Source organism: Barbus barbus, assembly GCF_936440315.1.
Source record: "Barbus barbus genome assembly, chromosome: 24".
Classification (NCBI taxonomy): domain Eukaryota; kingdom Metazoa; phylum Chordata; class Actinopteri; order Cypriniformes; family Cyprinidae; genus Barbus; species Barbus barbus.
This window is the reverse complement of record NC_136752.1, coordinates 22,700,320-22,829,947: the sequence shown is the minus strand read 5'-3', so window position 1 is coordinate 22,829,947 and position 129,628 is coordinate 22,700,320. Positions and strand designations below refer to the sequence as shown.

General features: G+C 35.3%; 10 protein-coding genes across 15 annotated transcripts; 5 read left to right on the top strand and 5 right to left on the bottom strand.

Annotated features, from left to right (window-relative positions):
* The first annotated feature begins 39,648 nt into the window (after window positions 1–39,648).
* LOC306844216 (protein angel homolog 2-like) lies at window positions 39,649–53,796 on the top strand. Of its 4 annotated transcripts, none has more exons than XM_079376188.1 (9): window positions 39,649–39,817; window positions 40,924–41,354; window positions 41,451–41,680; window positions 41,802–41,871; window positions 42,505–42,926; window positions 43,001–43,109; window positions 44,970–45,009; window positions 45,313–45,479; window positions 46,934–47,489. In XM_079376188.1, exons 2-9 carry the CDS (start codon window positions 40,931–40,933, stop codon window positions 47,095–47,097), a joined length of 1,626 nt encoding a protein of 541 aa, XP_079232314.1. In that variant the 5' UTR covers window positions 39,649–39,817; window positions 40,924–40,930; the 3' UTR covers window positions 47,098–47,489. The 4 variants fall into 4 exon arrangements, 3 of the variants coding, with proteins under 3 accessions (XP_079232314.1, XP_079232315.1, XP_079232313.1); XM_079376189.1 differs by lacking the exons at window positions 39,649–39,817; window positions 46,934–47,489 and adding exons at window positions 40,271–40,478; window positions 52,621–53,796; XM_079376187.1 differs by lacking the exon at window positions 39,649–39,817 and adding an exon at window positions 40,271–40,478.
* LOC306844217 (tubulinyl-Tyr carboxypeptidase 2-like) lies at window positions 48,665–76,159 on the bottom strand. The gene is made up of 7 exons (XM_079376190.1): window positions 75,415–76,159; window positions 70,321–70,409; window positions 68,883–68,939; window positions 68,532–68,606; window positions 62,090–62,471; window positions 59,520–59,644; window positions 48,665–51,752 (listed from the first exon to the last, which is right to left on the bottom strand). Exons 1-7 carry the CDS (start codon window positions 75,727–75,729, stop codon window positions 51,683–51,685), a joined length of 1,113 nt encoding a protein of 370 aa, XP_079232316.1. The 5' UTR covers window positions 75,730–76,159; the 3' UTR covers window positions 48,665–51,682.
* A 4,060-nt stretch (window positions 76,160–80,219) lies between these two features.
* LOC306843464 (choline/ethanolamine transporter FLVCR1-like) lies at window positions 80,220–88,909 on the bottom strand. Its single transcript, XM_079374986.1, has 10 exons — window positions 88,023–88,909; window positions 86,968–87,112; window positions 86,465–86,605; window positions 86,116–86,183; window positions 85,271–85,374; window positions 84,666–84,776; window positions 83,520–83,625; window positions 83,153–83,264; window positions 83,002–83,066; window positions 80,220–81,212 (listed from the first exon to the last, which is right to left on the bottom strand). Exons 1-10 carry the CDS (start codon window positions 88,650–88,652, stop codon window positions 81,129–81,131), a joined length of 1,566 nt encoding a protein of 521 aa, XP_079231112.1. The 5' UTR covers window positions 88,653–88,909; the 3' UTR covers window positions 80,220–81,128.
* Window positions 88,910–90,694: 1,785 nt separating this feature from the next.
* On the top strand, window positions 90,695–91,070 carry LOC306843503 (spermatogenesis-associated protein 45-like; the record flags this gene model as incomplete). The annotated part of the gene is made up of 2 exons (XM_079375028.1): window positions 90,695–90,932; window positions 91,021–91,070. The coding sequence occupies 2 exons, from the start codon at window positions 90,695–90,697 to the stop codon at window positions 91,068–91,070; spliced, it is 288 nt and encodes a 95-aa protein (XP_079231154.1).
* Window positions 91,071–91,132: 62 nt separating this feature from the next.
* Window positions 91,133–94,417, bottom strand: tatdn3 (TatD DNase domain containing 3). Its single transcript, XM_079374985.1, has 10 exons — window positions 94,232–94,417; window positions 93,795–93,827; window positions 93,628–93,701; window positions 93,397–93,478; window positions 93,254–93,316; window positions 92,444–92,553; window positions 92,205–92,260; window positions 92,008–92,120; window positions 91,654–91,734; window positions 91,133–91,565 (listed from the first exon to the last, which is right to left on the bottom strand). The coding sequence occupies exons 1-10, from the start codon at window positions 94,286–94,288 to the stop codon at window positions 91,434–91,436; spliced, it is 801 nt and encodes a 266-aa protein (XP_079231111.1). The 5' UTR covers window positions 94,289–94,417; the 3' UTR covers window positions 91,133–91,433.
* A 41-nt stretch (window positions 94,418–94,458) lies between these two features.
* On the top strand, window positions 94,459–96,896 carry LOC306843429 (kinetochore-associated protein NSL1 homolog). Its single transcript, XM_079374925.1, has 6 exons — window positions 94,459–94,667; window positions 94,883–94,961; window positions 95,038–95,165; window positions 95,595–95,649; window positions 95,753–95,820; window positions 95,997–96,896. The coding sequence occupies exons 1-6, from the start codon at window positions 94,500–94,502 to the stop codon at window positions 96,228–96,230; spliced, it is 732 nt and encodes a 243-aa protein (XP_079231051.1). The 5' UTR covers window positions 94,459–94,499; the 3' UTR covers window positions 96,231–96,896.
* Window positions 96,897–97,044: 148 nt separating this feature from the next.
* On the top strand, window positions 97,045–99,234 carry LOC306843431 (basic leucine zipper transcriptional factor ATF-like 3). The gene is made up of 4 exons (XM_079374928.1): window positions 97,045–97,099; window positions 97,198–97,258; window positions 97,495–97,599; window positions 97,810–99,234. Exons 1-4 carry the CDS (start codon window positions 97,071–97,073, stop codon window positions 97,993–97,995), a joined length of 381 nt encoding a protein of 126 aa, XP_079231054.1. The 5' UTR covers window positions 97,045–97,070; the 3' UTR covers window positions 97,996–99,234.
* Window positions 99,235–103,312: 4,078 nt separating this feature from the next.
* On the bottom strand, window positions 103,313–107,422 carry LOC306843806 (cyclic AMP-dependent transcription factor ATF-3-like). Its single transcript, XM_079375480.1, has 4 exons — window positions 107,297–107,422; window positions 105,784–106,034; window positions 105,444–105,551; window positions 103,313–105,280 (listed from the first exon to the last, which is right to left on the bottom strand). The coding sequence occupies exons 2-4, from the start codon at window positions 106,024–106,026 to the stop codon at window positions 105,023–105,025; spliced, it is 609 nt and encodes a 202-aa protein (XP_079231606.1). The 5' UTR covers window positions 106,027–106,034; window positions 107,297–107,422; the 3' UTR covers window positions 103,313–105,022.
* A 10,077-nt stretch (window positions 107,423–117,499) lies between these two features.
* LOC306843972 (peroxisomal biogenesis factor 3-like) lies at window positions 117,500–122,605 on the bottom strand. Of its 2 annotated transcripts, XM_079375743.1 has the most exons (12): window positions 122,293–122,605; window positions 121,785–121,916; window positions 121,609–121,690; window positions 121,476–121,519; window positions 120,370–120,491; window positions 120,206–120,272; window positions 120,049–120,103; window positions 119,748–119,898; window positions 119,138–119,208; window positions 118,647–118,769; window positions 118,358–118,454; window positions 117,500–118,265 (listed from the first exon to the last, which is right to left on the bottom strand). In XM_079375743.1, the coding sequence occupies exons 1-12, from the start codon at window positions 122,363–122,365 to the stop codon at window positions 118,182–118,184; spliced, it is 1,101 nt and encodes a 366-aa protein (XP_079231869.1). In that variant the 5' UTR covers window positions 122,366–122,605; the 3' UTR covers window positions 117,500–118,181. The 2 variants fall into 2 exon arrangements, with proteins under 2 accessions (XP_079231869.1, XP_079231870.1); XM_079375744.1 differs by lacking the exon at window positions 118,358–118,454 and having other exon boundaries at window positions 122,293–122,524.
* Window positions 122,545–125,770, top strand: LOC306843974 (tRNA-specific adenosine deaminase 2). 2 transcript variants are annotated; one of them, XM_079375745.1, is made up of 6 exons: window positions 122,545–122,753; window positions 123,084–123,188; window positions 123,822–123,972; window positions 124,578–124,684; window positions 124,884–124,956; window positions 125,040–125,770. In XM_079375745.1, the coding sequence occupies exons 1-6, from the start codon at window positions 122,655–122,657 to the stop codon at window positions 125,153–125,155; spliced, it is 651 nt and encodes a 216-aa protein (XP_079231871.1). In that variant the 5' UTR covers window positions 122,545–122,654; the 3' UTR covers window positions 125,156–125,770. The 2 variants fall into 2 exon arrangements, with proteins under 2 accessions (XP_079231871.1, XP_079231872.1); XM_079375746.1 differs by having other exon boundaries at window positions 123,822–123,899; window positions 124,574–124,684; window positions 125,040–125,768.
* Window positions 125,771–129,628: the final 3,858 nt, after the last annotated feature.

The following is a 129,628-nucleotide window of genomic DNA, read 5'->3' as shown; positions in this document are numbered from 1 at the left end:
GCAGCTCAGGGAATATTTTCACAGGAACCTGAAAAGCTTCCTTAGTTATGCTACCCACTCTCAAATTTGAGCATATTCACTATTGTGTTTTTGAGACTTGTATGCATTCAGTGTTGCTAATGCTATACGGCTGTTGAAAAGCATGTGCTTATTCATTGTTTCTCTATATTTTGCAATTTTGCAACCCAAATTATTTCCACAATTTGACATATTTGAGAGTGCATCAGGACATTCAATGATAAGAATATACACTCTTAAAAATAAAGGCTCCAAAAGGGAGTTTTCATAGTGATGGTATAGAAGTACCAATTTGAGTTCCCCAAAGAACCTTTTAGTGAACAGTTTTTAAAAGTGTGAAGAACATTTCCACAATTAACCTTTTGTTCATTGGGAAGTTTCCATGAATGGATGTTAAGGGTTCTGCATGAAACCATTCCACATAAAACACTTTTATTTTTAAAAGTGGAGGTTGAGTTTATCCATTGGAATTTTATTGGTGGTGAAAAATGGGAGTTGCATACATGATTGGAGCCAGAAGGTTTTGCAAGTTTGATAGAACAATGGCCATCATGTGTGATTCTTATTGAAATTGGATTTGATATATTGATTTTATGATTTATGATTCTCTCTATGCCATCTCTCTATGCCAGACAAAGGAGCAGTTGTATGAGTGCCAGTTATGGCATTAGGAATAAGAATTCAAATATGAATAAGATACGAATGCAAATACTCACTACCAAAAAACCTCACTATACCAAAAAAAAAAAAGGTTGCCTGGCAAACTTTGGCGAATCCAGTAAACTTAGCATTCATATCACTCTCTTACTATTTAAACATGATCTTGTTTTCAGTAAGTCTAAAATACTGGGTCCTACCACCAGAAAGCTGCATTGCTCTCCAAGCTTTCGGTTTTCACAACTTTGTAGACAGTAGGAGGGCGGGGGGGGGCGGGGGTGGAGAGTCGTGGCCTAATGGTTAGAGAGTCGGACTCGTAATCGAAAGATTGCGGGTTCGAGTCCCCGGCCGGCAGGGATTGTAGGTGGGGGGAGTGAATGTCCAGCGCTCTCTCCACCCTCAATACCATGACTGAGGTGCCCTTGAGAAAGGCACCGAACCCCCAACTGCTCCCCGGGCGCTGCAGCATGGCTGCCCACTGCTCCGGGTGTGTGTTCACGGTGTGTGTGTGTGTGTGTGTGTGTGTGTGTGTGTGTGCATTTGTTCACTACTCACTGCTGTGTGTGTGCACTTGGATGGGTTAAACGCAGAGCACCAATTTCGAGTATGGGTCACCATACTTGACAATACGTCACGACTTTACTTTTTTACTTCACGACTTTTTTTTTACTTTTAGTATCAGATGGTCATTAACTAATATTCACAGATATGGGCTCACACTGTTTTAATTTACAGATTTAAAAACAAAACTTTTTTTATTATAAAACTTCCACGGACCAACAAAATATCCAAACATTTCATAGGGACGTGGCTATGTCAAAGACCCTGGTAATCCTGGCATTCACTAGACAGATAAATTAGAGGTAAAGAGCATAGACCAAGGATAATGTTACATGGACAGGTCTGTTCTACAAGGCAATCAGCCATGAGTGAAAGGGGAGCGAAACACGGCCCCTGAAAAACGAATTACCTTAGCGTGACTGAAAGGGAAACAATAGACTAAGAGGGTGCAGATAGCTAGAAATTCCATTTTGCTTTGTCTAATGGGTTGATAACAGCGGATGGCCAAAAAGCAGCCAACAGGAGCGTGAAGAGAGAAACAACATCTGAGAGCATCGTTTAGGACGGCCAGTACTTCAAATATCTGAACAAGCACTGTAAAGTAAAAAATAACTAGAATACAAGCACACTACTATGTACTCCATTTGAAGACAGTAAATTAAGAGAGAAAAGATCTGATGACTGCTATATATATATATATATATATATATATATATATACATACATATGTGTGTGTGTGTGTGTGTGTGTGTGTGTGTGTATCTATATATGTGTATACACACACACACACACACACAAATGCACAGTATATACAGCAGAGAACAGATATGATATTTTTGCTCTTAATGTACAGAAAACAATTGGTGTAAAAAAATGTTTCTCAGAAAAAAAACTCAGAAATTGCTAGTAACTTTCAAAAACAGTTAAGTAAATTTCGACACATTGAATTATTCACAAAATTGATTAAAAAATTATTTTCAAAGTGTGCTTATATTCCTCTCAGAAAAAAATAAAAAAATAAAACAAAACTAAATTATTAATAAATCATAATACAATATAATATAATATAACACTTTTTGGTAGAGAACTATGAATAAAACTTTTAGTAGACAATGATGAGTTAGTTGAGAATACTTTACTGCAAAGTTTATTGACAGTGTGGGGAGATCCTTTCACATTGCAGTGCTTTATCTGAGTGGGTGCAATAAAATAAAAAGAAATGAAATAATGGGTAAAAATGCTGCTGTTCTTGGCAGTGAATGTGCAAAATTGCCAGCACAGCCAGAAAGTAAAAGCAGAACAACAGGTGATGAGGCAGTCCTGCGTGTTTGGATGTTGGAAAGGCAAAGCGGAGGCAGGACTGTGGGAGCAGAGACTTAGTCAGATTCTACAAGTGCAAGATGAATTTTGTCTAGCGAACTGTGAAGATCAGAAAAAAAGCTGACTTTAACTGAATAAATGGCTGAGGGTGAGAAGTCCAAGCATGTTTGTTCAGACACAGTGAATGTGGAGAGCTTAATAAGGACATACTTTCACACAACCACAATCTGCCTGATAAGCTACCCAGAGTTCCAACAATTAGTGCTGATCCCATGAAGCACAAAAGTGCTGACAAACTTTCTCTATTTTTGACTTCTCTCATATAAAAGAGAACATTTATGCTTATCTCTATAATCTAAACCCAAGGTTTTGTGTATCTTGCAGGTAATGTATGATATATAACAGTTTGATCGTTTTTGTTCAATTCCGTAAGCAATTTTCTGATCCTCAATGGATTTTATTATTATATAATGCTCTTTTGACTATTAAATGTGTTCATATAAGCACCTGAGGGGCAGTAGGTTGTGTCTTAGATTCAGCTCAGCTATTATTCAAGTCAGCCTAATGGATTTGTCTCAAATGCCAGACAAATAAGTTCTTAGAATTTTCACTATTATAGTGTCAAGTATCATGGCACAATGTTAATACCTCCGCACAGGGTGAACGTGCTGGATTGTATTGCATGCTCAAATGTATGGTAATAAATTGAGCTGGAATGGCAACGTCATTAATCAGAAGTAGCACAGTAGACCAGGCTCAGCGGAGAGAGATGAAGCACTTTGTAAGTAATGGAGCAGCTGCCAGTGGGGAAGATGGGAGGCTTTCAAGCCAACCTTCCTCACATAGTCAGCAAAGATCAACAGCAAAGCAAGCAAAGCACTGAATTTACACCAGAGAAAAGCATTCATTCACAAATATACTTTCACAAAAAATGAACTGATGTTCAATTAAATTGAACAAAATAATAATTTGAGCAAAAGCCTGAAATACATTTTAGATTTCAACTGCTAAACATAATTAAAATTATTTATAAAATTAAATTAAAATGTAAAAAATAAAATAAATAACATTTTAGATTTCAACAGCTAAATATGATGAGCTAAAACTTGAGCCATCAGTTCTGAAAATATGGCAAATGCAGTTTGACGAAAGATATTTGATAAGATTTTTAAAAAATAAAATTTATAAAATTTGATTAAATATAAATTAAATAAAAAACGTTCAATAAAATAACAATAAAACAAAAAATATCTAAATAAAAATAAAATAAAATAAAATAAGTAATATTTCAACTTTTAAATCACTCAGTTTTGAAAATATGGCTCATACTGGAAAAAAAAAAATTAATCAAATCAAATACATACGAGTATGTACTAATCTAAAAGACATGGCCTTAAAGTCACAAAACATCTGTTTTGAATTCATGGGGTGTTTCAGGAGTAAAATGATCAGTCTTTGGGTCAACAGGACTAGATGGGTGGTGATGGCGCAGTGGATAAGACACATGCCTTTGGTGTGAGAGACCCGGGTTCGAATCCACTGTGAGACACCAATGTGTCCCTGAGCAAGACACTTAACCCCTAGTTGCTCCAGAGGCGTGCGACCTGTGACATATATAGCAATTGTAAGTCGCTTTGGATAAAAGCGTCAGCTAAATGAATAAATGTAAATGTAACATCATCCTGAATAAAATGGCTGTTCTCACTGGCACACTTATCAGCAAATATCCTCTTTGAGACCACCGTCTCACACTCCAAATAACCATGTTAGATAAAACAACAAAGAAGAGACATTCATCTCTCTGAATGTAATATTGTGAGATGCGTTTGTCCTGCATACTCACGCACACAATCTTGCTCTCCTGGACGGGTGTTGTCCAAATACCACTTGACGGACGTGAACAGGAGACACTTGCAGAGCTCTTCCCTGCCACAAATTCAGATAAGAGTGGTTAGGAATGGAGAAACAGGATAATAATAAAAGAGGAATATTTTCCAATATACCCTCCATTTTTTTATTGTACACCATCACACACAAGCAATGGCCACCAAAAACATAAAAAATTCACTGATGACAAGAACACAGAGAATTCCATATACAGAGATACATAAATAACACCTACAATGATTCCCTGTTCCTGTGTCATGTGTAATGTAATACACTATTATATTAGGTGACATAAGTAAATAAATATAAACTGGTTATATATATATATATATATATATATATATATATATACAGAGCCCTCCATAAGTATTGGAACAGTAAAGACAAAATTGCTCTGTTGGCTGTGGAATCAAGACATTTGCAAATATGATTAAAGGATAAATATGAGACAAAACTACAGAATGTCACATTTTATTATTAGCTGTTTCAACACATACATGTTTTACCAAATAAAAAGAACAGCACTTTTAGAGTTCATCACTCTTTGATGTGAGCATAAGTATTGGGACAGTTGAAAATAAGGCAGATATAAAAGATTAAAAGCTATTATTTAGTTGCAGATTCCTTGTGCACAATCACAGCAGTGAGTCTGTGACCCATAGACATCACCAGACTCTTGGTCTCATCCTTTGAAATACTTTTCCCAGCATTTAATGCAGCCAATTCTACTTGTTGCTTGTTTCTGCCTTTAATCTCCTCTCCAGATGGTGAAATTCATGTTCAATCGGATTTAAATCTGGAGATTGACTTGGGCAATGTAAGACTTTCCATTTCTTTGCCCTTATAAATTCCTTGACTGAACTGGCAGGGTGTTTTGGGTCATTGTCCTGATGCAATATGAAGCACTTCCAAATGAATCTGGTGGCATTTTCCTGAATATTGGTAGGCAAGATGGTTTTGTACCCTTCCAAATTCATTCTGCTACTGTCATCATACATTAAGTCATCAGTAAATTTGAGAGGGCCTGTTCCAGAGGCAGCCATGCATTCCCATGCCATGACACCACCTCCACCATGCTTTACAGATGAGGCTGTATGCTTGGGATCATTTGCAGTTCTTTTTTCTCCACATTTTTGGTTTCCCATCACTTACATAAAGGTTCATCTTTGTCTCATCGGTCCATAAACACAGTTCCAAAACTCTTCTGGCTCACCTTTGTGCTTTTTTGCAAACTCTAATCTTGCCTTTCTATTTTTGGTGCTGGTCAGAGGTTTGCATCTTGCTGTGTAGCATCTGTAATTCTGTGTCAAAGTCTCCTGAGGACAGTAGATTGTCAGAGCATCACCCCAGCTTTCTAGAAGTTGTTGGTGATTTTACAGACACGTCTTTTAGGGTTAATTTTCACAGATTTTATGATTTGTCTGTCATCAACTACTGTTGTTTTCTCAGCTGATCAGGTAGTTGTTGATTGGTGTTGCTGGTGGTTTCCAAACTGTTGATTTCTCCATGCCTTTGTTTTTGCTATAGCTCTAATTGACTTCCTCTTTTCTTTTAGCATCCAATTTGCTTACTTTTCTCTCAAAGTCAGCTCCCTCATCTTCATCCTGGTTTGTGTGTGTCATCAACGAATGCAAGATTCAGAATACAGAAGTAATGGTTATACTGATACGACACATTCCCTGCTTTTAATATCTGAAGAATTAATGCAACAGGACACAGCTGATCACTTAGAAAGACCTGTGAGGCAACTGTTCCAATACTTATGCTCACATCAGATGAAACTCTAAAAGTGCTGAACTTCTTAGCTGGTAAAACATCTATGTGTTGAATCACCCAATAATAAAATGAGACATTCTGTAGTTTTGTCTCATATTCATCTTTTAATCATATTTGTAAATGTTTTGACTCCACAGCCAACAGAGCAATTTTGTGTTTACTGTTCCAATACTTTTGGAGGGCACTGTATATATATATATATATATATATATATATATATATATATATATACACACACAACCCAAATTCTGGAAATGTTGGGACGGTTTCTTTAAATTAGAATAAATGAAAACTAAAAGAATTTCAAATTACATGAGCCAATATATTATTCACAATAGAACATAGATGTTATAACAAATGTTTAAACAGAAAGTTTACACTTTTATGCACAAAATGAGCTCATTTCAAATTTGATGCCTTCAGGTCTCAAAATAGTTGGGACAGGGGCATGTTTACCATGGTGTAGCATCTCCTCCTCTTTTCAAAACAGTTTGAAGATGTCTGTGCATCGAGGTTATGAGTTATCAGGACACGACGACACTTCTGGACCATGTTCACCTATGGCTTCCTTTTTGCATGATAGAGCTTTAGTTGGCATCTGCAGATGGCACGGCGGATTGTGTTTCCCGACAGTGGTTTCTGTAAGTATTCCTGGGCCCATTTAGTAATGTCAATGACAGAATCATGCCGATGAGTGATGCAGTGTCGTCTGAGGGCCCGAAAACCACAGGTATCCAACAAAGGTCTTCGGCCTTTGTACCTTACGCACAGAGATTTCTCCAGTTTCTCTGAATCTTTTGATGATGCTATGCACTTTAGATAAGATGATGAGATTTGCAAAGCCTTTGCAATTTGAAATTGAGGAATGTTGTTTTTAAAGTATTCCACAATTTTTTATGCACTCTTTCACAGATTGTAGAGCCTCTGCCCATCTTTACTTCTGAGAGACTCTGCCTCTCTAAGATATCCCTTTTATAGCTAATCATGTTACAGACCTGATGCCAATGAACTTAATTAGTTGCTAGATGTTCTTCCAGCTGAATCTTTTCAAAGTTTCTTGCTTTTTCAGTCTTTTGTTGCCCCCATGCCAACTTTTTTGAGACCTGTAGCAGGCATCAAATTTGAAATGAGCTCATTTAGTGGATAAAAGTGTAAAATCTCTCCGTTTAAACATTTGTCATGTTTTCTATGTTCTATTGTGAATAAAATATTGGCTCGTGTGATTTGAAAGTATGAGTAAGAATGTGATTTGTGTGTGTGTATAAAATAAAAAGTAAAGTATAAAATAGTAAAAAAAATATATATATATAAAATGTCTTCTCTGTCAATTTTGAACAATTTAATCTTGCTAAATGAAAATATTTATGTTCTTAATATGTCCTTAAATTTTTACATAATGATACTGAAATGCTTCTCATTGGTAATTTTTCTGAGGTAAAACAACTTCACAATAGAGGTACAATAGAGGTTGACAGGCTGTTAATGATTTTCATACCATTACTTGTTAAAACTAACATTTTAATTATACAGAAAAGTTAATTTATTTACATTCTAATGTTCATTTTTATTCATTCATTGAACTTAAACATAAAAAATAATGAGTTGCCATCAAAGAAAAGTCTGCCCGGTGGTTGTTATTAAGATACAAAGCCGAATTGTGATATTTTTTTTTCCCCCTTTTCCCAATGTGGTGCTTTTTTTTTTTTTTTTATCATGCTGCTCCGACATCGCTTTCTGTCGGGCTGAGTAAGTGAGCTCGTAAGAATCTGCCTCAGGGGATAAAATCATCCATGGACAAAGCTGTAAAACCACAGATTAAATGCGTCACCAAATCCCTCCTGATTACTTTTTGTCATTAAAGACTACATCTGTAACAGGTCCGCCAGAGCTATTACAAAGCTGAAGGTAACGGTGATGATTAGACAATGGAGATGTGTGACATGACGGTCGGTGCCAAATAGTCTGAGCCAATGAAGATGAGTTACAGGCCCTGAGTTGCTTTGGTAAAGTTTCAGCAAATAATATTCAGGTGGAGGAGGATAGTGGAGCAGGATGAGAGGTGTAGAGATGAGACAGGAGTGACAGATAAAGGAGGCGTGATGCAGAAAGATGAATGGCTGTCTACAAAGCACTTTGGGAGAGGGATAATATGGTTGAGACGGACTCTGTCTCATTTTTCATGCTTAGGGAAAACAGCAGCTATACTTCTCCCTCTTTCTCAATCCCTCTGTATTTTCACACCCATCTGACTTTGCTGTACATGAGTCCCCAGTCGCTGCATCAATTAAAGGTGTCATTCACTGAAAATAGAGCATAACTTGGTATGAATCCACTGCATGTGTGTCACGCTTTTGTCAGAGCATCTCTTTATCACTTGCTCACTTTGAGTCATCCTACAGCTCATCTAGCTGACAAAAATCCACATTAGTTATCGCCGTAACATCTCAAGTCCTGGGTTTGTAAGATAGCATTCAGAATTAGATGAGACTAAACAGCGTGGGGTGAATTAACTCATTTCATTCCGACATCTTATTCACTAACCAGACAGTATCGGCGGTAAAATCTGTGGAAGTCGCTGAGATTCTATACAGCACAAATATGCCTCTTTTTATGTAAATTAGTCTTATTATTTATAGATTGTGGCTTATTTACAAAATGCAGCAATATACCGCCCACAGACAGCAGGTGGTAAATAGAATCTTATTAAAAAGAGATGTTTGTTTGCATTTTATGGCAGAAGTAATTAATCAAATAAAGACTAAATGATGGAGAAGAGTGCAATAACCAGGCATACACCCTGAAGTGCCTTGAAAACACACAAATGTTTGGCCTTTTAAAATGGGTCGCAGTGGGTGCTATAGTTCCAGTAAAGTATGCCAGATTGTGATAGTCTGCTGCATTCTCCAAAACTGTGCAACAGTAATTAAAAAATTCACATTTTTGGAAGCACGTTTGCTTTGTAGCCTAGATTTGCATAATTCCTTTAGTGGACTGGGCAGTAAAACAATGCACAGCATGCAAATAAACTATCAGCGGGCACACTTCATTCTCAGCGAATTCCTCCCTGTATTTTAAAGCAAATTAATCTGTACATTTAAACAGGATTCAAAATAGATGGATGAAACCAGGTTGAAAATGTTCAAGGTTGAATTGAACCTGGATGGACTTAATTGGTTTTGATGTTATCCGGCGCTACTTTCTCATTACTTTGCCTGGACTTTCTGTAGTAATCATCACTTCCTCCAGCTGCTTTCTCAACACTGAGTTTCAGCCTTTTAATGTACTTAGATCACAGCACAGATAAAGGCCACAAGGGCTTGGGGGTTTTATTGCTTGATGAAATGAAAAACTGAGGCCTTTTCCCACTTGACTGACCAACACCTCCCCAATTTCGCCCACCACACCAATCCCACACACACGCTATCTCCTCATGCCAACCAGATCCCACTTTCCTGCTTTTTCTTCCTTTCAGAAACTTTAGAGGTTAAAGAGGTCGCTTCTCCCAGCTCATTTCTCAGCAACCATGTGCTTCCAATTGAATCTGGTCAAACCTGCGAAAAAGAGAGGGAGATAGAGATAGGAGCTGTGTTCCAATTCACAGGGTCCTTACGTGCTGTTCAGATATCTGAAGATGTTCACCTGCAACATGAAATAACAGTCATGCACATAATGAGTTTTGGATATTTATGACTGGATATGGAAATTAATTTTTGTGTATAATACTGGTGGGTAAAGTTCCCTCTCCACTCATAATTTATACTATTTTAAATTTTATAATAAATACTGATGAATGTATTATATATTATTACTGTGTATAAAATGAATATTGTATGTTTATTTATTAACCCAATATTCAGATCTGCATGACTCAACAGTTATTCCATGACAGTGCAGACCGTTCCAAATGAACACATTTTATTTATTAACAACTGAGTCACACAGATTAGAAGTTTTGCAGTACTGTAAAATTACAATAATCTAAATCAGAATTTTTGGCTAATTTATAATATGTGTGCATATACTTAACTCTCACCAATGGTCACACTAATTAAATTTCATCACATTTATTTTAGCAAAACTTTATATACATATGCAATAGTAGGTAAATTTCCCACTCCAATAACATATTATATATGGTATGATTTAATATACTGTTTAATGTCATATATCAAAACAGGCTGTAATGTCTATATTGTAAATGTATATTAATTTATTAGGTATGTTATGTAATTGCACTCAATTCACCTCTACGTGACTTGACAGTCACTTTTTTCAGACTGTTTTCAACAAATTTAACCTAATAAGGCAAATATCTCAGTGTTAAGTGAAATATCAGATCACTTCCATATCTGAAGTCCCCTCTGTACTGAACACATATGCTTCATAATAGTTGGAATCTAAATTAATACACATACATCAGAATTACATCTGGAGAGCATTTAGTTTGTTAAGGACCCACTGACAGGAATCCCTCTCTATGCTTTCATTAATTTTTAGTGTAAAGGCTGTCAATGATTAAAGCGATCATTTCTGCTGGCGAGGGCTTTAATCAGTATAATGGTTCATTAATGGCTAGATCCCATCTGCCCACTGCTTATGCTGGCAAGAACCTTCACATTAACCTTTGTATACAACACACCCTTGAATCACACCAAATGCCTAACTTCTCAAATTTATGATTGTTAGAAAAAGTTCAAGGCCATTAATTTCAAACTACCTTCTGTTTACAACATATTCAATCCTTTTGGTAAAAGAACAGCTTGTTAAAATTCTGATGCATTATGAATACTATGCAATCCATTCGAGTCTGCTTTTACAATGGTCGATAAGCAATACATTTAGAAATACATACACACGCTGAATGAGTAGCCAGCGATGCATGAAGCTCTGGGTGAAATCCTTGCACTTTTCAGATATTGATTTCCCAAGAACAACAGGCTTTGGAGCATGATAGGTGAGCCCTGGAGTCCTGCATTAATCATAAATTCAGAGGTAAAGTTAATGCAATGCAGAATTTAAAATAAAAAATAAAACTTCTAGTCTGACAGAACATAATGCTCTCTGGAACATCTCATCTCCAGTGTTTAATAAAAACAAATGAGATATCGCTGCTAGTAATCTAAGCCTGTCTAAAATGCATATACAGTGTCGTGAGGGGGTTTAATTTCAGAAAGGCCTGAATTCTGCTCCACAAAAGGCTTCCTCCCATAATGCCATCATTCCATGTAACGTGAAGAGACACGCATTTGTGCCGAATGCCACAGCCTCGTATGGACAGTGTCACTGTGACAACACCGGACCTGTCGGAGCCCTTACATGGCACTGTAACCCTAGCCAATTAAAAATCCCATTTCATCCTCAATAACGCTTTATTCTGGATGGGTGAACTCAGCCTCCCCTCTGGTTTACACTGTCTATGGAGTAGGTGCATACTGAATGTTCAAATGATGCTTGAGTTCTTCTATCTGAGCTGGCCAGCTGGGTAAAGAGAAAGCAGAAGCGATTATCTTCAACTAAATTTATTGGAACCAACATAGCAGAACAGGGAATACTCTGTGTGGGAATTAGGATGACAGTTGCGTTTAAACATAGTTTACCTTTAACAGTTTTGTGAGCCGAGATGTCTCATTCAGTTAGTTACCCAAAGACATGCATCAGTGTTGAACCTGAAGTAGTTTTGCTGTTAAAATACAGTTGCCTTTCATACAAAAATCAACAAAGTTATCCATCTAAAATGATTTGGGGCCACTAAAACTGCTTTATGTCTGTATGTTGTGCCATTGACTTAATAAGAAGTATTACTATTCATAATAGTGTGTGTCCGTGTGTGTGTGTATAAATGACCATTCAAAAGTTCAGTAAGATTTTTTTTTAAGAAATTGATTTCAGCATATTGAAACTGATAGTCAGCAAGGATGCATTAAATTGATCAAAATGACAGAAAATACACATTTTTACAAGAAAAAAAATTCAATAAATGCTGTTCTTTTGATTTCTCTATTCATTAAATAATCCTGTCTGGTTATTTTAAGTAGTACATCTGTTTTCAAAATTTTATAGTAATAAGAAATATTTTTTGAGCACCAAATCAGCATATTAGAATGATTCCTGAATGATCATGTCACACTGAAAACTGGAGTAATGATTGCTAAAAATTAAGTTTTTCCATCACAGGAATAAATTACATTTTAAAATTAAAATAGATTAAATTGTAACAATATTTCTGTTTTTATTTGTACTTTTGCTCAAATAAATGCAGCTAAGTGAGCATACCATGGCACTTACCATTTTGATTTCATAGTGTCTTTAAATTGCTACCCTTGAAATGCATTTGCAATTTTTCCAAATACAGTAGGAAATCTGATTTAACTATCCAGTAATTATCTGTATCTCCGAATAGTAGTAAAAGCTTAGGTGGACCAAAGGACACAATCCAGGGAAATGATCTCTTAGGAAGGTTTTGAGTCATGAAAAGAGCAAACATGCTGAGCAATCACAGTATGGGAGGCCTCGCACACGACTTTCATTAAACGGCACGCGCTCGTATATTAAGAGACCTCTGCACCGTCAACGCGGAAGGCACAAACCTGCTGAGCACAAAAAGCATCTCAATCAATACTCTCCTCAGAAATGCCTCCTTTAGATTTTCAGCTGAAAGTCTGCTGAAGTGTTTTTACCTAACTAATGGATTTTTCCCAGTTCTGGCAGTCGTAATCACTACGCAGATTGGTAACAACATAATTTATATCTCATTATACTGTGTTTCAGATGCTACTCATTAATCACAAAGCTATTCAAGTGAGAAGCAAGGATGAACTCCTAGATTTTTAGCTTAGATTTGTTAAATGGAGCAGAATCTCTTTTTGTATTTTCTACTCTTGCCACTATCATCACGAAGATGATCATTCCACTCTCTCTGGGATCCGCTGCTTGAGATCCGTTAATACCTGAATCAGGAAAACCCCTACACAGGAACAAAGCTTCCCTCTCCAGCCTTCTGTTTCAACACGACATATTCCAAGTGGGTGGATGAATCTTGCTTCGAGCGCTCGTCTATTGTGAGACGGCTTAGTTCAATTTTTTTTGTACCATTGTTCTGATGCAGTCTGCGCCAAAAACATGAAATGATGTGAGGGAAAAGCAGAAATACAGCATTGATTGGCCTAGTACAAAGGATGCAGTTTACGGCTCCAACAAAAGATTCAGTGACGCTGCTCTTTATAAGAGGAACAATGCAAAACGGCAGTGCGTTGAGTTCACACACTTAAGTGGGAGTTCAAAATCATGAGATCTTACAGAGTTTGACACACAAAACACAGAAACACATTCTAGTAAAACAAATTAACAGTTCCTCGAGAGACAATTCTCACAATATAAATAGAAAATAATATGGATTGTTCTGAACATAGAAAGTGTAAAATACAATTATTGCCTTTATAACTGATATTTTCCAGTATATTACTAGCCTGGCAATAACCTGTTTTTCTGTTCTTTTGCACAAATCCTGCTGTGGAGAATAAGGATTTTTGGAAAGCTAGAAATGTATGGCAGGTTGCTGACAGAATGCCATTTGATCCTGGCATATGACGGTATTCCTTAGAGAGAGGAATATGGACGACATAGTGTAGTGGAGCCAGAGACAGATGAGTCGTTTGAGGGGTCTCGCCTCCCACTTTCACAGGGGGTGGGGGTGAGTTTTGTGAGCGCACACACATGGATGTGTGTTATTGATCTAATATGATGCTCAACCCACTCACAACAGGAAATGGAACTGTATGTCACTCTGCTGGGTCACAAATAATAAGCCAAAAAACGTGTTGATGTTTGTGCTAATACATTGCAGCAATAATAACTTGCGTCGAATGAGGCTGGATGACTGTAATGTGTGACAGAACATTATTATGAATGCGCGAGGAGCAGAAACACGATCTTAATAATTCACTGTAGTGTGCACATTAGTAAGAAATACATCGCATTCTTCACAGACATGCTATAGCTGATGGTATCATCAATCTTCATATCTGGCTCTGCTTGAAGATCTTAATTAAAATTCACAGCCTCACTGTTGAGTTTGAAAAATACAGATTTTGGAACAAGGATTTTAGGATTAAATCAAAATCTAAAATGGAAACATGCGGTTCTCTGCAAGGTGAGTATGATAGTGCTTATCTATAGTCGCTGTCACTGTGGAGTGCGAATTAAACCTTTTTTTTTCTCTGCTGCGCAAGGGAAAATTTCACTTTTCCTTGAAACTTGTGCTAGAAAATGCTGATGTTTTTGTACAAAACAGGGCGTTCTTGCTGGGCTTTTTTATACTACAGAGACATCAGCTCTGTTCCAAAACCTAATGAGCTGCCTCGCTACCTGACAGCATCTTAACAGAAATGGAAGCTCATTTGAAATGCTCTGCATCGCATGCATCATTCAGATCATTCAGTGCACAATGTAAGCCAAAGACAACCACAGCAAAAGCAATGCACTCCAACTTCAGAACAATTGAGTCTCATGAGTTAGTTCTTCTTAATGAATCAAAAGTAGTGTAGTCTGATTCCCAAAACAATGATTCTATAATGAATCATTTCTTTTTATTGAATCAAACACAAACACGGAGACCAGCAGTCTGATTCATTTAAGAATAATTTGGTTATTTTTATTGAATCAAAAACATTCTGCTGCTTAACCAGTGTAATCCAATTTCCGAAGGAATGACTGTGAATCAGTTCTTTTTAGGCAACACGTCCTGTGGGACCAGTGTAGTCTGATTATTGAACAAACACATACAGATTAAAAGTTACAACTGCAAACACACCAAAAATGATCAATATAATTTTAAGTTAAAACTGATGTAATTTTAAAAGAATAACAAAGTCCAGACTGCAGGTATAACAAGAGCGAAGAACAAAATCTCTGGGATTGCAATGCAGTTGAACATAACTGTAGTCTGCGTTTAGAAAAATTTTTTTTATTGTTTGTTGGTGTGGACACTAATATGGTTATCATTATGGTTACTGTTATATAGTAGATATCATTATTGGTATGAATAGAGAAAAATTCTGTGATTAGTTGCATTTAAACTTATTTTTTACATTTAAGTTGCTCCCAAAATGTATGAATTTCTTTCTTCTGCTGAACACAAACAAAGATATTTTGATGAATGTGAGTAACCAAACAGTTTTCAGTTTCATAGTATATCCCTTTAAGTCTCAAATCAGTAGTCACAAGTTGTTCGCATTACAATGTGTAGTTAAAGAAAGACACTGTTCATTTTGTAGTATTTTATAAAGTGATTGTTTTATAAACAAATGATTACATTTTTTATATTGAGGCCAATTATTTGCCTCTGAAAAACATGTAAAAACACTAATCTCATAATGTGATAATTCAAAAACTGAATTGCATTTACATTTTTCAAATATTTATTCCTACTAAAAGATTCAAACATGGAATCGTTAAGTAACAGAAAGCCTTAAAACCAATCAGAACTGGAATTGTTCAGTTATTCACAATTCCCACTTTAAAGTGAGTAAATGAAGACTGAATTTGATGACTATCCCTTTAAAGGAAAATAGTTTTATTTGAACACGAACTAGTGCACTTCAGAGTGCCGTCAAAGGGCACCATGCAGCACAGAAAACAAACAAACTGAATTTCAGCCTCAATTGCTGGTGTATCAACATGATCACTGCACTCTCAACTTTTCACAGCTGCTGGTACACAGAATTTCCATAATGCTTTACACCACTACTTCTATTATCAGGACGCTCCCAGAGAAACATCTGTAATTGAGAATGAGGTTTCAGAGCTAATGGTTTCGAAATGCAGAGAATCTTGTGCAAATTTAATGAGCATGTGCTCTGTCTGTTCCATAATTGGCTGCTGTTGCAATTTTGAAACCCCACTCGCTCAACACCTCTGGAAGATCGCCATCAGTCACATTCTCTCGTAAACCAAATCAGAGGCGCATGAGAGGGAGGAAAACACTCAGTAAAGCATCATCTCTGATTGAGCATAATTGTCCCTCGCTTGAAAAACGGCTTTTTAACAGCAAGTTATCTGTGCTACACAGCTGCGGTGCTCAAACGCTGAATTTGGCGTCACATCAGACCCCGGGCAGAGCCAGACGCCTTTGAGTGGTGGAGAGATATGATGGTTCAGTCCAAAAAGTCATGATCAGTCTTTCTGTCCAATTCTACTCAGACAATCATTTGTTGGTTGTTGGTTGAGAATGGACACCAATTAAAATCAAATCAACTTGGTTAGAAATGTTTATTTTAAGGTTTTAATACACTGTATTTCTTACCTGTAAAGCAGTTTACTTTGTTTTTCCTACAAGTTCGGTGGGAGATGTGTTTTGAAAATGCACCACCGCTAAGGAAATAAAACATGAGGTAACACTTTAGAATACTGATCCTTTGTTAACAAATAACTATACAGGAACAAGTCACTAATGCACTATTAACATTATAGTAACTACTATTACCGAACAAGAAACTATGATTATTGATGTAGTAAGTAATAGCGCTCAGTTGAAACTGGTAGTTCACTATTAGCTAATCAATAACTACTATTTATATATATATACTGGATAACTACTAAGAACTACTGTATACAGGTTCATAATTAATGTGAATTATGCATAATGTATAATTAATTCTAAAATGAAGATCATGGTAACCCACTAGAAATGACTCAAGAATGATCAAATTCTTCTAAAAGAACCACTAATTATTTGGATCAGTATTCTAAAGTGAAGATCACGGTAACCCACTAATGATTGAATTGTTAGCAAAATTAATTACTAAGCAGAACCTTACAAAAACCTCAAAAGTTTACAATAACATCAGGAATTACTAGGGAGTTATCACGATCTTCACTTTAGAATGCTGATCCAAATAATTAATAGTTCCTTTAGAAGGATGTAGTAACACCTGAATAGTTACTATCTAATACTTTACAAAACTCTCAAAAGCTTACAATGATTTCAGTCATTACTAGTGGGTTACCGTGACCTTTACTTTAGAATGAATTATACATTATCTATTATTAATATTAATTATGAACCTGTATGAAGTAGTTCTTAGTAGTTCTTAGGGAGGTATGAAAAAATAATAGTTACTGATTAGTGAACTACCACATTCGACTAAGCACTATTACTTACTAATTCATTAATCAGAGTTTCTTGTTAGTTACTAGTAGTTACTACAATGTTAATAGTGCATTAGTGACTTGTTCCTGTGTAGTTATTCATTAACAAATGATCAGTATTCTACTGGTCAGCCTAGTGAACAAATTTGACAGTAGCATTGTGTTTATTCATCTTAGAGGCACAGTTAATTATTTACTCACCTATCAGTTCTGTCACAGAGAGCCTGTGACCTAAGACTAAAAGGACTTTTATTTTGAAAGGACTGCTGAAGTACTTGTACCCCCATAAACAGTTAACACCAATATACACACACAATCTACATGCCGGCAAATTAACATCGTATACTAGATGTGTGGTTATTTTTCTGTTTAGGTGGTGTGATAGGCTCTCTGCTTAGTTCCATGTTTTTTTTATATAATTTTCTTTTCTTTTGTTGGTTGTTTGTTTTGTCTCAATGCTAAATGTTTTGTTATATGATGTAACCTTCAAAGAAACCACACCAAACTCTTTTACAAATGTTAAGTTATTTCCCCTGTAACAAACTAACATGTACACATAAAATACTGTTATACTCACATTGTGGGTCACCTCTCTACTGGCAAACCCATGTGCAGCGACGGCTGCCATTTTAAAGCTTCTAATTGCCCAATTGGAAGGGCACTTTCATTATTAGTGACATCACAGGGGGAAAACAGGGAAATTATAATTTCTCAGACATTTTTCTTTGTAATGTGGAGACATAATTTTGTAATTAATAATGTGATGCACAGGTTGTATGTTAATACCATTTGTTTAATATATTTGTATAGTTTTATCTTGCTTTAAAATTATCATTTATTTATACATGGTATGTTCCAGAAGTGGGAGGAGCCTAACTCTATAAAAGGGCTCCTGGTAGCCATTTTTAAGGAGAGTGTTTGGGGTGTGGGATCACTCCTTGTATTTTTGGGCCTGAATATTGGCATAGCCAGAATACATGTGAAACTCTTATGGATTTATATATATATATATTTATTTTGCCTTATTTTTTTGTTGCTGTATATATTTTTGCTTGGGAATCACTTTTGCACCAAAATAAACACCCTGGATTGAAAATTCTTCTCCATCATCATTGATTTTACACCTTCACCGACGGTACATCCTAACAAGTTCCTTTCGTCAATATCAAATAATAATTCTTCTGTAAAGGCGCTCTAAAAAGACAGTGGTGTCATTCAGCTCCAGTCAGGTCAGTGTTGATTCAGTTCAGTTCAATAACTGTGTAAAGTTCATTATTTATTAAACAAATTCAAATCAGCTTTAAGCTGCCCTACTGATGAAAGTAGTGTCATTCAGTGCAAGTCAGTTCAGTTTTGATTCAATTCAGTTCAACTACAGTGTCAATGTTGCAAAATGCGTCACTTATGAGCAAATTTGATTAAGCTACAAAGCAGAAAACAATAAGAAAAATTTTAACTACCTCATTCTTTTGAACTGAATCTTCTTGGCTGTCATTTATGAATTGGACCGATCCTGTTCTCAAGTTCAAACTGATTAACTCGGTCTTGTTCAAACTGTTAACAAATCACTGTGAATAATTGATTTAAAATATGTCTATTCCTGACACAAAGCTATTGTTTGACTTCAGAAGACTTGGAATATAGGGCCTAGAGTCATATTATATGATTCTTTTATGATTTTTTTAATCTAAAAACTCCCAACTGCATTAAAAAGAAGGACCAAATTTCTCTGTTCATGTTCCACAGAAGAAAGACATCAGGTTTACAACAACATGAGGGTGAGTGATGACAGAACTTTCATTTTTGAGTGAACTGTTCCTTGAACATTTATTCAGGTTGCTCAGACACCTGGAAACTTCATTCTGAAGCAGAAATAAGCATTCATCTATTCTTATGCTGACTTAGCATCTGACAAACCCCACACATCAAATGGTGTTTACTCAATCATAGCTATTCAACTCTTCCTTCAACCGCAATTCCCTAAATTCTTGTACTGAATACATTACGCTACATAAACGCTTGGCCTGCCTGGCTTAAAAATAACATTCTGTCTTCCATTACCTTATGCACTGCAGAGGTCGTGATATCCAATAAAGGGTTTCATCATCTTGGTGCACAGGTCGTAATGCAAACTAAAGCTGTCATTTCTCAGCCACTGTACTGCTTTTATTGCAGATACTTGGGTGACCATATTGAAGAGCATCAAATGCATTTAGAGCATGAAAAACAATGTGGGACGAGAAAATAAAAGGAGACTTCTTGCCTTCTTGCCTTTCCTTCATCCGCCTAGGCAGATCTGAGTAGAAAGAAATAAGAGGTCATAAATTTGAGATTGCAAGCAGGAGACACAAATAAGCGAGAGCCTCTGGGGACAGCAGGGCTTTGAAAGATATTCTGATGAGGCTGGGGAGACGAGTCAAGAAATCAGACGTTCGTATCGACTTCGGATGTTTGCATGAGTGAACTGGAAGCGGGAATCAATGATTACCTGTGTGGTGTCTTAAGCCCTTTCATGACATTATTCAACGGGGAATCTGAGAATGAAGGTGGGCTACAATGGTAAATTTAGCATTGCAATATCTGTGGCTAAAAACACTGATCATCTCATTTTGGTCTATAATTTTTCATTGATATCAACTGACTGGGCTGCCACATGACCGCAAAGAATTACAAATGATAGAGCATATTAAAATGTATAAACATAATATAAAACTACCAGCTCTAAATGACATACAGTATAGTTTGAAGGTAATCAATAACGCAGTATTTAAAACAAAATAAATAAACATAATAATACATATAATAATTTTATAAAATATTAAATATACTAACTTTTTATTTTAACATCTTAAAAAGATAAAAATAAATCAAAATATATCTGTCTACTAATAAAATCCTTTACAGATATGTGTAGTGGTCTCAAGGTCATTCAGACCAATCAGATACTGCTCTGGTTTTGATCAGATAGGCCTAATGTGGGCCTGAGGCCATGATGCTGGTATTTATAGCTTTACAGACATCAGAAGCAGGGGATGCACCCAAGGAACACATTTCTTCAATATTCTGGAGAGTGTGGTAGACAGTGTTTCCACCTGGGAACTCATTTGTACCATAATGAGTGTTTGAGGAACAAATTTTTTGCAGAAAATTCCCTGAAGATCTTTCACTTTAAATTGGCACCATAAAAGAACAGTTCACCCAAAAATGAAAACTCTGACATCCTTTACCCATCCTTATGTTGTTGTGAAACTGTATGATAGATTTATCCACTGAAACACAAAAGTAGACCTCAGATAGCTTCAAAAATAAATTTAGACATAAAATAATATTCCATGAATAAATTAAGATACTGTATGTATGTATATGTGTATATATATATATATATATATATATATATATAATTGTGCTCATAAGTTTGCAGAATGTGCAAAATGTTAATAATTGAAACAAAATAAGAGGGATCATGAAAATCATGAAAAAAAAATCATTTTTTTATTTAGACCTATCCTGAATAAGCTATTTCACATAACAGATGTTTACAAATACTCCACAAGACAAAATAATAACTGAATTTATAAAAATTACCCCATTCAAAAGTTTGCATACCCTTGAATCTTAATACTATGTGTCATTTCCTGGATGATCCACGATTATTTTTATATTTTGTGATAGTTGTTCATGAGTCCCTTGTTTGTACTGAGCAGTTCAACTGCCTGCTGTTCTTCAGAAAAATCCTCCAGCTCCTGCATATTCCGTGGTTTTCCAGCTTCTTCTGCATATTTGAACCCTTTAACATTGACTGTATGATTTTGAAATCCATCTTTTAACACGGAGTACAATTGAGGGACTCATGCATAACTATTACAAAAGGTGAAACATGTTCTGATGCTATATATGATGATGATATATATATATATATATATATATATACACACACACACACACATTTAATGTATAACCACATAAAAAGTCATGCATCTTTATAATGATAGTAATGTTAGAATTTTATTTGGCTGAACTTTTTCTTTAAGATTTTCAAATTCAAGCATTATTTTCATCCAACACTATTCTGACAATTTCACGCTCCTGGAAGCATTAATTAGCAAAAGCACAGAGAAAAAAAAAAAAAAAAAAAAGAAAGAAAGAAAAACGTAATTATTTCTTATTTCCCCCTTGTGCTTCTTTTTGTCTTTGTGCCTATTGTTCTCACCCAGAAATCCAGCTTACATCTAAATACCTCAGGCAGTAATCAACCTTTTCTTTCTTACAGAAGCTAAGAAAGTCTGCTGTAGCTGAAAATAAATCTTGCACAAACCGCCAGTATAGAACAAAGTCATGATGCCCTGGGATCTCTGACTGATTTAAGGAAGGGGAGACAGAGAAATGAGGCGCCGTGCACTGATGAGATTTCATTTTTCCTTGATTTAACTTTGATTAAAAATGCCTGGTGGTAGGTGGGCAGACTTCGAAATCTGTGACCATTGGAGCGAGTACCCACTGGGCCTTTTTTAATGAAACTTCAATTTAGAGTAGGATAATAAGATATTGCTAGGAACATTACCTGTGCTTCACACATTTGACAAGCTGATAAAGCACAGTGCTTAGCCTGCGTATGTCTGCAGTTTTCTGAAGTCGGTCCAATCATAATCCATTTATACTGCAATGAATGTATGTGGGTGATTCTTTAATTAAAACACCTTTTCTGTTATGCAGGATGATTTTTAAAATGCTTTAAAGAAACGAAAGCATTACTCCAAAAGATTGGAGTAATGATGCTAAAAAATTCATCTTTGCAATCACAATAATAAATTAGTTTTTAAAATATATTTTTAAAAAACAACAGTTTTATTTACTTATTTCACAATATTACTGTTTTTAAGATATTTTTATTCAAATAAATGCAGCCTTGGTGGGCAGAATTAAAGAATCACATCCATGAGAATTCAATTCGTCAACTATTTCCATTCAAGAAGGGCCTCACTTAGGATACAGAATAAGTACATGCTGATAAAAACAAGGCACTGTAGCGACACAGAAAAGAAAGTGCATACAAATATGTTTTACAACAAGGGATCACAGTCATATTGGTTTTGGCAGCATGCTGAATCACTTGAACGAGCCCAACAGGAGGATGGATGACTACAGCACATGTGTCAACAGGAAGAGCAAGGCAGTCTGGGTAAAAACTAGTGTTCTGGCAGGATAAGTCGCTAATCATCTCTCTCTTTCTGTATCTGTCTTTCGCATGGAATCGTAGCGTAATTCCTGTCGAGGTGGGATAATATTGAAGGATTCAGATGAATGGTTAGAAGGGGGCTGATTAAGCCATTTCATCAGCCTATTGTGATCCTGCGCCGACAGCCCTAAGAGCTTATTCCTGTGAAGCCTTGTTATTAAGTGTCTGTGACTGGCATTTTGCATTATTTTCTGGGTTCACTGTGCTGAGGAGTTACTGTAACACGGTTTGGGTAACTGTGTCATTTCAGTTACTCGGGTGTCTGTCAGCCTAAAATGACTTTTATTTTTAATACCCTCCACTGATGAAACATTTAAAAGGAAACTGGTTACTTACGGGTCGTGGGATTGCTGGCGGATCCAAAAAAGTTGTCACAGCCCCATCTTTTAATAGCAGTTTCTGCTGACTGGCTCACAAAACAATGCTGAAATATACCAAACAAACATATATATCAGTTTTGTAAGTTGTAGTATTAGAACGATTTCTGAAGAATCATGTGACACTGAAGACAGGAGTAATGGCGTAAAATTCAGCTTTGCCATCACAGGAATAAATGTCATCTTAATTGTAATAATATTTCACAATATTTCTGTCTATAATGTATTTTTGATCAAATGCATGCAGCAAGGGTGAGCATAAACGCTTCTTAAAAAAAATTAAAACATCTTAAAAACCCCAAACTTGATAATGACCTTTACTATGATTGGCTAACCTTTTCATATGTAAAATCAGTAGCAACACTCCCACAAATCTTCTGAATACCAAATAGGAGCTGATATGGAAACGTAGGTGGTTGTATGTAAATCTGCTCATGGGTGTGACATCAATATCCATTTTTGCTGCACAAATCTCCATAAAGTCTCGTGGCCTGGGACAAAGCTTTGCTTTATGAATGTCAGAGCGTGTCTACATGGTACATCAAACTTTTTTTATTTCAAAAGATCCAGAAAAATCCTGTTTTCAAAGATATGTCCGTTCTATTGGGTGGAAACCACTTATATAAAAGAAATATCTGAACCTGACATTAACACAGATGATGAAACAGATGAAGCAACAGAGATCGCTGCTCGTGTCGCTTCTTTCATGAGCAGTGACACACACACACACACAGAGCCCTGCCAAAATGTGGAACAGCTTCAAATTGAGGATATGAGACTTGTTTGAGGACTAGCTGGCTTTGATAGGAAACATCCCACAGATGAAATCATAGGAAGAAAGATTGCAGCCTCTGCCAGCATATCTGTGCTTTAGAAGTGAAAATAGAGCAGCACTGATTGATTATTTTAAAGAGAGGGAGAGATAAAGATGTAAATTAACTTTGAATGTGTTCATACACACTTACAGGGGAACGCAGATCTTTTTGGCATGCCTCTCTAGGCTCCGAAAAAATATGGGACAAATACAGAGCATGCTCAGTTTTTGACTTGAAATTTTGTTTAGAAGTCTGTTAGGTTTAATGCATCGCCTCAGTTTCTGTTAAGTCCCTGAAATGAATGCTGTCATTCAAATGATTTTCTAACATTCAGGTCAAATTAAAAACAATTCACTCATGGCTCAAGTTTAAACAAGAAACATAGCTAAATTTTGCTCTTTGCTTTTGTTGTTGTCCAACTCCCATTTGGATCAGAGAGAAAAGACAGAAAGACATGACCAATGTGCTTAACTGCATCTCACATAGGCAGAAAGAAGCTTTAAACTCCCAAATCAATACAATGTCCAATGTGCTGAGAAGCAATAGATATATTTAACGATAGGAAACCATTATGCTGAACACTAGAGAGCCATTTTAAACTGCATAAGCACACTGCCATTTGTCAGTTGTTAAATGCAAGCAATTGTGGGGAACCGGCTTGCACAGAGGTGTCTCAGACACAGCAAGCGAAGTTTTGATTTTTGCGAAATGCATTCAGAATCTCATTTAATTCCATGTTATATCTATAGTTCAACAAAAAATAAATCCTTTCGGTGAGATACAAGATCATCCTGTTAAGAGATTATTTTGCATAAATAACTGTAAATGGTCCTGATTTCTACATGGCTACTCACCAAAAAAACATGCAATAACAAAAAATATGAAAGATTGATAATGTATCCTGTATATCATTCATTAAAAAAAATGAAAAATAAATAAATAAATTGTCCAGTACAATACAATCAGCCTAGCAACAAGATGAACATGGCAATAATATTACAGCAATGCTAATAATGATTACAGTCACTGTAAAGATTATAAAATATTAAAATGCTGGATGATGTAATTGACTGATTAGAATCCAATATTCCAGAAAGCCATTTAATAATTAATAAAGAATGATCACAATGATGATAATTGTATGTATATGAAAGCAATGTGAAACAGAGTCTGTAAATTGTCCCTCTTTTTACATGGCTACAAAACATTAAATATATAACAAAAAATATGAAATACTGATTTGAGTAGAGACTATTTTATTATATTTCCTGTATATTATTTAAATTATGAAAATGCTGCTTGATTGACCGATCAGAATCCAGTATTGCAGAGAGCAGTTTAATAATAATTAATAAAGAATTATCACTATGATGCTAAATGCTCAGTATATGAAAGCAAATGCAAAACAAAGATTTATAGAATTAAATAAAAGGCCCCTAATGATCCCTTAGAGAACACTGATTAGATTCTAATGAACATGTCCCATCTTTAATGTGACCCTTAACTTTGGTGTAATTGTGCTAATTGATTACAGCACTCAGGTGGGTTTTTGGTGCAAATGTGTGAATTGCTTTGACTTCCTCTTGTCCAGGGAAGAAACTCAATCTAATATGCTGGCCTACAGACATCTGTCAGAGGATATGAGCTGGCTGGAAGCCAAATATAACGTTGATTAGGGCTTGCGGATGTGCAGAAGTGATTTCTAATAGCTGTCAGCATCCATTTTTCAACAGACGGCATCACGCTGTCAATCATGGACAGCAGGATAGTTGGCAATCAGTTTGACCAGCTTGATTCTTGGCTGTTTGTTCAATCTAAAGTAATCAGGGCCATATATTAACTTTGTGCCACACCTGCCAATGGCTGAACTGAGAAAACATATCAGCCATAAATGTCTCCTAACGGCCAAGAAACTGCATGACACAATAACCTGTACTGATTATATTTTGCTCCTATGTAAATGGGAGTTTGTAGATGTTCTCATCATATATCAGTGACAAACAGCACAGGTCACTATATCGCTCGCAGCTTCACAGTCTATAGTCTGTGAAATTGCACCGGTCACAAATACATGAAGTGATTTCATACCTCAAATTTTAATATACCTCACGTCATGTCAACAGTAAGTTCCAGACTATCGTTCTAAATGTACAATTTAAACTTTAAAAATTTCTAATAAAGTTACTGAAAAATGGTTTTATTTTGTTGCTAAAGCCAATTTTTAATGACATTTTCCACTTAGAGTTTGTCGAATTTGGACCCTGAATGCAATTCTGTAAAATGCAATTTCTAATACTACAACCCGAATTCCGGAAATGTTGGGGCGTTTTTAAAAATTAAGTAAATTAGTTTTTTAAATGAAAACTAAAAGGCTTTGCAAATCTCATAATCTACAGTGCATAACACCATCAAAAGATTCAGAGCAACTGGAGAAATCTCTGTGCATAAGGAACAAGACCAAAGACCTTTGTTGGATGCCCGTGGTCTTTGGGCCCTCAGATGACACTGCATCACTCATCGGCATGATTCTGACATTGACAGAACTGAATGGGCCCAGTAATACTTCCAGAAACCACTGTCGGTAAACACAATCTGACATGCCATCTGCAGATGCCAACTAAAGCTCTATCATGCAAAAAGGAAGCATATGTGAACATGGTCCAGAAGCGCCATCGTGTCCTGTGGGCCAAGGCTCGTTTAAAATGGAAACAAAGTGGAAAATGTTTCAAAGTAGAAAAGTGTTCTATGGTCAGACGAGTCCAAATTTGACATTCTTGTTAGAAATCATGGACGCCGTCTCCTCTGGGCTAAAGAGAGGGAGACCTTCCAGCGTGTCATCAGTGTTCATTTCAAAAGCCAGCATCTCTGATGGTATGGTATGGGCAGCTTGCATGTTTTGGAAGGCACTATGAATGCTGAAAGGTATATAAAGATTTTAGAGCAACATATGCTCCCCTCCAGATGATGTCTATTTCAGCAGGACAATGCAAAACCACATACTGCAGCTATTACAACAGCATGGCTTCGTAGTAGAAGAGTCTGGGTGCTGAATTGGCCTGCCTGCAGTCCAGTCTTTCACCTATAGAGAACATTTGGCGCATCATTAAACGAAAAATACGTCAAAGACGACCACAAACTCTTCAGCAGCTGGAAGCTGGAAAATCAGGCAAGAATGGGACCAAAGTCCAACACCAAAACTCCAGAAACTCATAACCTCGATGCCCAAACGTCTTCAAACTGTTTTGAAAAGAAGAGGAGATGCTACACCATGGTAAACATGCCCCCGTACCAACTATTTTGAGACCAAATTTGAAATGAGCTCATTTTGTGCATAAAATTATAAAATTTCTCAGTTTAAACATTTATGTTATCTATGTTCTATTGTGAATAAAATATTGGCTCATGTGATTTGAAAGTCTTTTAGTTTTCATTTTATTCAAATTCAAAAAACGCCCCAACATTTCCAGAATTCAGGTTGTATAACAAACATTTGTCACATCACAGATTTTATGCAAAACAATGTACAGTAGCTCACTGTAAAGTGACAGTATGTCACAAAAAACTTACAGTTAACAGATGTGGTCTCCAGTAAAGGTCTCTGCACACATGTTAAAAAATGAATACGTCCTCACATTGTGTCAATCTCATTTGCACACTGCCTCCGAAACTTTTGTCCATCCAAAAAATTCGGATCAGGTTCGATTTTCTGCGTTTTCGCATGTGTAGCATGCATTTTGATAGGAAAGGATGGGGAATATGAAAAAACAGAAAAACGCATGCGAAAAGTTTGGACTCAGTGTGCAATGGCCTTTACTCAGGCTGGAGTGGAGGACTTTTGAAATGCTTATTAGATTTATTAGATTAGGTTATTAGGTTTATAAAATTATTTTTCAAGTTAAATTTTTTTTTACTTATATTCAGCAAAGATGCGTTAAATTGATCAAAAGACACAATAAAAACACATAATAATGTTATACCATATAATTTGACATATTTTAATGTTACAAAAGATCTCTATATGAAATACATGCTGTTATTTTAACTTTTTATTCATCAAAGAATCCTAAATATTATGGTTTTCACAAAAATATTAAGCAGCACAACTGTTTTAAAGACTGATAATAATTATAAATGTTTCTTGAGCAGCAAATAAGCATTAGAATGATTTCTGAAGGATCATGTAATTGAAGACTGGAGTAATGATGATGAAAATTCAGATTTTCCATCACAGAAATAAATTCAATTACAATTATTTTAGATTTTAAAATACTTTCTGTACTTTTAAATAAGCAATACATTTACATCTATGATTATGGCAGACACACACACACACACATACACACATACACACACACACACACACACACTTTATATTATAGATCCCAAACATTTGAACAAAGAAACAAAAAACCTAGTCTTGTGTGGCTTGCACCATAAATTCTGGACCATATTGCAGCTAAAGGATCAAGGTCTTCATGGGCCGGTTAGCAGATAGATGCTGCAGCTACCATCTGACAACAAATTAACAGCTTAGATGAACAGTTGATGAGTACAAAATTACCAAGAGATACAAAACAGATCTATCCCTCAAAAATAATAATATACTGCATGGATCCGGTTAGTATTAATATTAAGTGCTGCAGTATTGGGAATGTAAAACACCCTGCAAAACAATCTCCTGTGCATGCGCTCGCTCAGCATGTTTCTCTCCGGGAAGCCGCACAGAGCTGACAGGACCAGCAAGTTACATCTGAGGCGATCAGTGTTTCTCTGGTGAAACAAATGCCGGGACAGCTGTTCCAGCTGGCTGAGTAAAGCTGACCTCAGACAGAACACTCCGGAGGTGGATCTGTGGAAAGGTATCAGAGATTCAAGGTGTTTGAAGCTGCAGCCAGCAGCAGCAGTGCATTTGTGATCCGGCCCTATCTCTTGTCTGTAGACTATTGTGTGATGTGGCAAAGTGGTTGAGAACTGACTCAGCGAATAAGCCGACAGCGCATAAACAAAGCAAGGTGAGTTAGTCAGTGTAATATTTAAATGTAAGTACCAACGACAATTTAGCAGCACTTTAAAAAAGACCACAAACTGCAGTTGTCCTTGGATAACCTTTTCTAACACACATTCCTTAAAATGATAGTTCACCCAAAAAATTATTTACGCACCCTCATGTTGTTCCTGTATGATTTTCTTTCTTCTGAGGGACACAAAATAAGATACTTTGAAGACAGTTTTTCCAATGAAAGTTGGGTCCAAAACACCACATTTCTAAGGGCCATGATGGATGATTCAATGCCTGAGACTGTACTCTCACATTAATATGTGCATGCACGCTAACAATAATACGGCTGAATGGTCAAATGCTAATTTTGGATAAATAAACAGTAAATACAATAAACAAACAAGACGAAAAAAATCAAATATGTGTCAGAATATTGGATCCGCACATTATGTCTTGCAGTGTAAATGCAGCCAAGGAGCTATGTGGATAGGGAGAGCTTTATTCAGATATTGCAGAAGGCTACAAGGCTAACCATGTAGAGAATTTCAGGTAAACTTTTGTTAATGGATTCCTCCTACACAAAGGGTTGATCTGATTGTGCAAGGAGAGACAGGTTAGGATGTCAGAATATAACTGTTTCTCTATGCGGTGGATGTGGGCTTTAAAGTCAGAGTGCTAAAAGCGCTGATCGAATCCATACAGAATACAAACTAATGAAATGCATGATAAGCAGCATTCTAAATGGAAAAAAACTTGGTACTTTGACAGTATACATATACACATATACGCATACATAAATGCATAGTTTCATTCATATATTGATTTTTTCTTTTCTTAGTTTAGATCATTAACATTTATAAACAAGTAATTTCCATATAAAATGGATATTCATTGCTTAGTATTAAAAGTATAGGTCTCAGAAATGTCAAAACAAAAATCATCTATATATAAAAGATATTAAAAAAATAAATATATACTGAATTTAATCTACTCTTCATATTTTTTGGGTTTAAAAAAAAGTATCTTCTGTTCACCAAGGCTATATTTATTTGATCAAAAAACAGTAATACTGTGAAATATTATTACAATAAAAAAAATAAAAATAAAAAAAACGGAAAAGCTGAAATTTCAGCAGGCATAAATCTAATATGCTGATTTGGTGCTCAAGAAACATATTTTCATTTCCCCCCCTCGCCTTTTTATTTTTAGAAACGTTAATATGTTGTTTTTAGGATTTTTTAATTGAAAAGTCCAAAAGAACAGCCTTTATTGAAGCATAATTTTTTTCAACAATGTAAAAAGTCTTTATTGTCCCTTTTGGCTTGATCTTAAAAAAGAAATATAATATACATCTTGACTACCCATGTAAAATTTCTTTGCCTTTCGTCTACCTTTAGGGAAAAAAAACATCAACAAGAATAAAAGTCTTGTTGTGTAGTTATAGCAGCAGGACAGATTGCCCTGTTGAGCACAGAAGAAACTGCCAAATAATTCCTAGCGAGCAGAATAGAACAGTAATATTTTTTGAGGTTAGCATGTGTCTGGTGCAGTGAGACAACCTATCAAACTTCCTTGTAGTAGTCCAGGGACCGAGCATTAATTACGACTCCATTTACATCAATGAAATAACAAACTAGTTCTATTGGAGTGTGTTTAAAAGAAAACCAAAGCATGAGCGCTCTCTCTAAAATCTGCAATTTGGGTCAGAGGCTGGCAACATGCCTGGTTGTAATGCCATTGTGGCTCTCAGGAGCAGCTGTTCAATGGTGAGTAATTTGACAGCAGGTTGGATTTTGTTTTGTGGAGATAACAACAGGCTGTGAAGATGATTACGGTGCACCAACCGAAACCGCCGCTACACGCTGGCAGTCCTGTGGGCTTCTACTTGAGGTGCAAACTCTCAGAGCAGAATGGAGTGCTCAGAAATGCTCCAAGACCACTAATACGAGAATACAAGGGAGCCAGATTCCACTTCTGCGCTCAACCATATACTAGATACTGGAACATCTTGTTTAATTAATGCAAAGCTTAGTAAAGCAGGCCTGAAATGTGGCTGTGGCAAGCATCAAGGCTACAATTGCTCATTCTTACGGGTAGGGATTTAAACAAATCACCCAAGTTCACCCAAGTTTAAATTATGCGGCATGATGAGGTGTGCTATTGCCTTTCTGTTTAACTTGGCAGAGGATAAAAAGCAGATAAAAAAGCCCAAAACTTGCATTATAGGAGGAACTAGGTCATATCTAGAGAGCACAATATCATAGCAACTCTTTTGAATTGAATCAAAACACACTAGAAAGCACCAAGCGATGCCCTAGCAATAAGAAAACCTCAGTAACCAAATAGCAACATCTTTCTATCTACCAGAAAAACAACCTTGTGTCTTGAAAGAGTACAAATGTATTTGTAGAATAATGTCACTGAAAACACCATTTTTAAGCATAACAGTTCATCATATTATGCTTATAAACCTGTAAATGGCCATCTAAAAAGAGTCAGGGTGTTTAATGAATTAGCTTAAATAAATGTTAAAGGTTGTTAAAAGATTATATGATTTGATAATATTGACTGTGGAATAATATTGTATATAATTATTTTTTGACATTCTATGGTTCCATATTTAACTTTTTTTAAATAATGACTCTTAATAAAAAAAATGTATAGCATACTGTATAGTGGATTTAAAAGTTGTAAACATAAAGTCACACACATTATGTGCTTTTTTATATATTATCAACTCAATTTCCTGTGCTTCAATGCATTCTCTGCTGAAGCCACACAAGGCTAATAAAACCCCATTGTCACACACGTTTAACAACACTGATTTAAACATCTTTACACTTCCTCACATCCTGGCCTCTAATACATGTCCCGATACATGGAACTCTCCTGAACAAGTGATCAATACCTGAAAGGAAAGAGAGATTGATTTCTCCCCTGCTCTCATCCATCAGTGTCTTCAAAATGAATACATCCATCTGTAAGCATATTGCTTATCGACCCCGAGTAAACCGAGATACAAAGCAAATGCACAATTATCGAGATGCATTACGATGTCGTACGAGGCTGTTTGTCATTTGACCGTTGATCTGTCTGAAGAATTTTGGCTACCAGACTTGCTCAGAATATGAATAAATTCCCTATGTCCAGCTGATTTAAAGAGATCCTGGTCTGTAATAAGAAGAAATGAATAAAAAGTTCAAAAGAACAGTATATTTTTTTAAATAGAAATCTTTTGTAACATTATAAAAGCCTTTACTGTCATTTCTACTGTCACTAATTTCTTAAAAACTAAAATCTTACTGACCCCAACATTTTGAATGGTATAGCATTGTAAAATTGTATGTATAAATTTACCACTAAACCAATCCAACAAACAGAAAACAGCTTCTCAATTCACAAGCATGCTGTTATTTGCAATTGTATTCCATCATCCATGAGCAACAAAACCATGCTTGTCTTTCATTTGAATAAATCTTTCAATCAAGTAATCATAGGCTAATTTGGGTTTTTGTCTATTGATCAGTACCATTACATTTATTCATTTAGCTGACAGTTTTATCCAAAGCGACATTCAAATGAAAACTGCAAAAACAATCCGTTTAAAATCTTAGGCAAAGTAATGGCTGCAAATGCAAGAGCTATAATCTATCCTCTGCTTAATTAAATATTCCGTTTCATTTATGCATTATATTTACAGTCTCTTTAGGATGTATGACAAATGTTATGCAGGAGCACGTCTTGCAATTGCACTCGGCTCTATTTTAAGTTCTCAGAGCTGTAAATTATGCAGAGACTGGATTGTAGCGGATGTGTTGATATCCTCCTCTCACATCTCTGACACACAGTGTAGTCAGGGCTAGCATAATACCGGGATGCTAAATGTGAGAAGCTTAGTCACAAAATGAACTTCCGACTCTGGCCTTACTCAAATTTCGCAACTTCATTGTGTTTTTCTTTTCTATTCACATGTCACATGTCCTCAAAGATTTTGAAATTTTGAGTTTGTGGCAAAAGATATATTGTTCTGATTGGTTTGTAGTCAATCTAATTTTATGTAAGCTTGTTTTTGGCAAGGGATAAAAACTGGATACTTACATTATCCTTACATTACATCTCACGATTCTCACTTTTTCCCCTCAAAATTGTATTTATATCTTGCACTAGCAATTTAACAGCTTGCCATTCTGACTTTACATATGAGCTTATGTCTTGCAATCTTGCAATTCTGCATTTATATCTCGCAATTATGAGGAAAAGAGTCAGAATTATGAGATAAAAAGCCACAATTACCCATATTATTTTTTATTCTGTGGCAAAAAAACAATTACAAATCGTAAACTCAGAATTCAGTGAAAAGTCAGAATTGCGTGATTGTAACTTATAATTGTGAGAAAAAAAGTCACAGTTAAAAGTCACCTTTTAAATGCATCTCACATTATTGCTTGCTCCATCTGCAAAGCATCTGTCCTGAAATGTATTTTATCAGGAGTGTATTCATCAAGCTCCAAGTGAAATTTCGGAGAACAGAATGCTGATGTCTGATACAGCACATGAAACCTAAGCAGAAATATACATGCTGAGAATATGCATTGTGCCTGAAGTTTGGTTATGGATCACTTGAGTCTTACAGATACCAGTAAAACACCTTCATAAAAGCCTCGCACCATCTATCAGATCATGCAAACCCATTTACCCCGCCGCTTGATCCCGCAAGGAATACAAGGATAAAAGTGTCTTTTTTTACACATTTGAATGCCTCAGTAGAAATGCATGAAATTACACTTCAAATTGGCATGCGTTTTCCCTCCCTACAGGGAAGAATGCATTCACACGTCTTGGTACATTAATCAACTGGAAATTGAGACAACGGGTGAACACACTACGCTGTCAGAGAGCCGAATACCATGTACAACTCCACCGCCTCAAACAAAACAGAGGGTCTCCAGTATCACTAAGTTCATTAACATTTTATACAGAGAATACAACAGAACAGCCCTCTGGAGTGAGACTTTTTTTTTTTTTTACACCAGCTGCAAGGAAGGGTAATCACACTTTTTTGAACCTGTAACAGACAGTTCTGCTTCCTAGTGCGTTTCCAGAGACAAACAGCCTCAAATCTAGGTTGTTTTCTAACCTAGAAAATTCCTGTAACAGGACTGCCAGCATCCTTCAAACAAATCTCTTTAAAAGAAATATGAAGAAAGGTCTGTTAATTAGATAACACATTTACCCAGTGTGTTAAAAGGATAGTTCACCCAAAAATGAAAAATCTGTCATTATTTACTAACCCTCATGTTGTTCCAGTTCCTTTCTGCTGTAGAACATAAAATTAGATTTTGACAATCTCACCAACATTCTTTAAAATAACTTCTTTTTTCCACAGAAACAAAATCAAGTCTAACCTGTGCAGATTCTGCTGGTTACATAATCTTACATTTAAATCAGCAGTGCCTCAGCGTAATGCATTGATATGCGCTACAAAATCCAGTCCCCGGGGATGCTTAGTATATTCATGTTTGATTTATCCTACAATCAGACATTTTTATATCAAGGGAGAGAAATAACTTACAGAATTAGAAGCTAAATAGGCCTGAAAAATACAAGTAAAAATTACTAATTGAAGTGGCCTGTTTGCCTGGGAATTATTCTGCTAAACACTCAAGCCTCTAATTCGTATTTATATTCATGTTTCACACTATTTTCTAAATGAAATACTATTACACCTTTATATGGAATACATTTCACCACATTTAACTCAACAAAAGGCAACAGTAATGAGTCTCGTTGTGTCTCAAATTACGTCGTTCTCTATGAATTGTGCTCAAGATATGCCATAGAGAGCCACAAAAAAAGATTGATTAGCTACATGAACAAGGTCACTGATCACTGATGTCTGAATCCTTTTATAGCCTGTTGGTGCTGTCTATCAACATGCTGAAACAATACTTACTTTAATAAGTGAGAGTGATATCAATACTTTATTTTTTAGCAAATAAATGAAGCGTTAGCGTTAGTTCTGGCAGGTCACGTGAGTCAAGCTTACATCAGCTGATTCTCAGCTGATCACATCTACCTATAGGAATACGACACCTATCGCGGCATTCCTATATAAGCTCTATTCAGTATTACTCAGCAGCTTTTTCCACTTGCTCAGGAGCAAATTACCCTCCTCCATCCCCAACTCCCCTTTCGCACAGTCAGGACTTGGCTTTCTGATGTTCCTTGCTGAATTCTTTATCTTGAATAATGTTACACTAAAATATCATTAAGTACATTAATGATATCTGCTTTGTTCTGTTCTGTTTACCCTAGGGGGCTTATTATTGCTGCTCTCCCTGCTCATTCGTGACAGGCTGCGTGGATGGGCAGGGAGTTTTTGCACAGAACAGAACCATACCGCCAAACCAAACTTTATGCAAAGTATCTATCTCTGACGATAGTGGTCCTGACATAAATGCAGCAACTTCTATCAAAAACATTTAAAAAAATAAAAATGCTAATATAAAAAGCTAGGTCAAGTAAACAGTTTTATTCTTGACACATTTTATCTTACCTAAATCTAACCTAAGACAGAATGATAATCAACTCAATGAATATGCGGTTATTAGTTCCTGTTTTTTTCAGCTATGTGTTCTCTCAAAATTTAAATCTTTTCTGTCTGTGAAAACTTTAGAGATTGCTATCCATGCGCTCATTACATCTCGCTTGGACTACTGCAACACTCTTTATCTTGGCATTTCTAAATCTTCCATCGCTCGTCTCCAATTAGTACAAAACGCCGCTGCTAAATTCCTCAAAGGACGACGTAAATTTGATCACGTTACTCCAATTTTGAAATTGTTGCATTGGTTACCTGTGAAACCAAGAACTGAGTTCAAAATTCTTCTCTATGTTTTTAAATCTATAAATAATCTGGCACCGGGCTATCTATCTGATCAACTTTATCCATGCAATCCAATACGAAGTCTGAGGTCTGGTGATCAAAGACTCCTCTCTGTCCCCAGATCACAGTTAAAGCATAGAGGGGATAAAGCTTTTGCGGATGCTGGCCCTAGGCTGTGGAACAGCCTTCCAGCCTATATCAGAACGGCACAGTCTTTAACTGTTTTTAAATCATCTCTTAAAACCTATTTCTTTTCTTTGGCTTTTAATTCATTGTGAGTTTATGGTGTGAATCTGTGGGTTGCCCTGTGTGCTATGTCTTTGTTTGTTTTAAATGTGCTATATAAATAAAACTTGAATATGCATTTTTAAACAGTGAATGTTCTAGATAATGAGAATACAGATATATATTAGATCTGCCCACTGATCTGAGACGTGGCATGGATGTGGGGCTTGAGACTCTGATGTCAGATTTAAGCAATGGATAGTGCGAGGGCATCTTCAGAAGATATCCTGTTCCATCTTAAACTATCACCAGAGCAGCTACTAACCAATATATCACTCAAATGGTATAACAGTTCACACAATATTACACTCTATAATGTAAATATCTGTCACTGTAAATATAATATAATATAATATGAGTTTGTGGAACATTTGCAGTATATTAGTAAATTTATAGTTACTGTTACTCTTTACACTTTAATTCAAAACTTTTAGGTCAGATTTAAGTAATGTTTTATCAAAAGATGTCTTATGCTCACCAATGCTGAATTTATTTGATCAAAAATACAGTAAAAGGTATCCAGTCTTCAGTGTCACATGATCCTTCAGAAATCATTCTAATATTCTCAAGAAATATTTCTTATTATTATCAATGTTGAAAACTGTTGTTCTGCTTAATATGAACTTAAAAGAAAAGCATTAACTTGAAATGCAAATATTTTGTAACACTATAAAATGTCTGTCACTTTTGATCAATTAAATGTATCCCTGCTGAGTAAAAGCAATAATCTCTTTCTCAAAAAATAAATAAATAAATAAATAAATCTTACTGACCAAAACATTTTTAAATAGTAGTGCATATTGATATTTAGTGTATTTTTCGAAATCAAATAAATGTCCTACACAGAACCCTATTGCATAACATTAGCCAAAAATCCATTTTCTATTTCAGTAATAATATTTACACGTGTAAAACTGTGAACATGATTGAAGATCAGTCCTTTTGGAGAGACGATATAAAACAACACTGATTAAACAGCGGCTCGATTTCCATCCAGCCCAACATGGGAGTCATGCTCGATTACTATTAAATCAATAGATCTGAGCCGCTGGTGGCCTGTCTTTGCTATAAGGTAATTATATTTTAATTCAAGTCACATTGTACACTCCAGCTTGATCCTATTAAAGAGTGAAATGGGAATGGCCTTTGCTCGCTAAACTACTAATCTACTTCTACGCCTGCCACCTGATGTTTCGCGTAAAAACTGACTTGTAATAAACCTCTGGGCCTTCAACACCACACAATGGCAGAGAGTAATACCAAACACTATTTCTATTACTTTACACACATGACAAGCTTATATTAATTTCAGTATAATAATACTATAATGAGAGTACTGTACATTAAAAAAAAGGAAAATGATGAGTAATCACTACACTGGTTGTTAATCGTGTAATTTGTGTCTTTTGCATTCAATGGTGGAAAATGAGCTAATTGGGTTTATGGGTTTTTAAAATATTGCAATAAATGCAGATGTTTTATTGCTGTGACATCCTAAACAGTTCTGCAGCCTCTATATTTCTCAGTGACCCTTTCCTCATACTGTCCTTGAGGAAGGAAAGACTTGAAAATGCATTTCACACATCAGACTAAATTAATGCAAGACCTTCGTCTACCTTGACCCATTTACCGTGACGCTTCTTTAACCTGGCCTGCCTCGCGGTTATCTGCAGATGTTAATATTTGATGTCTGTGTGGTCAGAAGTATCAAGGTGAACCTCAGAACTGCTGAGGCTGACAAGTGTTATAAAAGAAGCGGTTCATGTTTCATCCCTGCGTTTTTGCATGATAATTTCAGAAGGGGAAATGAATACTTGAATACTGAATACTTAGACGTCTCCATTTTCAGTGCAAACCCCAGCTAATTTTAACAAAATGTTGCAGTTCACTGTCTCCTAATTATAGTCTTTCTCTCAGTGTTACCTCCAATTACAGCACGACACCTCCTCTTCTAATGTCCCTTGCTGTGTCAACCTGATCAACATGCTTTCTACGCCAAATTACACCCACCATCCAACCAATTTATATTTATGAAGACATTTCAGAATATTTATTTGCTTATTTACTTATTGGTTTGACAGCCTCCCCAAATAACGATTTTACAGAAATGTCTAAGAAAACTGGTATTTATGCAGCAAAGGCACAGCAATATGAGCTAATGGGCCGTGTTGGTGGGTAGGGTCATGCTGCCGGACAGATGGCTGGAGAGAGTTGATCAGCTGCCTTATCAAAAATAACAAAAAGTTTGGATTTGTGGGACCATGACTTCATTTTTTTATGGCACATTTTGCTGCTCACATTAACAACATTGAACATATAAACTAATCTACACGTTGGATTCATCTATGCGGTCATTTACAGTTAGAAATGATAATGTGAATACCTATTATTATGAGCGTTAATATAATAGTCTACAGTTTCATATCTTTTATTTATCTATTTGTTGTCTATATTCTCTAGGTTGTAGCACAAATGATCTGTGAAATGGTTGACTTGTCAGACTTCCAAAAAGGCCAAATCTTGGGATTTAGCAGGAGCCCAATTTAGCAGGAGCCTCTGTAACCTTAACAGCCCAATTTATTGGTGATTTAAGAACACCAGGCTTCTTTATGATTATGATTGCATGCACAAAGTATGGCAAGACATTGTTGAAGAAGAATAGCGGGCGAAAAAAGTGAATGATAGGGACGATCAAACACTAAGAAGGACTGTGTCCAAACAGCACAGTATTACCACAGCAAACCTCAATATTTATCCTGAAGACCCTGTTTCCATGAAAACTGACCACAGAGAATCTAAGAGCTACAGCAGCTAAAACTTTTATTACAGACACCAGTGCTAAAATGAGAAACATATAGAGTTTTGGAGAGAAGAGTGAGATGCAGATTCCTTCCTCTAACGGGCAGATGTTTTTATACACTTTATTGCCATTTCTCAGGTGTTTCGCATTATTTTGTCCGCATTATTCATATCAAAATGTAAGAAAAGCACACTTTGCGCTGATTTCATAACCCTGAGTTTTGAATACCTTCTCCAGAGATGTTCTATATCTCTAAAATAATATAGTGAGACGTTTAGAATCAAGCAGCCAAATCATAAACTGCCTCAGTACTTACTTTATTAATGTACTTTGTACAACTGCAACTACTTTCTAGCACTAGTCTTAATTCATTAATAACCGGAGTAATAAAAACAAGTATTTTTGCTATATGTTTCAGGACACTTCTGGAGTTACTAGAGCGAAATCTACATGGTGACATTTCCACAGGTTCTTTAAAATTATTAAACAGGTCTTGACGTCTTTGGCCAATCAAGGCTGTCTACTGTATAAACATGCAAATAAGTAATCCTAGGGTTTACAAATTTACAGTTAAATCTTAAACCTTTACACTGCTCATGGTTAATTACTGACCCAAGAAAATATGAAGAGTGTGACAAGACACAAACCAGACAAGATAACCCAGGATCCTAGTTAAGAATAAATTTAAGGTTAAGAAAAGGCCCTGTGTATATTGAGTAGAGTAAATCCACAACACAATAGGGACCTCTAGTGGTTACACATATTCACACACAATACTTAATTAAATTTCTAATAGTTTTTTTTCTTGATATGATAAAATGTTTAATTTGACATATACTGTATGAATTCCAAATTAGTTGCAAAAATAAATAGATTTTTTTTTACTGGAAAAGGCCAAACGTGCGTGACCACATCCACAGACAGATATGCGCCAACAATCTGAGCATTTCAATGGAACATCGACAACAATCATTTAACATCTGGATCGAAAGTACCGCTTTGTATTTATCGTGCATTCTCGGGTAATAAATATTCAAATTGCATCAGTTTTATCGGTAAGTGAAACGTGGCCGAATAGCCTATGCGTTTCAAAACCTAATGAATCGATCAAGACTTTATAAAACGACAATACTTGCTCAGCATTATCATCAATATGCTCAAAACATTTGCAACGACTAACAAATTTGCTTGTGCAGGATTGTTGTAGTATTTTGCTATATCATGCTTTCCGTAAAGCCGAGTCTGACTCTTTTTTGCGAATCGATTCTTTCGATCAGTTCATTTCAATGAACCGGACCAAAAAAAATCAGTAGTAGCGGTCTTTGACATAGCGACAAAATATTCCATACTTTAAAACGTTTAATTTAAGTGTTAGTGAATCATTGTTAAGTGTTACCCAAATAATGCATTTTGTGCGTTCACTAGAACCCCCCTTGCACGCCAAGCAAGCTTCGACTCAGTAGAAAAGATCCGAATCACAAGAATGATTCGTTCACGAATTGGAATCTGACATGTCGAGTGACGTCATATTCAAACTGTTTTGCTAGCATGCGCAACGACAGAAGCAGCTAACAATAGACGCGTTTTACTTTTCACTGTAGTTTTTTGAGTTTCACTCAGCAAAGATGGTGCTAGAAAGTGTCGTTTTATGACAATAGGACGCTACATGCGTCGACACACGAATGTTAAACATGTCAGACAAGGAACGCCTCCAAAGTAAGTTCATATTTGAATTGTGAGATGTGCTTTTGCTGCTGACTGTTGAAATCCAAACAACATTATATTATAATAATATTATTCTAAAACACAATTATAGAGGATTTTAACAGACTAAATTAACTTTCATTGTACGGTATTTATTGAAACATTCTGAAGTATTTAATCATGTATATTTGTTTTTTTATATTTAATAATGTAACTATAGTAACTACTCATTTCCACGCTTAGTTTCTATTTAAATAATATTACTAAATGGGGAAAAATAGTTGCATAAATAGGCCTACATTTATAAACACTAAGTGCCATTTAAGAATTAATAAATCTTAACAGATATTTCCAGTGATTGTACAATATTTCAGTTATCTACAGTTAGTGTTTTCTGAATCCTGGAAAACATTTCAAAGATTTTGTTCTGTGGTGTAATTTATCTTTCCTCTTGCAGTCATCCCATGTTTGGCCGTTACCTGAGCACAGTGGGCTTTCTGCCAGCTCAGACCGCTTACTACCACTGGAGACACTGGTATCAGTGTGGTCATTTATGGTTGACACATCCATCCCACCGGCAGCATCCCTCGTCCTCCTTCAGCACTGTCAGACACCCCTCCGGTAGGCCCTCAAGACCTCCAAATCCGTACAACTGGAGCTCCTGGAGGCAAACTGGATTACTGCCACACGCACAACCCAGACAAGGCCTTCAGCTTTCTGCAGGTCTGATGGACTGCTTTACCAGCGAGCAGTGCTCACCCGAACGTTCACCTCCAAAAGGCAGCAGGAGTCCTAAAGGAAGTCCTGAATGGCTACACAATGTAGCTGGCACTCTAGTTCCTCCTGGAAAATTTCCATCAGGCCCAAACACATCTCCATCCACACCAGGTGAATGATTTAAACTTTAATTTTATTTTAAATTTCTGTATTGTTATTGTTACTAATGTAGTTGTTCATAAAAAGCCAAATCTTTTACCTCGTTAGAGTTAAAGAGACATTGGGAGGATCTTTCTCACCTCTGTAATGCTGCACCGTCTGTGAATGGAGGGAGACAAAAATGGCCATTTGACTTTTCTGTGATGTCCTACAATATCCTCTCACAAGATCTGCTCTGTGATAACACGTACCTTTACAGACACTGTCATCCTCCAATTCTGGATTGGCACCATAGGTATCCAAACATCATCAAAGAGCTGGAACACCACAGTGCTGATGTAAGTGAATGAACCATTTGTGAATGAATTGCAGAACAATGTTTATGTTTTTTATCTGTTATGTTCAGTGGGCAAGAGTGGATGATTTCCTTAAATATCTGCAATATCATTTTCTCTATAGATAATGTGCCTGCAGGAGGTGCAAGAGGACCACTATAAGCAACAAATCAAACCCTCACTAGAATCTTTAGGTACTTTACTTCCTTGATGTCTCTATGTATGTTTAGGATTTTAGATGTTATATATATATATATATATATATATATATATATATATATATACTTTATATACCCTTTATATTTAAAAAGTCAGATTTTTTTTTTATTTGATTAAAAATACAGTAAAACTGTAATATTGTGACATTTTATCACAGTTTAAAATAATTTCTATTTTAATATATTTTAAAGTGTAATTTATTCCATTTTCTATTATTATCAATGTTAAATAGTTGTGCTGTGTAATATTTTTGTGGAAACCGTGATGCAGGTTTTCCAGGATTATTTGATGAACAGAAGAAGGTTCAAAAGAACACCGTGCATTATTTTTTATTATTATTATTATTTTTTTTTTAACAGTGTAAAAGAGTGTCACTGAACTGCCACTTAATCAATTCAATGCATTCCTGCTGAATAAAAGTAATGATTAATAATATTATGAAAAAAGAAATATTATGATGCTATTGTAATGGGGAAAAAATAATTACACAGCAATATAAAAGCATTTTCACTAATGAACTTTTGAAACATACTTTATTTATTAAACAATAAATAGTGATGAATAGAATACTTCATTTTTAATGCTGCAATCTTTGGCCCATAAAACAGGCTACCATTGTGAATACAAACGGAGAACGGGACTGAAGCCTGACGGATGTGCTGTGGTCTTCAAACGCGAGCGCTTCTCTTTGGTCTCCTGTCACCCTGTGGAGTATTTCCGGCATGGCATCCCTCTACTGGACCGTGATAATGTGGGCCTGATTGTGCTACTCCGGCCCATTGGCCCCCATAGCTCCCTCACCAACATCTGTGTGGCCAACACACATTTACTGTACAACCCTAGACGTGGGGACATTAAACTGGCCCAGCTGGCTATGCTGCTGGCAGAGATAAGCCGGTTGGCCCAGTTACCTGACAGCAGCGTTTGTCCTCTGCTGCTCTGTGGGGATTTTAACTCCGTTCCCTGGTCTCCCTTATATCGCTTTATTAGGGACAGCAGACTGGAATATGATGACTTACCTATTGGAAAGGTAGAGAATCCTGCAACATTTCCTCAGTTTTATTTCAGACACATTTTTAATTGTATGACTTGTTGATTTTGCAGGTGTCAGGACAGGAGGAGAACCCAAGGGGACAGCGTATTCTAACTGTGCCAATTTGGCCCAGAAGTCTGGGCATCTCTCAGCAGTGCCAGTATGAAATCCAAACAGCAGGTCATCTTTCAGTCCTTATTATATACAGTGCCCTCCATAAATATTGGAACAGTGAAGACAAAATTGCTCTGTTGGCTGTGGAATCAAGACATTTGCAAATATGATTAAAAGATGAATATGAGACAAAACTACAGAACGTCACATTTTATTATTAGCCGTTTCAACACACGTTTTACCAAATAAAAAGATGAGCACTTTTAGAGTTCATCCCACTCATTGATGTGAGCATAAGTATTGGGACAGTTGAACATAAGGCAGATATAAAAGATGAAAAGCTATTATTTAGTTGCAGATCCCTCGCGCACAATCACAGCAGTGAGTCTGTGACCCATAGACATCACCAGACTCTTGGTCTCATCCTTTGAAATGCTTTTCCCAGCCTTTAATGCAGCCAATCCCAATTGTTGCTTGTTTTGGGGAGTTTTTGCCTTTACTCTCCTCTTCAGCTGGTGAAATTCATGTTCAATCGGATTTAAATCTGGAGATTGACTTGGGCAATCTAAGACTTTCCATTTCTTTGCCCTTATAAATTCCTTGACTGAACTGGCAGGGTGTTTTGGGTCATTGTCCTGGGTCATAGTTTTGGGTCATAGTTGTTGGTAGCTGGTGGTTTCCAAACTCTTGATTTCTCCATGCCTTTGTTTTTGCTATAGCTCTAATTGACTTCCTCTTTTCTTTTAGCATCCAAATGGCTTGCTTTTCTCTCAAAGTCAGCTCCCTCATCTTCATCCTGGTTTGTGTGTCATCATTGAATGCAAGATTCAGAATACAGAAGTAATGGATATAACTGATACAACACATTCCCTGCTTTTAATATCTGAAGAATTAATGCAACAGGACACAGCTGATCACTTAGAAAGATCTGTGAGGCAACTGTTCCAATACTTATGCTCACATCAGATAGAGGGATGAAACTAAAAGTGCTGAACTTCTTAGCTGGTAAAGCATCTGTGTGTTGAATCACCCAATAATAAAATGTGACATTCTGTAGTTTTGTCTCATATTCATCTTTTAATCATATTTGTAAATGTCTTGACTCCACAGCCAACAGAGCAATTTTGTCATTATTCCTGTGATAGTAAAGCTGAATTTTCAAGCAGCCATTATTCCAGTCTTCAGTGTCACATGATCCTTCAGAAATAATTCTCATATGCTGATTTGGTGCTCAAGAAACATTTCTTATTATTATCAATTTTGAAAATAGGTGTGCTGCTTAATATTTTGATTCAAATGAACAACATTTATTTGAAATCTCATGTAACATTATAAATGTCTTTATTCTCTTTTGATCAATTTAATGTATCCTTGCTGACTATAAAATAAATAAATTAAAATCTTACTAGCCCAAATTATTTTAACCGTAGGGTACGTTGACTATTATGGGAGCATGTTTTTGCTCTGCAAATACAGCAGCCCAAAACACATATGCCAGACTTACAAATGTATGAATGTCATTAGATGAGATTTAAATCATCAAACCAGGTGGCATCTGGAAGTAAAGGATGCAAGTCCTTTTCTCAAAACAGATTTCTATTTTAGTCATTTTTGCAGTGACTCTTAACTAGTTGGTGTCAATTGGTGTCAAAAAAAAATAAAAAATATTAATTTGTCCTTAAGTTCACACAAGAAGTATCCAGATACTTATTTTTTACTTATGTTATGCATACATTTTAAGTGTGACTTAAGTGTCTGAATCCTTTTTTGGGCCACTGTTATGCACTTAAAAGCATTAATTAAATGTAGTCTAATAATGTAGTATACAGTAATATTGATTTAAAAAGAGGCAATCCCAACTTTAATGGCATTCTGAAATAACTTTAAAGATTTCATTCTAACATTTAGTTTAAATTCTTTTCACAGATTTTGATTTGAGGGATTTAGAGCAAGCAGAACTGGATGGGTAAATATTAATCCATATCTCTACAGTGCCTTGGTTGATTTAGTCATCCTAGTCGCATTGATAAAAATTACAATATTACATCTTCTTGCCCCTAGTTTTTGTATATCTTTTGTGTTCCTCAGCCATTGATGTTTTAAAACCTAGCTGACTTGACAGCCAGTGCAGCTCAGCAAATTTAAGCTGAAGAGATTGGACAGCTCAAAGTGAAGTGTCCTATTTAAGTCCTGTGAAAGGTCTTTTCACAGCAAGTCAATCTTTAAATTCTAACACTAATTATTCTTCTCTCATGTGATCTGTTTGTAGTTTTACCAAGCCTAGCATTGAGCACTGTTTGAAGCTGACCTCTGCATACTCCCACTACCTGAAAGAGAGCAGTCACCCTGAGATCACCACATGCCACTCACGGACAGCCACAACCGTTGATTACATCTTCTACTCTGCAGCTCTGGGGGATGTGATGGCTCAAGCAGGTTCGACCATTACTATTCTATTTCACATTCCTTGGAAATCCTCTGAAATAGTTATGTAATGTAAAATTTAATTTCAAATAGACAATCAGATTATTTAATTCTAAAGCTATTGTGGTTGCTGTTAACACATAAACATGCATTCTTCATCAGAATTGTAGAATTACATCACTTGCTCACCAATGGATCCTCTGCAGTGAATGGGTGCCTTCAAACAGGGTTAAAACAGGTGATAAAAACAACACAATAATCCACATGACTCCAGTCCAATCTTGTGAAGTGAAAAACTATGCATTTGTAAAAAAAAAAAATCCATCATCATTTTAACTTTAAACTGCCGCTCGTGTTTACAATATACATAAGGCTTCCTCTAGTGAAAAAGTCTATACCCTGTTGTCCTTTTAGATCAAAATCCAACAACATATTTGTTTAGATCTTTTTTTGGACTGTTTTTGTTTGTAAACGGTCTCTCCTGATTCTCTTAGTGCATATTTCTCTCCTGATTCAGACAAATGACTTTTCCACTAGAGAAAGCAATATTGTGGGTGGGGGCTTAAATTAAAAACACACTAATGACGGATTTGTTTATCATAAACAAGCAGCTTTTACTTCACAAGATGTTAAATGGTGGATTGGAGTCTTGTGGATTATTGTTATGTTTTTATCATCTGTCTGGACTTTCATTCTGACGGCACCCATTCATTGCAGAGGATCTATTGTGGAGCAAATTACGTAATGCAAAATTTCTCCAAATCTGTTTAAATGAAGAAAAAAAAATCTTCATTTTGGATAGCCTAAAAGTGAATAAATTTTCAGCACATTTTAATTTTTGGGTGAACTATTCCTATTAATTAATATTCAAGGCCATTACCACTCCCTTGTATATTGGCTTTCGATCACAAAACATGTCTTTAAAAAATTAAATTAATATATTGTTTTCTGTGAATGATTAAGCAGAATGATTTTCACATAATTGTGAAGTAAATATTCTAGCCTACAAGACTGATTACTCAAAAGTCTTATTCAGGACGATTTAGTGTGGCTTTTATGGCCTTATTTCAGCTACATTTTTTCCCCAAAACTTACTAACCACGCATAATATTTTTTTTCTAAAAAATGCAAACATGTACATCCATCTTGGTCACATATTATTGTAGCATAGTTTGTGCTGAATACAAAAAAAAATACATGTTGGACAATAGTATGTTATAAGTAGCGGAAATAAGCACAAATATCAGGGCATGTCAAAACATCTCAAGGGCCCCAAAATCACCTCAGGCCCCAGAGGGTTAAGTATCCTCAAAGAAGAAGCTGATGCCACTGGACTATCAATGTACATGTTACATCACTGCTCCTGTAATCACGTGACCTGTGGTACTGCAGTGCAGTACATTCAACAGCAAAATTTCAGCTGCTGCTGGTTACCATGGAACTGTTTTTTTTTCTCGGTTACCCAGAATGCAGTGTGCCACCAGGGAAGGGTATGCAGCTGCTGGGCAGGTTATCCCTGGTGGGGGAAGATGAACTCGAGAAGGTTAACGGTCTTCCCAACCAGCACAACTCCTCTGACCACCTGCCACTTTTGGCACGTTTCCGTCTGCACCCTCGAGTTGATGGCTGACAGAACAAAAGCATTTGGGAGTATCATAAAGCCTTTAATATGTTGGTAGCCAGAGAAGGATAATTTTTCGAACAAAAAAAATAGTTCTCATGTTTGTTTTACACCAGCAAAAAATGGCATGACTCACAGATTATCTTAAGACAGTCAACTTGAAGCAAAAGAGGAACTTAGAAGTTATTGATAACTGATTTACCCAGTGCATTATAGGAAGGTGACACGCACACTGTAATCAATAAATTAGGATGTTTTATTACGAAATATGGCAGCTTTGACACCGAGTCATTTAAAGATGTTCATAATTTTTTCTCAAGGTTTTACAAGGTAACTATTTAATAATTTTAAAGATTATAAGGAGGTGAAAAAACTAAATAAATGATTTTATCTTTAAGCTGATATTTGTATAGTATTTTATGGTGTTGCTCTTTATTTTGCCCCCCCAAAAAAAAGTTAAATGCCAAGAACAGAGAAATTCTGAAAAAAAAAATATTTTATTACATTTGAAAAATGCTAATACATGCATTTTACTAATGTCAAAATGTTTTTGATTTTAAAGTTTTAGTAGTTTTGTTTTTGACATTTTATTTTATTGTTTGTTTTTTATGTTTAAGTTTCTATTCATTTATTTCCGCTTTAGTACATCAAGTTCAACTGAATGAAAATGAGAAATATTGGCAACTAGTTGAAAATAAAAGTTTTTTTTTTTTTTTAGCCTGTTTCCACAGCTGTTGTAGGCCTATGACTGTGCAAATGACATGTAGCCTACACCACAGCTCGAAAATTTATCTTAAAAGTGAAGGGGAAACTTGCTGACAGCGGTAGTTACTTTCGGAGGTTGTTTTGTAAGGATTTACAAAGAATTCACCTATTTCTGGATTATTAAAATCCAGATGATAAACCGCTGAAATTCTAGGGTGCTCTTTGACCGTGCTGGGATATTTTCTCTAGGCGCGAGACAATGGTGGGTGTTCTCGGAGTCCTTTTATCTTGAGAGAAGAGATTTTTGGTAAATCCGCCGTGGCTCTATCCCTGTGTGTGACACTGTCTTCGTAAACAGATTAATGCGAGCATATTCCCTCTCTGTGCAGAAAGACTTCACTCAGACTGGGTTCTGTAACTGTGGCTGTGAGATTTAGGGCAATGCTGATGTTACATCACCTGGTTTAATCTCAAAGCTTGTCTTTTGCAAGAGCAGCTCCTTGACCTACCCTGCAGAGAGCGCGGCCAACACCGCCGAATATTCAGAGGTGCGAGTTTGTGGAGTATTAAAACTTTACAAATCCAAGTTAGGGATAATAGACAATCAGCCGATCAGTATCGCAACATAAACCAGTTTATTAAACTGAAAATAAATACGTGGACATGACCTTACCTGTGCATATTTTCCGCTATGACAAGTATTAATACCTATGTCTAACATAATTTTCACTGAAATTGATCACTGAGACGCAAAATGGTGCCGGTTGCGTTATAACAAACCACGCACTGCCACGATTGACCAATCAAAATCAAGTAACCTAATTCAAGAGAACCGCGTAAGTAAGCACAGTAAACGGCCAATCACAGACTTACAGAAAAACATTGTTTTATTAAAACATGCTACAGAGGGGTGAACAAATTACATTGTTTCCTCATGGGGCAACTGAGGTGACCCAGACATAAATTTATGACAGAAAAGAGGATTAATGGTGCAAGCTGCAGTAAGGCTTAGGAAAAATGTGTGTAAAACAGTTGAGGGTTAATTGAATTTTATAAAGTCCCTATTTAGGCGATACATTTATAATACGAAACGTATGAAGAGAAAACTGAGGACAAGTTTGAGTTGAGGTCTTCATAAAGTCACATCATTAACATTCTTCTGAGAAAAACATTTCCCTTAAAATTTTGATTACTTACAATCAATTTTGATGAATGATATTTTCAGACAAGCCTGTGTTAGACATGGAAACAACAATTCAAAAAGCATCTATAATCTCATCAATATCCATTTCACTTATGAATTTTTTGGAAGGATAATAGATACCATTAAACGTGTATCTTGTAATTCAGTTCCTAATCATTGTGCTACAGAAACGTCATTTTAATGTGCTTTTTAATCGTAAAAAGAGTTGATGCTAAAATAATTGAATTTTACAATAATGGATAAAATGTCTCATCTTAGCACCTTTGAGCGGAAATCATTGCATTTCCTTAAAACCAGAAATACTTGACATTATCTGCCATAAAAAGTTCACTCACAATTTCACACATCTGATTAGTTACCTAACAAGTTATAAATGATAGAAATCTCTAACAATGTGGTGTTCTTCGCATGCAGAATTAGCAGCAGACCACTTCTCTCCCATAAAGAGTCTGAGCAATTCAACATGGTGCATTAGATTTATCACTGAAACTCATGACAATTCATCTTCATGTGACTGAAATCCTCAGCCCTAAGGATGAATTGGACGTACTCAATGGTCTGGCACTTGTGTGGTTCAGTTGCTTCTGATAGAAAGCTGGTACCAATTACAAGGCAGAATGAGCTATAATGTGGTAGTTTAGTCATCAGCACCCAAAACACATCGTTCAGAGAGCAACCGCTCATACAACCCGTGAAGAATTGCTAACAATGTCACTGCTACGATTTTAAAGAGAGGTCTGTTGTCAAAAAGGAAGGATCCACAGACCTTCTCCATGTGCATAGAAAATTCAAGTGATATGCTGTTGATAAAGAGATGATATTTTGTGTATACTTGAATGATTGTAGTTGCGATGCTATAGTTAGAACCTACGGGGCCCTGGTGATGGAAAAATATGAGAAATATGAGGTAAAATGGCTCATTTCAATGCTTTTGGGTTCCCTTGCACAACGTTTGCGTTCTCTCAAACTTTTTTCTGCCCACTTCATATAAAAATTATATTTCAATTAGCGCTGTCAAAACAATTAATAGAATCCAAAATAAAAGTTTTTGTTTACATAATATATGTATGTGTACTGTGTATATTTATTATATATAAATACACACACATACAGTAAATATTTTGAAAATACTGACACATTTAACATAAACAGCATATTTTTCATAAATATATACATGTATGTGTTTGTATTTATACATAAATATACACAGTACACACACACAATGTAAAGAAAAACAAAAAGATTCATTGTTTGACAGCACTAATTTCAATGCTTTTCATTTGCTCGCAGCAAAGTTTCTAAGGGGAATCTAACCGTTTTGAACACAAAAGACTAAAAAACAAAAGCATTTAATTTTTTTTTTCCCATCACCGTGTCCCTTTAGGACAGAGATCAAAGTTGGCCTGTGATGACCTTTGATTTGGCCGGCCATGTCATGTCACAAGAGGGGGGAATTGGGGGAAAACAAGAAATAAGAGCACATCTTTATTTCTATTATCTTTTTCTATTTCAGCATTGCAGAGAATGTAAGTGAATTAGATTTTTTTTAATGTAAATTTTAATATAACATAGGTGGATATATAATGCAGCATTTACTTTTGACCCATGGCCCTAAATTAATGTTAGATTTTTGGCCCTTCATAGTAAAGTTTGGGAAACTCCGCTTTAGCGGCTCCCAAAAAACCCACTTATGCTTAATTTATGTTCATTAGCCAAGCTTGTATCTCTGCTGCTACAAAAAAATAAAGAAATCCGTTATATTTTCCAAATAGATGTGGAAAATTTAGGATTATTTGCTAACGGATGGGTCAATCAATAGCACATCAACTGTCACACCTCTGAGAGATTCTGTTTAAAAGAAAATAAAAATACATCAAAACCACAAAATACTGTACTGGTCAAACGAACAGTAAAAACAAGTAAAATAAATGTTTAAATACTTAAAAAATTAACTCTCTCTACAACTGCAGAAAATAAAAACAGTACAAAGCCTTCAATATAAGGTAACATCAAACCTTAGTCAATAAATCATGTCCATTCCATCCATATGTATGCAGGTAACAAAAAAAAAATGAAGAAAAGTGGTTTGAATACAGTTGTTTTGGGCAGAATGAGTAGCTCTCTGAAGCTTAGGTCCCTTGTGTCCTTACGCCTCTGGTGAAAAAACCTTATGCCCTCTCCTCCTCCTCCGGGCCAGTCAGCCTCCAAAACTACCAGCACCACAGCACGAGGCACTGAGGTTTACTTCTCTCTGCCAAGCACAATCCATTCACACATGCTCTCACTGCTACTGGAGATTGTCCAAAAATAGAGCCTTTTCCCCACATTTTCCATATTTGCGTCACAACTTTTTTGTCTTCTAAAATGCTTGACAATTACTAGGGTAAGAAAAAAATCTTTTAAAGCAAAATTGATATCCTTCACTCTTAAACTTTCCACTATTTAAAAAAAAAAAAATTATGGCTGGTAAAGGAATATCATATTCTGTTAAAAACATTTGTTCGCTTTTAACTTTGCATTTGACTAAAAAGGGCACCCAATTTCCCTCTAACATGTAAGTACAACTATAAATGTGTTTAATATGCTGTACAGTTCACAATGTGCATTAAATAGTGTTTAAAAACATCATCTGTGGATCTGATTGAGGGAGAACGTGTGAAGGATAAAGCTGGTACGTTTAGTGTCTCAGATTCGGATCTGGTAGCCGTCACTGAGGGTGCTGAGCTCTGCCGGCTTTCGGTCCAGTGCTGCTGGCCTGCAAAGAAACATGTTTCTGTTAGTTTCATTTTAGACATTATTGTTGCATAATGACAAATATGCTGAACCTTTTGGTTCATGGATTAAACGTTTTAGTGCAGAAGGAACCACCTCAGTAGAGGAGTATAAAAAGGCCAAAATATACAATTAAATATATATAAAAAATGAAACTAATGCACATTATTTTGAGTAAATTATATTGCTTAAACAATAAATGAAACAATAAAATAAACAATAACAATGTGTTGAAGTCCATTATTGTTCAAAAGTGGTCTGTAAGATTTTTGTTTTTGAAAGAAGTCTTATGTTCAACCAAGGCTGGATTTATTTGTTCAAAAAAACAGTAATCTTGTGAAATATTATTACAATTTAAAATAACTATTTTCTATTTGAATATTTAAAATTCAGTAATTTAGTTCTGTAATGTCAAAGCTGGATTTTCAGCAAGCATGTCGCATAATCCTTCAGAAATCATTCTAAAATTCTGATTTGGTGCTCAAGAAACATTTCTTATTTATGTGAAAAATAGAAAAAAAAGTTTCAATTTCCAAAAAAAAAAAAAAAGTCTCACTGACCTCTACCTTTTAAACAAGTAGTGTAAAAATACAAAATAAAAATAAAAAATATTAAAATGGCACAATTTTACATTACAATGTTTTTTTGTTCAGCAAATTCATGCTTTTACTAGAAGATACAGACTCTGACAAAAAAAAAACTACCTAATTTACTTTTAATATTTAACAAATTACATATTCACAGTATGACCAGCTAATTTCTAGTTGACACAAATAAGTAGACTGGACCAGAACTAACTGCTGTATTAGTCTATCACTAGTTGGAATCTCACACCTTTTATTATCCCACAGGCTTATTTCCTGAGATAAATCACATTCATGTTCAACCACCACTTTCAGTCCTGCTGAGAACACCGAGCTGCTGAAGAACAAAGCACTCCATCACAGATTTCCAGCACAGCCGTAACTGTTGTTGCCTTCAAAGGTCTATCACATTTTCCCTACCACTATTCACTTTTATGCTACTACTCTTGTGAAAAAAATCAATAGGCCTCCATGTACTTTTGACTGATGTTGGCTATTTGAAGCGCGTGCTTCAACGCCAGGCAATCAATCGCACAGCAGTGCCAAGGCAGGTCCTCTCCACTCCAGCTCTGCCTTTTACAGTTCCTTCCTTCATAAATGACTAAGAATGAAAGTTTCTCAGGCAAACATTAGTGTTGAAAAATAAATGTAAATAGATTTGTCACTGCATGAAACCACAACGACTATAGCAGCCTTATGATTAGTCAAAACAAACAACACGCTTTCATAACTCAACCCTAAGACACATGCAAACTCCAAACTCTGTGGGTACAAGATGTACAAAGTGGCCACTGAAAGCATTTGTCTGTATTTTATGTGGGTATCTGAGGACGATTGAAAGGAGGAGACAGAAGAGGTGGGGGTGAGTCACTCTGTAGACAAGCAAACATCCTGTGTGTTAGAAATAGCCCTGAGTGGAGATAATGCACTTTGATAGGGAGGAGACTCAGGAAAAGTTTTATTTTCCCAGTGGAATTTCCCCTGTTTACTCAACAGTTGTGGAAATTCTGGAACGAATCAGATGCATATTTTCATTTTATCTTCAGGGCGTTTCATGTCTTCATTGATAGACTGAGAAATAGTGGTAAGAGACAGCAGGGAATGGGACTGCAGAACAACACCATAGTCTTAATGTGGAGTGAAAATTCACTTAAAGGGATACTCCACCCCAAAATGAAAATTTTGTCATTAAATCACTTAACCCCATGTCGTTCCAAACCCATAAAAGCTTTGTTCGTCCTCGGAACACAATTTAAGATATTTTGGATGAGGCTTGCGACTGTCCCATTGACTGCCAAGTAAATTACACTGTCAATGCACGGAAAAGTATAAAAAAAAAACATCAAAATAGTCCATCTGCCATCAGTGGTTCAATCTGAATTTTATGAAGTGACGAGAATATTTTTTGTACACAAAGAAAATAAAAATAAATGACATTTATTCAACAATTCGTCTCCTCTCTGTCTCAGCGTAGCGACATTTTGGAGAGCATCTGATGGACGCAAAGTGCGTACGCTATTCTCTGTCATCAGTAACGCATGGATACGCTGTTTCCGTTCAAATCAAAGCGTAAATAAACTTACAATACGTATCCATGCATTACTGATGACAGAATAGCGTACGCACTTTGCGTCCATTGATTAAATAGAGATATCATTTAGATTACTGTAGTACATTTTACAAGAAATTGCTATTTCACTCAATTTTTAACGTGTACTTCCATTTCATTGCAACTTTGAACATTGAAATAGTTCACACTAAAAAGTAAATTCTGTCATTATATATTATTTCAGTCAATATTTACCCTCATGTCACTGCAAATCCATATTATTATGGCTTTGTTATAACTTATTTCCTCCGTAAAACAGAAGTACACAAAAATATGATCTTTGTACACAAAAGATCTCTTGCCATTCAACAACAGTTTTATGTCCTTTTTTGGGTGATTTTAGTGTGTTCCTCACAAACATATGTGGTTTAAACATGGTTTCAGTCAGTAGACTATTTCAGTTAGTTATTTGGACTCCTTTTAAGGTAATTATGTTTCTTTTGTTTGCTTGTTGTTCTTTTGATATTTTAAGACAGCTGTGGGCACTAGTTACTTGAAAAAGAGTTACACAAAATTACCAGTGCTGGGGAAAAGTAGCACTGTAGTAGTAGTAGTTGTGTTACTTACTTTTTATGAAACGTAATTACATTACGTTACTTTTGCGCTACTTTTTGTCACCCACTGGGCTTGCTTATTTATTTTTAAAAACAAAAAACACAAAAAAAGTGATATTTTTGGCAACTGTGAAGGCCCCTTTACACCAAAAAGGAAATGAATAAACCTGAGCCTCGCTCCCAATTTCTCTCAAAACAGGGACAGGAGAGGTGTCAGTGAATAAATAGGAAAACAAAGTAACTTGTGTTACTTATTTAAAAAAAGTTACTCCGATATTACTAGTTACTTGGAAAAAAGTAATCTGATTACGTAACTTGTGTTACTTGTAAAGCATTACCCCCAAAACTGGAAGTTACATTTAAAAAATTGACATGGAAACTCTTCAAAGCCTCAGTTTGTATCCTATAAAGCACAATCCACACATACAAGTTTTAAATAAGAGAGTGAGTAAATAATAATAATTTTTTTTTGAAAGAACTATCCCTTTAAGAAATGTATTTGTATAAGAGGTGTAGTATTTGTATAAGATGTTTCCTTTTGGGAGCTTCATGGACTGTCACATGCTACATGTCTGTAATACGTGTCATTTTATATTCATAATCATCCACTGCAGAACTGTGGGGGTTGGAGAGCAGATTCAGCATGACTATTTCATAACTTCATAATTCTTTCCACTGTAAGTGAATTAAACTCATCTGTCGAGATATGTGTGTGCTGTGCAATTGAGGGTAATGCTGACGTTAAATGGGTGGTGTGTTTCAGCAGCTGTCTGGCACACTATGTGTGGGGCTCAGTAATTCACATCTCAGACCATGTGACAGGAAGGTGCCATGGAACAGCAAAAAATAGCTCTGATCAGGATGCAGGAGGTCTACAGATCTGAAGTCTAAACTTTGGTATCGTTTCATGCCTTGTGCGGTTCATTCTATCATAGAGATGGATTAGCTTGACTAAATAATTACAGCATTGTGACACAACAATCATTTTAGACTTGTCAACAGCAGCCCTATAATACAACATGTAATTAAACTCAATGGCTCAAGCTTAAACACAGATAGGGGTTGCTGTGGTATTTTTAAATTAACACAAACATACTCTAGATGAGCGTCTTTGACGGTTGTGATGGGACTTGCTGTATTTTTCAATATCTTACTTCATTTCAAGACATCAAGGGCTTCTCTAAAGAGCACTTAAGTAAAATGTGGGGTTTTGATTTAATTAATAATTTCAATTAGGGTGTCATTATAAAACATGAAAAGGTAAGTTTATGCCAAACACAACAAAACGCACTCATCTGCAAAAGTAATGCAGGAATCTGAATCAGTGAAACCTTTTTTTTTTTTTGTTAAATCTTTTATCTGTTCATTTACATGAACCATCTGAATGAATCGATTCACTTGAATTAACGGGACTTCCGAACACTACATAAGACCATTGAATCATATAGGATGAACCAGTTCACTAAAATGGAAAGTATGATTAATTTAGGTGAATTAGTTCATCCTAAATAATTTTCTCATAAGCAGTGTTATTTTAGTATTATTTATATACTATTATTAAAGATTTTTTAAATATTTAGAATGAGCTTTTTTTTTTTTTTTGTAGCTTTATATAGGCTACATTTTACTTTTAATTTTAGTTATTTTAGTACTTAAGCTTAAACTGAAAATACATTTTAGTTAGTTGCCAAGGCATTTAAATCACCCTCAAAGCATCATAGGTGTATATGACTTTCTTCTTTCAGACGAATCCAATCGGAGTTATATTAAAAATTATCCTTGCTCTTCCAAGCTTTAGAATGGAAGCAGGTGGTTTTTTTTTTTTTTCAACAGTCCAAAAATAGTCAAAGCACATCCATCCATAAAGCGTGCCTCACACGGCTCCAGGGGGGGAATAAAGTCCTCCTGTAGTGAATCGATGTGGTTTTGTGAGAAAAAGGCGTAGACGATTTCCGTAAGTGGAAGCCGGAACGTGGATGACGTAGGATGTAGGCGTAGCGCATGCGCCGGTGATTAGTGCCGAACTCACTAGTTAGTGACGGATGAGAGACAGCAAAACAAAAAGCTGGTCACAAATTAGAAGCACAACATGAGGATTTATAAAGAAAAATGTCTGAGGATTTCAATATAAGTCAAGAGGAGACTGGTTTAGTAAGGAAACTTTGCTTCCTTTGCTCCTATAAACAAACTTGAGAGACTAGCATATTTCAGAGGCACGATCGACGCCTACGTCCTACGTCATCCGCCCAGAATGTCTTGCACGTATGACAGTTAGCGGAAGTGAAAGAAAAAGTGTTTATAACATTTTAAATATTAATATTTTTCTAATAAAAATGCATTGATTCGCTACAGGAGGCCTTTATGTACCCCCCGGAGCCGTGTGAGGCATGTTTTATTATGGATGGATGCGCTTTATTTGACTACTTTTGGACTGTTGAACAAAAACACCCACCTACTCCCATTCTAAAGCTTGGAAGAGCAAGGATCATTTTTAATATAACTCCGATTGGATTCGTCTGAAAGAAGAAAGTCATATACATCTAGGATGCCTTGAGGGTGAGTAAAACATGGGCCAATTTTCATTTTTGGATGAACTAACCCTTTAACTTTAACACTGCTCATAAGTAAGTCTGAATCAATGACATATGACAGAGAGGACTGTTTAGAATTCACTAAATGAACAAACTTCTCCAGTGTTACATATTAGAGAGAGAACTATTTAGGATGAACCATAGTAGTCAACATTTGAAGTGGATCAAAACCTTTCATCAAAGTTGTCCTAAGACCAAAACAATACCCGTTCTTGTCTCTGATTAACTGTTTTGATCCACTTCAAATGTTGGTTATAACCGGAAAACCTACACCGATTAGAAAACAACTACTGTCACGCTACTAAAAATTGAGTTAAGTCAGTAGCGTTGAACCAAAAGGTGAGGGAATTTCATGAAATTTTCCAGTCAAAAAGGCCAGTCAATTGTCAATAGTGCAGTGAAGTACAAAGCACCTCACACAGAAGTAAGAAGTGGCAAAATCTGTATGGGGAAAGTTTTCGCTCCTATGTGAAATTCACAATCATATGCATTTCGCCAGCTAAAATTGATAAACACAAATGCAAACTAAAGCACACCAGCTTTAACATGATCCGGTGCATCAGAGGATTTAGTTACATCAAGCGCTGAGCTCTGAAATGCTAAATCATAACAGGACCTTCTGATTATCACTGTATGTTCATGCGGAAGGATTATTCATTGGTTGGTTTCAGCGTGACATGTCAGCGAAGCCCTCATCTACCACAGCTGTTGCATTGGACTCACATCCTATTAGAGCGAATGCCGACCCAGTGTACTGCCCGAGGGCAGCTTGTGACAGGAGAGGAGTGTCACATCAGTTGCAAGTGTTTAAAACGCCACTTTGCTTAACTAACTAGCCCTAACTCCCTGTTCTAGATCTTTTCTCCAGAGCTTAGGAATTCCTTTGTATGTATTTCTTGCTAAAAATGACTTCTTTCGAAGAGGAAGCTTTGCTATCTATCACTGTCACTTTTTATGACTCTGTTCCTAGTAGATACTGTGCACTGCCTATATTTCCCAGCGGCGGCACTAAAAAGAAAGGGATCTTATTTCCTCAACACCACAAACAAAAGCAGCCTGAAGTCTCACTTGTAAAGTGATCAGCAATGCTAAAAAGGGCTCTCTGCTAGTACTTGCGCTGTGCTGCTATAGAAACCTTGAATCCATAAGTCAACCGCCTGGACGAGAGAAACAAGTGCTTCAGTAACACGAGAAGTGGCCAACCGTGTGCTGCTAGAGTAGATTAATCAACGGATTACCAGCACCTGCTTCACACTGTCAACATCACAGCTCTAATGAGAACGCACTGGGTTAAAGCCACTGCATGGATGTGAAACATGAGCAGACAATGTGTGTCTTCTTCAGTGTTTAGTAACATCAGGGCTTGAAAGTGTTAGCATTTCACTTGCATTTGCAACTAAAATATATAGAAGCAGTGTGTGAATTAAAAAAAAATGTCCCTTGGTTTTACAAATGTTTTGCTATAAAAAGCTAAAGTATCTAATATTAAAGGGTTAGTTCAGCCAGAATTTAAATTTTTTGCCATTAATTACGGTCCCTCATATCATTCCAAACCCGTAAGACTTGTTCATTTTTTATAACACAAATTAAGTTATTTTTGTTTTCTTTGCACGCAAAAATATTCTTGGAGTTTCATAAAATTAAGGTTGAACCACTGATGTCACTTGGACTATTTTAATGATGTCCTTACTACCCTTCTTGGTCTTGAACGTGTTAGCTACGTGGTAGGGTCAGAAAGCTCTCCGCTTTCAAAAATATAATAATTTGTGTTTTGAAAATGAACAAAGGTCTTACGGGTTTGGAACAACATGAGTGTGAGTAATTAATGACAGAATTTTCATTTTTGGGTGAACTATCCCTTTAATTACCAACGTCTTAATTCTGATTTTAAAAGGTCTTAAATTTAAAATGTCATTATTTTTAAATTTAAATATAAAATATTTTGTAACAATATAAGTCTTTACTATCACTTTTTTATCAGTTTAACATATCCTAGCTGAATAAAAGTATTTATTTCTTTACAAAAAAAAAAAAAAGAGAAAAATAATAGAATTTCACAATATTAAGTATACTGACCAAATAAATGCAATTATTTTGGTCCAAATAAATGCAGTTTTCATGAGCATAAGAGACTTTAATCTCACCAGTGCATAATCACCAGAAATATGAAGATCACTAAAATGTCAAAATTAAATAAATGCAACCCAAGTAATTACTTTAAGCTTCCATTGACTGATGCAATTCATGACGAGTCACTGCTGATAAACCACTGACAGCTTAAGACCACATTTATACTTATTGTCTTGACAGAAACTTTTCTAATAAGTGAATTGCGCACAAGTGGATATTTTCCACAGCTTATTTCTCAGAACTGCGTTAAATTTCCTCAACATCAAAGTGTCCATTACTTACGATTTGTCTCTTCTGTGGACATGTTGGCGTCTTTGGGGACTGCTGCCTGTTCGGCGTCGCGGTGATAAAGACTTGCCTCGGGTTCGTTCTTTGATTGGAGACTGAGCACTGGATGATTTGAGGATCTGCAATAAAAAGTTGTTTTAAAACAGTTATACTTTTCATATATTTTGCTTTATCTTTGTATTTTGCCAAGTAGATATTATGCATCTATGCGCACACACACACTGAAGCAATATGGAAATTTATATGAAGCTATGAGGTACTAAAGATAATTATTATCTTCAGTTCGAAAATGAAATGAAGATTTTAGGGCAATTAGAATGAAAAAGGGCTTGAAATCTTCCAGGTGGAAAAAGGCAAGCACAGAACGTCACAGATGAGGAATACTGCCCGTCATCAACCCGACAGGGATCCGGTGCTAAAGAACGACAGATCTACAATCAGTTTATTAAAAAGGGCCTGAACTTTTTCACACCACAGGGAGCAAACGCTGAATCTCTCCAACTGTGTTTTCTCATTAGCGAGTGCAGCACAAATAAAGCTAGTGTTACGAAAAGCTCCACATTACGTTCATTAACTTGATGACGTTCATTAACTTCGTTATGCTACGAGACAACAGATTTCCCAAACTCTCAATCACTCTATATATCGTGTTTTCCCCAAATGAGCTGCACAAGTTATGAGAGGCAACTCGACATTGTGATGTTCTCAGTCATTAAAAGTAGATTTTTAGAATAAGATTCATTATGAATGATTATCAGCTCCATGCTGATGATGCCAGATGCTCAAGAAACTCATTCAAGATGGACTGCAGTAATAAATTTAGATTTCATTTCTGCAAACTCATTCTTCATATAATTGTAATGTCCTTGACTCAAAGATGACTAGTTTAATAATTGGTTCATCAAAAAGGCTTTGTTCCAGAAAATGCACTATGAATTTTGATGGGAACAGTAGACTTGAGGACAAAACAGAAGACTGAACAGAATAAAATAATACTTATGTATTATACATACAGTATATAATCCTGTCACGTGCTTTGAAATGTTCATATAGCCTAAACATAAAAGACAAGTTGTAAAAATATCCCAAATTCCTCAGCATCCATAAAAAGACGCCTACATTCCATTCAAACATCTGGAATTACACTATTTTTATACAACTATAAATAATATATTTTATAACATTATTAATAATATATTATAGTTATGGCATTTTTATAACAAAGTAAATAATTACAATGTAAAAAAAACGCATGGATGAATTGTTCAAAATAAGTTTTGAAGTGTCCCAAATTCCTCAACATCCATAAAAATATGCCTACATTAGTTTTAAATATCCAGAGCACAATTTCCACTGTCTGTTCATGTAGTTCATGGAAACTATGTCACAGCTGACTGCAGTCATCCATACAAGTCAAGGTCGCATCTGAGAAACTGGGAGCACATGACCTACTTTTTACTGTCTAGATGATAAACACGTCCCATGTTACGGTCATACAGATGATCTCAAGCTAGTATGCTGGTCTAGCTCTTCATAAATGGCCAAGGACAAATAAAGATTCTCTTGAAGTTGGTTCAGTCATAATTGAACCAGGAAAAAACAAATGTTTACTTTAAAATAACACAGAATATAAAAAAAGTGTGATCCTTGTAACGCATCCCACAGGAGGTCTGACCTTATTTAGTTCCCACTGAACAAGCTTAGATTTTGAGAGGGACAAGTAGATCTCTATTCCAAAAAAATATAAAGTATCAATATAATATATTTATGAAAAAAAATCAATAATATATTAATGACATCTTTTGACACATTTTATTTAATCAAACATTAATTTAATATTATATTTCATATATATATATATATATATTACACACACTATGGTTTCAGTGAGTTTTTATTTTAGTTTGTTAACCATAAAACAATTCTCATTATTGGAAATATATATAAAACACACACTACTAAAATTAAGTACTAAAACTACTAAATATATATAATACTAAAACTAAAATTAAACATTAATAAAAACTATGTATAGAAACAAAAAGTAATAAAAAAACTAATATATATATATATATATATATATATATATATATATATATACACATACACACACATATACACACACACACACACACACACACATAAAAATCTTATTCAAAATATTAACAAAAAATACCATATATCGAATGAAAAAAATTAACTAGTGCTGTCAAACGATTAATCACGATTAATTGCATCCAAAATAAGTGTCGGGTTACATAATGTGTGTGCATACTGTGTATATTTATTATGCATATATAAATACACACACACACGTGTAAATTTTGAAAATATTTACATGCATATATGTATATTCATATAATTTATATTATTTATAAATATATTTAATATATAAACATGACATTTTTCTTAAATATATACACATGCATGTGTGTGTATTTATATATACATACACTATGCACATATATTATGTACACAAAAACCTTTATTTTGAATGCGATTAATCGCGATTAATTGTTTGACGGCACTAAAAATAACACTATGTTAGAAGGCTATGGACTCACCTTCATCCTCATGTCACGGCCATGCTTCTCCAGCTCTTTGCGCATGTCCTCCCGGCCCTGCTTGCAGGCATTGATCACCAGATAGTTCCACTCAATAGGCTGGAAAACATGGGGATTGTGGGGCACGTACAGGCCGATTTTAATCTTCTTCATGCTGTGCTGGTAGCGGCGGTACGAGTCCTCAAAGTCGAACACCAACTCGCTGAGTGTACGGAAGCTCAGAGATCTGTCCATAAGGTCAGTACGTCGACTCATACCCAGAGTGCCATATCGGCCGTTACAGTAAACGCCCAGCACCACATGATGGAAGTGGTGGCCGGAGAACTGGGTCTTAAAGCTGATGGGGAACCGTTCCACGGAGGTCAGGCCGTTGGTTAGGTAGCTGGCACATAGAGTCAAGGATTTCACTAATGTTCAATTGTGATGGGTTTAATCACGACAGTTTGGGTGAAATCAGAATAATTCAAGTAAAAAAAAAAAAATAGCAGCTGCTCGAGAATGAAGTGATAATTTAATGACAAATTGATTTTATCAGTGTTAAGATTCAGGAGGATACCAAAGTGTTTCGTGAAAAATACCAAATTCTCCCCAAGGTTTTTAACTTGTGTGTGTACTATTGATTTTTCCAAATCCAATCTATCTTTGAGCTTTCAGTAAGTTTAGTTTTGCTCACTTCCTGAAAATCGATCAGCTAATGACTTACTTTAGGTCAATAAGAAGCTGTCCTTAACAACCAGTTTTTCAATTCATACTCTATTAAGATATATGACAGTTAACATTTTTGAGCATGTTCTCAGAACTGACACTCTGAATGAAAGCTTAGTTGTTTAATTGTGCTCTCTTTAAAATAAACAGGATCTACAGTAAGTGGGTCGTCTTAACTCAAATTTGGCAGTTCAGCATGTAATAATTTGTGCTACATGAATGAAATAAATGACAACTCACATTATGTGGTTTTCTAAGCAATTAGGTGAAATATAAGAAACAATCCCAAAGATTTCCAATGAAGAACTTGAGATCAGCATATTAAAGGGACTCGGAAGCTTGCATGGAAAAGCACCAACAAGGACACTGTAGCAATGACATAGCAATCTCACACTCTAAAAGACTTAGCAGCTGAATAGCAACACCCTAGCAACCATGATGCATAATACTCTAGCATCGTGGCAACAATGTCTGCATGGGCAAGAACCAGGAAGATCACCAAGAAGATGACCTAGCAACTATCCAGAACTCCCTGGTGACCACTCAACACACGGAAACCACTCTGAACACCTTGGATGGTTGTTAGGGTGTCGCAACAACTATTACATTCAAGCATTGTGAAAACAACTTTTGCATGGATACCACCAACAAGAACACCCTACCAATAACCTAACAACCACACAATACAGTAAAAAACACTCTGAGTGCCTTAGAAGCTGCATGGCAACACCCTTGTAACCACCTATAACACTCTAGTAATTTGGAAAAAAACTTTTGCATGGACAAGCACCGACAAGAACATCCTCGCATTGACCTAGCAACCACATAACACAGTAATAACACACCAATATATAAAAAGCCAAACATCTCAAGTTGAACAAAAACCTTCTCTTTCCATGATGTTGCAGCGATGTGATTGAAGTTGGTCAGCAGACACTCGACTAGACTGGCCTTCCCCTTGGGCTTTTCCTTGTCTCTGCCTGATCTCTTCTGTAGTCTTATGTAAGCGAGCAGTGCTCACTGCAGCATGGCCACACATGATGTGGCAGTTGCTGCCATGAGGAGTCACCAGGCTGTGAGTGTATCAGCAGGGTTCACACCAGGACCCATCAACTACGGACAAAAAAAAAAAGTCTAAGCTACTTTTTGACCTTAATGCCATCAGTCACATCAGTAAACTGAGTGCTGTTTCTTGTAGGGTATGCATCATGTAATTTAAGAACTACAGTACAAACAAAACAAAAAGTGATTAGCATGATTGCTGTTCTCCTTTCTGATGCTAAATCTGAATTCATGTTGCCTTGAGGTTGCTAAAATTAGGAAATTATGCTTTATTCTTTGCAACCACCCCTTAAATGAATCATTATCATCACACTTGTCAGTCAACAGTGTGCCAGTGTCGTTTGCAATTGGGTACTGCACAAGCTGCCAAGTCAGCCAAGAGCACATACGATAGAGCTGTTGTGCCATATGTGTCCAACAACATGCTGGTATTCCATAACACAAGCATATTCATCTATTAATCAAAAACTCCAGTGGTCCACAAATAGCTAGGCTATTCCAGATTAAAAATACAAAAATGGTAAGTGATTGAAGCACTTTCACAATTATGCACAGTAAAAGACAACTTTAATTAGACTTTTTTTCCTTGTTTTCTATTAAAATCTAAAAAAAGATGAATTTACTTGAGAAGACTTGTTTTCAGAGAACGTCTTCAATAATCTTCAATATAAATGTACACTACCATTCAAAAGTTTGGGGTCAGTATGATTTTTTTAATTAATAAATTTATTCAGCAGGGATGGATTAAATTGATCATTAGTTACAGTAAATACATTTACATTACAAAAAAATATTTATTATGTAACATTTCATATATATATGTATATTGTATATTTTGCTCATGAACAGTAGGCTGCAAATTGGTTAATATTAATTGAGGCCTTGGTATCACCATCATCTGCAGAAAAGTTTGGTGAAAATCTTTGCAATTCGTTTAAGTAAAGCAAACATTTTTTACACCGGTGAATCATACATAAGACACAAGACAGTGCGAAAACAAAGAAGTTACATTTAGATTTTTTTCAAAAGGAGATTTGTTAACTCAATCCCATTATTCTTTTGTAGTATTTTGAACAAAACTTTGTTATCCGAAGTAAATACAGGCTCATTCAGTAGGTTTTGTTTGTCTGCAGCTCTTTTGAGTTTCCTTCTTTCTGTGTGTACACATACACACACCCACAAAACCCCCCACCAGTGTTGTAATGAGAAGACACCAGAGGATCACATTACCCATCAGCAGGGCCATGTGATCCTCCAAGCAGCAGTGCCGAGAATTCTTATCTGCAACACACGCATTCCCAAACCTGGGGGATTACTTCTGCTATATGTTTCAAGCACACTGTGTTTTTATTTTGTTCATTTTGTCTTCATTTGAATATGCAGACAGTCTTTTCATGACTTTTTCTACCCAAAATTTAGCATGAAGAAAGAAGACACCAAACATTTCCCTTTGGGCTGTCCTTGTGATATAATAGCTAAAAAATGCTGACCTTGCATATTTAAGAGTCGAAAAGAATACTGCCTGCCAAAGCCAAAACAACACATAAAAGCTAAAACTAGTTTCACATCCTTTTTTTTTTTATAAATCCATCATTGACATCTATGGTTGAGAAAATTATTATCAGGATATCTTCAGATCCACTGAAATATTTTTGAAGTTGTTGTAAATGGTTTCTGTGCTACTACCAACACCATATGGAATTGCACTAGGTAGCCCCACCACCCTCAAGCTCACGCCATTGGTTGAGAGCCTCCTCTCGTAATGTTCTATTTGACCCTTCACCGGGAATTTGATTGACAGGCGATCTGACCGATCATAATGCAGAATCTGAATTTTGTCCGAAAAACAAACCAGACAGGAGAGTAGATTAATGTTGGTGGACTTTAACTTGAAAAATAGAGTGCATTGATCTCTTTCCATAGTTGAAACAAGATACCTTCTGATGTTCATTCATGTTTATTTCATGCTATAACTAATAACGAGGAAGAGATGATCAGTTCTTGTGCTGCTTGAACTGAGGAGTTACAGCGATCTGTCACGACACATTAAAGAGCTACACAACTGCATTTATTGTTTGAATTTCTTTCTTCCTGCTCTATTTTGTCCGTCAGCATGTTGTCAGTGTTCTCTTTGCTTCACGATGTATTTTAGCTTTCATTGGTTTGATGGTGTTCATGCTACAAAAATGGAAAAACGATGTACATGTAACACTGATTCCAAGTTTCATGAGTGGATGGGCAATGGAATTTATTTTATTCCATTTCCTAAACCCAAACAAAACGGAGCAAAATTTCCCTAAGCATTCAACCCCAATCCCAATGAAGATGAAAACGTTCATTTTCTGGCTGTCATACTCTCATTAAGTTACAATTTTCATCTACTCAAGCAGAATGTTAATGTCATCTTGCGTTTCAGCAAAGTATCTCTGGCTAAAACTAGCTAACGTTAAAGTTAGTGAGTCCATGCTAACGTACAAACCTAAAGAGCGAACTGTTCTCACGTTATGTAGAGTGTAGGTCAAAAACACATAAACAAAGGTCTACATTTCAGTGACTCTCCATATTAAACTGGTTAAATGTCAAATTTAACCTTATGCTGCAGTACATGAACAGTGTTGATCCAGGATGTTGTCATTTTGATCATGATGACCGTAACATGAGGCTTGTCTCATTTGCATCGTGATCTGTATTTTTACATATTTATTTTAAAATCTTTTATCTATTATCTATCCCCCCATGGCATTTTTAAGTCCCACTTGAATAATGGTCCTTTTGTGTCCAAAAACATCTTGGGACAAGGTTTTCACACTGACAGCTGTTATTGTAAGAGAGTTAGCTCCCTTTTGTTTGTCCGAGTGAGCAATAGTAACTGGGGGGGGGGGGGGCCTTACCGATAGGTCAATTGTGTAAAGGCAAGTTTACAACAAGAACTTTAAAGATAACAATAACGATAACCATATTACCATCCACAGCAACGTGTGATAAAGTTTGGTTTATTATAAGCACATGCTGCAGTTTTGTCATCTACCACTTTAAATGCTCAAGTTCTTTAAAAGCAGGATGGATTCTATTGGCTGTCAATGTTTTTATCATTCATCATCTGAAAAAAAAAAAAAAAAGTGTTTTGAAAGTAATTTCAACAGCACCGTTCTTCAGCTCCGTTCTTGTAATACTTGAGGTGTGGATTCTACTTTTCTTTACAATTTAAAATGATTATTAAAGGGGTCAATACATTTATTTAATCAAGCTCTAGAAATGGCTCATTTGGATATTGTGGGATTTGTGACATTATAAGGGCAGATGCATTTGCATATGACAAAAATGGATCACTTCAAACAGAATGAGGGTTAAAAATGATAGATTTTCCACATATATTTGTCCAGTAGGAACATTGTATATGCAGTATTTAAAAAATGGCTTACAGCAAATTTCACTTTACAACAACAATAGCCTCAGTATTCTCTAATACTCGTTGTTATTATGTTTGAGTCCTCTGGGACTGTAGGAAAGTCCCTTGAGAGCGCTGTAGATTAAAAGACAGGTTTTGTACACAAAGATACAAATCTCAAAGTAACGTAAACTGGAACCCTTCATCCTCCCGCTCTCCACTATAAATCTGCACGCAGATTTGCAACCAATGACGCGTGAGGTGCTTAACTCAAAGTGAAGTCCACACTGCAGCTCTTGCGAAACACACCACAATCTGCTACATTGGCATTTGCACGGACGGAGATGACATTCACCTTGTGTTAACCCTTGGCCTGGATCTGATGAGATAACTGACACTAATAGTTCCTGAAAGAACTCACCCTCCCAGTGGCATAGAATGGCACAGCTGCATCGACTGCATGGACAGGAAGCTGCGCCTCCCTTCAGGAGAATCTACTACGACTCCTAGTTTCCTAGCAACAGCTGAGCGTAAAAGCTTCGGGCTGAGTTGAAGGGGTGGGGGATCGTGAGGGAAGACAGTGATCTGAAGCACATTGCCTTTGATAGATCTCTGCTTAGTCCTCCATCCAAATTTCAGCAATTGAGAAATCAACAATTAAAAATAAAAGTATGGGGCTTTCCCAAGACAAATGAACTGTGCTGTATGTGCTCGATGATGATAATTACTTTTATGAAAACTGATTTATACTTTAGGGACTGAAGGATGTTCAAGACTAAAAAAAAAAAACAGTAGATTTCTACATTTTCAGAAGATATTTTTTCTAATGCATGCTATTGTAATTTATTTATCATGCATGTTTCATTTTTAATTGTTTTTCTACATTTTTCTTAAAACCTTAATTTTTCTTAATTCCTTGTTGAATTAAGATAATGCACTTGATCAATCAGTGTTATTTTAATATTAATGTACACAATTTTAGCATTTTTTTAGCAATTAGTCATAGTATTTCTATTCATCTTTAATTTATTTTCATTTTAGTATTAGTTTTAGTCATTTTGGTACTTCAGCCTTATTTCAAATATTAAATTTTTTTTAGTTTTTCATATATTAATATTTTATTTTAGTTTTAGTCATTTTGGTACTTAAACTTCTCTCAAAGTTTCTGATATAATATTTATAGTTCATTTTATTTTTTTCAATTAATAAAAACAATTTTTAATTCGTTTTTAATTGTTAGTTTTTGTTAGCAATAACAACACAGTTGTCAATAAAGCTAAAGGATACATTCCAAGGATAACTGCTTCAAGGCATTTGATGGGAAGTGATTCTCGTATCATCTCTCTGGCGGTCTCCATCAACCTGGAAAGAGATTAGATTGATGCAATACAGGGTCCATTACTTCTTTTCAATCTAAAATGAACCTTTCATGTTTGGTTAGAAGCTCTGTATTTTGTAAAAGGGCACCTTTTAAAATTAATATCACACCTGTAAAACATCTTTTTAAAAGGGATTTACCACCAAGAGTGCAAAATATGTGTAAAATAAGAAGGAACAGGAAAAAGAAAAGACTAAAAACAGGAAAGACGATGCAGACAGGGAGGATGATGAAAATACCTCAGCGATGGCATCACTTACCCACTCAGAGGTCTGGTTTTCTTGATCTCAAAGAACTGTGTTCCCGTATGGTTGTATCTGTCAGCAGTTAAGGAGCTACGTGAAGTTTGTACGGCTCATTTAGGAAGCCTTGTTTTCCTGTTTCTTCATTGTGACTCATGCGTGTCAAAATGCACAGCTGCAAACAATATCCTGTTCAACCCTATGTACACATTACTCTTCACAGACATTGCTGTATTTGTGGGAGAAAATTCAGATGCGGAGATATTAATCGCCCACAATGATGAACATAAATATCCACAGAAGCTGAAATCATCTAACCATCAAGTAGTATAGACAATGCAATATCCAATTTAACAGAATAGTTCAGCCAAAAATGAAAATTTGCTACAAAATGCACATACCCTCAGGCCATCTTAAATGTAGACGAGTTTGTTTCTTCATCAAACAAATTTGGAGAAATTCAGCATTACATCACTTGCTCACCAATGGATCCTCTGCAATGAATGGGTGCCGTCAGAATGAGAGTTCAAACAGCTGGAAAAAAAAGCATCACAATAATCCACATGACTGCAGTCCATCAATTACCAAATCTTGTGAAGTGAAAAGCCACGTGTTTGTAAACCAAATCCATAGTAAGGCATTTTAACTTTAAGCCTTGGCTGCCAGTCATAAAAGTCCATAAACCAAAATAATGCTTCCTCTAGTGAAAAAGTCCATCCCCTGTTGTCCTCTCTCACATCAAAAGCAACATTAAATCTGTTTTCGCTTGTGTATGATTTTGCTTCTGATTTAGACAAGACAACTTTTTTACTGGAGAAAACAATATTATGGATAGATGACTCATACGTTAGCAGCAATGATTTGAATTTAAAATGTCTTGATGGATTGTTTAATGCAAACACAACTTTTCACTTTACAAGACGTTAATTGATAGACTGGAGTCATGTGGATTATTGTTATGTTTTTATCAGCTGTCTCCCTCTCATTCTGACGGCACCCATTCACTTTAGAGCATTCAATGGTGAGCAAGTAAAGTAAGTTTTAATCAAATCTGTTCAGAAGAAGAAACAAACTTAACTACACCTTGGATGGAGGGTGTAGACACTTTCAGCAAATGTTCATATTTGGGCAAACTATTCCTTTAATCTATATCAAAGCCATGCATTTTCACTGGCAGCCTTTAAAGCATGAGGCAGAAAACTGTAATAATCAGAGTACCAGAAGTATGCAGACCAGTGGCTAATATCACTCTACATTAAATTGACTGACACTCCAACCAAAAAGGCACTTTGAGTAACTCAAGCCGACTGAATAAATTACATTGAGCGAAAAAGCATAACTGACACTCCAAAGAAATGAGTGCCCATGAATCCATAATGCATCCAGTAGAAAGAGAGATTTAGAACACATCTGTCAAACTTTTCCACAGCGAACTGTTTGTGGAGGGAAAGGATACTGCAAGTTTCTCATGTAGTTCTGGATGGCATGGAGCCAATCAGGCACAGACATCGATGGCTTAAAGTTTGGAACCGATGGCACGGGGTGCTGTGAAAACAGAGAGAGAATTAGCAAACAATATCTTTCAGCTTTTATTCAGAAAGACGCATTAAGTTTATCAAAAGTGTTGCTCTTTTGAACAGTCTATTCTTCAAAGAATCCTGCAAAAATATATCATGGCTTCTACAAATATTAAGCCACACAACTGTTTTTGACATTGATGAATATAAAAAATGTTTCTTGATCACCAAATCAGCATATTAGAATGATTTCTTAAAGATCATGCGACACTGAATGCTAAATTCAGGTTTGCCCAATATTTGTTTGTGCATAGGCCCTATATCTTTATTCTAGTATTACGTCATAGATGTTGCTAGCTAACTTTTATTTGCTGGGTTTCATTGGTTCGGATTTTCACTGGATTTGTTGCCATATTAAAAACATCAGGTTGAACATGAGTCATCATGAATTATTTATGTACACTCATAATTCTCCACTGTTAGAATCTGCCTTGGCAAAAACTAAATTGATGTGTATAATATTGCATAGTACTTCAGTATGACATAAGATGTTACAGATACTAAGTAGTACATAGCTGCAGGCATACACTGTGATCATGTCGCATTTCATTTTTGTTCATGTCTCATGTTCATGTTGTTTTTGTCCGTATAGTCAGTGGGGTCTAGTGTTGTTTTGGACACCACTGACTTTCATTGTATATGAACAAAAACAGTTGAAACATTCTTCGAAATATTTTCTGCAGGTAAAAAGACAGTCAAACAATTCTAGAGCGACTTGAGGGCGAGTAAATCATGACATTATTTTCATTTTAGGCTGAACTATCCTTTTAAATCTTAAATGAAATGTAGTATAATGAAAGGGAGGTTGTCACTTGTTTTTATCCTGAAGTTGGCAACCTAGTCACAAGGTGACTTTTGCAACCACAAGGAGATTCATCAATCAGATTCTGATGTCTCAATGGCATGAAAAGTCCTTATCTATAGAAACAGTGCCTCATTGATCATTTGAAACCTCTACAATGACACTTCTAACTGCAAAAGGACAGCGAAAAGAATTAGCAATGAACAAAGGTCATGCTCTCGCACACAAGCCTCCATTCATTAGAAGAAAAGCAGCAATTAATGAAAACTAGAAAAAAAGTCTGTCCTCTATCTGAAACATTCTCTCTATTTCAACACATTTACAGCATTAAACCAAAGCTTGGCAGAATTATGCATTGGGTTTTATTTTCAATAAGTGCATGCAAGAGCTGCTGGGTCACAGGAGGAAATGAGAAAGGGAATCATCTCCTGTTTCCTCTTTATCGCTCTGCCCAGTGCAAGAGAATGAGAGACTTTAGAAAGGCAGGGTAGTACAGTCTTGTCTGTCTCTGTGCTGACGTCTGGAGCCTTTGAATGCATGATAAAGAAGCACAGAAATGCATTGTACAATAGGTCTAAATTCTGCGCCAATGTTATGATAGCAGAATAACAATGCTGTTGTTCTGAGTAGAATAACTTTTGAAAGACAGAGGTGCAAACGCACGCCTTCTTTCTCAGCACTTAAATAGAGGCGTTTAGAAACCCGAGGTGTGACAAACGTCACAAGAACTTATAGTCTCATTAAAATGTGTTGATGAAATGGAATCCTGTGTTTCTCAACTTGTTTTGCTTCAAGACTCAAATGGCAACCCAACATAGCACCAACATTTTTATTGTATAAACGTAAACAAAACACCAGTAATATACTGTTTTTACTATATTTTTGATTTTAAAAAAAATGCAGTCTTTGTGAACATGAGACTTCTTTCAGTGTTTTCAGCATCATATGCCCTGTCCAGAACATAAACCCAGCAGTTGAGAACCACTGCTTGAAATTATCACAGCAATTATTTTAATTTATTTTCAGGCTTTCAATTCAGTATTGATTCCCAAAAATGTATCTGGATACAAATGACACTCCGAATATTGATTCTGACAGTCTGAATTCTACGCTCTACTCCACTGGTTCAACTGGGTCTCTCAAACCCTGAAAGGAGGTCAGCAATAAATAGGCCACAATCCACACTCACAGGGCCATTACCTGACCTCTGCCCACCCGGGGGACTGTAATGAAACTTGAGACTCACTACTGTAGGTGACGATACAAGCCTGTCCCAGAACATTTGTCCATCTAAGAGAACAGATGTAGACTTTTCAGTCGTAACAGGATCAAAGTCATTGCAGAAAACCAGCTGGCCATTCGGAGTTACAGTCACACTAACTTTGTAAAAATTATATTTTTGGGACTCAGATACACTATAAAAAATGACCATAATTTTAACGGTAAAAAACTGTGAAAATGCTTCATAAAAACCTCTGTTAAATGGTTAACGGTAAGTTCTTGTATTACAGGGAAAACAGTAAACTGATGTTCCCAGAATTCCCTGCGTTGCATTTCAAATTTTGTTTGAATCGTAAAACCTAAAATGTTGTTACCGTATTTTTTACGGTAGAATTCCAACAACCACAGTTGCCGGTTTTTTACCGTACATTTTACAGAATTTGTTTTTACAGTGTAGGTATGTTGAAACATGATGCATTTCTAGTTTCAACATTATGTGTTCTTCAGACATTCCTCTTTAAAAGATGTATCAGCTGTATGCAAAGTGACCCACATATGTTGTTTTGACCAAATCATACAGGGCCTTAAAAATAGTGGATTAGAGAGCATTGTAAAACTTAACATTTTGGCTTTATTCTTCATTTATGTATTTACTTCACCATAAATAAAATTATCAAAATCCAAATTTTTAGCCGTGGACGTCTGGTTGAGGTGTGAAGGAATGGCCCAAAAACAATTTAATAAAGGCCCAACTGCTAGACAAAACAACAGGAATTATGCCGGTTATCCCTCATAACACTCTAGTAAATGGATAAGATCCAAAAACCAAAGCCAAAAGATCATTACCAAAACATTGGCAACATTTCTGCATGCATACACCACAATTTACAACTTTCTTTCAACAATTTCTTCTCTTCCGTGTCAGTATTCGACACGCCTTCACGAGAGTACCACGACACATGCGAAAACTGACGCAGAAGAGAAGAAATTGTTGAATAAAGTCTTTATTTTTGTTTTCTTTGTACACAAAAAATATTCTCGTAGCTTCGTAAAATTTACATGAACCACTGATGTCACATGGACTATTTTAACGAGGTGTACTTATCTGGGTCTTTAACGTGGTAGTTGCATTGCTGTCTATGCAGGGACAGAAAGCTCTCGGATTTCGACAAAAATATCCTAATTAGTGTTTTGAAGATGAACAAATTTTATGAGTTTGGAATGACATGAGACTGAGAAATAATGTCCGAATTTTCATTTTTGTGTAAACTATCCCTTTAATGTTTAAGAAAGCAGCGTCATATGTGAACAAAGAATGCAACCGATTGATTAAAAATGCAGCAAAAACAGTAACACTGTGAAATATTATTACAATTGACAATAACCGTTTTCTATTTTAATATCTTTTAGAATTTAATATATTCTTGTGATAGCAAAGCTTGATTTTCAGCATCACATTGTCCTTCAGAAATTATTTGGTGTTGAAAATAGTAAATATTTCTGTGGAAGATGCGATACATTATTTTCTTCAAGACAAAACAACAGGAATTACACAGATTATTTCTAATAGCACTCTAGCAAATGGATTATATCAAAAACAAAACCTAAAATAGGAAGTGCAACTGTGCTATAAATAATAATTAATACTCTATATAGATTTTGATTATTGTTTAACTGCACCAAATGGACAGCACTGTACTGGTATGTGGTTTGATTACATAATAACTGCAGTGTCCTCAGATCCAAGGTTATCACTGGAGACTCTGGTTTTCCATCAGTGTGGTCATTTACATGGGGAAGTCGTGGCCTAATGGTTAGAGAGTCGGACTCGTAATCCAAAGGTTGCGGGTTCGAGTCTCGGGCCGGCAGGGATTGTAGGTGGGGGGAGTGAATGTCCAGCGCTCTCTCCACCCTCAATATCACGACTGAGGTGCCCGTGAGCCGTTCAAGTGACTCCTAATCTGGCTGATCTGATGGATTCACTCCATGCACCTGTTCAACACTTGCTGTCCTTTAATAAATTACTTTAACATTAGGGGATCTGACTCAACACTTTCGACCAATCAGACGCCTTTATTCTGCAAACATCAGCTCATATGAGTGTGCAGGAATGCACAATAGTGTTAACTAAAACAAAAGACCCTGCGAATGCTGTCCGTCTGTGCACTGAGGATTAGTCTGTGATTAAGACTCACTTTATCCCCTCCGAGGCCCTTCATTTGCATGCTCTATGAAGCCTGATCAGGTCTGATTGGTTTATGTTTGGAGGTTAGAGCAACATTGTGAAGGGACATGGCAGAAACCTTAATCCTAGTGAAAGTTCTAAGATGTCACATGGCATCATTCCTCATTTAATGTGCATTAACAAAGGCATGTTTCTGCATAGTTCACAAGATGAGAGATCAGATCTCTCATTTGCCTGGTTTGTAATCAAATGATGAGAAGGGGCAATGTGACAGTGTTGGAAAACACATGGATGAGTAAATCCACTCAAATGTCACAGGCTACACTTCCTCTAGGTGGAAACTGGGTCACACAAATGGCAGTTTGCATTCTGCATTTGTATATCCATTGTCCATTTTCTACTGACATCTGTACAAAACACACATACAGTGGCTGTCACTTAAAACCTAGAAACTTGCCAAACAAGAAAGCTTTTTGGGAATATTATAAATACGTTGCCTGCCTAGACAGCATTTGGGGGATTATATAACGAAGCTGCCTATCAACATTTTGTGCATCATATCACATAGGAGCATACGTATATGATAAATGTGTTTCATACATATGAGCTTCCTAACAAGATAACATTTTGGGGTATCAAATATTTCAAGACATACATCACATCTATATAACGCCAAAAATGTTGCCTAGACAGGCAGCTCACTGGATTTTGAGTTTTGAGATATTTAAATGAGTCTACATAAATAACCCATTACTTTCCACTTACTTTAGGGAGGTGTGTTGCATTTCGTATTCTATCCACCATCTCCTGTCCATCAGGATGAACTTTGGTGACATGTGACCACATTCTGTCCCAGGTGACAGTGTCTATGGGAAAGCCCGTCCTGTTCACGAAAAACGGGACCCCGCCGTCTTTCTCGTCTTCCTCACCGGAAGACCTGCCGGTGTTGTTTGCGGCAGTGGATGAAGAGGAGTCGGCCGCCGGACCCGTGGTGTGACGGCAGGTACTGGTGCTCTTGGACCGACCGTGTCTGCTGATCTTGGCCGCTGAGCCGCTGCTCGTGGCGCTTGGTCCGGTCATTGTTCAGAAGTCTTCCGAGGGGGAGTTTCCCCTTGTTTTCCCCCAAATCAGTTATGACTGCCCAGCATTCATGCACAAAGACATGTTGCTCCTCGAGTATGCATAATGTGCCAAAACCACTCGGTCCTGCTCAAGTTTAAGAAAATTGAAAAAGATCCACAGGCAGAAAAATGGTCAGCGATACCATTTCTGTAGCAAACTATGGCTGAGTGTGCTTCAGCTCAGAAATGGTCATATATGTTCCCAGTAAACCGCATTCTGTAGTTGTGCCACAGAAACTACTTTCATTCTTTCGCTAAAAACACTGAGGAGGCTGGCTAAATAATCCACGGTAGAATAATTTAACACCTGACTGTAGAGTATTAATGAATGATCTGTTTTTCCGAGTAGCCGCTTTCACTGGCGGTCTTAACAAATGGTCACTCGCTCTAGCGTTTTTTGATACTGTGTATCACCATAAACTACAGCCAACCACGTTCTCCCGGCTTTTCATTGGACGAAGCAACAAAGCGAGGCGTGTTCAATTCCATATAAGGGCAATACATCCGCCTGTGATTGGCCAGAATAGCGGAAATAGGCGTGAACATTCAGGGGGTTTTTGTGAGCTTTTAAAATGTGCATTTAAAACGAAAGTGTATGTCAAATCAAGACCATATAATTTTTAAATAAGTATAATAATTATTGCACCTTTTCATTCTATTTGTTAAAAAGGGCCTCGAACGCATGAAAGTAAAAACTCATAAGAGTGTTATTTTAGTATCATTGATATACTGTTATGGTTTTTATTAATAGTTTGAATTAGTTTTTACATTTTAGTTAAAGCTTTAGTATTAATTAGTATTTTAATGTGTCTATATAGTTTTATTTCAGTTTTAGTTATTTTAGTATACTAAATGAAAATGAAAAATATTTCCTTGAAAACTAGCTTAAATAAAAACTGTTTTTAATATAGATATTAATTTTTATTTTGTTTCAAGTGACAGAAATGCATTTTTTAAAGGTTTTAATCAACTATATTAACCTTAACTCAAGAGTGTGGATCTACCAATAAAGAAGAAATACCAAGTGTCTAAAACATATGGATGGGATGGAATTAGCTTATATTAATTTCAATTTTATAAGAAAATAACATTAAATATTGTATTCCCTTTGCCCTCAAATGAGTAGAGGTGGTATGCAACAACACCTTGTTACTAATTGTTCAGACACAGAAGTATCTTTCAGATATCTCCCATCTCCAACAGAAGGTATATGAGCAGAATGAATCATCCATCAGAGCTGCATATTTTAGATGTTTCCCTTATAAGCACACCTGGACTCACTCATCGGCTCATTAGCAGAGGCTCCAGTTGAACCAGGTTAACAAATGTGATTGTTATAAATATTATAAAGAAATTATATATATAGTCTATGATAAATTAATCAGCTGTGATAATATTTTATTTAAAATTTGATGCAATAGGCTATACATAGTATATTTCTAAATCCTGCTGGCTGTTATTTTTAGCTCCTCTAAATGAGAGATTGTGCAGAAGACATTCCTTACTCAATCGTCTGCTCTCCCTTCAGTGTGAAGTTCAAAAGACCCAAACAAGACAGCTGTTTCGATCAAACACATCTAATGACAACGGTCTCGTAAGATCACTAGAGGGCGCTAGAGTTCTAAATTTTAAAGGAACACTCCACATTTTACAACTACCCAAGAGCTAAACAGTTGAGTTTTACCGTTTTTGAATCCATTCAGCCGATCTCCGGGTCTGGAGGTAGAACTTTTAGCTTAGCATTAGCATCTCGCTCAAAAATGACTAAAGAGTTTCGATAATTTTCCTATTTAAAGCTTGAGTCTTCTGTAGTTATATCGTGCACTAAGACCGACGGAAAATTAAAAGTTGCGATTTTCTAGGCTGATATGGCTAGGAACTATACTCTCGTTCCGGCGTAATAATCAAGGAACTTTGCTGCCGTACCATGGGTGCAGCAAGCGCAGTGATATTACGCAGCGCCTGAAAGTAGTCCCTGGCTAGGTAACTAGTTATGATATAGCTGAGGACTACTTCCAGGCTCTGCGAAATATCACTGCGCCTGCTCTATGCTAAACTAAGCTAAAAGTGCTACCGCCAGACCCGGAGATCGGCTGAATGTATTCATAAACGGTAAAACTCAACTGTTTAACTCTTGTGGAGTTGTAAAATGGGCCTATTTCCCAAAAAAGTAGAGTGTTCTTAAACCCGCTCCAACCCTTCTAGAGGTTTGCAATGCATTTCATCCAGAACGAACCAGTAGATCATTTCATTTTGTAGATCATTTAAACTTTGTGTGCTGTATGAAGGTAAAATAACGTCAAAAAGATTCGCATGCGCAGGGTAAGATTTGTGAAAATGTAACGCTACATAAGATAGCAAGCGTAAATTAATTTTGCATGCGCAAGAAAAGATTTGTAAAAAAAGATTTGCAGGCTTTTACTTATTTTTGTAAGTGTAATTCATGTATTGTGAAAATGCACACATATATAAAAAAATTATAATACAATAAAATAATAATAAAACAAACAGCATGATCCTTAGAAGCTGTGTACCATTAGGCTGACCATGTGCTCATATACTGATTTTCAAGCTAGAGTGAACTTTATTGGATTGGTTCTACACTGCATTGAAATGAAAGATTTAAGATAATATGAAAAAAAAAAAAACACTGAAATGATGTTAAATTTAACAATCAAAATGTTTAATAGCGCATTGTCTCCAGATTTGACTATAATGCAAACACTGACACTTCAAACCAAATCAACATTTAAAAAACTACAACTACTTTGACCAAATATAGTCTTTAATAATCTCTAAATATATGCATCTAAATGAAAAACCAAATGCAAAGTAACTAAATCTGAATCAAATGTTCCCAGAAACCATGAAATACACAGTAATGTTGATATTTTATATGGTTATACAGCCATCTAGTGGTTACACATGGCATTACAGATGGGAGATGCATAATTTAGGGGTAAATATTTAGTACAGTAAAATCTCCTTTAAATACACGTTAAAGGATAAACAAAAATCTGGCATTAACCCTGATCAGGAGACATGGTGAAATTATGCATAGTAGGGCAGATGCTTTTAGTAGCATCAAGATTACAAACTAATATCACATGGTCTGGAGGATGGTTAGGAGGATGATTAGGATAAATAGAGTGAATACACAGAAATCTAATTTCCTAACATTAGCTCGAAATTCAGAATGAACACATAGTAGTCAGCCTAATGGTAGCCTACACAGCTTATAAAGGATCATGCTTTTTGTTTTATTATTTTATTTTATTGTATTATTAATTTATTTTTTTAATATGTATCTGTGCATTAAAAATACCATCATCATACCATAAATGGAGAGTCAGCGAGAGCCTCATTTGATTGGCTGCAAGAAGGTCCCGCCTTCCACTAGCGCTTGCAAATCTGAAATCAGTGAGAGAATCGTGCCAAAACTGCAAGCGCAAAGACGCAGATGTTAATAGCAGGTTATTTGGGGAACATTTTGCCCTACGCACGCAAGAAGTCATTTAGACAGTTGCAACGATTTTTTTTTTCTCCACACACATATTGGTTTTACGTGGTCAATCCGTATTGCAGCTCTTGATACGGTTGTTTTCGCTTGCCGTTTTCGCTGTGCACAGGCTTGCAATACTTTTGGCTGTATTTGGGCGAAACAACAGTGCCAAAAGTGTAAGCGCGGAAAAATGAAAGTCAGAAGAATACAGATCATATTTATTTTGCCTTAGCATGAAGTTGCAGTTTCACAATAAATGAATTACACTTACAAAAAACAGTAAAATTCTGCAAATGCGATTTACGCTTTTACAAATCTTTTCTTGCGCATGCAAAATTAATTTACGCTTGCTATCTTATGTACATTTTCACAAATCTTACCCTGCGCATGTGAATCTTTTTGACATCATTTTACCTTCATAGTGCTGTCTATAGTTGTTTTTCTTGGAAATTGTATAGGCCTACTAATCACAAGCTGTATGTTCGACCTCGTCATAATAATTGAACACAGATTTAGTTAGTTTCTAAAACGTATTTCAAGAAATCTTGTTACATATTCAGATGTATTTAATGGCTCAGAGTGGTACTGGGCATGTGGAAAAGTTTAGAGAAAAAGTGTAAATATAAAATAAGAGTAAAATTCATAAAAATTCGATTAAAATAAGTAAATAATTTTACCTTTACACTACTGTAATGAGTAGAGCAAAAACTTAATATAAACCAAATATCATCAGAATAATATTTTATACATTCAAGATGTTAATATCTCACAGTATAAATTGGGTCTCTATAAGAATCTACATAGATGGCATTGTAAATTTTAGGATTGGGGTCACATTAAAAAATTCGATTACAAATATTTGCAATATATTTACATCTGAATATTTAACATTTTATTTGGACCAGTATTTTTTTTTTTTAAATCAACAAACTGCATCATTTAATTTTAGCAACATTCTTTTTATTATTTTACAACAGCAGTGATGGAAACATGAGACACTTCCACTCCTCCAGTATTCAGAGTGTAATGTTAATGAGTTTTACTCTACAGTGAATTTCTCAGCATCTTTTGTGACAATCATGTGACAGTTTGCACAGCTGCCGTCATTAACCGACAAGTATAATACTAAGTAGAAACAGTAGAAATTGAAACAAAAAAATAAATACATACAAAAACAATTCTTAAAAAGCAATCTTTCCAATAAATATGCATCTAAAATACAAAAATTAGTTCATAAAAGGCAAACCTAGGCTTATACCCCACATCTGAGGTATGACATTTTCATAAAACCTCACTAGTCCTGTCAGCGACACACTCATGTAAATGGATCACATTCCTTTTTGAGCAAAACACATTCTTAATGCGATACAAATGCTATCAGATTGAGTTGTGCTTTCCAGAAAAGGCTAAACAAGTATAATGTTCTTTGATGTTTTTCAGGTCAAAAAAAGCATTACACAGCATTTGATTTTATCTTGCAATGACTGCATAAGCACTTGAAATGACGTCTCTTGACATGAATAGCACTCACTTATGTCGAAACATACATGCTGTTCCAAACACACTTACAGGATTGTGCATATGGCCATTACAAGCCCTGTTAAATACCTAATATTTGGTCCTTGATTCTTGAAACGCAGAAAGTATCATGCATGTACAATTTTGAGACAGACTGCATGTACACATTTCAGAGTAGATTTGGAGAAATGAATTCACAGCATATTTGTGAACAATTATCACTGTCCATTTTCAATGAAAGTTCTTTATAACATCAACATTACAGCAAAATAAGGAGATTTCAAGTCATCTCAGGAGAGTCTATGATCAGTTGTGATGTCTGATGTGCTGTTGGAGACTTAAATTGAAGTCTCACGAGATAAGCTGGAAGACTCCAGCTTGACGTCACCGGACGCTTTTTCAGAAGGCAGCTCAGTGGGAACCTTCAGGAGACACGTTCAATTAACACATGTTCAATTAAGATCTCATTATGATCTGCAACTCTTTTTCATTTCCCTAAAGATGGCAATTAATTGACAAAAATTATGATCTTGAACATCAGGCTACTGAAGGACAAATACGCTACTGTTTAAAGGTTTGGGGTCGGTGAGATTTATTAATGGTTTTGAAAGAAATCTCCTATGCTCACCAAGGCTGCATTTATTTGATTAAAATACAGTAAAAAAAAAGTATAATATTGTGAAATATTATTATAATTTAAAATTAACTGTTTTCTATAGTAATATATGTTAAAATATAATTTATTCCTGTGATGACAAAGCTGAATTTTTAGCAGCCATTACTCCAGTCTTCAGGGTCACATCATCCTTCAGAAATTAATCTAATAAACTGAAACATTTGTTTTTATTATCAATGTTGAAACGGTTGTGCTGCATAACATTTTTTTTGAAAACCATGAAGATTCTTTGATGAATAGAAAGTTAAAAAGCTCAGCATTTTAGCTCACCTAAAATTAAAGACAGTAGTTTCAATTAAATCAATTAGATCGCTCTGAACTACCTACTAGGTTGGTTTAGGTGGGGTTTTTCTGTAGGGCTGTAGCACACATTTACAAAGCATTGTGTGCTTAAAGATAAGACTTTCGCAATGTCTTACCTGTGTAAACTCATTTGCTGACAAGTGACAGTGACAGTCAATAAACCCTCTAGCCATGTTAGTGTATATAAAAATATTTTGAGCACATACATTTGTAAATAAAAGGTGATATAAAACCACTTGTTGTTATCACGATCTCTATGGCGTTTTCTGTCCGTTAGGGATGGGCGGATCGATCCTAAAGTATCGATACTGGTGTTGTATCGAAAGGATCGATCCTCACATAAAAATATTGATTCTAAAGTGCATTTTTTTAAAACCACTAATTTTATTTATCAAGAAACTCGGTGCATAAAATAAGCTTCTAAATGGAAAAATAGACTATATTAGCGAACAATAGTGTTGGATAGAGCCATTGCTCCTGCTCATTGGAACCCTTTGATCGGAACGCACGCAAAAGCTGAAAGACAGGACCAGCCAATCACAGACAGCGTTCGCTGCTGACGCATGGCTCAGTCACAGTGTCTGTTCAAATAGAGCTGCGTTAATATGTATATCGTTTTTTTCCCTGGCAAAGATATATATATATATTTTTTTTCTCTGTATACCCGTTCTCATTTGCTTTTATTTTAATTTTCTACTACTGTTGTGAGATGTATATGTTTGTATTAATATGTACATAATTGCATAATAAAAAATAAAAAAAAGACATTCTTGTAACATTATAAATGCTTGAATAAAAGTTGCTGAATAAACTTTCATTTCTTTTAAGAAATCATACTGAACACAAACTTTTGAATGGTAGTGTAAATTGACCATAAAAATATGATGTGTGTGGTTATATACGTACATTACAAAAAATAATTTTTATATAAGAAAGAAATCCAATTCTTTTATAACATTACAATTTATCCTAATATTGCTAGGCAAAATGCCTGTTTTCCCTGTACCAATGTTCACATTTTTAATAGATTAGTTTGGCCAGTTTTCTCAGACACACAGCATGGCTTTTGTCCTTTTTGACTTTGATCTTGACCTTACTGATTATAAATGTACTGAGATATCTTCCACTTCGCATTATCAAGATTAGCACGATTGAGCCTCTTGGTGTTTGGCATGTTTAGCTGATAAAAGTGATGAGAGACAACACTGGAAATTAAAATCAGATGGACTTACTGCTTGTCCTTTGTTTATATTGCTCACGTTGACGCCGTGTCTTTTGAGGTCTGATTTAATCAGAGCTGTAAAAACAACACAGAAGCTTCTCAATGCTCTTCAGTAACAATACTGATTAATGAGAGAAAGACCTGTAAATAGGAAAATTAACCTGTTAGAACAATGCCAAGGAGGATCCAAGCACACAAGAAAATGTTTCCGCTGAGTGGCCCGTAGACTGTGATAAGCTGCCCTTGGATGAGAGTAAAAATGATGCCGAACACCTAAAATTAAAGACAGTAGAGTATGGGACAAAAAAATGTTAGTAACAATGAAGAGAAGAAGAATCTAAACTGTTGTTCAACATATTAGTGGATACATAGAAGAAATGCTGAAGAACTAAGTATATCAATTTCAATGCGGATGTGCATCTTACCAGGCTGTTCAAACTGAAAGTGGTTACCAAGGCATATGGAAATTATCAACTGAAAGCTTATTACGAAAATGAAACAAGTCAGGAATGAGCAGGTCATACATACCTGTGCAAATGCATTCAGAAGACCAGATGATGTGCCCTCTGACTCAGGGTATGTGATTTCAACACCAAATTCAAAGCCAATGGGAAGGTAACCGGTCATAAAAAACCTTTCGAAAAGAATAGTAGTAACATGAGTCAAATACACCTACAGTACCTGGCAGTGAAAACTATTTGAATGTGAGAAGTTAACGTACGGCATGTACAAACATGTTTAAGTGAATCACACAACAATAGGGAAGCAAAACCTGACCAGTGACCACTTCGGCCGTTTTTTTACACACACAACTGTGCCGCTGGATTGTTCACAAAAAATTCCTAAAACACTTGCTTTTGAGATATATATATATATATATATATATATATATACACATATACATATACATATATACATATATATCTGGCCATATATTTGATAAATAGAACACTTTAAAAATGTAGTTTATTTGAAAAGGATTATTTTAAATTTATCTGAAATATAGCTTTTGTAACATTATAAATGTTTTTACTTATCCTTTGTAAAGGTATTAATTTCTTTAAAAGTAATTTTCTGAATATATATAATATATATTTTTTTCTAAATGTATGTAATATAAAAGTATAATATGTAAAAGTATGAGTATGTAATAAAGTATGTAATATAAAAGTTCTGCACATTTTAGAGTGGCCTTTTATTGTGGCCAGCCTAAGGCACACCTGTGCAATAATCATGCCGTCTAATCAGCATCTTGATATGCCACACCTGTGAGGTGGATGGATTATCTCGGCAAAGGAGAAGTGCTCACTAACACAGATTTAGACAGATTTGTGAACAATATTTGAGAGAAATAGGCCTTTTGTGTACATAGAGAAAGTCATAGACCTTTGAGTTCAGCTCATGAAAAATGTGGGCAAAAACAAAAGTAATGTGTTTAGAATTTTGTTCAGTGTATATAACACAATATATTAACAATATATGATAATATAGTATAATTATATAAAATACAAATATATATATAAATATATATATATATATATATATATATATATATATACTGTGTGTGGTAGGGAGAACAAAGGAACAGTGATCTGCCTAGACTTATAAATCGAGATACTAATTACAGAAATGATAGTAACAGGTACACAAGTTGAACTCTAGTAGCAGGCTTACCCTAGGACACCAGCAGTAAAAAAGATAACAAGCAGATTTTCCAAGTTCAGCGTGAATGTGAACACCACCATTCCAATGAAGGACAGGACGTAGACAATCATTGTAGTCAATCTAAATGACGAAAGGAAAAATAAACATTTTTGACAAGCTGCTTTTCTAAGATCTGATAAATAAACAGTAAATGTATAAAATTAAGTGATGAGGGTTAATTCTTTTTAAAATGAGTAAAGGTGTGGTTACATTTATTGTTGTTCTTTCAATAATAATCTGGAATTTTTCATGAGGATGGAGATTTTGCAAAGAGTTCTAGTTGGTCACACAAATTTACTGACCAAAAGAAAGCTGGTTGTTTTGAAAGTGACGTGTGTGAACTGTGCTTCACACATCACTGAACTAGCGACAATAAAAATCGACCTTGTTTGTCCACAATATTTTGCCAAAATGACCAAAAGAGAAATTTTAGATTAAGATTAAAAGATTAGCTGCTAATAATCAAAATCTGACACTAATATGAGTGCCAGAGCTAAATACTTTAAAGCCATTTAAATTCAATTCAAATCTAAATATCTGAGGAAAATAATATTTGGTTTGGCAGATATACATACTTATAGGTTTTAGTACGATCCAACCAGATTCCACACAGTATGGAGCCAAACATTCCAGCCACCACCAAAGTCAAGCCGATTCTCCCTGTGTTTAGCTCTTCACCCTAAAGAAAGAGTTTTAAATTAGCATTTCTATCAAACATGCTAGTAATTATGAGCACTTCCTGTGTCTATATGCCTCTTTAAGATGAATCGTTTGATGTATTCCCCAAATAGTAAGTCGTTTTGAATAAAAGCGTCTGCTAAATGAATAAATATAAATGTAATACTGTCCTCAAGCGAACTTTGATCCAAGGATTTTGGGATTAAAAGCTCACAAAAGCAAGTTTAACAGGCCTCCAGTTTGTTAACCAGTAGTTAGTTTCAACAAACCCCTTTAAGTCAAGAAAACCCTTAGCGATGATTTGTTTATAATTACAACGAAAGGTATTTATAGCTTAAGGGGTTTGTTGCAAGCAAGCCCAGAATGTGTACTGAGCCTAGTCTACAACACTTTTGAATGTTTTGTTAGGGACATGTCTTTCAAATGGACCTCACAACCAGATATGGAAGTGTTATGCGCGGTAAGAAATATCACATTGGGTGTGTGGTCACTAAACTTAAGCCTGGTGGGAAAGCCTGCAGAACATTCGGACACGTCAAACTTGGGAATGTACACAGTGATTGTCTTTTCATTTGGACTCTGTCATGAGTAGCAGGCATGCATGAAAAGCAGCTAATGAACTGCAAGAGCCTGGACAATAAAGCGGTGACCAGCTGCCCATTCCCGGCAAACACTACCCAAGAAAGACTCCTACACACATGCACATGGCATTTTCATGCTGAGTTTATGAAAGGTCACTTACCGGATAATGAGTAATTATCATTTGATTGAGAAGTGTAGATACAGAGTAGAATGATCCGGTCATGATGCCTAAAAACAATCAAATATTTTATAAATTATGTTAAAAAAAAAAAAAAAAGATTGGACAATGTTTGCTGAAGTGCAGAACTTTCTATATAATGAAACTGAAATTGTAGCATTAGAGAAGGTTGATACTTCATTATTACTGTTAATAATTTAAAGGTAATAATAAAGATCATGAGTCCTATACATGACAAAATAACTAACCATCTCGTAAAAAATGGTGTATAGTGTGTGAATAAAAGCACTAAAGCACATTTAATTTTGCTTCAAATAACTGTCTTTGTCACCATAGCTGATGAGGAGCAGAATGAAGGGCTTGTTCTTGAAGAGGTTGATTATTGATTTCTTGTATGAATAGTCTTCAGCTGGACCGGTGGAGAGAACAGCTTGTGCTTTGCTGGGTGGGAGTGGAGGTCTGTCCTTAATGACTGAGAAAATGAATGGGAGAGAGACACATAAACTAATAATCTAACTAGTCTGTTATGAGGGGTTAACGTACTCTTTAAAATATTAATCACTGTTGCATACAAATCTCTTTCCTATGTTTATAAAAATGTTTATAAAACAGCTTTTTTCCATGTTCTGATGACAGATGACACATCATAATATGCAAAGATTGCGTGCAATATGTTCCAAGTCAACTAGTTGCAACTTGTTAACTATAATGGTATAAAACCATGCCAGAAGACTGTATGAGAAAAGGCTGTTTTGCATGACTTTCATTATTACATGCATTAGTTGCAATTATTTCTTTTTTCTAAGAATGTGAAATGTAGATACTAGTTTTTACCAAATATTGTTACAAGGAAAAGTAGAGTTGAAACTCCAGCTGTTCCATAGAACATTATGCTGATGTTGTGGCCCATGAGATCTTTGTCGTCGGCTGTGTTGGGAACCAGTACAGGTGGGAGCAGGAAACCTATGGCTACACCAAGCTGCAAAAGAAATATATTACACAGAGTTTAATAAACAAATCAGTAACAATAATAAACCACTTACTTTAAGAAAAAAACACACTGTTAAATACTTCGTCACACTTTAAGTTGTTAGTGCTATAGTGTTCATATTACTGTGCATTTAAATGCTTAGCACCCTTACATAAAATGTACCAAGGTTACCGCCAAAATAATAACATACAATAATCAACGGAAACCGAAACTGCTTTGGTACCAATATTCTTCAAGATATCTCCTATTGTGTTCCACAAAAGAGCGAAAGAACGTCATACAGGTTTGGAATAGCAACTTGCATATTTTGGTGAACTATACCTTTAAAATAATTATAAAATAATAGTTATTTTATAAAAAAAAAAAGTTGACAAACTATCTTCTAGAGTAATAAAATGATTCATGTTAAACATTAATGAAAAATTATCTTATCCATCTCATAAAATATTTTTATTATAAAATAACATTTAAAAAATGCTGTATCTTGTCTGTCTCATAAAATATTTTTTTAATAAAATCATTTTTAGTAATAAAAATTGATTATATATCTTGTCGCTCTCTTGAAATAATTTTATTACAAAATAATTTTAAAAAATTATTTTGACTATCAGCTTGAACCAGCCGAATGCTTAAAAGACCTGTTAAGAGCAAAAGTCCAACTTTTATTTTCCAGCTTTTATTTTAGTTGAAACATGATATTTTATGAAATCCATATTTTATTTTGTTTTAGAAGGGAAAATGCTACTTAACAACGTGAAATTATTAATAATGTTGACCTGGCTTCAGCTGTAGGCTACGTAATTTTAAACACAAAAGCAAGTGACATTCGTAATATGTAAAATGTAGAGTAATATTTAACCAAATTCAACGTTAATGCCATATCATTTACAGGTCACACCTGGTTCCCCAACACTGCTGTGGCACAGGCCGTGGAAACTTCTCTCGGGCCGAACCAAACCGACGCGATTCTGGAGGGGAGGCCGAGGATGAACACCTGTGACACAGAGCATATGATCTGGGCGGTCATGGTGACCCAGAACAGGTCTGGCCCCACGCTGGCGCACTTTACCCACGCGCCCAGAGCATTCAGCCCGGCCCCTAACAACGCCGTCATCCTCAGCCCCTTCTTATCCAACAACCACGTCGCGGGGAAGATTAAAGGCACATACGCGACCATATAGACCACGGAGAGCCAGTCAATCGCGATGCTTGATACACTGTAATAGTCCATGAAGATGTTGGTAATGATGCTGTACTGGATCCACTGAAAGGCGTTGACGAGCGAATAGAGGCTGAACGCCGCGAGCACAGCAAACCGCCTGCAGTACAGTCTCGTCTCCAGCGCTTCGTTATTCTGTTCGCCGGGCAGCATCGCCTCTTTTTCGTCTGGAGGTGGAAGCTCCTGTTCCACCAGCGTTATATGGACCGATCCATTGGAAAGCTCCTTGTAGCCGCTGTCTGTATTTCCTTCAGTGACACCGCTGTCGGGCAGAACATGCTGCTCCTGAAGAAGCTCACCTGCCACCATCTCGCCAAAATTAACCCCTTCACTTAGACATACACTATTCTAGTTTATATCAAGTTGGACGAGATGTGTAGCCTAATTATCTTCCTGCAGCAGTGAGCGCATGAGATAAAGAGATAATGATAACGTTCCCAGATGCTCCACTTGATAATAACGCTAATTTAACGGCCTGAATTGGAGCAATGTTTCTGATCACTACCGGCTTTCAGCAGCATGCGAGTGATGATGGCGTGATGCGCACATCCTCCTAGGATTTGCCTACACTGATCACTACAGTAAGAGGGTTTATATGCTCGGCGAGGACCAATGAGACTGCAGATGGGGCGGGGCAGTAGGCGAGCGAGCCCTACAGAGCTTTACAGCACATGTACACTTCAAAGTAGACTATGAAAAATGCGAGTTGCATTGAATGGCGTGTCAGGCACTTTTTTTATCTTTCCCATTTAAAGCGGTATCTTAACCCGTTTAACACTTTTTTTTTCCCCCAGACATGAAAATATCCAAATGATATAGGCCTATCATTAGTAACCCTTTGAAATAATTTTTTTTTTTTGGAAAAGTGTATGAAAAATTGTGTTCTATGGTATTACAACATCTATATTGTAACTTATTTGTAACATTTGAACTTTTAATTTAGTGCAATATTTTGTCATTGCTACATTTTAGTGCAACTTTCACTAACAACTGCAACTGGATTTATATCGTAAACCTAAATTCAATGTGATCCCACCAGTCACTATTGTGACCATCAAGATGTAAAGACAACGTGTGCCAAAAATCTTTGTCATATCTTTGTTAACATTACTAACCTTTTCGTTTTGGTGCGTTCATCATCTTAAGGTGCCAACAGGAATTAAACTGGTCATGTGACAATTTACACTAACCATGTGAAACTGCACATATTTAATTGAGACCCTTTACTTTTTTTCCATATTTGCAGGAAGTGCACTAAAACATCAGTCAGTAAGGTTTTTAGAGCTTTATAAATGAAAACCTTTTGGCTGAAATGGGTTTTGTTCAAACCAATTTTTTTTTATATTTTATAAATTATACACAAACTTTAAATTATACATAAATATTCTGGAATAATCTGAAAGCAAGCACTGAAAACGATGTAAAATGTGTCACTTTTGCAGCTAATAATGTTATGTGACTAAGTAATACCTCTTGTTCTTGTGGCAGGGAATAAAAATTTTTTTTTTCTTTATTCCATATTATTAAAATACCATAAAGGTCACGGTGAAATCAGTGAAGTCTAGGTTCAGTCTGGGCTTGGTGGAATGTGGGAGACTTATACAAACATAGTCTGTCAAAGCTAACATGACAAAGTAAGACATTGCATAATGTTCAATGCAATTTTTAAACACAAAGGCCTACTGAATTTGACAATGCTGTTTCAGTAATGCTGCTTTTTAAAGACACGTTAGAAACCGACATCAATTGTGTTGAATTTATTCCACTGACAACCCTATATTTAGCAGTAAAAAAAGCATTATTGATTAAAGACAAGTTATATTTTAATCTACAGTAGCCTTGAGTTTTGGCGTGAGAACATGTTGTTCAGGGACAGGCCTAGTTAACGTTGTTGCTATTTTAATTCATATGGTTAAAATATTGTTGATATGATATGAATAAAGATACTCTTAAAATTACGTTAATACATTTGATGTCTAGGTGTCCGTTCAAAAACAATCAGCCAGCGACCGACACCCTAAATTGTATCACCTACATTGATACAATCTTGATACGTTTTCCCGCGGAATTGGGATGCATGATGTAAACTGTTGCCGCGGGTTGACTGTATTTTAGGTATGGCAGAAGTGGCCTGTAATTTAGTTTTAGTATTTGGATAGGGCCACGGGGCTTGTTTGAGCTATTTTTGATTGGCCTTTGGGATGGTTTTGTTACACAGAGCTGGCAACCCTACAATAACAACTTCCGGCGAACGCTACATGTCTGGTTACCATGGTTACAGCTGTTTAAACATAAGGACCGAGATGGCCACATGCTAATTCGACTGAACTAGACTCCTACGATTAATAACAATGTCAAAATCAAAGCAAGACCAACTGTACGAGTTGAATATGCAGAGGGAGACGTGGTGTCGCGTGGAGACAACCAGTAGGTTCTGGGATTTACCTAAAAGAAAACATTTCCGTTGTCACCTCCAGAACACCTGTGACTTCAGCGCGCTGCACACCGCGCGCCCCGAGCAGCGCTCCTCCTGGATGGACAGCGACAACAACACCAGACATCCCGAGCGAAGACACTTTGAAGACAGCTGTAAGATGAGCTTTCACTGCGTTTGAAACTTCAACTCTAACTAATAAAGCTTGAATACGACATAACATGATCTTCTCTGTCCTTCCAGATAACACTCATCAGGTGTTAGGAACTGCAATCAACCTCTATGAAGAGTAAATGTTTTTCTCCAGACACAAACATGTAATGAACCGATCTGGCAATAAAACAGTGGATTATTTCAGATTTTTTATTCAAATAGTGATCTCAGTTAAAGAAACTGTCATTTATCACCCTTATGTCAAAACCTGCATGACTTCCTTTCTTCTAAAAGGAGCACAAACTAAAAACTTATGAATAATGTATTAATTGGGAGAATTAGTTTTGATCCAGTTCACAGTCTGAAAGGTTCATGCACTAATCGAATCAATCCTTTTATGATACATTTACAGTAGATTTGCAGGAAGCTTGAAAGCTCTATAGTCTAGACATTCATTTTAAGTCAATTTGTTTTCTGAGTAAAATTATATAAGAATAATAATTCTAGGTTTTTAATTTAGAAAACATTCGAAGGGCATTTTGTGTTGTGACTTCCATAACTACGTCTGAAGATATTCCCTTAACTTTTGCAATGTATTCACAGCAGATCATTATGTTTCCGGGCTCATTTCTAACCTAGAGCAATAAGATAAACACAGACAGTGAGCTTCAAAACATCTCAGTCATACAGAAAATCAGATTATAGTAACAGGTTAGGACTTACATGTTTGTCAATCCCCAAGGCTGGAGAGTCTGTCTCGAGGCAAATGTGCTCCAGTGGAATCTGTCTGATTAATTTTGCTCTCTGCATTTAAAATACAGTATCATTATAGTAGTGAAAACAAAACTTATGTCAAACGTTATGTTTGTCACATAAGGTCTTTATAGGTTTAAATAATACAATTTCCGGTTCAAACATACAATCGTATGTACAGAATGTGCTAATACTTGAAGTGAATGACCTGTGACGTGGAACTGGGTCATTCTTTAATATATGCTTCATATCTTTATTGCACACTTATCTATGATTTTATGGCACACAAGCATAATGGTAATGAAATTAGAATCCTTATCCAACCTGCTGGTTTTTGCTGACGGCAGGTGGAAAGGAGAAGCAGAATCCAGCTTGAACCCCTTCCATAGCAACTGATGGCTTGCCGGCAAAATTATGCAATAATGCTTGTCTAATCCCTAAAGACATTAAAGTAGAGTTACGCAAGAAATTCAACTGCGACTGTAAAGGTCACAGAGACACAATGATTTGTTAGTGATTACCTAGTTCTTTCATTGTGGCTATGGTAACCTTGGCTGCTGAGCGGGAATGTACATTCCTTTAAGATAAAAGAATGGGCTGAGTTATGAGCGTTAATGAAACTACAAAATGAACAGTTAGTTCAGGATGTACAATATATGTTGCTATGCCAAGTAATGGTAAAAAGTAGCAAACCATGCAACCATTTCTGTGCTGCTTGATTTCCTGTTACTCTCCAGTAGAAAGTCATGTTGCTACTCACACTGGCAAATCCAGTTCTTTAGATATTTCAAGTTGTTTTATAAAGACTTTTATCTGTTCATCACGCTCTTGAGTAGTATTTGCAAACCAGGGGGTAAAATCAAGACCAATCTGTGAAGACGGAAAAAAAATTAGCAAGCATAGATCACATTATGTAACAAGAAGTAAGTGAACTACAATACAGAGACTCAAGATTTAATAACAACATTAGAAATGTGAGGCCTAGCAAGCTTCCGCAATCTTGTATGATTTTCATGGGGGGGGGGGGTTCCGTTATTATCCTTAAACCAATGGTTCTCAACCTTTTCTATTCCAAGGCCCTCCATTGTGTATAACAATATTTGAGGGCTCCATAACTTTGTAAGGATTTTTAAAATATTTTTTCTTTAAATCTTCTAACATATTTTATCAGGTTGAAATTGTAGAGTTAGAAATAGAGTTAGAAGATTATATATATATATATATATATATATATATATATATATATATATATATATATATATATATATATATATATATATATATATATATTAAGTTTGCCTCATTGTAAATCATTTTAATCAAATTGATTACCCTTGGAATTTTGCTAAGGACTTACTTTTTCTCACTTTTTCTTCACATTTAATTCATTTCACATTCCTTAAAATGACTTCTCTACTTTGTATATAAACAATGTAATCAAAATAATCTGAATGTTTTATTTTTGTTTGGTGATTGTTGGTACATTTCATTTAACATAATTATATAATATTATAAAAATCCCGAGCAGTGTCTGTTGAAAATTGTCCAAAAAGATCATATCATATTTTACCTCCCCGACTGCAACAATATCATCTCTGTACTTCTGGAACAAAGAAAGGAATGGCTCCAGGTCCTGTTAAAACAAAACTAATATTTTTGCACTAAAAGGTCACAATAAAGCTATCTTTCTATGTCATGTTATATTATATCCACCTGAATCTTGACACTATGCAAGTCTTGCCCTGATCCTTGAAGGGGATGAATGCCAAAACAAGGGAACACGAAACCAGGATAGCTATATCAAAAACATTAAATATTAGTAAAGCTGCATGTGTGGTGTGTGTGCAGCTGGAACAATGCCATTCCAAACACCACAGGAGACTCCTCAGTGAGAATGTTCTCATACAAAGCTTTTGTTGACACATTAAGTTGTGTTCAACTTACGTTTTTGACAGCTTAATAACTTTCTCAAACTCACTGGCTCCCTCTGTAACTGCCACAAGAGCTTTCACTCCAGCCTAAAATGACATTGATTAAACACAAGAGGTAATTGTTGCAACATTAAAGTCAGTTTTTATTGATTTGTCTTCTTAGGATTGACAAACGCTTACCTTTTTAGCTCTCGAGAGGACATCATCTATATCCTAGGGAAAAACCATTAAAATAACTTCATATATAAACTAGATTCTGTACAAATCTGTGCAGATGATTTCTGTTTGGTGTGACAACAAACCCCTTCTGCATATAGTTTACATAAGCACAATGATACCGACAACATAGCCTACAACAGTTTACATTAAATATAACATTGGTCTTTGTTTTTATTATAGTAACTTCATTCGTCCGGCCAAAAAGTGGCCCAATTTATTATAAATACTGGACCAATACAGTACTATGCAAATCAATTAGATCGCTCTGAACTACCTACTAAACCAGTTGAGACAAGGAAACCTGCTGAGGTTGGTTTAGGTGGGGTTTTTCTGTAGGGCTGTAGCATACATTTACAAAGCATTGTGTGCTTAAAGATAAGACTTTCGCAATGTCTTACCTGTGTAAACTCATTTGCTGACAAGTGACAGTGACAGTCAATAAACCCTCTAGCCATGTTAGTGTATATAAAAATATTTTGAGCACATACATTTGTAAATAAAAGGTGTTACAAAACCACTTGTTGTTATCACGATCTCTACGGCGTTTTCTGTCCGTGCGGCGTCTTCATGATGGAGATCGGAACGTTTCTTCCGGTGAAGTGTTTCTCTCAGGGTTAGTTTCGTTGTAACACATTCTGCTTCCGTTTCCAGGGTTTATTTTGAAAAATGGAGGCAGATCGTGAGAGCGGGACAGATTTTAGAGTAAATGTTAAGTCGAAAAAACACGTTCGTGAACAGCTTGAAAAGTATGAAGGCTTATTTAAAAAGTTTCTCGACGGCCAATCCCACATTTCTGACGAAGACAAAGCTAAACTGCTGCAAGAAATGATTGTGGTAAGTCTAGTAGAATACAAGAGGTGACAGTTCAATTATTTTTGTGTTTTTATCAAGTGTACGATGGCTTTACTATAGAAACACCACCACACCTCTGGTATTTTTGTGGAAACTAATTATGGGAGTTATTTATGACATCGACGTCTGCTGTTGTAGCTGTGTTTTTTTTCTTTTCTTCGGTTTCATTCACTTTATTTGTCTGTTTTATCCTTTAGAACTTTAAATTCACAGTCCAAGAAAATCTAGTTATTGGTGGCTTGTCCTGGGACGAGGTGTCAGAGGATTATTGTGAAGGTAAGTTACTGTCAGTTTCAGAGAACTCAACCAAACCCAAGCCATGACATCATTAACCATTACTTTTTATGTTCAGACTATGACAACATAATAAATGACATTCTGGATGAGAAAATAGTAGAGACCGCCTGCAAACGCAGCTCTTACCCAAAACAAATACGCAACCAGGTTGTGCGATCATTAAGAGCAGAGAGGAAACTTCTGGTGAGACATGTTTATTTTCATATATATAATGTGTGTGTGTGTGTGTATATATACACAGAATAAATAAATCTCAGTAAAGATATTAGTCTTTATAGGATTTGATTTATATTTGAAACTAATTATCTTTGGGAACACCCATGGGACAGAGTAAATTTAGTTATTTTTAAATTTGACATGTTCTACTCCTGGCCACTAGGTGTCACAATATATGATGTTACAATATAATATTCTTTTACAATTCTGAAATTTTAGGTGTTCAACCTCTGGCCACTAGATGTCATAAAACACTATTGTGTTTGCTGGATTAAAAAGTACAGTATACTTTGGTGTTTTTTTCAGAGAACAGCTCGGTTTGATTTTTTTGGAAGACCTAAATGTTGTTGCATGAATTTAGCTTATATGCTTTATACTGTTCTTCCATTATTTTAGAGTTTGTATGAACAGACAGTGAAGCCACAAGACCTAAAGCCAGACCCAGGTCAAGGTGTGTACGCCTTTTCTTTTCATTTCGTAGCAAAAGTGCATAATTTGTACAACTGTGCTTCATGCAGTATTTGTTTCTAACTCTTAAACATTTTTTTTTACAGACACTGTCATCAGAAATGTATCAGCTGCTGCACCCGCAATGTTCAAACAAGCCAGTACAGTTATGAGGGTATAAATCTATTTTAATTACTTTTATACAGTGCTTCTTGAATGCATGGTACTACATGCTTGTCCATTTTATTGTCTAATAATTTTAAGTATACCAGTGAGATGAAAGTCTCATTACCATAGACAAAAGAGGATTTATTATTCTTAACATGCTCCGTTTTCCTTCATTCTGTTCAGTCTCTGAAAAGTCTGAAGCAGGCAGCCGAGGGCTTGCATCAAGTGCTTTACATGCAGCCTTCAGCGGAGTCGGTGGAAATCTACAGTGAAGTGTTTGGCAGCTCAGTAGGGGACGTCTGTCCAGACCTTCACCACAGGCTTCCCACCACCATCAAAAGAGCTGCATCTGATTCAGAATACAGTGCAGATTATGTACCCGCTCCAAAAACCATCCAAATGACTGATGCAAATTAATGTGTATCTCTGTGTGTGTGGGAATAGAGAAGGGCAGTATGGGAGTATTGTATTGACACCTGTTATTAGATAAATGTTTCATATAATGTAAATAAATATTCAAGAATTACTTTGTGCATATAGTTAAAAATGAAAAGTAAGTGCTACACTTCTTTTTACATTACAATAAATTACTTTTTTTTAGAGAACTTGTATGATGTGGTTCAGGTTTATACCACAAAGTGTTGTTGGTCTACCAGTATTGGTTTCCAAATACTGGCACTGAACACGTTTTTATTAAACAAATGAGCCAATTAAACATGGACTAACGGGCCCTTTTTGTATCATAAGTGAACAATGATAAAAAAAAAAATATATTATTTACAAAAATACACATTTACAAATATTTTATATATAGGCCAATATCTTATAACTGCCCAAATGTGTTAAGTAAACTGACTGAAAAGAATATCAGGATTAAAATATACTTCTGATAAACTTACTATAGTGTCACTTTGAGCGCAAGACTAGAAATGGCCAAATTAACTATGCAACTGTCAATCATTACCTTTTGTAATGCATAACTATATACGACCATAGGCTATTAATGTTTTTTATATATATATTATTATTTAACGTATATGACCCCACTTTATTTTACTCATTGGGACTTTTATTGCCTGATTTAAAAAAAAAAAAAAAAGTTTTCAGAAATGATTTATACAAAATGGAAAAGAGTCATTTCGTGGAATGACCCCAAATCGTTAACAATACAAAAACACACCGCCTGAAGTTGTTGAGAGCACCACGTGACTTCAAAGAACATCCGCCGAAGGCATTTGCAAGAAATGTTACTGAGGGATGTTGACTGACTGTTTAAACATGCCTAAGTATGCGCTAATTAAAACGACATAATAGTTCGCCTTAATTTTCTATAAAAGTCTTTATTGTGCTCGTGCTCATTTGCACCTGTCATGTCACTTTTTAGTGAGTCCAGTAACTTTACTCGAAATGATGCTTCAGCTTTACGGTTATTTCGAAAGAGTGAGGTATGTTATTTCATTTTCTTTACATAGTTACAAAATAAGTTTATAAACTAAAATAAAAATGTGCCTAATTACTAATGAACTTTATAACATGTGCGTTCTCATCTTTCTGATCTGTGCCACCCAAAATGATTTTGTGGTTTACTGTTTGTGATTTGTTCTGATGTAATGAGATAATCCTGCCCATTAATGTTGAGGAAACAACATATAACAACCATATCATATGATTGTGATCTCAGAGCTCTGATGATGACGAGAAAAGGTTGAAAAGAAGAGAAAAGAACCGAGTTGCTGCACAGAAGAGCCGCAAAAGACAAACTCAGAGAGCTGATGAGTTGCATGAGGTTTGTAAGCTGCACATTATATAGAATATAAAATATGTTGATTTCAGCATTTGTACTTTTCAGTACATTTGCAGGTTGAATGATTATTTGCCCCATGCAGACATATGATGGTAATTGTGGGCAGACATTGGAAAAAACATCAATACATCAATGCTTATTGATGCATATGATTGATGTGGTTTTTGACATACTGACATTTTCTGTAACCAGGCATATGCATGTCTGGAACAGGAGAACAGCCTGCTGAGGAAGGAAGTCCAGCTTTTGTTAGAGGAACAGCGACGCTTGACAGATGCCCTGAAAGCCCATGAGCCTTTGTGCCCTGTCTTGAACTCTGGTATGACCTCAACATCAAGGTCCGCAGCCACAATGTCATCTGAGTTTATGTCTAGATAGAGTCGCGTACGTTTGATGCTCATGATGTCCGAATTTCCATTTTAGAATAAATGAAGTATGCTTGTAATCATGCATGGTATTTATGCATACCAGCAGCATTCCTTTTTTTTTTTTTTTTTTTTTAATCCGTATTCACTTTTGAGTTCATTATGCAGTGTTTTCTGTCAGAATACAGAATTCTGTCAGGTTATGTTCAGAATACAGGATCTTTATAGTCATATGTTTGTTTTCCCAGGGTCAAACCTCATGTGAATCTGTCCACTATTTACTTTGATAGAGTCAATAACCACTACCTAAACCATCTGTTATACCACATTTAGTTGGCTGAACGACATGTGACAATGGACTTCTGCTTTATGAGAGCCAATCTAACCAAAATACCAGAGGTTAGTTTCAAAACTCTGTGACGGCAGGTTTATGTCTGCATAATATTATTAAGTACTATTAAAATGAACCATAAGAGCGTAACTCAAATGTTAGTGTTACTTTTCTGTCTTACTTGATCATGTTTTGCTGTTGGAGTGTATTGTAAATATTAGAAAAATAAACAATTATAATTTTTTTTTATTTGCTCTGTTTATTCACTCTGTGACGCAGATTGAAATCCAGTAATTACTCAAAGTGAAATAGTCATACAATTTCTAATAAAATGAGGTCACCAAATCAGAAAAAGGACCCGGATATGTAGTTTTTTCTCATTTGTGTTGAAACCATATCTGGGGGTGGTTGCGATAAGATTGTGGTTAGATTTTTTTTCTTGAATGTATCACTTCCTTAAACCTCTGTAGACTTACCTTCCAAACCAGTGCAGGGTACACACTTCTACATTTCTCTTCCAGTTTTCTCTTCTCTTCTGAAAAGTCCTAGAGCTCAACACAAATCTGTTGACTTTCGTTTTAAAACTTCAAAGCCAAAAAGCACTTTTAGAGAATGTTAAAAAATATGAAACAGCTCATTTTAGTATATTCATTGTAATTGTTTATTCTAGCAGAAATGCATTTTTTCTGAAAGGGTTGAGTGTAAAGCATACATTTTCCACAGAAAATAAAATTGCTTTAGTTGGGGCTTGACAAAATGTATGCAGCACACACAGTTTTGTATTTCCTTGCAATTTCAACAATGCATAGCTTTATAGTAATGCATACGAGTCTTCTGGTAGCCTATGTATGGTGTGGGAGAACTTGTATAAATGCAAATGAAAATGAATGTAACACCAGAATAAACTTTCCAACCACAAAGGTCTGTAAAAATGTGTTCCTTGCATGATTTTTGATTTTGGAGCGAGAGAGAGAAATGTGTTAATTTTTTATTTATTTACATCAGAAGTAGACTGCATATCAGAAGTACATAAACATATGTTGGACAAAGGGAGGTCTTGCAGTCAAAATGTTGAGAACCAGTGCATTAGTCATACATACAGTACATATATAGGCTACATATATTTAACATTTGGCTACTGTTGTCTGTGCTTCAAAGGTAAACATTTTTTTGTTTCCTTGCTTGATTTGGTGCAGTATTACAAAACATCTGCAACGTTTGCATCAATGAAATATTAGCTGCATCAATACAAGCGAAAATGAGAATCCAGTGCATGTCCTGCAACTCAACTATTGTTGTTATAACTGTAATAATAATGTGTAGATGATGCATAAGGTCTAAAACTTCTGTTGTGAAAATGGTATCTTTAGCCTTCTGACTTTCTGCGTGTTTACCCTGCTGAAAAAAACAATAGAAACCATCACAGAAATTCAAATGCTTTCCACTACAAATACCAGAACTTTTAACCATTAAAAAATGGTGTTCTGATGTGTGTTTCGGGACACATTCCATCAGGATTTAATGGTTTTAACAAGCCACCAATAGAACTAGTAGAAACCCATTACTATTTCCATTAAAACCAATACAATTCCCATCATAACCAGTACAATCATTACACATTTTGTGGTGGTGCCTATTGTTTATTTCAGCAGGGTACATATAGTGGGATGACATGTGCTTCATAAATTGAGGCTTCTGTTTTGTGGCCTACAATTCCTAGATTGTTATGCCCTCTGGTGGATACATTACTATTCAACTTGCATTAAATAAACATTTTCGACGTATTTTATTTAATCTTTATAATTAGGTTATATCTTGGCCTATATCTTTTATAATAAATAGATTAGATTTATAATATGTACACCTACTGAAAATAGACATAGCTGCTTTAAATTATAGTTATAATAAATGTAGTTTTAATTATCTGTAATGTACACTGAATGAAAGACATCAGATTGTATATGGCAGTGTCATTGATATTTGCTAGAGATCGTGTGTTTTCTAAAAACTCGGGTTGGGTCAGAGCTGTAAATAGTTCTTCTTGTCACTACACGATAATAAAAGGAAGTAGAGAAGATTATCATAAACTGTTTAGCATTGCCTTTCAAGTGCACGTGTTTTGAAATCTGAATAGAAGAGCATGCAAATGCGCATTGTGAACTGGGAAATTAGGGGTGTGTCTTACACAGAAAAAAAATGATTTGTAAGTTCCTGGCAGCTACTGTAGGTGGTTGCCCTCGCATCTCAAAACTCTTGGAAACCTTACAGGAACTTAAAGAAGAATGTGGACCTTGAAGTTCCCATTGATCCTACACTTCCTTGAGCTCCCTCAAAATAAAAAAAGAAAGAAGAAGGGACATTACTGGCAAGGAAATGGTCTAGACTGTTCGCTAAATGCATTCATCGTTAATCTGTGCACCCTGAGGGAAAACCGATCTTTTTAAACGATATGTTTGTAATATACACTACAGGACTTTCATTCAAAATACCTTTTCCTGGCTGAGTAAAGCATAACATTTTGTTTCGTCTTTCATCTTTTTAAGTATAATGGGATAGTATCATATATATATGTATTTCATCATATTTTGGATAATTTTTTTTTTATTTCATTATAATATACCCCTAATAGTGTATTATAATAGTAATGACCAAATGAACACCTGCCAATCAGGGTCCATATGCATAGGTTTGTAATATGTCGTCATTAAAATGCATTTTTTCCTGAATGAGTAAAACATTCCAATGATCTTACAGGTTAAGAACCTGTCAGTCGTGAATGCGTAACATCAAAACTTTAAAATCATTACAATAATGTTTAAATGTTATGCCATAGATGTTTGAAATAGCTTTACAACACCCTGTTTGACATGTGTAGATTCCATTGCAACAGTTTTAATGCTTGCATCAGAATGTGAAGTTTCCACTGATTGCATTTATTGCCAAGGGCTGTGACTATGTTGGTTCATATTCAGGCAGGGCAAAGTGCATTTGCGTAATGGTGAAAGTCAGGTCATGATGTTAGGAATCTGGGTTTAGATTTGAAAAAAGCTTGTTTTTATTACGCATTATATACAGTATGCATATAGATATATTAGTGCTGTCAAACAATTAATCGCATCCAGAATAAACGTTTATCTTTACATAATAAGTGTGTGTGTACTTTGTATATTTATTATTTATTTATATATAAATACACACACACGCATGTATATATTTCAGAAAAATATGTTATGTTTGTATATTAAATATATTTATATATAATATAAATTATATTAATATAAATATGCGTGTAAATGCATGCAAATATTTTCAAAATATATACTGTATGTGTGTCTATATATATATATATATAATAAATATACACAGGACACACACATATTCTATTATGTAAACAAAAACCTTTATTTTGGATGCACTTAATTGTTTGACAGCACTAATATATGTATGTATATATATATATATATATATATATATATATATATATATATATAAAGTGTATTATTTGTATATTATTATATTATGTGTATAATTTAATATCATTTTAAAAATATCAAGTGCCATATTATGTATTCTGAATGCTGATCATTTAGTTCCAAGTTGTATTCTGTATCTGGTTGGATAGTTTTGATTAGAAATAGTGATTCATTGCACTGATTGGGAAATAAATGTGAACAAAAAGTGCTTAGTTCCCGGTGATGACAATACAGTGTTTCATGTTTATGGCCTCTAATGTTTTCAGAAAAGAGGTGGAAGTTATCTGAGAGTTCATGTTAGAGTTTATTATCACATGTCTGACATCAGTCCGCACCAGCAGTGATGAAGCAATGAGCAGCAACTCGGACTTGATTGCCCCATAAATATTATTTTTTATTATATATTGTTTTTATTTAAGGAATGTGTGCAAACAAAATGACTCAATTTCAAACTAAACTGGAGAATATAGCAAATAAAATGGCCAAAAGCAACTGTTTTTATTGTTGTTCATAGAAAAGGTGGTGTACAAAGCAAAGATGGCACATAATGCAATGAAAGATTGCAAAGCTTTTTATTAACTTAGATGAATTCAACAAAAAGGATGGTCTATGCCTATAAGATTTAAGATTTAAAGCACCTCTGACTCTGGTAGAGCATTTCATGTTTGTTTGTATATTAAGATTAAAGGCTATTTTCATGGAAAGGTTAAATTTCTTTTATATAAAAAAGTTGCCCTTAAAATGTCACAACAAAAAACAAATAATATCTTTCAATATGACATTTGATAGAAATTCAAAAAAAAAAAAATTTACTTAAAAAGAAAAAAGAAATCCATTAAAAGGCGCATACTGAAAACCAATAAGCAGTGTCTATTTGTGCATGCATTTTTTTTTTATCACAAAGTTCTCATAAATGTTAAAATGGTACTTTTAGTTCCCGTACAGCCATACTTATAGTTTTGAATAGTTTAACTATGAAATAGCTTTAAAAAGCAAACCAATGAGTTTGGTAGCAGTTATTCAGAATCCAAATATTTCCCTCTTTCTTTCCCTAAAAAGGGGAGTTACCAAAACTCATGTACCGCCATCGCTAAGAGTTCTTTGGCAGCTTTGTTCTTTCCGAGGAATTTCAGGAGGCGTTTAAGATTATCTTCTGATGCAATTCCCACGTTTAATCAGTTCCAAAACATAGTAATAATAATAAAAGTTTCCCTCGTACGAAATCCACCCACCTTCAAAAATAATCATTCAAATCAGCAGAAAATGCTGAATCCTTGCTCTCTGGCAGGATGAACTCCATCAACCTCAGGCTTACAATCAGCACGTCTCTCAGATTATACATGTGCAGACTTGCCCTACCGCAAATGTCTCAGCACAACCATAAACGGTGCTGGTTTTTGAGCACATCGAGTACACTTCAAAAAGAACAATGTTTTGGTGTCTCATCTGAGGTAATCAGCTTGGTTCAGCTTTATTTAATCACATCTGACTTGAATAAAACCAGCACAGAATGACTCAATTGCAAGTGGTATAGCTTTTTATTAATAAAGTATCAAAAACAAACAACAGACAGTCAAAATAAAGCCATACATGAATGTTACAGGCCATTATATGCTCAATCATGACTTTTGGTAGCAATTGCACCTGAACACTTTGATATGGACACCAGTGACGTGATGAATTCTGGTTTAACCACAAATAGAAAGCATAGCTTTTTTTCATTACACATTTGTCAGTAGTACCACATTTTGTGGCATGCCTGTTTGAACAAATACAAAAAAAGGAAAAAAGCTACCTGACGCCTGCGTCACTTAACCTTTCAGTTCATAAATTTAAACTATGCTCAAAAACATAAAGGGAGAAGTTTGTGAAAAGATCAGGGGCTTTCCTCGGTTTAGCAGAAACTAGTTATACTTTAGTACACCTTTCTGTAATATTAAGAAATGCAGTCACAGGGCTGATCAGATGTCTTGTGGTATGTGTTTCTTCACTAATAACATGGTGTGACACTAAAACGGCTTGACACATGATCTAAGAACATAGCCAGACAATTAATAAGAGCTTTACTTCAAGTTTTTTTTTTCTTTAGGACAAGCCCAGCCAACAAAAATATATTCCAAGAACATTTGGCTAAAATTCTTTGCGTTATTTCTGATGTTTCTGAATGTTAGAGACACATTAAGGCAAATCATGCTCTAAACCATCTGCAAACATTATGTTTGAATGTTATGAAACAATAAGCAGTAACGTTAAAAAAAAAAATAGACGTTACAAGATGGTGCTAACATCAAATAAATTTCCATTCTATTAACGTTACTGGACATTTGCTCTTAACGTTTTAAGAACATTAGCCTCAGTTTTGAGAACATTTCCTGTTAGCTGGGAGTGTAGAAGTGCATCTAGACAATAACAACACACAGCTACAGTATATGAAAAATGCAACATCAAAAAATAAGTATGTCCTTGCTAATAGCACAAAAACGCTTTCTTTTTCTACAGTAGGCTGGCAAACGCAGACCTTCCTGCTCACAGCATTGTAACAACAACATAGTCATTCGGTTGAGGTGATAACAAACAGGCTTTCGGTGAAGAGTAGAAACTTCCTTGTAAGTAGCATGCGGGACACCTCGTCGTCTCAAAGTCCACTCTGCGTCGACTTCCCTGTTATTTTATCTGTTTATTTAATGTGAGTTTCCTGTACTATATAGACCAAGTCCTGAGAGATTAGTAGCAGCTTGAAATACTTCATGTCGCATATTAGGTGGACACTTAACAAGGCAGAGGCCAGAGATAAATATGTAACTAAACTAAACAACTTCATCACCCTGTATGTCTTGCCAGTAAGTCAAAAAGATACACGCAAATACTACATTTGTTTCCTCTGACTAGAATAGTACTTGCTGTCAAACACACCACCAGGGTTTCATTTAACCAACAAGCTGATAAATAAATGAAATCATGTTGTTCTAGCATCAACATGACATCAGGCTTTGGTGCATACAAAAAGCATGTTAAACAAACTTACAATTACGAACACATTTAAATAAGAGAAAAACGCATTGAACGTCCTTCAACACTTTAGTGCTTTAACAGTCTCTTTCAGTGTACATCAGACCGACCTTGACTGGCAGCCTTTCAGGCACCCGTGTTTAGTCCTTTATAACGTGGGCGAACCTTCCAGTGCTCCTTGGCACAGGCTGCCGAACCATTAGCTTCTTGTCTGCACAGTTTGTAATTTAGAGATGCCCACAGCTAGTTGGTATTGGGGTGTGCATTGGTCCACTTGTGGCAAGATTCAGACCCTGCAGGGTGGTCTCTTTGATTTGCTGGATGAAGAGCTTCCTCTCGTCTTCAGGGGTCTGGCCGTTCTGAGCTCGGACGATACAGGTGGGCCTATGCAGGTTGAGCATGTAAACTAGCTGCTGCTTTTGGTTCTTCAACTCTTCAATCTGGGCTTTCAACTCAGCATTGATGGACTCCAACTTCTCTGATTCCTGAATTAAAAGGAAAGCCATTTATAGAACACATGAGTGTAAAATTCAAGACGTTCTATTTTGGAAATATAAAAAAAAACAAAATTGTTTTAATATATTTTGAATAAAAAAATAAATAAAATTTTAATATTATTTATATATTTCAATTAAACTTGTATAATACCATTTGTAAAATGTCTGTTTTCTGTTTTTTCTTGTTTCTGCATCTTGCTGCTGCAATTTTGTTTCTTTCCCTCCTTCTTTTTCTCCTTTCACTCTCCTCTGGAGTGACCTGAAATGACAATATTTATCACATATGTTCAGATATACCTACATTGCGTACTAAATATTGATTTCATGAAAACCGAAACCGCCTAATGATTCTGAATTGGGTCCACAAGTGGATGAACAAGTGAATTGTGCAAGCATGGCTTTTCTGCATGCGTGTTACTCAATATAACTAATGTGAAATACAAGAAATCACATTTGATTCAATGTTTTAACTGTAAATGAGTGGTTCTCACCTCCCGCTTCATCACAGGTAGTTCAGTGGGGCATTCTGTGTTCATGCACGCTCGGTCAGTGCTCAGGGTGCTCATGCCGTTGGACAGGCGTTTGTTTTGGATGGCGTAGCGCAGCTCCTCTTTCACTAATGGAGTGAAGCTGGTGAAGTCGTCCAGCGTGAGTGAGCCGGGCGGGGAGAGGCAGGGTACCAAAGCAGACGCACTGATCTCCGACGGACCCAAACCAGGATGCTGAAGCATCATTCCGAAATCTAAAACATTTGAAGCAAGATTTAAATCACGGTCTTAATATGGAAACTGGATCATAGTAAACTTTCTGTAGTCAGTTACAGACTCTACCTCCTTCTCTAAAAATTATTAGACTGCTGAATTAACAGTAAAAATTCTACAGTGAAAAACTTTTAAATCGGAAAATAACATTAAAACAATACATGTAATTTAACAATAAAGTAGTATTTCAGAAATAAAAAGTATGAATGTATATAATTGTATTAAATATATGCATATTTTTTATGATTTATTATAAACTATTTAGGTTTTCATTCACAATGGAGAAAATATCATATTTAACATGGCAATAAACATACTGCTAAAATATATGTTTATATTTTATTATATTAATAAATCCTCTTATGATTTAGTGAGTAAGGAGTATTGTCAATCTTATTTGGTTTAGTAAATTAAATAATTATAGTATTATATTAATGTTGTGTAACCCTTATGGTGATTTATGTATATAAACCATATCTTTATATTGTTATTATTTATAAACAGTTGCTAGAAAGTTAATTTTTCATAAGTTTAAAGTCATTTGGCCTTCAATTTTACCACATGCCTACAATGATTTTATATTTCAGATTTTAATAGCTCAAATAAGTTAGTATATTAAAAAAAAACATACACCGTGCACATAATGTTTTAACATCATCACAATGTTATTTTAGGGTATTTTTAGGTTCTAGCAACAGTTGTCATATATTACATATACATTGCAGTTACATAGCTATAATTAATCATATATAGAATATATCAGACATATTTTATTCTATTATTTATTTAAATGTTAGAACTACTCGAATTATTAGTAAAAATATGTTCTACTTGTCATTGAATCAGAATGAGTTCCGGTAAAATCATCATTTTTAACTCTTATCCGGTTACCATAAGATCTCTATGCGAGTCGTTAAAGTATAAGTTACCGCGATATTTCTTTTTACAGTCGGCTATAACGATTGGCCAACAGAACCACATTAAACGATCAGCTATCCAAATATTTCAACATAAATTACCGCAGCGTTTTGTAACTATTGTACTAGAGGACTTAGATACGATAAGATAATTAAATATAAATATAAACAGCACATTATGACTCTAAAATGAGCTAATAAGTACAATCGCTTGACCCAAAAACACAATTCTATCGAGTTTATTTATTAGAACATACCGTAGACATTGTCCAGCGTGTTCTAGAACAGTTACAACGAACCTCATAAATAACAATGTTGTCACTCACCTTGTTTTGACTGAATAACGCGCGTGTTGTGATGCTCTCCTCCGACCGGAGTGTTCTCGCGCTCAGCTGGTAAAGTTACAGTTGTCGCCGGCTCGTTGCATCACCCCTTTTTGAACTACTACGGGGGGCGGGGCGAGTGACGTCACCCTATTTATAGTATCAAGAATGCTGTCTTTGCGATGATGCAATCAGGCAACCCTCTGTGCTCACCATAACTGGGCAAGCTCAGCCCCCGCCCTCCCTTCCCGCACTACGGAGGAATCGCAGCCTGACAACCTAATGAGCAAATAAAGACATACCCGTGTAATGACATGGGGTCGCTGGTATGCTCTAGTGTAAAGTACTGAATAGTTGTGAAAAAAAGACATTGAGTGGTTAGTCGGTCAGAGAATGAGACCAGAAAATCACTCTCACTCTGTTACACACACTCATATTTTGTCTGTTAATGGAGAATTGTATGAAGATGGAGAGATGATCCCAAGGTCAGTGTGTTGCTGTCTTTTATTTAGTCTTTTAAAGCCCATGGGTGATCATTTGGCTTTGTGTATTCACCAAAAACGTTTTCACCATTTAACATCTTAATGTCCGGCCGTTTAACTTCAAGTCCTAGTTTTATGATGTACACTCGAGTTTTCAGAGGTTGATTTGATTTTACTATGTGTTCAAAAATATATAATTTAAGGTTGTAAATATCTAGCTGCATGCGAGTTTAGACATGGCTTTATTCTATTATAATTTGCATTAGCCTATTTTTAATCTTTTCTGATATCCTAGTTTATCTGTGGGGTAAAATCAGTCTTAAGCTAGTGGATATGGGTAGTTGTGAAGAGTGAAGCATTTCATTTCCATTGTTACAACAGATGGAGGTGTTTTAGAACAGACAGGAGTATTTCTTTATCTTTGTAATATTAAAATAAGTTACCAAAAAAAGAAAACACACACACACATGTTTATTTCTGTGAATTGTGGGGGCTTTCCAAAGACTTGTATTACTTTTATACTGACCCAACAATATCCCCTAACCCTAAACCTACCCCTAACAGAAAATCTGTTTACATTGTTTCACTTTCAGATAAATATCATTTACTATATTATCCCCACAGTGTCAAAAATTTTTAGGTTTTACCATTTGGTCCCCACAATAGCATAAACAGGTACACACACACACACACACACACACACAGATAATCAACAAATAATTTGCCATATAAATCTACTAATTAATCAGATAAAGAAAAAGGTGATGAAGTAAATGTTAGAGCTCATAGCTTTTGTGCGTTTACTTTGATTTGTGGTGGATAGATGTTCAGTGGAATGATTTTGAAGTGATTTCAGGGGGTGGGCAGTCGGCAGTGTCTGCATTCCTCTACTGGATGTGAAGCACAGCTCTCTTGCTTACACACCCTGGTACAAGCTCTTACCTCCGTGTTCTGGAAATTTCCAGTGATCTCTCTTCACCAGTCCTGGTGCAATCACTACTAAAACACTCCCTTATTACAAACAATTATGCTTGTACACAAAATAGTGTTGCTAAGGAGCCATGTCTAAACATGACACAAAGACTAAACATGGCAATATTTATTTTTCCCAATAGAAATGATGGCTGTCGGGCTTAAAAATTAATTTCTCAGAGTTAATGAATCTGGGTTATGAATAAGTTCCCTTTGACTTATAGCAAAGACTTGAATATGAACTATTTTAAAGTGAATTTACTGTTGTTGTTGACATCCACCGATATGGAAATAACAATTAGTGTAAGTTTTTATATAAGAGAATTAGATTCAGGGTTTTTTTAAATTGCATTTCAAGTGGTCTCTGATTTTGCCCTTTGTGGTTTATTTTTCCTTATTTGCTTTTTCATAAAACTCAAAGAGATATATTAAAAAAAAATATTATGAAGTGAATTTGTTGCTTTTTCCTGATTTGATATCTGCAGATAAATGAAGATATGAAAATGAGATACAGTGTGGCCTCAAAAAGACTTTTAAACCAAGTATCATTTTTTTCTCAAGAAATATAAAACACAAATATTTTTTGAGCTAGCTATTATTATTTTATTTTTATTTTTTTACGAAAAGTAGTTTGGTAGGTTTTAAAATAGTGAAACAGTCTCTGCATCTCTGTATGTGAATGGTTTGATTCTCTATTACTGATTTTGAATAATTGTATATCACTTTTATTGATTTATTAATTTGTTTATTTTTAATGATTAATTTTTGTTAGTATTTGTTTTCTCCTCACTCTAGTTCGAAGTGGTTCTAGTATTTGTTTCTGTTTGTTAATAAGTGAAAATTAGTTTAAAATATTATGAAACAATAAATGTATTGCTCAACATTAAGACATGCGTAATATTATTTCTGGTTTTCAAGCGTTAGGGAAAAAAGTCCATAGTTAATGTGATGAACTACACCTGTGCTTATTCTGCTGGACAGCTGTGTGAAACTGAAGGAAACTGGCTTCAAACACTTACTATCAACTCGACACCAGTTGGTTAAAAGTCATAAAAATGATTTCGAAAAGGGAAGTTAGTTCAGTGAAATTGCCTCGTATATTATTTGTTGGCAGATGTAACTTGGTTTGATTTTATGTGGTGCAATGCAATTAAACACATTCATTTTTATATGTGGCTTAATTCTTTTTTGTGTGTTTGGTATGTCTACAAATTACAGACATAATATCTTATGATTTTGAATTTATTATGGTTTTAACTTAAGTGGCCTACTACATCAACCAACATCACAAATACAACTGGTGCTGTTGAAACTGAACGATGCTTGTGATTTTTGCCATTTTTACAAAGCAAATGTGTACATAAATATTAAAAACTGTACAGATTTACAGGCTGAGCTATAGATACTAAGGTAAATTTATACTAATATTTTTAATGACACATAATATTCAGTTTGTTTATGTTTAAGCTAAAAATGTATACCAGACATGTGTGGACCCATCCGAACGATCTATATCTAAAACCTTACACAGAGCTTAATATAGCAGTATCTTATCATCTCTTTATCATATCTGGCAGGGCAGAGTCACGTCATAGAGTTCAACTTGTGCTCCATCTTATAAAGTTAAACAGGTGTTTAAAGGCCTGCGGTCATGGATACAGCTGTTATGATGTCAATACTGACCTGTTAGCTATTAATACATAGAAGATTCAGAAGAAGTGATTTCACTTTTCCATCTGTTACGTGATGATTGTTGTCTATCAACAAAAATTTGAAAAGTCTGAGTAAAAGAAAGGCCAGATAAGATAAAGGTCCTTATGATATTCAATATAACATATGATCGTCTCCGTTCAGTTTCTTTATGATATTACAGCCATATTTCATCATATTAAGTCTTTCAGTTTTGTTTTTCTGACATCCCCACTCAAACTACTTTGATCTGAGTCTAATCTGATTTTTGATAAGAACACAGTCACATTTTTAAAGGTCATTCAGTATGAATTTATACAATTATTATAAATATATAGACAGACGAATCACTAGATGCCCTAGATTTTATATATAATTTTATGATTATAATAATGTTGTATATATCTTTCATTTTGAAAAATATTTGTACTTTATATCTTTCACTTTTGTTTTTACTATACACCCACTATTTAAGTCTTCATACCCAGTATCAACATTATAAATCAAAGTATATAAAATATGTCCTATACTCTCTGTATATGTGTAATATTTTCTGAAGCCCTTTCTAAGAAAAAAAAGAAAAAAAGAAAGCTCGAAAAGACTGATATTTTCTTTTCTTCTTTTCTTCTCTTTCCAGTTCCCTTTAACTGTTTGTGCGCATTATGAAAAGCCAAGGCTCAAATAAGAGCATAGTTTCTATAGTTCAAAATATAACCAGATTATTTGAATCATTTAAATAATTGAATTTCCCTTTATTGCATTTTCTTCTTATTATTATTTTTGAACTACATGGCTTTTGTGTCACAGGCTCAGGTTAAACAGCGCATGTTTCAAAGCAGTTTGATAAGAAGCACAGACTCCGCATTGTTTCTTTAAGACAAGCGCTCGAGTATTCTCATGGGGGGGGAACACGTCATCCTTCCGGGAAATAGAGACTACAGTAATCCTGAGACTGTCCCTTGTTTTCTAGGCTTGGAGGTGAACTGTCAAATCACCCTTTTCCCAAAACATCACGCGTATGAAACGAAACGTATGTTGCTGGAATAATGAAAGGTCAGGATCGATATTTGATTTGCACTTTCGGTCTGACACATGGCATTCCGGTCAAACGTTAGTCATCGAAAACGCCTGATGGTTCCTCTCTAGATGCCATTAAATCTAAATGTCTACAGAGTACAGCATCTGTTAGTATACCATGTAGCACACTAGGAAAAAATATATATATATATGTTTTAAAAAAAATAATAATAATGTGTTATTATTGTAATTTAGTTTTACAGTTCTGTCAATAACTGTATTAACTAGTGAAACTATGGATAGCATGGTAATTTTTAGTATTATATTTTGTGTATTTGTATCTATGCCCCAATCTTTAGATTTATACATCAACCGTATGCAGTCAGAATAATATAATACCAAAAATATAAACATTGATAGTATTAAAATTATTTTTTTGATAACACTGAAATTAAAATTAAATAATTTGTTTGTGTTTATTTTGTTATAATGTGGCAAGGTGTAGTAGTGATGGACATCAAACTCATTTCTAACAATTCCTAACATTTATACATAAAAGTAGTAGTATTTATGGTATTTGTCAAGACCCAAAAATGGATCACGAGTTTGAAATATGAAATATGGCTCGTACTAATATAATATTTGGCCCTGCGTTCTGTCACACTTTTGCTGTTAAGTATTTAAAAAATATTAGTTAATAATTGGCATATTTTTTGGGCTCTACTCAGTGTTCAGGGTCATTTAAAAAAAAAAATCAGATTTATAGTTTTGTTAAATTGTATGTGATAAACAATTTTTATCATATGTCAAGTCGTCTGAAGCAAAACAAGTCACTCCAGGTGATTTCAGGGCTCATCACAGACCTCAAAATGACTAAATAATAGCCTATATTTCAAGTCTGACCACGTGGTTTATTCTTTTGTATTGCTATATTTAGTAAGAGTTTTGTGTGGGTTGAGATTAATATTTTCCAAGCAGCCTTGTGTCAAGTACTGAACTTGTGTTTAATATAACATAATATGTATTTTTTTCCCTTTCTAACATTCCTTTTACATTGTCTTAAATGACTCAGCAGCAATGGGGCCCAAATATGCATAGCATCACTTGCTCAGTATAAATGTTGACACTGCTTTCTCTAAATAATAGTTTATATAGTTTCCCTCTTACATACGTGACATAGACAGCTGTAGGCCTCATAGTTATTTATAAAGTCCCAGTTAACACAGTGCTACCCTCACACACCAGAGCACTGTGTACATGTTTACACCGGCTGTGTCCATAGTAACAGACTCCCGCCCAAAGGGTTTTCGTCGCAGACAGTCGAAGTAGGGAAAGCCAGGATTCCCAACCCCGTCACAAGCCGTGACCTGGTTTCTCTCTCCTACAGGCCTCTGTGCTGCGTTTTGTTATTTCAGTCCTATGTGTAAACAGCAAGCAGGGTGGGAGCAAATACCTAAAGGTCATTCCCCACTAAAGCAGAAATGCCTTACGTAATTAATAAGGAAACCAAATTGAATCACGCTCGGGACGTAGTACATGTAATGAAACCCATTTAGCGAGGACTTCCTCTTTTCAGAGGCGCTCGTTTTCGTGTCTTCGGTTTTTGGATTCCATTTAGAATGAAACTTCTGTTTGGTATCGTAAACTACGTTCTGTACTATCTGCTTCCTGCAGATGTGAAAGTAAATTGCTGCTTCTGTGACTATGGAAGTTTTTTTTTCTCATTCCACATCCAGTGAGCATCCGAGCAGTAGTCCACCTCAGGCAACCCTCATTTTCATAATTCATTTCCTATTCCATCGTTTCTTCAGTTTGCTGTAAATTCTAAGAACTGGATTAATTGGGACATTTGACTTCTTCCTGGCATGTAGAACGTAACGCGCTCTAATTTCTGGTATTTTATTTCAAGCAGGGAATTGAAGTGACACAGGCCTCCTATAAAAACCGCCGCACTTAGTCTTTAAGAGCCACGTCATATTAAAGAAGTCACGTGACTGCCTGTAAAGGATCTAGCTCTGAGTGATATAAAATTGATATGGTGAGCACAGAGCTGGATGAGAGCCTTCGGCCAATCAGCTTGCTAAGGTGAGATGACATCATCTGACCGCTCTGTGGTGTGACTACAGTATGCATCATTGCAGCATAGGATTAATAGTTAATGATAATCCCTTGAGATCAGCCAATCAGAGCGGAGGAGAAGAACATGGTCAGGGCATGTCCACAATCTGCAGTGCAGGACTGAAGCCAAATCCCTGTGCTTGGCCATACCTGTGATAATAGTCTCTTTATATCTGAATCAAGGTTAGTGCACCCACACAAGAGATTCAGCACAGGTAAAATGATAGAAAAGATTGTTTCTAAAAAATGCTTATTCTTACATTTCAGAGCACATACAGCAGATCATTTTTAGCATGTATTGTTTTCAAGTGTGTTATAGATCACGAATATTAACTTACACGAGCTCATGTGATGATGAGTTCAGTGTGTGTATAGTCTGACATCATGATGAGTCAGAGAGTAACAGGACTCTGGAAATGCAGGTAGAGGCAGATGAGTCATAATCTCAAAGAACAAGAGCAAAACAAATACGCCCTGTGCCAGCTTTTCCTGGTTGTTATCTAAAAGACAAATTCACATTCACAAGGTCTTTTTTTATAGATTAAAAAAAAAAGATTTATATATATTGGCATCAATGGTTCCACAAAGAACCATGGAACCTTTTCATTCCACAAAAGGTTCATTAGATTATTAAAATGTTCTTCACGCTAAGAAAAAATGGTTCTTTTAAGAACTGTTCAATGAAAGGTTCTTTGGAATCGCTGTGAAAACCCCATTTGGAACCTTTGTTTTTATGCATTGTCTATATGTCCAATGCAGGTAATGCAGCAATTTCCCTACAATTATTAATGGGAGTTCTGTGTTTAAAAATATGTTTAATATTATGCACACTCACATGAAACGAAGACTCTATAATACATATGTGTAACTAATTAAAAGCTCATTTATTTTAAATTTTTACTCGTTATGATCACATGACCAAAAGAAATTGTTGCTGCATTAATGTTCAAGTTTATTTGGACAAATATAAGATTGCCTAATTTCATATTTCTTTCTTCCTTCATTTACTGGCAAACATATGAAGGTTTTCTTAGCACCAAACCAAAATAAATTGCACACGGATGTGTAAATTATGTTTTATCCAAACTCATGCTTCTCTAAGTACTTATGGGAAATTATTGTTGCAGAAGACTGTCATCTTCTAAACCCCGGGGTTTTCAAACTGGGGCCCAGAGACACTCGGGGGCTGCAAGCAAGGGATTCTGTGGAAATGTTTAGAGACAAAAAAATAAGAATGATATGAATAAAAAATTGATTCAAATAAATAAAAAGATATAGGAAATAATGCATCTAACAGTACAGTGCTATAATGAATAGAAAATAATAATAATAGAAACTAAATGTTTTCCAAATAATAATTTTACATTTTAGGATGGGGTCTCTTGCACAAGGGTCTGTGGCTTCTAAAACATTAAAAACCACTGTTATAAACTATTTTTACAATCAGTGTTCCTCATTAACAATATATACATATGCATACTAATTTGTGCTTTCTACATTAATAGCATGATTATTTAAAGGTGAAGTGTGTTATTTCTGCAACAGGTTTCAAATCCTCTTCCCATTCTTAAATATTTTATATTCTTTGCCTTGCACTGTAATAAAAGCATTTGGCCATGTTATACAAATGAGTATTTTGTTCACACGACAAGAATAATAAGCCATAGCCTTGAAATGAACCATAAATCACTTAGTCCTGCACTATTATGTAGGCTATCATAAGCAAACAGAGATAGTGTTATTCAATCTTTTTAATGATTACGAGATGTTTCCCTCGTATTCCTGTACTTGATGTAAACAGTTTCAGTAAAAAGGTCACGGGACAGAACCAAAGACCCATGTCATGTGATGAAGGGGAATTTCCTGTTTGCTCGTACACAACAAAGAGCACACTGAGCACGGAGCGAGTCATGTGACTGGAGGTGCTACAAGTGGCTTTTGCTTTGTGAAAAACACCCTCGTAGTTATTCAGCATATTCAGGCGGCTTATGCAACAATAAGCCAGTTCTTGCTCTTTCCTCTATATATAGCTCATCCCTTGTCAAACAAACTGTCATGACCAGTGCAGTTTCAGTTGTCTAACCCATAATTATTGGCAAATTGACGTCATGTTTTATTAACCTTTGAATCACTAAATTTCTGATCTCCTTTTTTTGGCTGGTTTGTCGGTATGATCTGTGGTATTAGCCACAAACTGACCCACATAGTTGCCCGAAAGATGTCTCAGTCTGATGTAATTTACTTGTTTTCTCCACATGCTTGTGCTCAGTACTGTTACTGGTACTTTCACAAGACTTGCTGACCTGTATATACCACAGATGCTTTCTTATCCAAAGTAATTTAGTGTCCACTTACTATAGTGACAGTCAACTCTCTCTCTCTCTCTCTATGTATAAGGGATCTCAAATTTGTCTCAAATTTCCAAAAAATATTTTATGTTCCACAGAAGAAAAGAAGTCACAGAGGTTTGAGAATTACATGAGGGTGACAGAATTTTCATTTTTGGGTAAATTATTTATTTAACTGCTTATTAGCTCAGATTCTACCACATCCCTAAAATCTAGATGACTGTGAAAGTCTTAATTTGACAGATTTTTGCTTTAAAAAAAAAAACATTTAGCATATTTATAGTTCATAACATTTTCAGTAGTACTGTCAAATCGATTAATCGCATCCTAAAATAAGTGTTTGTTTAAATAACGTATGTACTGTGAATGTTTATATGTATATATAAATACAAACACATATACATGCATATATTTAAGATATTGTATGTATGGATGTATGAGTGTATATTTATAGACAGTACACGTTAGGTAAATACAAACCTTTATTTTAGACGTGATTAATCATTTTGACAGCATTTCGAATTTATTTATTTAGGACTACTATTACTGATCAAAAGTTTTAGGTCATTAAATTATTATTATTATTTTTTTTAAAGATATAATACTTTTATTATAAAAGAATGCATTCATTTGTTTAAAAGTGGCAAATACAATTTTATTAGATTTTTTTATATATACAGTATATATATATATATATATTCAGTTTCAAACAGATGATGTTCTTTTCAATATTTTTTATTAAAGAATCCTAAAGAATCTCAGTTTCCACAGAAATATTTCACAGCACAACTGTTTTCATCATTGAATCATATTTTGTTTTTAGCACCAAATGAGCATATTATATTGATTTCTGAAGGATCATATGACACTGAAGACTGGAGTAATGGCTGCTAAAAATTCACATGAATACACACATATTGAAATATATTTAAACAGTTATTTTAAATTGTAAAAATATTTTTGATCAAATAGATGTAGCCTAGCGTAAAAAAAAAAAGAAAAAAAAAAAAGAAGTCATTCATGATTTCTCCATAGCATTCTTAAAATTATACAAATATAATCACAAACTAAACTGACAAATCAAAAAATTATGCATGGTCATGATGTACAAAATTATCTATTTTTTTCTGAATGCATTCAATCATTTATTTCCAGTACATTACATAAAGGGTGGCATATAGTCTTATCCAAAACAGTTGGAGACAAAAGTTTTTTTGGGTATAAGGAAGTATTGCATCAATAGGGTTGTGTTTAGTGCAATAGCAAACGTCATATGCTTCCCACATGTTTAGGCATCTATTTTGTCAGATATTACTTCATTCCTTCCTGATTTTATTTTTGTATGCTAACTGGTGAGAATGCATATTGTTTGAACTTGATGTGACCTAGTTAAATTGCTAAGAGCCCAATTATAGATATGCGCTGCCCTCTAGAGGAACCTGGGATAGTAGCTCAAAAACAAACTCCCTCGAGGTTGCTATAAGAAAGCAGTCTCTTGGTTCAATAATGCTCGATTTTGAAAAGCCAAAACAGCATGCATTGTTTCCTAATCAAATAATGCATAATTTTAATGAATAGTATTATTACTCACATTATTTATTAACATTCATGGGTCATTTTACAAAAGAAGTAGCATACTACAACCTGTAGAGTTTGCAAAACAAAAACGACAGTCCAACTATTCTCATTAATTAGTAGAACCAAGTAAATACAAATGAAAATACTCCCAAATATGCATTTTTTATACCAGTAGCAGTGCAAACATCATGCATTGTTACAGTTGCAGAGGTGAGCATGACTGCGTTTTGGTCCTGGAGAATGTCCAGCAGAGATATCCTATACAAAACATCTGCAAATCACCCTTTTAAGTCCATACTGCAGATGTGAATCATTCATACAAATGATCTTTTATGCTAGCCATGTCGTGACAGTTATATAATGAGATTATAATGCTACAGGGATTAAAAAAATAAAATGTACTACAGTTTATTATCGCATGTAAAAACCTTGGCATGCCTGGCTGGGACAAGGTTAGGGGGTCACAACATACAGACAGGACAGCTAGCAGGTCATGAGAAGCTAGCCCATACTGAATGAGGATCTAAACTCCATTACACACTCGTCTCTCAGAATAGCCGTGAGTTCGTTTCTCCCGGGGTCGATTTTAGGGTGTGCGAGGAGAACAATTCTGTGCTGTACGGCATGAAGTAGATTTGTGAGGAGTTCGGCTTTCACAAGTTCACATCTTGCTCCGTCCTGTGCTCACTTTTGAAGATCCTGAGGCGTGCTGAATGTTTCGTACACGTTGGCGGCGAACTCTTTCACCTGGTCTATCAATAAGAGATCCTAAAAACAAGAAAGAAAGCCAACATTGCTGTGTGGGCAGATTTTATACCACATGCAAGTCAAAATGAGTCGATGCATATGAAGGTTCTCACTTGGACAAAGTGACTGGGTATTTCGCTGCATATTGAATTTATCTGTCCGTTGATGATGGGAATGATTTTGGCTAGTGGGAGGCTAACATGTGATAATCTGGAAGTAAAGCATGTGAAAAACAGCAATGATTATCTTTCCATCACTAATACGGTTCACAAACCTGAAATATACTGGTCTTGGGAAGGTGATAAAATGGCTTAAAATGTGGCTTAATTGGCCAAATACTTTTTGGGGTTACTGTACGTACCTTCCTAAAGAAATAATAATAATAAATGCATGTACACTGACCGGTCAGGTGTGCTGGAGGGGTTGGAGTCTCCCTGTGGGGGTTGGAAAAACTCTGACATGTTGTCTAGGAATCGGATAAAGCCTCGGCTCAAGCAAGTACGGAGTACAGTAGTGAAGTCTGGACTGAAAAAAAAAAAAGTTTAGATGTAATTAGTACCCAGCTATCTACGTGATCGCTATAAAATGATTGATTTCAACCAAATTAGTCTCATCCTATTATGTTTTCATTTTATCAGAAATCCTCTTTGAAGCCAGAATTGTGTTTTTCATAAAATAACACATATAATAATGGCTATACTTTAAAAAGGAACTAATATTTAAAATGGATAGTTCACCCAAAAATGACAATTCTGTCTGTAGTGAACTATCCCTTTAAGGTGTTAAGTACAAAAAAAGTCATGAGATTTATTGCGAGTAATTATTTTAAACTTTTACCTTTTTTTACAATTTTATAACCTATAGGATTATATGCGTGTCTTGATTTCCCTCACCTTTCAAGCAGATCTCTGGTTTCATTCAGCAGCTTTATTGTTGTGACATCATTCTCTGTGAGACCACAAGCCTACATTTTTTTTTATATAGAAATAATTAAAATTAGTACATAGAAACAAAAAAAGTTAATTATGATGTAATATAAATATAATGTAATTTTCTTATAGAATGTATACAGTTAATAAGTAATACAATTATAATATATAATAATGATAATAAATTAATACTAGTTTTAGTAATACTAGTAATAAAATTCTATTCTTATAAAAGTCTTATCGAACTTTAGAAAATGTCATTGTATATTTTGTGGAAAATGTGATATTTTTTCAGGATTCTTTAATATATAGAAAGTTATTAACAGAATTTATTTGATTACAGATTATAGATAAAAAATCTTTTGTAACATTTTAAATATTTTTACTGTCATTTTTGATCAATTTAATGTGTCCTTGCTAAATAAAATAAAATGCTGGTAGCGTATCGTGAATCAAATATTATGAATAAGTATATATGTATTCATATAATTGTAGTTTTAAATAAAAAAACACAAATTAATCAATAATATATCTAATTCATAACTAAACAACAAAATAAATGATAAATATCTACCTGTGAGGCTAGTGTGTTCTCTTCATCAGGCATCATGTACCAAGAAAGACTTGTGTGTTTAGAGGAAGAACAGCCCTCCTCCACTAACTGTCTGATCTGAGCTAACTGTTGCTCCAACTCTTGTAGGGACAAACTCTGCTTCAGAGACACCCTGAGGAGACATGGACAGCAGTTAGCTTTCCTGCTAAATATACAGGAAGACCGACACAACACAATGACAAACTGCCATGGCAAATTAAGCCACAAGTATGAGATGAGTAGATTAAAATTCATTCATCATCTAATCAATCACTCAACGTACAGTCCAAGAACTTCTTGGACAGCTTTCTTCACCACAGTTATCAGTTCAATGAGCCCTGAAAAGACAAAAATGAAGATCAGCATCAACTATGGTGGATATGACCCCATAAACAGAAGACTAAACACTAATACAGATCTCAGGTACAGATTGTACTCACCTTCTCCAAGAAGGTGTTGGATGCTTGACAGATATTGTTGTTGGACATCAGGAGGGGCCAAGGGGGTCTAAAGTAGCAGTATAAGAGAAATGAAGTAGAATTTACATGCTGTAACATGGTAAAATCAGGTGGCTTTGCCTTTAGAACACCAAGCCATGACATACCGTTCCATTCTTTGTCACAGAATTGTCCAGGTACAAGTAGCCCCCAATTATGTTGAGTTGAACTCGGAGTAACACCACCAGCATGCAAGTGCTGTAAACCGCCACAATGCTGCGGGTAAAACCTGGAAAGTAGAAATCATTGTTTGAGAACAGGAATAGATGAGATTTAGATTAACGTCAGCTTTAATTTCTATTCAAAACCCATTTTTACTTCTGTAATGTGACATATTGTGAAACAGGACATTCGACTAAAAATTTCAGGGCGTGAATCAGTTTGATTGTGAAAAGTGGGTGTTCCATTATCCACCAGTATTGAGCCAAAACAATGCCTTAATAACTATTTGGCCATTGCTCAATATTTTCCAATAACCCACATGACATCAGCAGAAAAGAAAACTTATATGTATTTAATTTTACTTACATTTACATAAAAGTTTGGGGTTGGCAAGATTTTTTTTTTTTTATGTTTTTGAAAGAATACAGTATTCAGAGTAATGTTACTGAAATATTAGTACAATTTAAAAGAACTGTTTCTATCTTTAAATATAATTTATTGTTGTGATGGAAAAGCTGTATTTTTAGCAGCCATTCGTCCAGTCTTCAGTATCACATGATCCTTCAGAAATCCTTCTAATATGATGATTTATGCTCCCTAATGTGTTTGTGGAAACTGTGATTAATTTTTTTAAGGATTTCAGGATTCTTTGATAAATAGAAAGGTCAAAAGAACAGCATTTCATTCAAAAATAAGTAACAACGTAAAATCCTTCACTGTCTGCCTTTACATCCTTGCTGGATATTAATTATTACAAAAAAATAAATAAAAAAATACTGACCCCAAACTTTTGAAAATATATATTTTTTTAAAGCTACATTAAATTGCCATTGCCCTTCCATATATTTAAACACACTTGGACTATAAAAAGCAAAGGAAAATTGTGTATATTGTTACAGATTGCAAAGGCTAACAATTTATTCTGAAGAACAGATTGAAAGTTCACAATAGCACAAGAAATCTGCATTAAGAAAGTAAAGAGGGTCAATTTGATGTTGACTTTAAAGCAATAAATATGTAATCCTACAACAAAGAAACTTATTCAACTCACTAATAATCTTTAGATCCTCCCAGATTTCAAGTTTATTAGCTGGCCTGTGTAGAAAGACATGATCACTTGCGTCAGTTATGTTCTTTTATTTTGTAATGCAGATAATCATCTATAATTTACATGAATGACTCACTTAGTCTTCAGCAAAGCGGTGAGGCTCTCTGAGTTCAGATGATGCATGATTGCCTCTCGGAGAGTGGGGAGCATTGATAACACTACAAAAAAAAGACAATTACATATACTGTGCAGAACAAATATCACTTTTTCATAACATTTATTAACTGATCATGTCATTGTTTTATTTTTTACCTGTCATGTTACATGTCCTCTGGTTGCTTTCAAAATGAAACTGTCTCCGAGCTTGAGCGATGTATTCGGCTGCCTCTCGCTCCTGCATCTCCTGAATTTTTCTTTGTGCATATTTACCAAGTACATAGACACCTGGACATGAAGTTTGAGAATGCATTACAATATAATGTACATGTTGAGAAACTGACATGCAATATGCCAGATATATTCAGTGATATAAAAACTGCATGCAGGGTAAAAATACCAGGGTAAAGTCCATCTAGACTTTCATTGACTGTGTTAATAGAAAAACTAGGTGACAGGTGAACTGAGATTGAGTAGTTGAATGTGGAAAAATGCTTGGCAACACTGTAATAACATGCTAAACTATATATTTTAGTATATTAACATATTATAACTACATGTATTTATATTCAGCCATTAAAACAGGAAATAGTTCATGCACAGTCACAGATAGCTAACAATCTCTGAACTATAAGCATGCAGGTGGTCTAGTTACCCACGTTACCTCCAACAAATACCCCAGCGAAGATGAATTTCCTCTTATGGCGTTTAATGAAATTCCATGTAGAACTCAACATTTTAAAAACAGACTTGACACCGCAAAAAAACCCCCCGAAAAACTAGATGCTAAAGCGTGTTTAGGCGTAACTCTCTAGCTAGCACAAGGCTACATGGCAATAACTTCTCTGTTAGCAGCACACAGGCGAACTATAGATAACAGATTGCGTCGACCGATCGATTATGCGGTCGACCCGCCGCCCTGAACGGTCCATCCATTATTACGGTCCCCCGTAAACACGTGAGCATATGTAAAACGTTATTATTTCCTGATTTATTTTTACGGTTCTAGATTTGACGAGGATACTGATGGAGATGAAATCAGACAGTGTTGAACCTGAGAAAAGTGATTTTCTGCAGCCGTTAGATAGTGAGATACAAACATGGATGTCAAAGGCGTTTGACATGGTAAAACTTCTCTTTGTTCACAGTATTTACCATGATAACTGGCGTTTCCTCCCAAATACCATAGTTACTAAAGTAACGCTACTGCATTATTTTGACTGTGACATCTCAATAAAATAAAACGACATCGCCTTTAAAACAGTCGAAAATCCGAGTACGTTATTTATGATTATTAATATCTTATTTATTGTGAAGATTTTCCAGTTTTTGTAATAATAACTATTTTCTATGATATTTGGGTTGGCATGGCAAATGTGTATGGTGTGTGCCTGCCTAACTTACATGGCAAATGTATTTTTGGTTGTTTTGAGAAAACACATTATTACTTTAAAGGCGCTTGAGGCCCTTGAGAATGGCGAGGTTCCTGTTGGATGTCTGATGGTTTACAACAATGAGATTATTGGAAAAGGAAGAAATGAGGTGAATGAAACAAAAAATGTAAGTAATTTCACAATGTTCCTAATTATGATAATTAATTCATCATCATTTATGATGATTGATTTATAATGATTGGCGAATGGTTATTGGAATTATGTGTATGCTAACAATAATCCTTATAATAATGTAATTGACTATAATCCTAGGTTCCAGTATGTATATATATAATTGATCAATTTCTTAACAATCATATTTTTCAAATCTGTCGATGTGGTTCACAGACCGTGATGTGAATACACCTCTTCTATGATGGACTTTCAGTTTCTGAATTTAATTTAATATTGATATTTATGTGAGGCTTTTAGTCTGAATGTGTAAATGGTGTAACTCTTTAGAGATTGTACAAAAATAAGTCTCATTGCAAGGCTTGTTTTCTTGCAAATGATTCATGATCAAATCATTATTAAGATGTGTACATTCAAGGTGAGAGGAAAATTTGCTTATGCTATATTTCTAGGAACTTAGAACTGCTGATGCATTATGAACTAATTTCTCATTTTAATAATCTCAGACATCCTTATTTGCCATTGACCCATTTATTACAGTTCCTGTTCTGTTAAGAATTTGATTAGTGGTTCTTCCTAATAGAACAATAGATGAAACAACCTCACGTCTGTGTCTGTTTTGCCCAAGGCTACTCGGCATGCAGAAATGGTGGCACTGGATCAAGTGCTTGATTGGTGCTGTTTCAGAGAGAAGGACCCAAAGGAGGTGTGTGAACAGACTGTACTTTATGTGACAGTGGAGCCATGTATCATGTGTGCAGCTGCTCTGCGCCTGCTTCGTATCCTTGATGCCAAAATGTGGTCGACTATTAGTTTAGAAAAGTTTACACAGTACCATCAATGTAAACCAGTACTATTGGGAAATATTTATTTGTTTTTTTTTTTATGTTAAAATTTTCTGTATATTTCATTTTTACCATTTCAAATTGAATTTTACCATTGCATTTCACAATTTAGGGTTAGGGTTGAATTTTAGCGGCCATTACTGCAGTCTTCAGTGCCACACGATCCTTTAGAAATCATTCTAATATGCTGATTTGGTGCTCAAGAAACATTTATTTTTATTATCAGTGTTAATGTGCTGCCTAATATTTTTGTGGAAAATACTGGCCAGAATTGTTTGAAATTAATAAGAAGTTAAAAACAGCATTTTCTTACATTATAAAGTCTTTACTGTCATTTTTGAGCAATTTGATGCATCCTTGATTAATTAAATTATTGCTAATTCGATTACAATTATTAATCCGTGCCAATCACAGCCTTTCCTAGTCAAGTTTGTTTTGCGAAAAATTATTTTTTAATGCATTATTGTGTTTACCGCAGGTTTCTGTTGTCTAGTAGTATTAAATGTCAGTGCTAAAATGACACCTTAACATTTAGACAGACATACCTCTGGTTGTATATGGGTGCAAAAATGAGCGGTTTGGAGGCTGTGGATCTGTCCTGGATGTCTCATCAGATCATTTACCACACACTGGAACTTCATTTAAGGTAAAAAAAAATTTCCCTCCAATTCCTATCCAGTTAAATTTCAATTCCAGCTGATCCAAAAGGAAGCCAGTTCCTTACATTCTGAACCATTCTGTGTGGCTAGAATATTTTTCTTGTCGAAACATCCACATTCCTTAAATTGTTGTCCAGACCACATTACATATTTTTGCTGTAGCACATGCTCACTTGCTTATTACAGTGCATCGCCGGCTATAGAGCAGACGAGGCTGTTGAAATGCTCAAGACATTTTATAAACAGGAAAACCCAAATGGTAAGGGAAATCTGTTTAATGTATGCATGCTAATGTCTATTAATGTTTTCATTGTCCTGTTTCTGAAACTATTTTTTTTTTAGCTCCCAAACCTAAAGTGAGGAAAGATTTGATCAGTCCACCAAGTGGCGCTGTAGCCATTCAGGTAAAACAAGGACCGCAAGATGAGGAGAGCGAAACAATTGCTCCTTTGAGCTGAAATGGAAAATATTTGAGCATTGAGACTTTTACAAGACCTTGTCAGTCCCTGGATCTCAATGACTTTTGATTTTGCCATCTTTTTGAGGTCATTGATTTGATCTACTATTTGAGGAACCACATTGGCTCATTATCTGGACCACATAGCTCGTAAACCTCCAGGCCTCCTCTTCTCTGTGGCTGGACGCTGTGAGTTGTCTGTTAACAGTGTGTAGAAGTAATAGACTGGGCCTGTTCTGCATTAAAGCGCAGGTTCTTCTCCAGCTCTTGCTCTCTTTGTGTCCTTACACAACCCAGAGAACTGGTTCTGAACTCTCAATGATCTCAGTCTTGGGCTCACTAGCAGATGCAGGACAGACCCAGGTGGAGTTTCCACTTACTTCATAGCCAGAAATTTTAAAGGGATAGTTAAAAATTAATTTCTGTCAGTACTTTCTCACACTACATTTTTTTTTTCTTCAATGGAGCACAAAAAGTGAATTTTATGAAGAGTTTTCAAAGAATATATGCCCTTTTTTATAGAATTAAAGTAATTGAAGATGGAGGCTGTCAAGCTCTATAATAGCAAAAAAAATTAAAAGGCCATAAAAGAATCATTAAACAGTATAAAATTGGTCTTGATGCTTTGTTCTTTCATTTTGAGTTTCCTAGAAGATGGAAAGTCACACAGGTTTGGTACAACATGAGAGTGAACAAATGATCCTAATTATAATTATAATAATAATTTTAGTGCTGTCAATGATTAATCACATCCAAAAAAATGTTTTTGTTTACATAATATGTGTATAATATAATATATTATAGTATATATTATGTGTGTATAATATATAATGTAAAATTTACATAATATACTGTGTATATTTATTATGTGTGTGTGTGTGTGTGTATATATATATATATATATATATATATATATATATATATACACACAAACATACAGTATATATTTTGAAAATATTTGTTCATATAATTTACATTATATATAAATATATTTAGTATATAAAACCTTTTTCTTGAATATATACATGCACGTGTTTTTATTTTTTAAAAACTTACAAAAACTTTTATTTTGGATGGGATTAAACATTTGACAGTACTAATTATAATTTTTTTTTTTATTGTTTTTAGTTAACAATACTAATACTTAACACTAATCCTGATCTGCACACTTCCACTTGTCGTGAAACTGTTCATGTCATGTTGCGTTTCTGGTTATTAAAGCATAGCATAGCACATAATAGTTTCTAGACCCCATATTATTAAATTGCCATGTAATGTGTTATTAGTGGCTGGAAGTGGGTTTTCTGTGGGTGCGTATGAAAGAGCAATCAAGCATTTTATTGTTTTGTGATGAATGATGAGACATTGAGCGCTCACAGCTGGCTTTTTTAATATGACTGCTCTATGCTGATGTTGAAATGACAGAAGCTGTCATTAGTAAATAAAAAAAATAATCATTTAGATTCATTGTGTAAATAGTATGGTCTTAGTAACTGATTCAAAACAACAGAGCACTGGTCGGACACCTGGTAAGCATTTGACAGGTGTTATGCCTTGGCAGCGTTACGCCATGAGTCAGTGCGAATAAAGAACATCGTAAAACAAGCTGCAACCACCTACGCTGTCCCTGTTCACATGGACTGAGAGCAGCAATTTGTCTCCAACTCTTTATCCATAGATGGTATTTCATAAAGCTTCATTCAACTTTTAATAGAGTGAATCAAAGTGTCAAATTCATGTGAAGGACCGGTATATTTCATTATAGATTTTCCAATGTTAATATTTTGTCTGAGGTGAAAATCGTATATAATCGTATATATATATATATATATATATATATATATATATATATATATATATATTTGTATAATCCCACAGAGGGCTCGGGAAAGCTCACAGAGATGGTTAGGACACAAAGCATTTTATTCTACAAGCAAGTATTTATTTTTGATTTCATCATCTACAGGAGAAAATGAAGGTTACATGAAAGTTTCTAGTTTTCTTTAGTTTGAAAGTCAACAAGTATTACCTGTTTTACTTCTTTAATCAGCTTTTTCACGAGGAAAACGGGGTATTCAGTGCTAAAAAATGGAAGAAATTAATAGGATTTTGAGAATAAATAGCTATAGGCTAACATTATCCAATTGCCTGCATGTGACAATAATGGAAATGGAAATTCATTTTAGAGAAAGTTCTTTTGATTTGATAAGTGACTATATTTGAATTAATTTAAAGACAAACATTTGGTAACACTTTAGTGATAATTAATATTAAATAATAAATAAACAGAATTTATTACTCCAAGTCTCTTCTGCTCACCAAGGGTGCATTTATTTGACCAAAAATACAGTAAAAGCAGCAATACTGTGACACTTTTTTTTTTACAACTATTTTCTGTTTTAATATATATTTTAAAATGGAATTTATTCCTATGATGGAAAAGCTGAATTGTTAATCCAGTCTACAGTGTATTTTCCCCCCAGAATGCTTTGTTGAATATAAAGTTCAGAAAAACAGCATTCGTTTGAAATAGAAAACTTTTGCCAAATTATGTCTTTACATTTAAAAGCATTAATTTCTTTTAATAAATTTACTGACCCCAGACCCTCAGATGCTAGTGTATGCTGATACTGAAACTGATAATGATTTTTTTTTATATATATATATATAAATGATTTGTGTTTTTTGTTCATGCAAAGGCAATAATCGTCCGATGTTGTTTTAGACTCTTGACATCGAAACTGTTTAAACATGTTTCTTTTGCGTTCCACACAAGAAAGGAAGTCATACTGGTTTGGAAAGGCATGAAGGTGAGTAAATGATGACAGAACTGTTGCTTTAATAATGAACAGTAAAAATCTTTCCAAATAAAATGTTAATTTTCTTAAAAAATTTTGTTCATTTTAATATTATGATGCATTAAATTAAACCACATTAGAAAGTGTTACCACAATAGCATACCAATGTACACAAGACCAGGAATGTGCATTAATAAAGTAAACGAAGCTTAGACGATATGATCCAAAGTGTTAATACATGGTCAGTTATAGACGTGTGGAGTCTAGACTAGTTTATCTGTCATTGAGCTGTCCTTCAAATGCATCCACACACCATTTACACTGCAAAAATTCTGCTGTACTCACCTCATTTACATTTTTTTGTAAGTTTGTTAATACACGTTAGGGAGCCGTTCACTTTGGTACTTCTGCATGCAGGAGAGGCAGTGTTAATGAGGAGACTATGAAGTGTCGTTCTGAAATTAACACTCTCAATTTAAACACGCATACACACACTTTCACTCGCTCTCAACATGCCTCCAAACACACAGCGCCCAGACTAAATTGTCAAAAAAAAGTGTTGTCAGGCAGACCTATGTGACTTTTAAGTGAAATATATATGAGAATCATCATGAAATTCATTTGCCAGTCAGTGTTGAAAGTATTCTGCATCTCTTTTTTGACAATTCCTCTGAGAATAAGATGCATGATAAGGTGCGAGCATGAAACAGGATAGTATTTTGACAGTTTTGTCTGAAAATTTAGATGTGATAATACAAGGTTTCTCACTATCGGTTTTCTTTAAACAGCCCGGGAGGCTTTGCTCCTCACATTTCTGCACTCACCAAATTCTTTTTCTAGGCTATTTGGGACACACATTCTTGACTTAAAGTTGAAAATTGGACTTTAAGGGGATGAGGTTCGGCGGGGCTTGGTTATTTGGACTTGTCCATCAAAAGGTGATTGCAATTCCTTGTCCAGCGAACTCCTTTTCCTCAGGCCTGAAATGTGTGTGTTTCTCATTAAAAGTATGTCCAGCTCTGCACAAAGGAATTGTTATGTTTGGGCAACATCTGTGTCTTAAAAGGCGAGGGCGAAAAGGCCAGAGAAAATATAGGACAAACATTAAATCATAAGTACAACAATTTTTCCTTGGTAATTGAACGTTGGCTCTACTTTTCCCACAGAATTGTGGTGCATCTGTGTATGTGCGAGCATGAGGAGAGAAAGAAAATCGCTGTGTGAAGACTGTAGGTTTCAATTCGCTCTTCCTCTTGTCTGGTTTCCTCTACAGTTTTGGAAAAACGACAATGAGAAAATGATTTTTCAAACTTTATTAATAAAAGAAGAAGAAAAAACAACATATTAGTGAAGTAAACGACAAAGGCTAGTCATATCCATAAGATATGAAGCATTACATCCCTTTGAGATAAAAAAAACATTTAAATGGGAAGTAACACTTTATAATAAGGTTCCATTTGTTAACGTTAGTTTACTACATTAGTGCTGTCTAACGATTAATCGTGATTAATTGCATCCAAAATAAGTTTTTGTTTACATAAATGTGTATTGTGTATATTTATTATGTATATAAATACACACACATATATATTTTGAAAATATTAACCTGTTTATATCATATAAATAAATATATTTAATGTGCTGTCAAATGATTAATCGCGATTAATCGCATCCAA

Excerpts from the sequence above, each read along its gene's own strand:
- LOC306844217 (XM_079376190.1), bottom strand. The coding sequence starts at position 75,729 with ATGACCGGACCAAGCGCCACGAGCAGCGGCTCAGCGGCCAAGATCAGC. Across the intron at positions 68,607-68,882 it reads AAAACCAGACCTCTGAGTGG|GTTGATGGAGACCGCCAGAG; the intron begins GTAAGTGATGCC and ends ATCTCTTTCCAG. Across the intron at positions 51,753-59,519 it reads GTCCACAGAAGAGACAAATC|GCCAGCAGCACTGGACCGAA; the intron begins GTAAGTAATGGA and ends GTTTCTTTGCAG.
- LOC306843974 (XM_079375745.1), top strand. The coding sequence starts at position 122,655 with ATGGAGATGAAATCAGACAGTGTTGAACCTGAGAAAAGTGATTTTCTG. Across the intron at positions 123,189-123,821 it reads AGGTGAATGAAACAAAAAAT|GCTACTCGGCATGCAGAAAT; the intron begins GTAAGTAATTTC and ends GTTTTGCCCAAG. Across the intron at positions 124,685-124,883 it reads ACACTGGAACTTCATTTAAG|TGCATCGCCGGCTATAGAGC; the intron begins GTAAAAAAAAAT and ends TGCTTATTACAG.
- LOC306843429 (XM_079374925.1), top strand. The coding sequence starts at position 94,500 with ATGGAGGCAGATCGTGAGAGCGGGACAGATTTTAGAGTAAATGTTAAG. Across the intron at positions 94,668-94,882 it reads TGCTGCAAGAAATGATTGTG|AACTTTAAATTCACAGTCCA; the intron begins GTAAGTCTAGTA and ends TTTATCCTTTAG. Across the intron at positions 95,821-95,996 it reads AAGCCAGTACAGTTATGAGG|TCTCTGAAAAGTCTGAAGCA; the intron begins GTATAAATCTAT and ends CATTCTGTTCAG.
- LOC306843464 (XM_079374986.1), bottom strand. The coding sequence starts at position 88,652 with ATGGTGGCAGGTGAGCTTCTTCAGGAGCAGCATGTTCTGCCCGACAGC. Across the intron at positions 86,606-86,967 it reads TTTCCTTGTAACAATATTTG|TCATTAAGGACAGACCTCCA; the intron begins GTAAAAACTAGT and ends TCATTTTCTCAG. Across the intron at positions 83,265-83,519 it reads TTCTGAATGCATTTGCACAG|GTGTTCGGCATCATTTTTAC; the intron begins GTATGTATGACC and ends CTTTAATTTTAG.
- LOC306843972 (XM_079375743.1), bottom strand. The coding sequence starts at position 122,365 with ATGTTGAGTTCTACATGGAATTTCATTAAACGCCATAAGAGGAAATTC. Across the intron at positions 121,520-121,608 it reads ACCGCTTTGCTGAAGACTAA|GCCAGCTAATAAACTTGAAA; the intron begins GTGAGTCATTCA and ends CTTTCTACACAG. Across the intron at positions 118,455-118,646 it reads CCCTCCAGCACACCTGACCG|ATTATCACATGTTAGCCTCC; the intron begins GTCAGTGTACAT and ends CTTTACTTCCAG.
- tatdn3 (XM_079374985.1), bottom strand. The coding sequence starts at position 94,288 with ATGGCTAGAGGGTTTATTGACTGTCACTGTCACTTGTCAGCAAATGAG. Across the intron at positions 92,554-93,253 it reads ATATTGTTGCAGTCGGGGAG|ATTGGTCTTGATTTTACCCC; the intron begins GTAAAATATGAT and ends CCGTCTTCACAG. Across the intron at positions 91,566-91,653 it reads CCTTGGGGATTGACAAACAT|GTTAGAAATGAGCCCGGAAA; the intron begins GTAAGTCCTAAC and ends TTATTGCTCTAG.
- LOC306843806 (XM_079375480.1), bottom strand. The coding sequence starts at position 106,026 with ATGATGCTTCAGCATCCTGGTTTGGGTCCGTCGGAGATCAGTGCGTCT. Across the intron at positions 105,552-105,783 it reads TACCTGTGATGAAGCGGGAG|GTCACTCCAGAGGAGAGTGA; the intron begins GTGAGAACCACT and ends TTGTCATTTCAG. Across the intron at positions 105,281-105,443 it reads AAACAGACATTTTACAAATG|GAATCAGAGAAGTTGGAGTC; the intron begins GTATTATACAAG and ends CTTTTAATTCAG.
- LOC306843431 (XM_079374928.1), top strand. The coding sequence starts at position 97,071 with ATGTTGACTGACTGTTTAAACATGCCTAA. Across the intron at positions 97,100-97,197 it reads GACTGTTTAAACATGCCTAA|TGAGTCCAGTAACTTTACTC; the intron begins GTATGCGCTAAT and ends GTCACTTTTTAG. Across the intron at positions 97,259-97,494 it reads GGTTATTTCGAAAGAGTGAG|AGCTCTGATGATGACGAGAA; the intron begins GTATGTTATTTC and ends TTGTGATCTCAG.
- LOC306844216 (XM_079376187.1), top strand. The coding sequence starts at position 40,411 with ATGACAATAGGACGCTACATGCGTCGACACACGAATGTTAAACATGTC. Across the intron at positions 45,010-45,312 it reads GAGCAAGCAGAACTGGATGG|TTTTACCAAGCCTAGCATTG; the intron begins GTAAATATTAAT and ends ATCTGTTTGTAG. Across the intron at positions 45,480-46,933 it reads GGATGTGATGGCTCAAGCAG|AATGCAGTGTGCCACCAGGG; the intron begins GTTCGACCATTA and ends TCGGTTACCCAG.